The sequence below is a fragment of the Triticum urartu genome, chromosome 3 (genome assembly GCF_003073215.2).
Source record: "Triticum urartu cultivar G1812 chromosome 3, Tu2.1, whole genome shotgun sequence".
Lineage (NCBI taxonomy): Eukaryota > Viridiplantae > Streptophyta > Magnoliopsida > Poales > Poaceae > Triticum > Triticum urartu.
Genome location: NC_053024.1, coordinates 26,311,648 through 26,452,023, shown reverse-complemented (window position 1 = coordinate 26,452,023; position 140,376 = coordinate 26,311,648). Strand labels below are relative to the sequence as shown.

The following is a 140,376-nucleotide window of genomic DNA, read 5'->3' as shown; positions in this document are numbered from 1 at the left end:
TCTTGACAATCAATCTGAGGTGACTTTTAACAGTTTAACTTGCGTCTGTACTTCTCAGACCCAATGACCCATAACCGGTAAGTCTATGGCATGAATTCCGGCCACGGTTAGTTTTTGACGTTTGCACTGACAACAAAAGCAAACATTTGTACACAATAGAAAAAAGCACACTGTTGTTTCTGAACCCGAAGATGAGAGCCTTAATAAGGAACTAATTCTCCAAAAATAAAAGAAACCAGTGGCGGAGCCAGAACTTTTGCGAAGCCCGGGCAAATTTGGGGCTAATTGTCTAATCTGGAAACCAAAATCGGGTGTTCAGATGCACAACATATAAAATAGCATCAAAATTTCAAACCACAAATCCACATTAATGATGTAGTGAAAATATAACCATAGAAATCATGCAAATGTAATTTTAGAGTGAGATAATATAATATATACTCCCTCCGTCTCGTTGTTATATTCGTTAGATCTTACATGCAGATCCGTGTCGAATTTTCTTTTAATTTATCTTCTTCTTTTTAAGAGGTTTTGTCACTTGGCTGAGACTTGATTAAGTCCACATCCCCAAAAATAAAGTTGAGAGTTGACAACATAAGTTATAGAACCAGGCATGTAACCAAACTCGTCATATTGCCGGCGGACCATCCAAATTACCACAGATGTCCTAGAAGACACTATAAGATTAAGAAAATGGATTTGTAATTCACATAAATTAATTATTGTGGTTTGCAAATATATTCAAAATAGAGGGCTTGCAACGATCTCTCACGTGGCAATATGAGATGGTGATTATGGCTCTACTTATGTTTTCAATTGCACACCACTCACATTTCAAAGCCAAAAACCGCTGGATCTCTCAAATTTAATAATTTGAAGTTTGAAATTAACACCAACTATCTAAAAAAACCTACATGATGGACTGAGCACATAAAGTGGTTATCATCCCCAATGACCAATTCCCCATGCCATGGCCCAAAATAAGTATATTAATCTTACCTAATTACGAAGACGGGACAAACATCCGATGATGCAAGCCGTTCCTAGGAATCTCGGGTGGATGGATGGATGCACTCCGGTGCCGCCTCCGCCTGTGTCCGCGCGCCTAGGCCAGTCTCCACTCGTTGCCGGTCTGTTTTTATATTTCTCTCTTTTATATTTTTGTTTTTGGCTGTATGCATCTTTGATGTGTTCCGATATGTTGTTGGTACAGATGCTGGGTGTAATTGCAATCTTTGCGATATTTAATATATTCCCGTTATTATAAAAAAAATCGATCGAGGATGCCGCCGTTTGAACAGGAACTAAACGAACCGGGGTTCACAAGGACGTGGAGCGATCGACCGGTCCTTTCCTTCTCGTCTCTACTAAAATAAAAAACAAACAAACAAACCGGACAAGTTTTTTTTTAGGCAAACAAACCGGACAAGTAGGTTTGTCTCACGTGGGTACTCGTAGACCATTAGCCTGTTAGTGCTTAAATTAATTAATTACAGTATATAAGTATTGACTAGAAAGAAAATGGAAGCCCATTGGCCTAGCTGGCCACTGCCCGAGTAAACCACCATGCGAGGAGTATTTTCACTGTTTTGATAACTTCATCGTAGCATGTAGCGCAGCTGCGAGCACCGGCAACTGCCCAGGCTGGCCGGGCGGTGGCTCCGCCACTGACAGAAACAGTTACAGTGTCAGACCGATGAACCTTCTGCATGCACCCGGAAGGATTCAGATAAAAAAAGAAACAGGAGTTGGTGAAATTTGACTCAAACCAGGATCTGCCACAAGGGAGGGAGAGCGCATCACTCATCAGGAAGGGTAGACAGATGGGCAGCAGCATTCCCAGAATAGAAAGAGCTCACTCAATCTGATGAACAATGATCATTATGATCTCTAACTAGCTAACTGAATTGCCAAGGACATCCAGTCTCAGACAACATTAAATAGCACTGCAGCATTGAAAGAAGTGACCGAAAAAAAAATAGTGACATTGACATTCAGGTTCAGTTTTTTTTTTGCTGAAAAGATCCAGGTTGAGTTTAGCAGGAACAAAAGAAGTTGTGGAAAGAGATTTAGGCATCATCTCGCTGGTTCCTGGCCTGGTTTCAGCAGCAGCAGCAGCAAATCAGAGGAGAAAGAGAGAGGGATGATTGACGTTTGGCGAAACAAAACTGATTTCCTTTGCTCATTTCGTCCAGCAACGAATCGGGGAAGAACAAGTGGCATGACTGATTGAGCAAAGTTGGATGTGGCTCGCCAGGGAGGGGATGCATGCAATGCATGATGCCGAAATGGGGCAGGCAACTTGGCAAGCAGGCCATCTGCATTTGGCTGGCTCCTCCTGCAACTGCAAGCCAAGCCAAGGCAGGTAGAGGGGCACTGCACTGTGGCCTGATGGAACTGCTCGCGGTGAGAGGTGCTGCTGCCGTTCGCCGTCGCCATCGTCGTCAAAATCAGTAGTGCGGCGACATGCCATGTGCGGTGCAGGAAGAGGCAGGCGAATGGACGGAGGATTCATCAGACTGTTTGCGTGCGTGTGCCACACCCACACAGGATGAGGCGCTTCAGCAGATTCTTCTTCTTCTTATAGCTTAATAATATATAGTATCACCCATCATATATGTTTTCTCTTTTATGGAGAAATTCATCTATGTTAAAAACGCCCTTATATTATTGAGTGTCAAAAACGCTACTCCCTCCGTCCGAAAATTCTTGCCCTGTTTTGGGACGGAGGGAGTACTATGTAGTAGGCATGAACAGTCAAGGTGGGGAAAACATTTTTCATCAACGGCACGACTTCTTGCCCTGTTTTTTCTTTCGCAACATAGAACATGTGTTCCTGCTTTGGCCGTCATTTAACAACCGATTCGGTCTCACGGAGACGCGGACAGATCGGTAGACTCCGTGCCATGGCTTTACCTTGCGTCTCTACTTGCTAGCTGGTGGGACTGATGAACCTTGTGCGTCCAGGAGGGTTGAGTTGAGATAGAAAATGGAAGCTGGTGAGGTTTCTGACGCAGCAGACAAGTTGTTCTTGTGGTGATGCTGGTGCACTGCACAAGTGGCAATGGTGCTGTGCTGCAGCAACCAGGATCTGAGTCAGATGGGCAGGCAGTGTGAGAAATCAGATTGGCAGAGCAGATTGGCAGGCAGGAAGGAGTCGGCAATGGTAGGTAGCACTCCCAGAATAGAAAGGCTCTGTCACTCTGATGGACGGTGGTGATTACGATCACTAACTAAACTAACTGACTAACTGACTGACTGAATTGCCGAGGATATCCATTTTCAGACAGAGTTAAATAGTAGTAGTGCTGAAAGAAGTGCTCCGGGAGCACCTGATGTTTTCCCGTGGTACGTACCAAATACAGTACCTAGTAGCATTGACGTTCAGATTTGGGAGTTGTGAAATCTGAGGAGAATGATTGATCCATTCCAGCAGAGTTTTTTTTTTGACAAAGGGTATTTTTTATTAACTCATAATGAAGCATCAAGAGGATTCCAGCAGAGTTGGGTCTACTCCATCACAACATGCACACAGCCAAGGCTCCGGGGAATTAGAAACAATAAGATACGCGTCAATGAGGCAGCCTCGCCTATGCCACGTCAATTTTACTGTGTCGAGAGTAAAAACCACATCAACTGATCCATCCTGCTCTCACACGTCTCCTCTCGTCTCCTTTCCCACGAGACCTCTCGCCCCGCGACTCCTCGCCACCACCATCACTCTCGACGGCCGATTCCGGTGAGTCCCGGCGGCGTGTGGCAGACCAACAACCTCCCCTCGCCCCGCTCCTTCCTCCCATCCCTCCACATCCGTCGCCTGAGGCCTCCCACGCTCGCTCCCGTGGCTAGGGTTTCAGGCGCAGCGTCCCATAGCGGCTCGTCTCCGTCGCCCCCCCCCCCCCCCCCCCCCCCCCCCCCCCCCCCCCCCCCCCCCCCCCCCCCCCCCCCCCCCCCCCCCCCCCCCCCCCCCCCCCCGTGTGGCTCCACCTCATGGATGTTCCTTCCGCGCCTGATGGCTGAGATAACTACCCCATCAAGCGGTTCCTCCAAGAGGTCGGCACCTACGCCCTCGCCGCGTGGCCGCTGGACGAGGGTCTGGTCCGGTACGTGCTCGAGCACCCGGGTTCGCCGCGCTCACAGGCCTCGTCTTCAAGGAAGGTACTTCTGCAAGTATTGTGTGTGCTTAACTGCTTGTGAATGGAAATGGGTTGTGGAATTTATTGGTCCACCACGATTCCTTGTACTGCACTTGAGCTGATTTCATCAATGAGACCTTCATAATGTTCACTTGATGCATTCTGAATATCTGATTGAGTAGTTCTTTTTTTGTGTGTGAGAAGATTGAGTAATTCATTGGCTGAATCCTTGCACTGAATGATAGAAAAGTTCACTTTGTGAAATGTGTCTGACAACAAATGCCCTCATAGGTCTCTGCTATGGTAAGCTGGAAGCTGACATCTTTGACGTTTGTTGTCCCCATCCTTGGACAAGACTCGCTTCCTCCACGCCTTCTTGAAGAATCATGTATTTCCTGTTCATTAGCTATTCTACAAAATCTGTTCATTCGTAATTGCTATCAACCAATTAACTGGCATCATCACATAACATAACTGTGATGTAGTTTTTCTTAGTCTGAGTTTTTGTCTGTCGTGTGTTTGCAACCGCATCGGTAAGTTCCCTGGCTCCCAAATGAACTATACTATACTTTCTCTGGTGTAAATTCATAGCATGCTCATGTAAACGAACACCACCTTGACGGATTGGACAGGTTCCTCGTTCAACTCTGGAAGATGGCAGAGAAGTAGTTGTGAAAGTTCAGCATGATGGTATCAAAGAGATCATACTAGAGGTTGCTCTCAAGGGATTTTCCAAGTAAGTCCCGCTCATATCTCACATTTCTATATCTGATTTTTTTTGGGTCTCATGTCTATGTATCTGCGGGTTTGCCATACATTTGTATTTGAACACTTGTACACTAGCTCTGTATTTGCCTACGGTGCTCTCTTCCCTCTATCTGGTTATGACGTGAAAATAGGATTTGTAACTCAATGGGCCTCACAGGACACAGCTGCGGCTAAGAAAAGGACATGTTGAAGCAGCACCATCCATTGTCGTGCTCCTCGACATTGAGAAGAAGTCACTCCAGAGTCGTCTATGTACCACCTCCAGGTATACCAGATGTTTCTACTATTCTTCCTGCCCCTTCATCCATGGTCTTTGTACTACATCATTAGTTTTAATTATTGAGGCACAAGAATAACCTGTATGTCATGTATGCTTCTTTGATAGCAGGTTATTAAATGCGGATAGAATAACTTGTGCACTTCTTGCTGCATGTATCTTCGTCTCTGTTCTTAGGAGATATGTTGAACAGTATCTTCCTCTCGTTGCTTTGCAGGGCATGTCAAGAACTGGTAGCCAAGGATCTCCATGGAACTGAGTGACATTTCTTGGTGATTTTACAATTTGAGCATTCAGTTTGAAGCCCCTTCAAATTTCCAGTCGGTGTGTTCTTATAGTTTTGGTGTAGCACTTCATGTCACAATTGAATACTGAATTCATTACTTAATGAATATGTGTGGCCTCTCTCTCTCTCTGTCTGATTCTATATCATGCCTTCCAGTGTTTTGTGTTTCAGATGCTCTAATCTCCTTGTATTTGAGTGTCATTTATTTAGCTCTTTTAAAATTTATAGTGCAACTTCGTACTTAAAGATCAAAAAAGAAATTAAAATGGGCGGCTGCCAACCTGGCACCGCCCAGCTTCCTCTCAGGAGGCGCTACAAGGTGGCGCCCCAACCCCTAGTGCAATGGAATGGGCGGGCAACTTGGGAGGGAGGCCACTTGGTTCAAAGGCAACACTGTGGCCTGATGGAACGGCTGGTCGGGATGAAAGGTGCTGCTCCCGTTTGTCATCGCCGTCGTGACGACGAGTGCGGCGACATGCCATGTGCTGCCAGTCCAATGGACGGCGTATACACTAAACTTCTTTTTGCAATCAACAGGACTACAGTGAACATAAGCATCAACCATCAATGATGATGATAGCCCGGACCCAGAGTAAGAGCATCTCCAACGATGATGTAAAATACATCACCACAAAAGTGCTAGATGTGAAATTTACATCACCAAAAAAATGAATTTTACATCAGCAAATAACACCTAAAACTAGTGCTGCAATAGATGATGTAAAACTAGTTCAACTACTACATCATTTAAATATAAAACTGAGCGCCGGCCGGCTGAGTCACGGAGGCTGTGTGACGCGACGGCGGCCACAGAAATTCTCCAAATCAAGCGACAGCGCGGCGGCTTCGATTCGGCCGAAGTCGAGGCTTGCGGCGGTGGGGAAGTGGCACAGTCACAGGGAGACGGCCGGCCGAAAGATGAAGGCGGAGGTTGTGGCGTGGACGAAGATCCTTCAAACTGAGGGACAGCGCGGCCACGGAGCGGCTTCGATTCCGGTGATTTTGAGGCTTGGCATCCCGGAAAAGCATGTATAGTCTTGGTGTGGACCTAGCCACACATTTGGAACCATGCCCGTGCAACACATGCTAGCAAGCAGTGCCCACGAACCATGCCCACTCAAAGAGCATGTCTTCGCGGGCCGCTACCGCCTCCTTCGCGGTGCGGATCTCGATCTCCTCCTCACGGAGAACCTTGGTGGTGGGCCAAAGCACGCCCCTGACCTCGTCGAAACTACTCCACGCATTTCGACCGCCGCTGTGGGAGAGGGCGCCACGCTCTTTGGCATGCTTCAAGCGCCATGGCTCGACCGGGGGGCGGCTGCCGGACGCGCTTGTGCGGTGGTGACCCGCCACGGCCCCCACACCCGTGACCTCCGCTGACTATTGATCTGCTCTAAACAGGTGCGTGCGGCGAGAATCGTCTGCCGGAGTAGGGGGGGATTGGGCATCAGAGTAGGTGGGTTTGCTGCGTAGGCGGGTGGAGGAAATGCAGGATAGATACCCTAAATCATCCTCTAGGGATTATACCGGTCGCCCATATATTTTTTAAGGCCGTCTTTTTACCGGATTTGATCAGACCGAAAAAATAGTAGATCTTGTAAAACGCCTGGAATTATAAGGGGCGGTTTTACACGATCTACTAGAGTTGGTCTAAGAACCTCCAATACAAAGGCCAAAACCCGCCGAACATGTGCCCATCTAGAGACGGCTAGAAAGACAGGGCCAAGCCGCCGAGAGCAATTTTTTCTTCAAAAGGGGATATACCCCTGTTCTCTGTATTTGGGCGATGCATACAACCATCTTATTAATAATTCACTATGCCTGAAGCTATCATCTTGGCAACACATCTGTCGGTACTCCTACCCCCTGATGAAGAGGTGTCAAATGTCCGAGTCTAATACCAAGCAGGCATCGCACCAAAGCTAATACCTAAAGCCTGATGCCGGGACTGGGTCACACATCGATCTGGCGCACTCTCAGATGCCACTGCCACCATCAACCATTGATCCATCTTCAGAGAAGATACTGATGCACCAACCTTGCCAGGCCTGCCGTCGACGCCATCACGGCGTCAGACAACGCCACCACCCTGCATGTGTCCATCCACACGCGCTCGTCGCTGAAACTGCACAACGCCATGCCGCTGTGATCCGCCGCCGGCCTTGCGGTAGATGCAACACTGCTCCTCCTCTTGTCTCCTTCACCCATCACTTGCTCATAACGATGTCCCGAAGAGGGAAAGCGATAATGCGAATGCCATCATCGTCCGATCCGGGAGACCCAGATCTAAGGTTTTCCCCGGAGCATCTCGAGCCTGCTGGCGCAAACTGCAACGATGATGCCTCGACAAGGGAATGACATCTAAGACGCCGCCATCGTCCGCCATGATCATAGCCGGCATGATTTTCATCGGCAGTTGCGCCACCAAGCGTGCGCTGCCGGCGTCATTGGTCCCTTCAGCTGGAGCAAACTCCAAAACGATGCCCTGAAGAGGGACTGCGACGCAAAAGTACCGCCATCGCTTGATACCAAGAAGATATAGGGTTTCCTCCGGAGTTGCCCGCGCTGTCATGGACCAGACAAGGGTAGGAATCCCAGCGGATCCACCCAACCGCCGACGTGTCGCATCCGCCACCGCGCCGACTGCAATCCAGTGACCAAGGCCCTCGCCTGGGACCAGATCCGGCCGCGCTGCCGCTGACGGATCTGGTCACGACGCCGCCGTCCCTGGTGACCGCGACGCACTAGACCGCGAAGCCGCCTGCCGTACAGGAACGGAATCGTCGGTGCGCTGCCTCTACCCGCCATGACGTTCGGCCCGACGCGACGCCCTAGCCCGGGGGCGCCGGCCCGCGCCAGCCCCACACGAGAGGGAGGACCCTGAGTCCCCGCCACCACCGACGAAGGCAAGGCTTCGCCTGGCCGTGCCCTTGGGCGGCGGCAAGGGAGGAGGAGAGGGGGAATCCGGCCGACGGGATCTTGGGGCCTCCCTGCCGGCACGCGAGGGAGGGGGAGGACTCGGGAGGATGTGGGCTAGGTCCTAAGAGCAACTCCAACGTACCGACCCAAACAGACGGTGATTTTATCCGCTCTTCGTCCGTTTGGGTCGGCCGCCCGCTTCGCGTCTGCCATGTATTTCTTTTGGGCCGGCCTTGCGCCCAACACGTGCGATCCATTTCATGTCTGCGATTAAATTTAAAAGGCCCACGGCCATAGATCATGCGAGCGGCCATGTCGTCGCCCAAAGTTCATGCCGACACCGTGCTAGCAGCCGACGTACAATGTCAGCTTCCAAAAAGCCACCACACAGTTCATGTTGGCACACTGCCAGCGGCCGACACACATGCCAGCACACAAAAAGGGGTGGGAAGGTGACCACGCCATGTCGGCCGTGGTCATGCCTACACACTTGCCGGCATCTAAAAAAGGGATGGCGCTCGCCAGATCACTCATCGTCGAATTTGAGCATGTCGGCCTGCATCTTCTCGAACCATGGCCTCTTCCTCGGCGACACGGTGTTGAGGTCCACCTTCATGCATGATCTCCACCCCATTATCATGCTAGCGAGCGCCATTTCTTTCGCCTTGGTCTTGGCATTGGTGGCCTTGATCTCGAGTACCTTGGCTTGCTTCTCTGCCTCCATCTCAAGCATCTTGGCTTGCTTCTTCGCATCGAGCTCAAGACCGTGCTGGCCGCGGCCACGGCGGTGCTGACGAGCCCGTGCTGGCCAGGGTTTAACCCTAGGTAGATCAGGGCCTCCCTCATTGCCGCTGCGACTCGAGCATTAGTTTCCTCCTGCTGCGCAACGGTGAGGGGCGACGGCCGCTGCTTCGCCCCTTGCGTTAGCCGCGTGCCTCCAGCCCTTCCTCTTGGCCGACTCCATGGCCCATTCCTCGGCCATCAGCTGCTTCTTCTTCTTGAGCGCCGCAACAGTCTTGCGGGGGCCACGGGACTTGCCTTTGCCGGAGGGAGCGGAGGTGATGATGGACGAGGTGAGGGAGGCGAGGCCGGCAGCGGCATCGAGGCCGTCATCCATGGCAAGCGGCCGGTAGCACGAGCAAGCGGGAGGTTTTGGCAAATAGGAGAGAAAATAGTGGTCACTTTGCCACCGACTGTCCGCGTCGATGCAAATGAGGCTCAAAGGTACGGAATGGTCGACAGACAGACAAAAAGTGGACGCGCGTCTGTCTTGGTCGGCGTGTTAGGCCGACTTTTCTATCCGTGATGACTCAAACAAATGCACGCGGACGAAATGGGTCGGCGCGTTGGAGTTGCTCTAGCTGAACTGAACTTCTCGCCGAGAGCAAATTAGCCGACGTACGTGCACACAACCATCCAATAAGTCTGCAAATCGCCTCCTTCCAAGGATCGGGGAGATGCATCGCCGCCGCGGCCGCCAGTAGACGGGAACATGCCAGATACAATGTCTCCATGAATCAGGGAATGGGAAGCACGACTGGGCATCGCCGCCACAACCGAGAAGACCCGGCAAACATCAAGATCATGCATTACGTTGACGTTGTTCATCATCCCACGGTCTTCCAGCTGAGCAGCGACGCCACCACTCCCGCTCCCGGCGGGCACCCCGCACCCACCTCGTCATGCACGTAGCCCGTTTCTGCCCCTCCACCTCCCGTGGCCGTGATAAGGCCAAGCACGGTGCCTGAAAAACTCTTTCTTCCTTCTCCGGTGCCATCGGCCGCGTACCAGATGGAGCTAAGGGTCCAGGAAGCCGCTGCCCAGCCGTTCCCGTTGCAAAGGTCGACGGCCGCCTCGGCCTCTCCCCGCGAGCTCGACGAGCTCAAGGCTGGCCGACGCCTCCCCTCCAGCGGCGACATGTGCCAGCCCCCTGACGGACGGCCGCACCTCACCCAACCTCATCGTCATGACACACGAGGAAGGACGAGCAGGAGGCCCGGGCAAGAGGACGAAGTAGGCGACGTGGACGAGGCATGCGTCGACGAAGCTCTCCTGCCGATGCCGAGGAGCCGGGGCTGCAAGGAGCTGGGAGGGGAGAGCTTAGCTGTGGGTGCCGAGGTGAAGCGGCAGCTGTGGCTCGCCGGCCCGCTCGTCGTCGGCAGCCTGATGCAGAACCTGATCCAGACCATCTCCATCATGTTCGTTGGGCACCTCGGCGAGCTGCCTCTCGCCGGCGCGTCCATGGCCACCTCCTTCGCCACCGTCACCGGATTCAGCTTGCTGGTAAGTAGCATTTCGCTAGCTTGCGCTTCATGTTTTCCACTTCATGAATTTGTGCAAAGATGGAACGAATATGAGCCACATATACTACAAATTAATACTCTATTCCTAAGTTGCTATTAAACCTTTGGATCCACATCCAACCACGCTTTTAAACCTTTAGTAATGGAGTAAAAGTTGCACTGATTAATACTTTTGCGTTAACACTTTCGAAGCTGCATGCGAGTATGAACTTTTCTCTAAAAAACTTAGCAATGTGCAATGTTAGGTGGCGAAGGTTTTCAGAAACGAGAACTACTCAGTCTTGGACTGAGCTGCAATCTCCCCTGACCCACCCTCTCCCTCCTAGGTGGCCGTCGCCAAGCCCCCTCCTCCCTCTTCCTCCTCTCCCGCCGCCGCCAGAGGGCCTGGCCGGGCAAAGCTCACCCGGGCCGGCAGTGGCAGGGCCTTCTCGTTCCCCCGTGAGCAGAGGCAAATCTTATATGCGAAGTAAAAAAGAAGGAGTGTGGCTAGGTCTTGATCGACTAATAAGAGTCAAGTGACATAACAATGTAAGAAAGAAAGAAAAACTGAAAACAAAATTTTGCACGGATCTTTACATAAGATCCGACCGATATGGCATCGACTAAGACTTGATTAAGTCTTTAGCAATCCCGGAAAAGAAATGGAGGGAGTACATGAATGTTTTTCTGTCTGCTTGATCTGGAATGAACGGCAGATTAAAAATTGGCAGACCAAAATTCTAAATTCATTCACCTGACCCCTAGCAGTCCCTTGTGTTTATTGTCAAACTTCCGGTTTCATAAATGACATTATTCTTCTTCCCATTTCCCCTTGACCAGACAGGCATGGCCAATGCTCTGGATACTCTATGCGGCCAAGCATTTGGCGCCGGGCAATACCACCTCCTCGGCATATACAAGCAACGCGCCATGCTGCTACTCACTGTCGCAAGCATCCCTGTCGCCATCATGTGGTTCTACACTGGTCAGATCATGCTCCTGTTCGGCCAAGACCCCGAGATCGCCATGGAGGCAGGGACATACGCCCGGTGGATGATCCCTGGCCTCTTCGGCTATGGACTACTGCAGTGCCATGTCCGGTTCTTGCAGTCGCAGAACACCGTGCTCCCGGTCATGGTGAGCGCTGGCGCGGCCGCTCTGTTCCATCTTTTCGCCTGCTGGCTGCTTGTGTACGTTGCCGAGATGGGCAGCAAGGGCGCGGCTCTGAGCACCGCCGTCTCCTACTGGGTCTACGTGATCTTACTGGCCATGTACGTGAGGGTGTCGAGCTCCTGTAAGCAGACGTGGACTGGGTTCTCCATGCAAGCCTTCCATGGGGTGCACGACTTTCTCCGGCTCGCCGTGCCGTCTGCTCTTATGCTCTGGTGAGTGACATTTGGAGTTCTTAACTAGAGATGTCGCAAACCCGCGATCATCGGTCGTGTCTTGATATTCACATGTCATGGCAGCTTGGAATGGTGGTCGTTCGAAATCCTCGTGCTGCTTTCAGGGCTTCTTCCAAATCCTAAGCTGGAAACATCCGTCCTATCAATCACGTAAGACTACAATCCCATCACCGATATTCTTTCTGTGTCGATTTGCTTCGTGTCTTCACGTACATTTGTGTCCTACGACAGACTCAACACGGCTAATTGTCTCTTCATGATTCCCTACGGCCTCGGCGCTGCCATAAGGTAAGTAAATATATACTTCCTGTCATTGCCGGACTTAGATGAGGTCGAGCGAGAGAGATAGAGGTAAACGAACGAGAGAGAGGGGTTTGTGCTGTCTAATTGTCGCAGCGTTTTTTGTTTCTCATTCCTTTTCCTATGCATCTACGAAACAGAAGCAACAACCCCTCCCGACGCCTCGCTGTGATCCGTAGCTATCGTGCCATCCCACAATCGCGTCACACGGCGTAATCGGCGTCCGAGAGGGTAAGGAAAAAACGAAAAAAAAAAAAGAAACTAAGAACGTGCATGGCGCACTCCCTCCTATCTACTTGCATGGGCACGTCACATCATCGTGCATGCAACATTATTCATAGAAAACAAATCTCCTAGCACTACATGAGCTTAACAGAGTCAACAATTCTCCCCCTTAAGCTCATGGTTTCTTGCTGCCTTCCATGACCGCCAGCTTCTGCCGCATCTCAATGAAGCGCACCCTTTCTAGTGCCTTGGTTAGAATGTCAGCTAGCTGGTTGTGAGTCCCAACATGCTCGATCTCGAGAACCTTCTCCTCGACACAATCCCGAATGAAATGGAACTTCACGTCGATATGCTTGCTCCGATCATGAAAGACAGGATTTTTCGCCAGTGCTATCGCAGACTTGTTATCCACCAGCAGTGTGAACTTCTCTGGACCGGTACCCAGCAGATCGGCGAGGAGGCGACTCAGCCAAATACCCTGGCAAGTTGCTGCTGCAGCTGTGACGTACTAGGCCTCAAAAGAACTGATTGCCACAACCTTCTGCTTTTGGGAGGTCCAACTGACCGGGTTTTGTCCAAGGAAGAAGACTTGCCCCGATGTGCTCTTGCGGTCGCCCAAATCGCTAGCGTGATCACTGTCACTGTAACCAAGAAGTTCAGCACTGCCACTGCCCGCTGTGTAGGTGCATCCATACTGCTTGGTTTCATGAATGTACCTCAGAATTTGCTTCACTGCAGCCCAATGACTAGTGCTTGGATTCTCCATGAAACGGCTGACAATCCCGACGGCGTGAGCTATATCTGGTCGAGTATGAACCAAGTAGCGCAAGCTCCCAATGACGCTTCTGTACAGAGTGGCGTCGAACGGCTTGGACCCGTCCTCCTTCTTCAGCTTCAGTCTACACTCCATGGGTGTACTACAGCTGTTGCATTCCCTCATTCCTGCCTGCTCTAGGATTTTCTCAGCATAGCTTCTTTGGCTTAGTGTGATCTCCCCCTTTTTCTGCACCACCTCAATTCCCAAGTAGCAGCTGAGTAGGCCAAAATCACTCACTTTGAAGAGTTGTTGCATCTGACCTTTAAACTCTTTAATTGACGCCACATATGTACTAGTGATTATGAGGTCGTGAACATACACCCCAACCAGCAAGAAAGATTTGGTGTCCCCTCGCCGGTAAACTGCATGCTCATGTGGGCTGCGAGCGAACCCAAGCTGAAACAGTGTGTCGTCAAGTTTGGCGTACCACGCTCGGGGAGCCTGACGCAGTCCATACAGTGCCTTCTTCAGCTTCAGAACTGAATCTTTGCTCGCAGCTGCACCGTACCCAGGCGGTTGCGTCACATATACCTCCTCTGCGAGCTCACCGTTTAGGAATGCGGATTTTATATCCATATGGTGTACTTCCCAACGTGAGTGAGCAGCAAGAGCTAGAAGAAGGCGCACTGTCTCCATACGAGCCACCGGAGCAAACACCTCTTCAAAATCCACACCCTCTCTCTGAGCATACCCCTGTGCGACCAAGCGAGCCTTGTACTTGACAATGTTTCCCTCTGGATCCCTCTTCATCTTGTAGACCCACTTGAGACCAATGACCTTGTGTCCATGGGGAAGAGCAGCAACCTCCCATGTCTGGTTGTCCGCTATGCACTGCATTTCTTCGTCCATGGCTGCTTTCCACGCTGTGTCATCCATGGCCTCATCCACATTTCGAGGTTCCTCCGCACTGAGAAGGCACCGCTGCATCTGCTCGCACACTGCCTCTTCCTCAGTCTCGTCTAGGATATCGGAGATGTACCGGTAGCGGAGAAGACCAAAGTGAGGTCCAAAGTCCGTGTCCGGCGCTCTTCATCACCAGAGAGAGGTCTTGCCCAGCGTATCGCTCCAGCGATCCCTCGCGAGGCCGAGTCAGGCTGCGGCGTCCCGGCGTTCGGAGACGGCGATCACAGTGTTGGTGTAGCAGGTGTCGCCTCCCCGCTGTGTGGGGTACGTCCATTGCACCCTCCGGTGTCCAACTCATGCACTCCGCGGTCCGTGGTGTAATCCACGGTGAAGGTCGAGGGCGCGGCAAATTCTGTAGTTGACGCCGCCTTGTCCGGAGTGTCCCATGACCATGCCCTGCTTTCTTCAAAGATTACGTCACGGGTTACCTAAACTTTCCTAGACACCGGGTCATAAACACGGTATGCCTTGGACCCTTCTTCATGTTGGGGAATGTAGCAGAATTTTAAAATTTTCTACGCATCACCAAGATCAATCTATGGAGTCATTTAGCAACGAGGGAGAGGGGAGTGCATCTACATACCCTTGTAGATCGCGAGCGGAAGCGTTCAAGAGAACGGGGTTGATGGAGTCATACTCGTCGTGATCCAAATCACCGGTGACCTAGCGCCGAACGGACAGCACCTCCGCGTTCAACACACGTACGGTTGGGAAGACGTCTCCTCCTTCTTGATCCAGCAAGGGGAATGAGAGGTTGATGGAGATCCAGCAGCACGACGGCGTGGTGGTGGAAGTAGCGGGATCTCGGCAGGGCTTCGCCAAGCACCAACGAGATGTAGAGGTGTCACGGAGGGAGAGGGAGGCGCCAAGGGCTTGGATTCGGCTGCCCTCCCTCCCCCCCACTATATATAGGGCCCCTAGGGGGGCGCCGGCCCTAGGAGATGGGATCTCCAAGGGGGGGGGCGGCCAAGGGGGACTTGCCCCCCAAGCCAAGTGGGGCGCCCCCCACCCCTAGGGTTTCCAACCCTAGGCGCAGGGAGAGGCCCATGGGGGGCGCACCAGCCCACCAGGGGCTGGTTCCCCTCCCACTTCAGCCCATGGGGCCCTCCGGGATAGGTGGCCCCACCCGGTGGACCCCCGGGACCCTTCCGGTGGTCCCGGTACAATACCGATTACCCCCGAAACTTTCCCGATGGCCGAAACTGGACTTCCTATATATAAATCTTCACCTCGGACCATTTCGGAATTCCTCGTGACGTCCGGGATCTCATCCGGGACTCCGAACAACTTTCGGGTTACCGCATACTAATATCTCTACAACCCTAGCGTCACCGAACCTTAAGTGTGTAGACCCTACGGGTTCGGGAGACATGCAGACATGACCGAGACGACTCTCCGGTCAATAACCAACAGCGGGATCTGGATACCCATGTTGGCTCCCACATGTTCCATGATGATCTCATCGGATGAACCACGATGTCGAGGATTCAATCAATCCCGTATTCAATTCCCTTTGTCAATCGGTACGTTACTTGCCCGAGATTCGATCGTCGGTATCCCAATACCTCGTTCAATCTCGTTACCGGCAAGTCACTTTAATCGTATCGTAATGCATGATACCGTGACCAAACACTTGGTCACATTGAGCTCATTATGATGATGCATTACCGAGTGGGCCTAGAGATACCTCTCCGTCATACGGAGTGACAAATCCCAGTCTCGATCTGTGTCAACCCAACAGATACTTTCGGGGATACCTGTAGTATACCTTTATAGTCACCTAGTTACGTTGTGACGTTTGGTACACCCAAAGCACTCCTACGGCATCCGGGAGTTACACGATCTCATGGTCTAAGGAAATGATACTTGACATTGGAAAAGCTCTAGCAAACAAACTACATGATCTTGTGCTATGCTTAGGATTGGGTCTTGTCCATCACATCATTCTCCTAATGATGTGATCCCGTTATCAATGACATCCAATGTCCATAGTCAGGAAACCATGACTACCTATTGATCAACAAGCTAGTTAACTAGAGGCTCACTAGGGACATGTTGTGGCCTATGTATTCACACATGTATTACAATTTCCGGATAACACAATTATAGCATGAACAATAGACAATTACCATGAACAAGGAAATATAATAATAACCATTTTATTATTGCCTCTAGGGCATATTTCCAACACTTCATACCCTACAAAGATCATTGGAACCGAGCGATCTGACAGCTTGGTAATGCCAGGCCCTGTCTTCTTCACATGGGCAGTACAGCCGAAGGTTTGCAGGTGATGCACGCTCGGTTTTCGGCCGTGCCAGGCCTCGTACGGAGTGACACCGTCAAGACTCCTGGAGGGAGCTCTGTTCAGCAAGTAAACAACAGTTTTCACTGCCTCCGCCCAGAAGTATGCTAGAACTCACATGCTCTTCAAAAGACACCGAGCCATTTCGACCACGGTCTTATTCCGTCGCTCCACCACGCCGTTTTGCTGGGGAGAATATGGCACAGTGGTGTAGTGCTTGACTCCAATACTTCCACAGTACTCTTTGAACTCTATGGAGTTGAACTCACCTCCTCGGTCTGATCTGAATGCACGCAGCTTGCACCTCCCTTCGGCCTCTGCCATGATCTGAACCTTTTTAAATCTGTCGAAGGTTCGTCCTTGGACATGAGCAGCTCTAGCCACATGTACCGGCTGAAGTCATCCACTATCAGTAGGAAGTACTTGCTTCCACCAGGCGTGGTAGGCGAGATCGGGCCGCAAAGATCAGTGTGTACCAACTCCAGCCCTTTCTCTGCACGGTATGCTGAGGTCTGTGGGAATGGTGCTATGTGATGTTTTCCGAGAGCGCACCCATCGCAATACTCCTGGACGTGATCTATGTGCGGCATTCCTCGAACCATCTGCTTTGTAGACATGGCCCTCAGTACACGGGAGTGAAGGTGGCCCATCCTGGCGTGCCAGCGCCAAGTCTCGTCTTCAGCCCATGTCAGTAAGCAAGTCGGTGCATCGATAGATAACACCCTGTGTACAACCTGCTCTCTGTTCTCTTGATGCGAGCTAGGAGGTGTTTGCATGGATCTTCCACTGTCATGACACCACTCTCAATCCCAATGGTACAGCCCGCCTCATCTAGCTGTCCAAAGAGATGATGTTACTCTTGAGACTGGGTATGAAATACACCTCTGTCAGCATGCGTTGATCGCCGCTCCTGCACTGAAAGACAACAGATCCGAGCCCACATATGCTACCTTGGAACCGTCTCCGAACCTGACCATGCCGTGCACATCCTCGTCTAGGGCTGCAAACATGCCCCTCTCACCAGTCATATGGCTGCTCGCACCGGTGTCAAAGAACCAAACCCCGTCGGGCGATGGGACAGGGATCACTTTTTCTACATTCAGGAGCACGGCCTGTGGCGCAGCGATCTGCATGGTGACCGGCCCGGTGACCACGGCCATGAGAAGACCCTGATCATGTTGATTGGCCTTCTCATGCTTCCCTTGTTGCTCTTCAGCTTTGATCCGATTCCAGCAGTCCTTTTTCCAATGCCCTGGTTTATTGAAGTAGTGGCACTTGCCCTTTTTCTTGCCGCCCGAGCCGTCGGATGCACCCGGGCCGCCGCTGCCTGGCGCATGTCTGCCACCCCCGCCGCCGTGAGGTTTGGGCCCGGCAACTTGTTCTTGCCGCCGCCGCTACCGGACGATGACCCGCCCCCACCTAGTTGTCGCTTGTGGGTGAGCCACTCCTCACGTGTGAAGAGCAGGCGGCCGCCGGACTATCCCGCATCATCGAGATCGTAATGATCTTCACATGCCGAGAAACGCCCGGCCAGATCCTTTATTGTCATCGTCTTCAGATCGACGAGGCTCTCGATTGCCATCACCATCTGACGATATTTCCACGGTACCACGCGGAGGAACTTCTGGACCGCCTTGTGCTTCGTCACGGGATCGCCATACAGCTCCAGGTCGGAGACGAGGCCGGCGAGTCGCAGCCCGAAGTCCTCGACGGACTCGCCGTCTTTGAAGCGCGGATCCTCGAACTCACGGCGGCGCACCTGCGCCTTGGCCTCATGAGCCCGCTCGCTCCCCATGCAGAGCGTCTTGATGGTCTCCCACGCCTTCTTCGCCGAGTCCTTCGCGGCCAGCACCCGCATCAGCTCCGGTGGAACGCCGGTGAGGATGATCTGTAGCACGCGCCGGTCGTCGCACTTGTCGGCGGCGTCCTCGGTCACCGCGGACCAGACGCGGGCGACCTACAGCTTGACCTGCATCATGAGCGCCCATTCCATGTAGTTTGTGCGCGTGAGCATCATGGACGTCCCCGACTCCTCGCGTACGACGCACTCCACCACACGGAGCTCGCCGAGGCCGCTGCCGCTGCCAGTGAGGCGCCCGAGCGGCGCCTTGGATGACGGCATCTTCGGCGGCACTTGGTCCCGCTCTTATTCTTCTTCTCCTCTTCGCTATCCGACATGGTACACCGCGGATCGGACACCGCCGGCCACCGGAGAGTGGATCGAACACCACAGCTCTGATGCCAATTGTCGTTGCCGGACTTAGCGAGAGCGGTCAGATGAGGTTGGGCGAGAGAGATGGAGGTAGACGAAAGAGAGAGAGAGAGAGGTTTGTGCTGCCTAACTGTCGCAGCGTTTTTTGTTTCTCATTCCTTTTCTTATGCATCTACGAAACAGAAGCAACAACCCCTCCCAACGCCTCACTGTGATCCGCGGCTATCATGCCATCCCACAATCAGTGGCGGAGGTATAGGGTGGCCAGGGTGGGCCGCGGCCCACCCTGGATTTACAAATCAGCCTTTATACCATAGCAAAATAAGTAGAATAAAACAAATAAAAATAATTTTTTATGAGTGTATGCACTGTTGGCCCACCCTGGCCCAGTGGGCTGGGTCCGCCACTGCCCACAATCGTGTCACACGGCGTCCGGAAGGGTAAGGAAAAAACGAAAGAAAAGGAAACTAGGAACGTGCATGGCGCACTCCCTCCTATCTACTTGCATGGGCACGTCACATCATCGTGCATGCAACATTATTAACAGAAAATAAATCTCCTAGCACTACATGAGCTTAACAGAGTCAACACTTCCTCTTTTCACAGATATATAATGTTCACTCACTTCAGTTTGTATTTAGTTCATATTGAAATATCAAATTTGTGAACCGAGGAAGTATCACTGAAGCAAAATGGCAATGCCCCTTCATGTCACTATTCGTGCATGCTGTTTTGCATAATATATAAGATTGTGCTTCGTGCAGCACCCGTGTCTCGAACGAGCTCGGGGCGGGGCGGCCACGGGCAGCCCGCCTCGCCGTGCACGTCGTCATGTTCTTGGCCATCTCAGAAGGAACCGTCATGGCGGCGGTCGTGCTCCGTGTGCGCTACATCTGGGGCCACGCTTACAGCAGCGAGGAGGAGGTCGTGTCATACGTTGCCAGGATGCTGCTGGTTATCTTGGTGGTCAACTTCTTCGACGGGATTCAGTGTGTTCTCTCAGGTACATCGCCCTACGTGGATCTGATCCTCGATCAGTTGCTAGCTATACACGGCTGACATTGACCGGGAGGGACACAACACATGTGCATGTATATAACGCTATATCAGTGTATATATAGGTGTTGCTAGAGGCTGTGGGTGGCAGAAGATCTGCGCCTTCATCAACCTCGGCGCGTTCTACATCGTCGGCGTGCCGGCGGCCTACATCATAGCCTTCGTGCTCCACGTCGGCGGGATGGTGCTTGCCCTTTGCATCTATTCGTTTGGTTTTGGCCAACTTTTTACCTTGGATGCCATGCTAATAGCGTGAACCATAATAACGTATGTGCAGGGCCTTTGGATGGGGATCATCTGCGGTGTTCTGGTGCAGGTCTTGCTGCTCACGATCATCACACTGTGCACCGATTGGCAGAAGGAGGTACACATATATGCGTACATTGTAGCTTTTCCATGCCGTTTTTGTTTCCGCAGATTCGGGTTCATGCGTGTAATGAAATAATTAGTTCATGCTTGTGTGGACTGAACATGTATGTGACCCATATATAGGCGACGAAGGCGAAGAACAGGGTGTTCAGTTCTTCTGTTCCGATGGATCGATCTACTCACGACATGAAGATAAGTATGGAGGTGAAGTGAAGAACAAGCATATTCTTTTCTTGCAGCAAAGCTGAGGAAGGGAAATATCTTTGATGAGCTCCTTGGCCCCTGGAAGACACATTAAGAATATCACCGAGGACAGGGCATCGCTCTGTTAGCAAGCCATGCGGGTGTGCACGCTGCCCGCCCAGGTTCGAGCCTTGGGCTACGGGTGCTTAGGTTGCTTTCTTCTGTAAAAGTATGCCACAAAGGGCTAGTCCTGGTTAGTCTTATTTTCTAATAAGATGTCTAGTTAGCATGAAAATTACCAAAAATAAATGAGCTATGCGGGGGACAGGAGGAAATACTTACCAAAGTATATTACATTCATTTATTCATTTGCAAAATTATTTCTAAATTTATTAAGTAGACGAATTCATTTTCAATGTCTTGCGCCATGGTGATGAGAAAAATAAAAAGATGCAGAATAATAGAGCTACTGACATCTTCAATTCCATCATCAATGCCTTGGCCCTGAGAGAGATTTATATCAGTGGGGGGAAATATACTTGGTCTAATAACCAAGCTCACCCTACCCTGGAAAAACTGGATCGCATCTTGATGTCTGAAGGATGGGAGGATCTGTTTCCTATGGCATCTGTCAGGAAGTTGGTTCGGGAAATCTCAGACCATAATCCTTTACTTCTCTCTGATGGAGAAGAGGGGCGTGAAGCTCCTAAGCCTCGTGAGTTTCGTTTCAACATCCCTTGGATTAAAGATGAAAATTTCCTTCCTACTGTGAGTAGGATCTGGTCGAGGAAAGTGCACTCCTCGGACCCTATTGATATCTTAAATATCAAACTTAAGAGGTTTAAGAATTACTTTAAAGGGTGGGGGTCCAATAAGTATGGTCATGACAAGAGAAGGAAAGAAGAGCTAAGGTTGGAGTTAGCCTTATTGGAAGAATTGGAAGAAAATGGCCCCCTATCCCCTGAGATGTACAGTAACAAAATGGATATTAGTATGGAACTGCATGAGCTTTTGGTGAGCGAAGAGATCTTTTGGTTGCAGCAATCTCATGAAAGATGGCTGCTGAAAGGGGATCTCAATACTGATTACTATCATAAGATTGCGAACGGGCGTAAAAGGAAAAACACGATCCATTCCCTGAAAGTTGGGGATGTGGAAATAGAAGGGACTAGTAATTTGATTGCTCATGCAACAGAGTACTACAAAAACCTTTTCGGACCTGCACCCGGCAATGAGTTCCATATGGATCCTGATACTTGGACCATTAATGAAAAACTTGATGAGGAGCATAATGCTGATTTGTGTCGGGTCTTTACGGAGACTGAAGTTAAGGAAGCTCTGTTTGCTATGGCACACAATAGAGCACCCGGGCCGGACAACATTCCTGTAGAATTCTATCAGGTGTGTTGGGATATCGTGAAGGATGATATTATGCTCCTGTTTGAACACTTTCATAAAGTGGAATTGGACGTACAGCGCCTTAACTATGGAGTGATTACTCTTCTCCCCAAAACCGCGGGCGCAGACAAGATTCAACAGTTCCGGCCGATTTGCCTCCTGAGATGTCCGTACAAACTTATCACTAAGGTCCTAGATAGGCGAGTTGAAAAATATGCTGATAAGCTCATAAATAGGGCCCAGAACGCTTTCGTGAAAAAAAGGAACATCATGGACGGGGTGATGTCTCTGCATGAAATCCTTAACTATACTCACGTGAAAAAGAGAGTGGGGGTGATTCTGAAACTTGATTTTGAGAAGGCTTACGACAAAGTCAACTGGGATTTTATTCTTGAGTGTCATAAGCTCCGAGGCTTTAACGAACAATGGTGCGGGTGGATTAGAAGTATCCTGCACAATGGGACTGTGAGCATTAAGTTGAATAACCAAGTTGGCCCTTACTTTCAAAGTGCGAAAGGGGTCCGGCAAGGTGACCCCCATTCCCCTTTCCTGTTCAATTTAGCTGTGGACTGTTTGGCTAAAATGATTACAAATGCCCAAAAAAGTGGCCTGATAGTGGGGCTGGCCGCTGATTTAATTCCTAATGGAGTAGCAGTTCTTCAGTATGCGGACGACACCATCATATGCCTGGAGCATGACATTGACAAAGCTGTTAACTTGAAAATGCTTCTCCATATATTTGAATTGATGTCTGGTCTTAAGGTGAACTTCCAGAAAAGTGAGATCCTCACTGTGGGAGGCGATGATAATGTGGTGAAAATGTATGCAGACCTATTTCATTGCGAAGTGGGCAGTTTCCCCATTAAATATCTAGGGATGCCTGTCAGCTATACCAACCTTAGAAATTCAGATTGGGAATTCATTGTTACGAAATATATGAAAAAATTTGAAGCCTGGATAGGCAATGCAGCTTCGATGGGGGGGGAGGCTGACCTTACTGGACTCGGTAGTCACCCAACTATCCTTATATCATATGTCTATGTGGCTCATGAATAAAACTTTCATTGAGCGCTTAGACAAACACAGAAGAAAGTTTTTCTGGCAAGGCTGCAATAAGAAGAGGAGGTACCATCTGATTAGATGGGATAGGATCTGCAGATCCAGAGATAAGGGTGGCCTGGGTGTAAAGGGTTTACACAAGCAGAATGTTAGTTTGATGGTCAAATGGTGGTGGAAACTAGAGACCCAAACGGGTATGTGGCAAGATATTGTTCGAGCGCGTTACCTGACTAATAAATCTGTGGCGTCGGTAAAGCCCAGATTTTCTGATTCCCCCTGTTGGAAAGCCCTGCTTAAAGTCAAAGATATCTATTTGGTAGGTAGGAAAATTCATTTGGAATCTGGTGACCTTGTTAGAGTCTGGAAAGATTCCATAAACGGGTTGAGTCCTTTTCAGACCCTCTACCCTTCGCTGTTTGAGATCTGCAATAATCAGGATTGCACTATTGATAGTTTCAAGTCTATGGACGTCCACTCTTTCTTTAGAAGAAGACTCACCCCTGAATTATCTCGTCAATGGGAGGAAATAAACAAAATGATCAATAATATCCAGTTGAGTCAGGGTGTGGACCGGGTCTACTGGGGGCTTAATAGCAATGGCAAATTCTCCACTAAATCTGTGTATAAATGGCTTGAAAACCCTCTTAGTGATTGACATTATAGATGGATTTGGAGAGCCAAGATCCCTCTCAAAATCAAAATCTTCATGTGGCAACTGTCCCAGGACGCTGTGCTCACTAGACAAGTTATGAGAACGAGGAAATGGACTGGGAATCCCACATGTTCTTTCTGTAATGAGTTGGAAAACTCCCAACATCTGTTTTTTACTTGCCCTATTGCTAAAGTGATCTAGAGATGCGTTGGGATGGTTCTGGGTACTGAGATGTGCCCGAATAGCTACTGGCAATATTTTGCTTGGTGCCACACTTTTCTTCCTGATGGACAAAAGTACTATACGGTGGGCTTGGCTGCTGCTTGCTGGGCCATTTGGCTAGCTCGAAATCGAGCTACATTCGAAAAAAAGATTATCAAAACGCCTTTTGAGATTGTTTTCTCCATGTGTTCTTTCCTACTGTACTGGACAGGACTGCAGGAAGAGGAGGGCGCCAAGGAGCTGCGAAGCGGTGCTGAGATGATCAGGTCGAGCACGATGCGCATGATGGAGATGTGCAATGCGGCGAGGGTGGCGATCGGAGGAGATTGAAGGGCTGCAATACCTCGTTGGCTGGAGTTGGGCGACCATACGATCATGTGGTGGCGTTTTGGTTCTTTTGCGAATGTCTCATGTCTCGGTCTGTAGCTAAAACTTATGGGTGTTTGCCGTGGATATTCGGTGCTGTCTAGGTTTTCGCCCCATGACATTCATTTCGATGGCGGGCGAATGTAGTGGGTTTCCTGGCAGTGCCCGGACTCGCTTTACCTCTTTCCCTCCTCCTGACATGTTTCTGAACTCTGTATTTCCGTTCATTTGCAATGGAAAGGGGTATAGCCCGGTTTGAAAAAAATAAGTAGACGAATTCATGAGTTAGAATACTCATTTGATTATTCATTTATATATATGACATTTCATCAGATTACATGTAGCAAAAATAATTAATATATTGTGACTAAGACAGATCTCACATCATAAAGAATTTCTGTGGTGTGCGCCCATGTAGAGATATAAGTTATATTCATTTTTATTTGAATTTTTTTGATACATTTATTAACTAGAAGTATTCATGAGACTTAGAGTACCCATTTTAGTATTCATTCATTTATTTTTGTTTGCTATCACACTGAATGTAGTAGAAGCAATAAATATAGTGTTTAAGGTAGATATCAGATCATGTGGAATTTTTTTTCACAGACGTGCATATGGAGATAGATTACACTTATTTGTTGGTTTGCAAAGTTGGTTGTACATTTATTCACTGGATGTATTCATGAGAGTTATAGGGTACTCATTTGGTCATTCATCTATTTATTTGGTTTGCTATTACAATCCTTGTTGCAAAATGAATAAATATACTATGATTAAGGAAGGTCAGACCACAAGGATTTTCTCCGGTGAACGTATATAGAGAGATATAGATTACATTTATTTGTTGATTTGTGAAATTGTTTGTACATCTATTCACTAGGTGGGTTCACAAAAGTTAGAGTACTCATTTGATCATTCATTTATTCGTATGATTTGCAATCATATTCCATGTAGGAAAAGCAATAAATGTAATGCGACTAATATATAGATATGATAAGGATTTTCTCTTGCAGGGGTGTCTATATATACTCACCATGCACCACACCTACACAACAATACCTAGGTATGTGCAAAATGCAAACTGCAACGATGAGTGTTTCAACCTTTAAGGCTATGTTTCTCGTCATGCTCGCCGCCATGTCCTCTGGCGTTCTTGTTGCCTACGCTAACACCGAATTCATCTCCCGCACATGCAACAAGACCAACAACACTGCATTGTGCATTGCCGTGCTTACCACAAAGCCACAAAGCGCCCATGCCTCCACCGAACATGACCTCGCCAGCATCGCATTGGAGATCACCATTGACACCGCCAAACACAGCGTCAAGGTCATCAATGACCTAGACAAGAAAAAACAGAGCAAGCCGGAGGCGTTTGCACTGGCCATCTGCCTTAAGGCTTACACTGAAGCCACTAGTGCCCTTGAGATTTATGCTGTCTCGAACTTCCAAATGGGGGCATACACCAGTACGTTGGCCAATGTTTCGTTCGCAATGGGCGCTAGTGATACATGCAAGAAAGCGTTCAAAAGGATCGGCAAGGAATCCCCAGTGTCCTACATAGATCGCGAGATGACGGAGCATTGCGGTGTTGCCAGCAACCTCGTCAACCTACTTGTGCGCAAGTGATGACATTGCATTCCTGGCACATATATGCATATTGCTTTCAATAACTAGATAATAACCAGCGCGTTGTTGCGGAAATTTGTAGCACTATACTTGAGTATTATGGAGTAAGAAATAATAAAATCATAAAATGTATCTTTTTAACCTATGATGACATAATGTGAAAAGCCAGGAAAATTGGTATATTGTGGAGTATCTCCATACTGAATTAGCTTCCATTTTCCACTATAATCCATTTTTGAGCAAAAAAATAACCAAAGGTATACAAAATGTCATGGTTACTAAGTAAGACAACAAATATATTCTAGTTTAATACATACTATTTAAGAGACTGCCATTCAACATAGAACAATTGAAGTAAAGGAGAATCAGAGCAGACCATATACTTGATCCAGTCAGCAAGAATTGTCATAACACCAGAATGATCAAATAGCTAGTGATATTCCAAGTATTATTCTTACATTTTGAAAGCGAAGCTATAGCCTTAGAGAAGACTGTTTATTCACACATGCATGCTTGAAAACAGAACATCACTTACTATTCTAGCATATATAAATAATAAAATGATAGCATCTATCTCCAAACCAGAAACACATCAACACCCTTATTTGTCACCACACTTGCACATCCCAGGGAGGAGCATGTTAGGTTGAATATTCAGCTGAACAAACACTAACACCGTAAGGAACCTGTAAATTGCAATATATCAGCAAATTAAGGGAACAAAATGTATACCTTTCAAAATTAAGGAAATACGTTATTTGATTGTGGCCTATATTTTTACATGTTTGAAGGGTTTGGATGTTTCCCTATATTTTTACATATTTGAAGGGTTTGAATGTTCCCCTAGAAGACACCCCACACGCGTTGCAGCTAGAATATGCATGAATATAAATTAGATACGTTAAGGACATGATTGAGAGCATGAAACCATGTGACACTTGTAAATTCTAATTAAATCAGCATGGGCGAATTGCATAAAGAAAAAAAGAAATAACAATGGTAGTAGCAATAATTGACTCTTGAAGGAATTTTGTGAAAAAAGTATAGCAACGACAAATATATAGTAATACTATTCATCACCCAGGATGCAGAATAAGTTATTCTTCACCCGAGGTAATATTACGATCGCTTCATAAATAAATTACATTTCGAATATATATAGTTATATTTATATTGATTCAGTACGTAAAATTTGGTATAAGAAAACAAAAATATAGGTTATATGACCAGAAAAATCGCATTTTATGTATGCTTTACACTACGTTTTTACATTCGTAATTTTACGTCACATAAAATATTTTTTACGGCGAGTATATATTTTCTTACATTCTCTTTTTACGTATAAAATAAGACAAAATTTATAAAACGTAAAAATACGGTGCATTGATGTCAAAATAGAGAGGGAGTGAAGAATTACTATTCCCCACCCAGGGTGACGAATAGCGTGACTATATTCATGGTGGTTGTATCACCTTGGTATGGTATGAATATAGTTAATAAAGCTTCAATTTCAGAAAGGAAAAATTCTATATATACATATCATTATGTAAAAAAATAGCAAATATGCATTTTTCTATTAGATCTTGTTTAATATTGGAATATTTCCTTTGAAACTAATGATTGAACCGATTAACCTACAACTCATATCCACAACTGTATTTACAAAACCTTCGGTTTTGAATGATAAATCTGAAACACATGCCTAATCTAGTATAAAGCTAGCTTGCTGCTAGATGATGTTCAGATTGGATAGTACTGCCTGTTAAAAGGAAGAGAGGGGCACACATCGGTGTTGCCAGCACCGGGCATGCGTAGACTGGGACCTGCACGAGCTGTACGCCATGTCAAAGAAGTCGGAGAGGCCAACAGAGAAGGACTCGATGACGGTTGCAGCGCCAATCCGCGTGAGGCCAGTGTCGCCCGCGGTTGTCGGTGTAGATGATGGCGACGATGGCGACGGGCTGGTGCTTGGACGAAGACGAAGGGGGTGGACGGGCGGCGGCTACGAAGGTAGCGGCGGCGGCGGCTAGGTTAGGAGTGCGGCGGCGGTGCTCAAAGTAGGCAAAAAACCCTGACAGCGTGACGAAGACCGGCGTGGACGGTGGCGTTCCCGTGCCAAGGAAGACGGCGCGGCGCATACCACGGGAGGTCGACGCGCGGTGACGGTGGAGTGGACCACGGGCCGCGGCGCTCCGGCCCCAAGGGGATACGCAGCGGCGGCAGGCGGGTCGGGGCGATGGCGGGAAGACCTCTGGGCGGCGGTGGGGACCGCGGGCCGTGACGCTGTGGCCCGAAGGGGCGACACAACGATGGTTCGCGAGTCGGTGCAACCGCGGGGACGGCCTCGGGGCGGAGGCGGGGACCGTGTATCGCGACACTACGGCCCGAAGGGGCGACGCAGCGGCGACACATGAGTCGATGCAGCTGCGAGGAGAACCACAGGGCGGCGGCGCTGCGGCCCGACGGGGCGACGCAGCGGCAACCCGATGCTCGATCAGTGGAGAGGCGCTGTGAACTCGGGGACGATCTTCACGGGACCTGCGGAGGCGCGCGTAACCGACGGGCCAGGTCGGTCGCACGGCGTAGATGAGGCGGATCGCGGCGGCGAGCGGGTGATCAAGCCGATCGCGCGCAAGGTCGGGGACGCCGCTCGGTGGAGGCGTGGTGGCGGCGGGGTCCGAGATGAAGCCGGCGATGACGGGCGGCATGGGATGTCGTGCGGACGAGCTTGTTAGCACCAGCACCTGGGCTGCCAAAACAACGCCGGCACCCGGGCAGCGAGGCCCGAGCAACCAACGGAGCAGCGACGCCCGAGTTGAGGCAGCCGATGCAGCCGTCTCAACGCAGCCGAGGACGAGGCCGGCGAGGTAGACCGCCGGGCCGACGTGCAGACGCGACGGAGGCAGGTGATGTGGATCGATGGGCGGGCCGGCGCGCGAGCGACGGCTATGATTGGTCGTCACATGGCGCGAGGCCGCCGAGTCGGGACGATGCAGGTGTCCTGGTCGGAGCAGGGCGGTGACGGCCGGCGCAGGGCGACAGACGGACCGACGCGCGGACGGCGGCTGGCCCTGATGGGCCGCCTCGGTGCGCGTGGCCGCCGGGTCGGAGGAGAGGCCGGCTGGTCGCGCCGGGGTCAGAGTAGAGGCGCTTAGGGTCGACGGCGGCGGTGGGTGACGCAAACCGATCAAGAATAGATCGGAAAACCAAAAAGTAACCGCGCGATCAAGATGACTGGTGGGAGAGAGAAAACCCCGGAGCAAGGCTCGGAGAAAAGACTCTCTAGTGCAGCCGGTCAACACGACCGGCGGACGAACCCTATGAAGGAAATATGCCCTAGAGGCAATAATAAAGTTATTATTTATTTCCTTATATCATGATAAATGTTTATTATTCATGCTAGAATTGTATTAACCGGAAACATAATACATGTGTGAATACATAGACAAACAGAGTGCCACTAGTATGCCTCTACTTGACTAGCTCGTTAATCGAAGATGGTTATGTTTCCTAACCATAAACAAAAGAGTTGTTATTTGATTAACGGGATCACATCATTAGGAGAATGATGTGATTGACATGACCCATTCCATTAGCTTAGCACCCGATCGTTTAGTATGTTGCTATTGCTTTCTTCATGACTTATACATGTTCCTATGACTATGAGATTATGCAACTCCCGTTTGCCGGAGGAACACTTTGTGTGGTACCAAACGTCACAACGTAACTGGGTGATTATAAAGGAGCTCTACAGGTGTCTCCAAAGGTACATGTTGGGTTGGCGTATTTCGAGATTAGGATTTGTCACTCCGATTGTCGGAGAGGTATCTCTGGGCCCTCTCGGTAATGCACATCACATAAGCCTTGCAAGCATTGCAACTAATGAGTTAGTTGTGAGATGATGTATTACGGAACGAGTAAAGAGACTTGACGGTAACGAGATTGAACTAGGTATTAAGATACCGACGATCGAATCTCGGGCAAGTAACATACCGATGACAAAGGGAACAACGTATGTTGTTATGCGGTCTGACCGATAAAGATCTTCGTAGAATATGTAGGAGCCAATATGGGCATCCAGGTCCCGCTATTGGTTATTGACCGGAGACGTGTCTCGGTCATGTCTACATTGTTCTCGAACCGTAGGGTCCGCACGCTTAAGGTTTCGATGACAGTTATATTATGAGTTTATGAGTTTTGATGTACCGAAGGAGTTCGGAGTCCCAGGTGAGATCGGGGACATGACGAGGAGTCTCGAAATGGTCGAGACGTAAAGATCGATATATTGGACGACTATATTCGGACATCGGAAAGGTTCCGAGTGATTCGGGTATTTTTCGGAGTACCGGAGAGTTACGGGAATTCGCCGGGGAGTATATGGGCCTTATTGGGCCATACGGGAATAGAGGAGAGAGGCCAAAAGGAAGGAGTCCTGCGCCCCCCCCCTCTGGTCCGAATTGGACAAGGGGCGCAGCCCCCTTTTCCTTCTTCCTCTCCCCCTCTTTCCCCTTCTCCTACTCCAACAAGGAAGGAAGGAGTCCTACTCCCGGTGGGAGTAGGACTCCCCTTGGCGCGCCCCCTTCTAGGCCGGCCGCCCCCTCCCCCTTGCTCCTTTATATACAGGGGCAGGGGGGCACCTCTGGACACACAAGTTGATCTTCGTGATCGTTCCTTAGCCGTGTGCGGTGCCCCCCTCCACCATATTCCACCTCGGTCATATTGTAGCAGTGCTTAGGCGAAGCCCTGCGACGGTAGAACATCAAGATCGTCACCACGCCGTCGTGCTGACGGAACTCCTCCCCGACGCTTTGTTGGATCGGAGCCTGGGATCGTCATCGAGCTGAACGTGTGCCAAGAACTCGGAGGTGCCGGAGTAACGGTGCTTGGATCGGTCAGATCGTGAAGACGTACGACTACATCAACCGCACTGTCACAACGCTTCCGCTGTCGGTCTACAAGGGTACGTAGATCACACTCTCCCCTCTCGTTGCTATGCATCACCATGATCTTGCGTGTGCGTAGGAAATTTTTTGAAATTACTACGTTCCCCATCAGTGGCATCCGAGCCTAGGTTTTATATGTTGATGTTATTTGCACAAGTAGAACACAAGTGAGTTGTGGGCGATATAAGTCATACTGCTTATCAGCATGTCATACTTTGGTTCGGCGGTATTGTTGGACGAAGCGGCCCAGACCGACATTACGCGTACGCTTACGCGAGACCGGTTCTCCCGACGTGCTTTGCACATAGGTGGCTTGCGGGTGACAGTTTCTCCAACTTTAGTTGAACCGAGTGTGGCTACGCCCGGTCCTTTCGAAGGTTAAAACAGCACCAACTTGACAAACTATCGTTATGGTTTTGATGCGTAGGTAAAATTGGTTCTTGCTTAAGCCCGTAGCAGCCACGTAAAACTTGCACAACAAAGTAGAGGACGTCTAACTTGTTTTTACAGGGCATGTTGTGATGTGATATGGTCAAGACATGATGCTAAATTTTATTGTATAAGATGATCATGTTTTGTAACCGAGTTATCGGCAACTGGCAGGAGCCATATGGTTGTCGCTTTATTGTATGCAATGCAATCGCGTTGTAATGCTTTACTTTATCACTAAGCGGTAGCGATAGTCGTGGAAGCATAAGATTGGCGAGACGACAACGATGCTACGATGGAGATCAAGGTGTCGCGCCGGTGACGATGGTGATCATGACGGTGCTTCGAAGATGGAGATCACAAGCACAAGATGATGATGGCCATATCATATCACTTATATTGATTGCATGTGATGTTTATCTTTTATGCATCTTATCTTGCTTTGATTGACGGTAGCATTTTAAGATGATCTCTCACTAATTATCAAGAAGTGTTCTCCCTGAGTATGCACCATTGCGAAAGTTCTTCGTGCTGAGACACCACGTGATGATCGGGTGTGATAGGCTCTACGTTCAAATACAACGGGTGCAAAACAGTTGCACACGCGGAATACTTAGGTTATACTTGACGAGCCAAGCATATACAGATATGGCCTCAGAACACGGAGACCGAAAGGTCGAGCGTGAATCATATAGTAGATATGATCAACATAGTGATGTTCACCATTGAAACTACTCCATCTCACGTGATGATCGGACATGGTTTAGTTGATTTGGATCACGTGATCACTTAGAGGATTAGAGGGATGTCTATCTAAGTGGGAATTCTTAAGTAATATGATTAATTGAACTTAAATTTATCATGAACTTAGTCCTAGTAGTATTTTGCAAATTATGTTGTAGATCAATAGCTCGCGTTGTTGCTTCCCTGTGTTTATTTTGATATGTTCCTAGAGAAAATTGTGTTGAAAGATGTTAGTAGCAATGATGCGGATTGGATCCGTGATCTGAGGTTTATCCTCATTGCTGCACAGAAGAATTATGTCCTTGATGCACCGCTAGGTGACGGACCTATTGCAGGAGCAGATGCAGACGTTATGAACGTTTGGCTAGCTCAATATGATGACTACTTGATAGTTTAGTGCACCATGCTTAATGGCTTAGAATCGGGACTTCAAAGACGTTTTTGAACGTCATGGAGCATATGAGATGTTCCAGGAGTTGAAGTTAATATTTCAAGCAAATACCCGAGTTGAGAGATATGAAGTCTCCAACAAGTTCTATAGCTAAAAGATGGAGGAGAATCGCTCAACTAGTGAGCATGTGCCCAGATTGTCTGAGTACTACAATCGCTTGAATCAAGTGGGAGTTAATATTCCAGATAAGATAGTGATTGACAGAATTCTCTAGTCACCATCACCAAGTTAGTAGAACTTCGTGATGAACTATGATATGCAAGGGATAACGGAAACGATTCCCAAGCTCTTCGTAATGCGGAAATTGACGAAGGTAGAAATAGAGAAAAACATCAAGTGTTGATGGTAGACAAGACCACTAGTTTCAAGAAAAAGGGCAGAGGGAAGAAGGGGAACTTCAAAAAGAACAGCAAGCAAGTTGCTGCTCAAGTGAAGAAGCCCAAGTCTGGTCCTAAGCCTGAGACTAAGTGCTTTTATTGCAGAGGGACTGGTCACTGGAAGCGGAACTACCCCAAGTGATCGGCGGATAAGAAGGATGGCAAAGTGAACATAAGTATATTTGATATACATGTTATTGATGTGTACTTTACTAGTGTTTATAGCAACCCCTCAGTATTTGATACTAGTTCAGTTGCTAAGATTAGTAACTCGAAACGGGAGTTGCAGAATAAACAGAGACTAGTTAAGGGTGAAGTGACGATGTGTGTTGGAAGTGGTTCCAAGATTGATATGATCATCATCGCACACTCCCTATACTTTCGGGATTAGTGTTGAACCTGAATAAGTGTTATTTGGTGTTTGCGTTGAGCATGAATATGGTTTGATCATGTTTATTGTAATACGGTTATTCATTTAAGTAAGAGAATAAATTGTTGTTCTGTTTACATGAATAAAACCTTATATGGTTACACACCCAATGAAAATAGTTCGTTGGATCTCGATCGTAGTGATACACATAATCATAAATTTGAAACCAAAAGATGCAAAGTTAATAATGATAGTGCAACTTATTTGTAGCACTGCCGTTTAGGTCATATTGGTGTAAAGCGCATGAAGAAACTCCATGCTGATGGGATTTTGGAATCACTTGATTATGAATCACTTGATGCTTGCGAACCATGCCTCATGGGCAAGATGACTAAGACTCCGTTCTCCGGAGCGAGCAACTGACTTATTGGAAATAATACATACTGATGTATGCGGTCCGATGAGTGTTAAGGCTCACGGCAAGTATCGTTATTTTCTGAACTTCACAGATGATTTGAGCAGATATGGGTATATCTACTTGATGAAACATAAGTCTGAAACATTTGAAAAGTTCAAAGAATTTCAGAGTGAAGTGGAAAAACATCGTGACAAGAAAATAAAGTTTCTACGATCTGATCGCGGAGACAAATATTTGAGTTACGAGTTTGGTCTTCAATTAAAACAATGTGGAATAGTTTCACAAACTCATGCCACATGGAACACCACAGCATAATGGTGTGTCCGAACGTCATAACCGTACTTTATTGGATATAGTGCAATCTATGATGTCTCTTACCGATCTACCACTATCGTTTTGGGGTTATGCATTAGAGACAGCTGCATTCAAGTTAAAAGGGCACCATCTAAATCTGTTGAGACGACACCGTATGAACTGTGGTTTGGCAAGAAACCAAAGTTGTCGTTTCTTAAAGTTTGGGGTTGCAATGCTTATGTGAAAAAGTTTCATCCTGATAAGCTCAAACCCAAATCGGAAAAGTGTGTCTTCATAGGATACCCAAAAGTTACTGTTGGGTACACCTTCTATCACAGATCCAAAGGCAAGACATTCGTTGCTAAGAATGGATCATTTCTAGAGAAGGAGGTTCTCTCGAAAGAGGTGAGTGGGAGGAAAGTAGAACTTGATAAGGTAATTGTACCTTCTCCCTTATTGGAAAGTAGTTCATCACAGAAATCTGTTCCTGTGACTACTACACCAATTAGTGAGGAAGCTAATGATGATGATCATGTAACTTCAGATCAAGTTACTACCGAATCTCGTAGGTAAACCAGAGTGAGATCCGCACCAGAGTGGTACGGTAATCCTGTTCTGGAGGTCATGCTACTTGACCATGACGAACCTACGAACTATGAAGAAGCGATGGTGAGCCCAGATTCCGCAAAATGGCTTGAGGCCATGAAATCTGAGATGGGATCCATGTATGAGAACAAAGTATGGACTTTGGTTGACTTGCCCGATGATCGGTAAGCCATTGATAATAAATGGATCTTCAAGAGGAAGACGGACACTGATAGTAGTGTTACTATCTACAAAGCTAGAATTGTCGCAAAAGTTTTCGACAAGTTCAAGGTGTTGACTACGATGAGAGTTTCTCACTCGTATCTATGCTTAAGTCTGTCCGAATCATGTTAGCAATTGCCGCATTTTATGAAATCTGGCAAATGGATAAACAAAACTGCATTCCATAATAGATTTATTAAAGAAGAGTTGTATATGATACAACCAGAAGGTTTTGTCAATCCTAAAGGTGCTAACAAAATATGCAAGCTCCAGCGATCCATCTATGGACTGGTGCAAGCATCTCGGAGTTGGAATATACGCTTTGATAAGTTGATCAAAGGATATAGTTTTATACAGACTTGCAATGAAGCCTGTATTTACAAGAAAGTGAGTGGGAGCACTACAACATTTCTGATAAGTATATGTGAATGACATATTGTTGATCGGAAATAATGTAGAATTATTCTACAAAGCATAAAGGAGTGTTTGAAAGGAATTTTCCAAAGAAAGACCTCGGTGAAGCTGCTGACATATTGAACATCAAGATCTATAGAGATAGATCAAGACGCTTGATAAGTTTTTTTTCAATGAGTACATACCTTGACAAGATTTTGAAGTAGTTCAAAATAGAACAGTCAAAGAAAGAGTTCTTGTCTGTGTTACAAGGTGTGAAATTGAGTAAGACTCAAAACCCGACCACGACAGAAGATAGAAAGAGAATGAAAGTCATTCCCTATGCCTCAGCCATAGGTTTTATAAAGTATGCCATGCTATGTACCAGATCTATTGTATACCCTACACTGATTTTGGCAAGGTAGTACAATAGTGATCTAGGAGTAGATCACTGGACAGCGGTCAAAATTATCCTTAGTGGAATAAGGATATGTTTCTCGATTATGGAGGTGACAAAAAGGTTCGTCGTAAAGGGTTACGTTGATGCAAGTTTTGACACTAATCCAGATGACTCTAAGTCTCAATCTGGATACATATTGAAAGTGGGAGCAATTAGCTAGAGTAGCTCTGAGCAGAGCATTGTTGACATAGAAATTTGCAAAATACATACGGATCTGAATGTGGCAGACCCGTTGACTAAACTTCTCTCACAAGCAAAACATGATCACTTTTTGGGTCTTAATCACATAGCGATGTGAACTAGATTATTGAATCTAGTAAAATCTTTTGGGTGTTAGTCACATGGAGATGTGAACCAATCACATAAAGATGTGAACTATTGATGTTAAATCACATGGCGATGTGATCTAGATTATTGACTCTAGTGCAAGTGGGAGACTAAAGGAAATATGCCCTAGAGGCAATAATAAAGTTATTATTTATTTCCTTATATCATGATAAATGTTTATTATTCATGCTAGAATTGTATTAACCGGAAACATAATACATGTGTGAATACATAGACAAACAGAGTGTCACTAGTATGCCTCTACTTGACTAGCTCGTTAATCGAAGATGGTTATGTTTCCTAACCATAAACAAAAGAGTTGTTATTTGATTAATGATGTGATTGACATGACCCATTCCATTAGCTTAGCACCCGATCGTTTAGTATGTTGCTATTGCTTTCTTCATGACTTATACATGTTCCTATGACTATGAGATTATGCAACTCCCGTTTGCCGGAGGAACACTTCGTGTGCTACCAAAAGTCACAACGTAACTGGGTGATTATAAAGGAGCTCTACAAGTGTCTCCAAAGGTACATGTTGGGTTGGCGTATTTCGAGATTAGGATTTGTCACTCCGATTGTCGGAGAGGTATCTCTGGGCCCTCTCGGTAATGCACATCACATAAGCCTTGCAAGCATTGCAACTAATGAGTTAGTTGTGAGATGATGTATTACGGAACGAGTAAAGAGACTTGTCGGTAAAGAGATTGAACTAGGTATTAAGATACCGACGATCGAATCTCGGGCAAGTAACATACCGATGACAAAGGGAACAACGTATGTTGTTATGCGGTCTAACCGATAAAGATCTTCGTAGAATATGTAGGAGCCAATATGGGCATCCAGGTCCCGCTATTGGTTATTGACCGAAGACGTGTCTCGGTCATGTCTACATTGTTCTCGAACCGTAGGGTCCGCACGCTTAAGGTTTCGATGACAGTTATATTATGAGTTTATGAGTTTTGATGTACCGAAGGAGTTCGGAGTCCCAGGTGAGATCGGGGACATGACGAGGAGTCTCGAAATGGTCGAGACGTAAAGATCGATATATTGGACGACTATATTCGGACATCGGAAAGGTTCCGAGTGATTCGGGTATTTTTCGGAGTACCAAAGAGTTACGGGAATTCGCCGGGGAGTATATGGGCCTTATTGGGCCATACGGGAATAGAGGAGAGAGGCCAAAAGGAAGGAGGCCTGCGCCCCCCCCCTCTGGTCCGAATTGGACAAGGGGCGCAGCCCCCTTTTCCTTCTTCCTCTCCCCCTCTTTCCCCTTCTCCTACTCCAACAAGGAAGGAAGGAGTCCTACTCCCGGTGGGAGTAGGACTCCCCTTGGCGCGCCCCCTTCTAGGCCGGCCGCCCCCTCCCCCTTGCTCCTTTATATACGGGGGCAGGGGGGCACCTCTGGACACACAAGTTGATCTTCGTGATCGTTCCTTAGCCGTGTGCGGTGCCCCCCTCCACCATATTCCACCTCGGTCATATTGTAGCGGTGCTTAGGCGAAGCCCTGCGACGGTAGAACATCAAGATCGTCACCACGCCGTCGTGCTGACGGAACTCCTCCCCGACGCTTTGCTGGATCGGAGCCTGGGGATCGTCATCGAGCTGAACGTGTGCCAAGAACTCGGAGGTGCTGGAGTAACGGTGCTTGGATTGGTCGGATCGTGAAGACGTACGACTACATCAACCGCGTTGTCACAACGCTTCCGCTGTCGGTCTACAAGGGTACGTAGATCACACTCTCCCCTCTCGTTGCTATGCATCACCATGATCTTGCGTGTGCGTAGGAAATTTTTTGAAATTACTACGTTCCCCATCACCCTAGGTACGGGCGGCGCAGCCCCCGGCGGCAGTCATGGAGGCCGACCGCCCCGGGGCGGCGCGCGGGTGCGGAAGCGGCGGCGGATAGGGTTTAGGATTGACTTGCGATAGATACTATGTTAAAAGGAAGAGAGGGATTTGGTGGAATAGTTGTTTTATTGCTTGAGCCTCGTGGGCATTTATATATAGAAGTACAATTATCTATTTGGAGTACAAGACAAGCTAGAACAAATCCTAGTCTATCTTGTCTTTCCTAATAAACATTATACTCAACACTGCCAAAACACATGCCTAATCTATTCAGGTATGTATCGATCTGATGACTTCATAGTGGAATAGTATTGTGGGGAACAACATACCTGAAAATGATCAAAGGAACATGCTTTTCTTCTAAAAAACAATCAAAGCAAAGCAAAAAATAATACCAATAAAATTCCCTAAAATCTAAAAAGTGGCCGGCCACCAACTAACAGACTCGGGCGGACGATTCGTGGCCGTTCGATCACGCCAGCGATCGCGCCCAGATCCGCCAGGTGCCACCTGGTCTGGATTGGTCGCGCACCGCGGTCGTGGGCGGTTTTGTCCACATCCGGACGTGAGAGGCCCACCTGTAAGCGGTTGAGGAGGAGAGTAGTGGGGGTCGTGGGCAGCGGTTTTCGAAATCTGTGCCTTAAATCCCTCGCCGCAGCGTGCTCTCTCCACATTCCGTCTTCGTCTTCCTCCTCGCCATCCTCTCCACCGAATGGGGCGTCGCGGTGGAGTGCTCAGATTGGCGGCGGCTTGTGGGTGGTTCTCCTCGCGGGGGAATCGCTGGTGCTCCTCGCCATCGGAGGTATGCTCGCCCTCCACTTCTACATGCTTCTCCTCCCTCTCTCTATCTCGCGGAGCGCGGATGGTGCCGAAATGCAAGGGGAATGCTCTCTAGGGTTCGGGAACGGCGCGAACTACCCCTGCTTATCCTTGATTTTTGTCACGTTGAGTTCCCTTCTCCTATCTCGTAGCACGCGCCCAACGGTGGTCGGGATCTACAAGGTGGCCTGAAATCCCTCGCCGCAGCGAGCTCTCTCCCCATTCCGTCTTCGTCTTCCTCCTTGCCATCCTCTCCACCGAACGGGGCGTCGCGGCGGAGTGCTCAGTTTGGCGGCGGCTTGTGGGTGGTTCTCCTCGCGGGGGAATCACTGGAGGCGTAGTTCACGGCACGGGGGTGGCTGGGCAGGGTCAACGTGTAGTTGGCCAGGGTACGCGGTAGTCGTTAGGTAGAAGGGATGCATGTCCACGGCGCCTGTTGCGCGATTTTAGGGCAATTTGACTGTTTAGTTCATGTTCTGTTCAATTTTTGCAGAGATTTGAGATCTGTTCATGATTCTTAGTCATTCTGCAAGTTGTATTAGATGTGCGCAATGTTGTGTGCAATGCATTAGCTGATTTTGTAGTTGGTGTTCAGAGATTTAAGTGGTTAGTTGCACAAAATTCTCCTCAGTTGGCTGCGTCCATATAGTACTTGGCTGTCCATATGCTCTGCAGTTGCAGCAGTTGTTTTGGTCAGTTGGCTCACTGTTTTTTGTACTAGGTAGTTGTCTATACGGTGTTCAGTTGCACAAGTTGCCTGCTTAGTTGGCTGCATCACTTTTACTAGTTGGCTGTTCATATGTTATACACTTGTGCCAGTTGCTCTACTTAGTTGGCTTTGCTGTTTTCCCCCTCTGTTGTGTGCAACTAGGGACTCTTGTTTGTGCAATTTTAGCATCAATGCTTGCCAGTTTTCCAATATAGTCTACCCAATCCACCAGCCTTGTGGTGGCTGTGGTGGTTCATGTGTTTTTCTCCTGCTTTTGTGCAACTAGGACCCCTTGATTGTGCAAATTAGTACCAATGCTTGCCAATTTTCCAATTTATTTTTTCTCAATGCGCAAGTCTTTTATTGTGGATGTGGTTGTTTTCATGTGTCTCCCCTCATGTGCAACTATGTGCAACTAGGGACGCTTTTTCAGAATAAGTTATCTTACTGAGCTTATTGCCTTTAGTTAACTATTTTCTGCCTAAGTATTACTTGTCACAGTTGGCAAGTAATACCTAGGAAGAAAATAGTTAGTTGGCTTATTCGATGTCCAGTTTGCACAAGGTTTATTGCCCAGTTGGCTGCATCATTGTAGTAGTTGGTTGTCCACATCTTTCTAACTATGTTTTTTGTTGTATTTCCTACCGCAGGGCAAAAATGGTTATAATAGGAGGAGATGCGGATGGCAATGAAGGAGATGTATTTTTTTCACTTTTTTTCTTTTGTTTTTTGAGTTGTTTTCAACTTATGCATCTATGCTAATGTCTTTTTTTTCATGTTTTCTTTTGGTTGCTTAATCAGCGTTCTGGAAGTCAGCCGCTTCGCCGGAACTCGAAGCGTCCTGCTAATCGCCAGCCACGACCTACGCAGAGTGTTGAGCAGGGAGAGGATGTTGAGGTAAGTGGCATGCTGATGACACAAGTCCAATTTTTTTGGTTTTGTTTGGGTCATATAACTTTTTTTGTTTTTTCCCATGCTCATGTTTTTTATTTTTTTCTTAGGACGCTGATCAGTTCCGTGTTGTAAAGCGGACTAGACGTGCAGCACTTGGTAAGGGAGCTGAGTCATCTTCTAGGGTAAGTAAAATGTCGAATATAAGTGTTTTTCTCGCTTTTTTAGATAGTGATGAAATTATGCAGCAGTTCGCACCACTATTTTTGTTTTTAGTTTGTTAATAACAACCTTTTGTAATTGACATCTCTAGTCATATTGATTTAAATACAGTTGACATTAGTTGGCATTAGTTGGCATCTTGTAGTTGACTAGTTGGCATCTTTCATAGTTGACATCAGTGGTCATTTTTTTGTGCAGGCAACAGTTGCTGGAGAAGCTGTCGCATCTTCCGCAGCAGATGCTGAGGTATGTAGGTTTTTTGTGTGTGTTTATGATCTATTTGAATAGTTCTTTGCAAACCTTTTTTTAGTTGATGTTTTTCTTGTTTGCAATATCATTTCTTATTGTTGCACATCCACTAGAACTTTTTGTAGCTGCCAGGTCTCGTACTTTTTTAATTTTTTTTGAAGGTTGCACACTGGCAGTCTTGCAGTTGTCCTCATGAGCTTTATTAGTTGCACAAATACATCATATTAGTTGGCATGATCCATTTTATGAATATATAGCTCATTCTAGTACTGATCCAAATGATGATTGCTAGTTTTTTTCATTCTTGTTTTTTCTCTTGTGTTTAATGTTTCTGTAATGTTTTCATTTTCTCATCAACAGGCCAGCGGTGAAGGAGTTGAGGTGGCTGCAGGGGAAAATGTGGAGCGACCATCACAAGCAGGCAGGATAAGGGCATCACCAGCACGGTTTGCAAATTTCAACGCCTCTCTATCCCCACCACAGAAGTCAGAGCTAGTTTCGAGGTTGTTTGGGGGGCTATTGAACTTATCAGACACACTTCCAGCGAACCTCACTTAGTTCCTAGTGCAGTCCTACCAGCCACAGACCTCTGAAATGGTTTTCCCAGGAAGGGGAAGGATCCGTGTCGATGCTGACAGTGTTCAGAGGGTATTTGATCTCCCAAACAGGGGTCAAAAGTCAGATATTTAGTTGACAAGGATGCCACTAGGAGATTCAGACAGGCTTTCAACATAACTGGAAATTCTTATCCCCAGGTCACTACATGGCTCAAGATGATTCAGGATATGGCTGGAAGAACGGATGACACATTCTTTATGGCCTGGCTTGCGGTTGCCTTCAGCACTTTTCTAGCACCAACCATGGCCTTGAAGCTCAGCCCAAAGTGTTATGGACTTGTGCTAGATCATCAAATGCTAAAGAATACAAACATCTGCCTCTTTGTAGCAGAACACATTAACGAAGCTTTCGGGAACATGGACCAGGAGAAGCAAACTATCTGCTGCTGCTTGTATCACTTGATGGTTAGTGAAAACGACCACTTTTTCCATCTGTTCTTGTTCTTTCTGTGCAGTTATAGTTTGCTGAGATACTCATAACAATAACTGAACTTGGCTTTTTCTTTTGTTTGGGTCTGGTGCAGATACTATACCTTGATGCACTCGTACATGACATCCCAGTAAGCAATTGCGCGATACGATCGAATGCATGGGATAGTACTCTAATTGCCAAGGTGATCAAGAAGGATACTATCTCTCCTGGTGTGTTCGGGAAATTACAAGTGAGTTCTTTTTTGTTTTTTCCAACAGTGTCTTCCTTCTATGTTCTTTTGATGTCTGGTCACTTTTTTGGAAATTGCAAAGAAAACTGTCATCAGTTGGCACAACAATGCATGTAGTTGCACAGCTTGTAGCTTTAAGTTTGGCAATCTGCACACATGTTCATTTTAAATTGGCACACCATCTTTTTTAAGTTGCACAGTTTTACTAATCTTGTTGCACAGATGTGTTGCGTCAGTTGGTAGAAACTTTTTTTTATGTGCCATGTGGGTTGCACAGTTTTTGTGTCTTTGTTCAGTTGCATATATGTATAGTTGAATTGTCTACCCCAGTATCTTGTTGTAGTTGCATAGGTTGTAATGTGTGGTTTCGTTCAACACACAAATCTATTTTGATAACCTTTTTTTATTTTTTGTTTCTCTTTTTTCACATCAGCTTAAAGAGGAGTATAGAGGCACGGAGCAGACACCACTGTTTGGTGGGATTTTGCAAGCTAAAGCATTCGTGGCATCCAAGTTACCAATAACCTACAATCCGCAGGTTAGTGTTTTGCATACAGAAACTTGTACCACTTACCAATATTTTTCTATTGGTTGGGATGTATGTTCAGTTGGACATGTATAACTTTTGTAGTTGCGAGAATACAGAATTCAGTTGGCTGTGATGTATGTTCAGTTGCACAGATAAGCTTATGTAGTTGCACATGTTCTTTTGGACAGTCAAAGTGTTCATTTACAACCATTGTCATCAACTTTTGGCAGAATGCATGTTTTTTAGTTTGTGCCACAGTGCATGTGTAGTTGGCTAGAATCATGTTTTTAGTTGGCCAGAAAGTGTGTATTAGTCATTTTTGCTTATCACATCATGATCAGTTACAGACATTTTTACTTTTATTTTTTTTCTAACTGAATCAGTACTGAATCTTTTTGTGTTGATGCAGAAAAAGGCAAAGATTGCGAAAGTGGTCAATGAGCTGTGCAAGGCTATAACTGAACAGGTTGGCACCTTCATTGAAGCAGTTGCCAAGATCGATGACGAGGAACCAGATATTGATCCTTACGTACAGCAACCATCAATGCAAACTAGGGCGTCACATCGTGCTCCAAAAAGAAAGAGATGGGGGTCAACTATACAAGAAGAAGAAGAGTTTGTTGAGGATGAGTCAGAAGAAGATGAGGAAATGGAAGCGGCGATAGATGCTGACAACGACGAGGACACAGATGCGGATGAATCAGAGGAGGAGGACAAGGATGAGGATGACAATGAAGAAGATGCAGAGGAGGAGGAGGACGAAGAGGAAGAGGAGGAGGAGGAGGAGGACAAACAAGAAGAGGACAAAGGAGAGGAGGAGGACAAGGAAGAAGATCGTGAGGCAGAGGAGGAGGAAGAAGAAGGTGAGGCCAAAGAGGGGGACGGGGGCAAAGGGGCAGCAGTTGATGACAGTGAGAGGGGAGAAGACAAAGGCGCAACAGCTGATGGCAGTGAGAGGGAAGAAGACGATGATGAAGAAGACGAGGATGGTTATGGTGATGATAAATGGGGATCCAATGGAGGCAGCGACAGCAGCGATGACGATGATGATGACAATGCCCCTGGTTCTGGTGGTACAGGTGGCAACACATCCGGAAGGACTAGCACTTCTGCCACCCCTGCCAGCAGCAACAATTCATTGAGTAGCAGGAGCACACTACAGATGTTGATTGACAAAACTTGCTGGAAAGACAAGGATTTGCCGAAGTTAAAGAAAAATGATGAAGCAGAGTCTCAGGGCAGCATTGATATATTCAAGCTCTGCAACTTGAAGCCAGCTTTGCCAACCACCTTTCCTGTGCCAGATTTCAGCGACAAAGATATGTGTGAGAAGATCAACTTTGCCATTGACAAGAGTCTGTTCTTATCAAGTGATGCTGAAAAGAATCAAATTGACATGGAGGGAGCAGGAAAGGGTCTTGATTGGGTTCATTCAAAGGAAAAATACAAGGAATATTTAAAAGCAGCTCCCAGACCTAAGCTCTAGCAAGAGCAAGGCAGCATCCATGGCAAACCCTCACGTGGTCCAGAAGTGTAAAGCAGTTTCAATGAAGAAGAATCTGCAGTTGCCTCAAACCAAGGAGAAGATGGTGAGTGCAGATGCTTAAGTAAATATGGTCAAGGAAGTTGTGCTTCAAACTGATATGCCAACTGTAGTGAGCAGAGAGCCAACCAATGTCACAGAAGTTCAACAGATCAAGGGGAAGATTCCCCTTTCAACAGTCCCACCAAAACCACCTAAGCAAAAGATTGTCAAAGTTTGCCAGGGGCACAAAGGGGGAACAGGCCACAAAAGGTTTGGGGTTCAGAGACGAGAGAGAACTGCGAGCCGCAGCCATTGATGCAGGGGTGCCAAGTTCTGCTAGGTTGCTGCCAACTCAGACTGGAAAGATACCAACTACAGATACCAGTGTGCCAACTGATGTGTCAGTTAGCAGCATGGTCACAGTCAAAACCACCACAACTGGTCAGGAAGGCACCACTGCAACTGCAAGCCCCAAGGTGCTTACTCATAGAGATGCTTCAATGCCAAACATAAAAGGAGGTGATCCAACTATCAAAGTGCCGTCCCCAAGAGCTAGCACACAGCAGCCAAGCAAGCCTGCATCACCAAGAGCTGACTTTCAGCAACCATTAACACAAGAGGAGGTGTTCAACATTATAAGTAGGTGCAAGCCTCCAAGGCCGCCAACTACAATACTATTGCGAACCAAGTCAGTGAACGATGCACCCGTGTTTGTGCCGCAAGGAGATGCCCTGGTCCTTGAACCCTTATGAAGATCAAAGTCTTATCATGGTGACGGGTTCTGCGATGCATCATCTTTTGACCTCGGCATAGATGGTGATGCTCCAACACCTGCTCCGGCAGTAGAAACAGCGGAAGCCGGTGTGATTTGCATTGATGAGTGTGAGTTGGACCCAGCAGCTGTGAATGAAGGATGTGTTGTTGTTGATGCTGGCAAGGCAATAGCTCAAGAGCTAGATGTTGGTTCACCAGAGAATTGCCACACCCCGATATGCGCAGAACCAGAAGCTGGCACAAGCAGTTCTTCGGGACCACCTATTGCACGAAGATAGAGGAGGGTAATAAGGCCCGCAACATCTCAAAGGTCTCCATTCATTGACTACAACAAGAAGAAGACTTTCAGCTCCAATGAGGCAGTGAACAAGCTTTACGCTGCCCTCTTGTATTGGGTCAGGCATCACAAAGGAGCCAATAATGAAGCTACCAGGTAAACTAACTCCCCACGGCCTACATACATATCTTTTTTAGTTGCACAGGACCAGTCACTTAGTTGCACAGAAAGCATAGCATGTTGCACAGAACAGGGCTTTTAGTTGCACACTGTTCTGTTTTCAATTTCATGCACATTTTTTTGCTGCTGCGACCCTTCGAGCTAACTTGTCTTTTTATTGCTTTCAAAAAAATCAGCCCTGAGATAATCAGGTATGGTGCTTTATACATTTCTTTAAAGGAGCTAGTTGATTCGATGAAGCCGGTTCAATGGTTGTCAAACATTGTTATTGAGACTAGAATCTTACACATCATGGATAACTTACCAGAAGGGTCAAAGAAGGTTGTTATGCCACTGAGGTTTTCTGTAAGTTTTTCCAAAACCTTCTTTTACCCTCATCTTTGTTCTGTAGCACTTTTTCGTTGACCATTTGAGGGAGGCCTTTCACCTACTAAGGAGTTTTGAGCCATGTTTTATAATCTCTGCAGATAAATTTACAGCAAGGGATCCACAATGTGAATGAGATAAACAAGAAGTTTGATTACAAGAACCGTCTCGACAAGAAAGACTTGGTGAGTGTTGTGCCCACATGATCAATCTTTTTTAGTTGGCACCCACAGCATGTTCAGTTGCACATGACACATCTGTTAGTTGGCAGATACTTGTTGCAACCTGTTTTTAACTTGACCAAGTCTTGTACTGTTTTTTCTTAGCTACAGCATGTATTTTTGTGTCTGAAATCGTTCACGGTTGCAGGTCATGCTGCCAGTGCTCGAGTGCGCTGATGTAACCGATAAGGAGGGAGGGAGGCATTATTGGGTCTTCAATGTCAATTTGAGGGACGGACGCTTCGAAGTTCTTGACTCAAACAGGACGCTGGACAACATTGAGCTGATGACCACCGCCTCTACCATCACGGGGGCAGTACGCCAGCTATGGAGGAAGCATTACCCAAAGTTCAGCATCGAGCACTTCCAGATTATTGACGTTGACGTACTGAAGCAGCTCGGCAAGTAAGACAATAAGCATGGCATTCCTTCTCAATTATATACCATCATTTTGTAGTTTTTTAAATTTTTCTACATGTGCAATCTTTAGTATTTTTAAGACACAGTACTAGTCTGCAATCTGTTTTATCATTTTTATGAGTTTCTAATGGATTATCTAGCCAATTGCAGAGTGGCGCATAAGTAGTTGCACACTGGACGTAAGCAGTTGCACAGTGGCACATAATCAGTTGCATAGTAGAACACAAGAAGTTGCACAGTAGGACATAAGCAGTTACACAGTAGAACAGAAGCAGTTGCACAGTAGGACATAAGCAGTTGCACAGAGTGCATTATCTTTATTGGTTTTAATTTTATGTGACAATTCTTTTTTGCCCATCGCAGTAATGAGTGTGGGTTGTTCGCACTGCTTAACGCCACCGAGTGGAATGGTAGCCAACTGCCCAACTACGACGCCAAGGAAGTACTCAACATCAGGAAGAAGCTGGCATATGATTGGGTCACCAGCGTGCACAACACCGCCCCATGGAGGAAGTTGCTGACATACGACAAGGAGTAGGTCAGTAGTATTTTTTATTTTTTTCTGCTCCATGGAGGAAGTTGCTGGTTTGCACAATTTTTAAGTAGATTTTGTAGTTGCACACTACTAGTAATTCCATTTGCAACTCAATATCATCACTTTTGTTGATACATTAGGAGCACTGGACATACAATTGTTCAACAACTAAATATTTAACCAGTTGCCAACAAAGGCACAAATAGCAACTTTTTTTACACAGTGCATGAACTAATTCAAGGAGCATAAATTAGATAAAGAGGAATCATAGATGCTGAATGTGTCCACTTGGTCCCAACATTGCTAAAAAACATCATTCTTTTCCTTTTATGTTCCAAAGTTACAAATGAGGAAACAGAATCACAGGAGCCTGAGTGGACACACACCAGCAGTGTGCTCTATAGATTGGCAATGGATGCATTTGTTTTTCTTCTTTGGGTGTAGCTCCAGCGCCGATTTGTACCATCGACTCTTTGCCCTACCCTTTGTAGTAGACCTTGGAGGATCCCTGGGCACAAAATCATCAGAAGCTTGTGCAAGGGATGCAGCCTCCAACGGGGCAGTAGGACCGTCACGATCACCTGTGTAATAATCATATAAAAAGTTTAGTATTTTGTTATTTGTGCAACCAGCACTGATGTTCTGTGCAACCACACAACACATTTTTGTGCAACTAACTGGTTGTTGTGTGCAAGTTAAGTTGAAAAAAACACCTGTAGTAGCATGGCCCGTTATGGTACTTGGATTGTAATCGCCTATGGGCAGAACATGAAAAACAAGTTAGATTCTTAGCTTGATCCTCAAACTGACACAGCGCACGCAACTAGGCAGCATGTTCTGTTCAACTGGGCACTATGATATGTGCAACTAAAGTCACACACCCTAGTTTTTGTTTGGAGTCGGTGAAGGTACTTACCTGGGTGATGAGCCCCCTGAGTCCTGCCTGTAGGTCCATTGGGAGTAGCACGCAGGGCACTACTAGTTGGGCCTGGCGGGGGAGGAGGTCTTTGAGGGTTGGCATCACCTATAGGCAGAACAGGACAAACAAGTTAGTTGTGTTTATCTTTTGATGCTCGAACTAACACAGCGTGCGCAACTAGGTAGTCTGTTCGGTGCAACTGAGCACCATGATGTGTGCAACTGGAGTTACAGACCTAGTTTGACGGGGAGTTGGGGCAGGTAATTACCTAGACGATGAGCCCCCTGAGTGCTGCCTGTAGGGCCATTGGAAGGAGCACGTGGGGGAGGAGGTGGCGGAGGATGCCGTGTACAGCCAGGAGGGGGAGGAGATCCTTGAGGGTTGACATCACCTATATCCAGAACAGAAAAAATAAGTTAGTTGTGTTATCTTGATGCTTGAACTAAAATAGCGTGCGCAACTAGGCAGCCTGTCTTGTCCAACTGGCTACCATGGTGTGTGCAACTGGGCACAATGATGTGTGCAACTGAAGTTACACACCTAGTTAGATCAGGAGTTGGGGCAGATAATTACCTGGATGATGAGCCCCCTGATTGCTGCCTGGAGGTGGAGGAGGTCCTCGAGGGTTGCCATCATCTGATGGCCCCGTGGCAGCAGTCGGTTTTTTCTTTTTCTTGGACTTGTTCAGGTGGCCAATCTCGGTACGTGCTATACACATATGCTTGTATACAATAGCTTGTGCTGGATCAGAACCACTCACAAACTTTGCTAGTTTCCGAAAATCGTATATCATGTTCCTCTCCCTTATCTGCTTCTTTGATTGAGGAGGCATTTCATCCGGTTGCTCATAACCAGTCCCTGGCGCACTAGGTACAGCAGTAGGTGTCCACCGTCTTAGCAGGTACCTTTCCGGTATGACATCAACTCCAATATGGGTGAACACCTTGAGGATGTGGCAACAGAGGATGTCGTCCTTGTCCATTTTACAGCACTCACATAAATAGGAACACTCCTCCACCCTTGCCTGCACCAAGTAGTTTCGAGAACCATATTTGGCAACAAATTCCTGGTTCGGTCTGAGCTCAAATATATCAGCACCAACTTGGAATGCATTATAACGTCCAATCAGCTCAAACTCTTCTCTGAACTTGCGGTAAAGGTCCCTAGTATAGGTTTTGTAAGCTTGCTTCTCTATTGGGAAGTTGGACCACAACTCAATCTCAAGGTGTTCTGTCCTGTAATCATTGCAGCCTTCCTTGGCAAGGATGTGGTTCTGGATTTTTTCATATTGCTTGACGAAGTTCAGCATCGAGTTGTGTGGGTTCACATATCTTTTCAGGACGGCGTTGAACCCCTCACTACGCTGTGTAGACTGGAGGAAGGGGAAGAACATGTGTTTGAAGTAGCACGGCATCCAAGTTGACCTGTATTCGTACAACTTCTCAAAGTGCGTGTGTGTCATAGCCTCGTACTTCATCATTAACCCAGCCCAATTCTGCTCAAACTCGTCTATAGTGAAGCTGAAGTCAACACACTTGTTGAAATCATCAGAGAGTCCTAGATTCGGCACAGCAGTCAACCAACTTTTTCCTGAGCCTTTTTCATGATGTGCCATCGACAACAACGGTGCACGGTGGTTGGAAAGATGCTATGTATTGACTGCCTCATCGCACCATCCTGATCGGTGATGAAGTTGTCAGGAGGTTTGCCATCCATAGCCTCTAGGAATGCTCCAAAGACCCAATCAAAGCTCGATGCCAACTCCTGCCTCACAAACGCGCAACCCAGCATGAAAGATTGGCCATGTCGGTTTATTCCTATGAAGGGCACGAACGGCATATTGTACATGTTGGTCATGTAGGTGGTGTCAAACGATATGCAATCGTGGTACGCCTCCGCATAAGCTTTTCGAGCTAAGCCATCCACCCAAAATATGTTGGCAACTCTGTCCTCTTCATCATATTTCACCTTATAGAAGAAGTCTGGATCGGTTTTTTGTATATCCTTGAAGTGCACAATTGTCTCAATCAGATCACCCTCCTTTGTGTCATCTCTATGGAAACTTGTACAAAGATTTTTTTTATTGCCTTTGGTCCGAACGGCACCATCATCTCAGATCCATAGAACTCTGCAATTACATGCATCATTCGTCCTGCATAATACAAAAACAAACAGTATATCCTTTTTTTAGTTGCACGAATGTGCACATCCAGCTGCACAGTAATAGGACATGTGTTGGCACAGAAGATAATCGCAGGAAATGGACACCTAGCTGCACCTTTTTAAAAACACTTTGCAGTTTTTGCATACAGGACATTGTGTAGTTGCACAGTAAAGACAATGTAGTTGCACAACAAGCACCAAAAGTGATATACAAACAGCATGGGAAGTTGGATAGCAGTTGCACAGTTAAGCCATTTCAGTTGCACAGTAGTACCATAATAGTTGCATACTGGACTGTCTAGAGAGAAACTTAATTCTTTAAGGGATATAGAAAAACACCACACCTGTAGTCAAGTTGCAGTTATACAAGATGCGCAGAAACTCCTTTTCATCAGGTGAGATGCCTTGGTGGGATCTCAAATATTTGGACAATGAAGGTTTATTCACGAGCGGATGATTGTGGTCATGAACAAAGTGTGTCACCTCTCATCGCCCATCTATCAGCTTCACCAACATTTTCGCCTTGCATTCAGTCTGCTTTATTGTCTCGCGTTTGCGCTTCTTCTTCTTCTTACTAGTACCAGCCTCCTTCAACAAATATTGGAGGTTCTTCTTCCATCTCCTCATCACTGTCAACAGATTTTGGATCTGGAATAGGGTCCAGGACAGGAGGAGCCTCAACTCCTCCATCATCAGCTTTGGGCTTCTTGAACTTGTTACAGCAAAACTGTTGTTTTATCAATTCATTGGTGCGGGGTGCCCGTCTAGAGGTGTTCATCTTGGTAGAGAAACCCATCCGTAGTGCATAGTTGTTGTAGTGATACTTAGCAATTTGAAGGCTGTCAAACCTCATGCCAACATAGGGTTCCATAGGTTGAGAACCAGCCTCATCCTCTCCTTCTTCTCCTTGCACAGCTCCGTTAACAGCCCCAGCTCCTAGCTCAGTCCTAGTTGGACCAGGAACATTTTCCTCAGTTCCCGTGTCATCAAGAGTATGGCTCTCTGACTGCAAAGACACCACTACAGGGGCACCACGGGCTAATGACTGGCCTGCCACATTGTCATGGCTCGTAGGGTTACCATCACGACTTGCATGCGTGTAGTAAACAGATCGACCATTTTCTGTCCAATTTCCTTGTTGTATGTTGGGTTGCTGCTGATCCATATCATGAGGAAGCTCATTGAGATCAAGCATTTTTTTTCCTTTTTTGGATGCTGCCACACACTCCCTGCACATATATAAAAGAAGAAATTGATGTCATCAGTTGGTAACCACAGAAAAGAGTGTTTCAAACAACCTAAAAACTTAGTAAATAGGCAGTTGCACACCATTTTGTGATATTCTTAGTTCCAAAAGCAACATGACTGTAGCATAATCTTTATTATAACAATTATGAATTTTTTTGTTTGCACAGAGTTGTTATATTAGTTGCACAGTTTGCAGTAAATAGCTGGCAAGAGCATGACTTATTTTTACTACAGAGTTTTCTGACTTTTTTCTTTTTGTTTTGTTGCAATGATCTGTAGGTTTCCGTTTTGCAAGGAGCTCTTTTCAGATTTTTCTGCACATAATTGGATGTTACATTTGAGAAGGGAAATCTAGGTGAAAGAAGAAAGAAGAATTGGAGGACAGATTATAGTTATATGTTTTTCATCGCCGTTTATGTTTCTAATTCTGGTATATTTGAACATATTTTAATATGGTTTGCAATAGGTGTGGGACCAGAATATATGTGTGGGACAAGATTATATGTGTGAATATGTTAATATGGTTTGTGGCTTCATTAGCCATGGACAAAAGTTCTTGTGTTTTTGTTGTTGCACTACAGATTTTTGGTTTTCGCTAGAATAGACGTCTCAATTGCCAGGATGCATTTTTCCACTTGGACATTCAATGTTTTTAGTTGGCTACAATAGATGTCTCAGCCGTCCAGGTTGCATTTATTTTAGTTTTTGGCCAACATGCATGTTCAGTTGGACAGTTAATGCATTCAGTTGGCTAGAATAGATGTCTTAGTTGGCCAGGATACATTTTCTCAGTTTTGGGCCAACATGCATATTTAGTTGGCGAGAAAACATGTTTTTTATTTGCACATATACTACAGTTTTTCTAAAGTGTTCACTCACAAACATCTATTGCCAAATATACATGTTTAGTTGGCCAGGATACATGTTTAGTTGGCCAGGATACATGTTTTTTAGTTGGCCAGAAAACACGTGGGGTACAATGCATGTTTTAGTTTTGGCTAGCATGCATGCCGAGTTGCCAAAATATAGGTTCAGTTGGCTGGGATGCATGTTCAGTTGCACATTTACGAATTTTTCGTTGCACATATCTATTGGGCAGTCAATTTTTGTTCATTTTGCAAACAATAACTACAAGTTGGTAGAATGCATGTTTAGTTTTTGGCTACAATGCTTTGTTGAGTTGGCTTTAATCATGTTTTAATTGGCCAGAGAACTTATTTTTAGTTGGCTTGTTTAACACATCCAGGTGGTAGAAACTTGTTTGGCATGCATCAAGTAGTTTTTGGCTTGTTTAACACATCCAGCAGTAACATCAAGTAGGCTGGTGTGATGTGCCAGATTCACCTCTTTTTTGAAGCAGCTTCTCCATGGATTTGTCCTAGATCTATGGAGAAGGGGGTTTACATATGCCTATGCAGTAGAAGAAAGGGGGAAGTGAAGAGGGACAGAGGGGGCTTACCTACTTGATCTTACTGCCTAGTATGGCTCTGACCACCCTGCCCTTAGATCTTCTTTTTTGAAGCAGCTCCTTCTACTTTGGGGCTCCCATGGCGGCTGTGTAGGAGGAGGAAGAAGGGCTGGGGCGATTCTGTTGGATCTGCTTCTGGCGTGGAGAAGAAGAAGACAGTGTGGGAGGGGCTGAGGCGTGGGGGCGAGTGGGGCGTGGGTGCGAGCTCGGGACAGCTGGACACGTGGGGCGGTTTCTGTTGGTGGCCGCTCGATCGGTCTATTTTGGTGGCTAGTCGATCAGTCGGGTAGGTGGCCTTCCTTTTATGTTTCGCGGGGGACAGGGGGTTTCTCTTTTCAGCCGGCCGCTCGGTTGCACTAGTGGGCAGCCGGCCGCCCACTAGACGCGTCCATAAAATTCATACCAAACTACATGTGCGTGCATGTATGAGTGACAGAGAGAAAGAGGGAGAGAGAGAGAGATGCGGGATTGTAATTGAAAAACAGTAAAACGGAGCCATCTATTAGCCTCCACAACAATTTGGAGCTGTAAACCGTCGGATCACTCTAACGTGCGATGTAGATCGTCCCGAGGTCGTTCAGACGTTCCATTTACCGTCTCACGGGCCGCTGCTCTGCGGAACAAGCTCCCGTTCCTGTCCGTGATTAGGCCTTGAAAGGCCCATGCCCAGGTACGGTTTCTGCCTCGAGCGTTTGTCCATGGCGGCTGCCGTCCCTTCTCTCTTTCTCTCTCCGCAGGCGGCGGCAATGGCCGTGGCGTACGGGAGAGACGAGCACAAAAAAAACGGGACTTCGCCGATAGGACAGCGACGGGTGTGTGCGACCTAATAACCTTCAGGTTCTACATCGACATACCCCATCACAGCCGGCCAGGTCAGATCCCCTTGTGGGCAGGATGGATGAACCAGAGGTGAGGAGGTAAGAATGAAGATTGATGGAGTAGATGCCCCCCCCCCCGTTCAGAGCATCTCCAACAGGCGCCGGTCACGCCGCGCGCAAAAAACAGATATGTCGCGCGCGCATCGCCTGGTTTGGTGCGGCGCGCAGCGCTGGCTCCAGCAATCGTGCTAAAATGCAGCGCGCGCGCGCCGCTCCAGCAGCGCGCGCGACTCGCCGGTGCATTGCATATGGCATTTTCAACACAAAATGATGAACATTTTCATCACAATAAAAATTTTACACAAACAAGTTGATGAAGTTCATGCCCACGAGTTTAAAATCATGCCCACAAGTTCATCCAACCAAGTTCAAAATGCAAATCAAGTTCGATACACAAATGAAAGACACATCATTCCTCGTCCTCGTCTTCGTCCTCGTCCTCATCTTCGGAAGACGATTCTTCCGCCTCCGAAGATGAATCTTCCTCCCTCTCCTCATCGCGCACCGCATCACGTGAAGCTCCGACGATGTTGGCAAGATCTTCAACAGCATCTTCATGGGAATGTCACATCGAAAGACATTCCGCCCATGGCGGCCGGAGGTGCACCCATGCCTCCCATGAGAGAAGCAAAACTCATGCCTCCCATGGTGACCATAGCGTCGGGGGTGCTCCAAAGCCAGCCATGCCTCCCATTGCACCTAAACCGCCCACGGTACCTCCGAAGCCACCCATGCCACCCATGGCGCTGAGGCCACCGCCACCCATTGCACAAACCATGGCTCTTTTTGGGATCAAGACTTCTTGTTGGGCAAGATTGACATACTCCTTTTACGCCTCATTGAGGTTAGTTGTGTCCAAGAAGAACAAGTTCTTCTCCCATTCCAACAACCTAGTTCGCTCCTCATTGCTCACCTTCCTCTCCTCCAAAGCCACCTTCCTCTCCTCGGCCTCCACCCTCCTCTCCTCGGCCGCCAACCTCCTCTCCTCGGCCGCGGCATCTTGGGTCCTCCTCTCCTCGGCCGCCACCCTCGCTTCCATTTGTCGCTCAAATGCAAATCATCCAAATCTTCACACTTCTTCCATTTCTCATCATTCTTCAACACTTCATAGCAATGAGACAAAGTAAATACCCTTCCTTTCTTGATCTTCCCCTTCTTGGTTTTCCTCTCCTCTTCTTTGAACAATTTTTGCGCAATGTTGTACTACATGAAAACAAAGCAAGTTAGCACCAACAACAAGCAAAACAAAGCAAGTTAGCACCAACATGTAAGATGGCATGGCACTTACTCTATCGTCCTCATTTGTGCCACTTGGGTTCAACTTGTCAATCGCCTTTTGACAGGCCGCCCACCTTTGACAATCCGAGTTGATTGTCGACCACCGGGACCTAAGTGATCGGTTGGAGCGGTCAATTCCACTCACGTTGCGAGTATCAAAGTGTTCCTTCATCCGGTTCCAATAAGCATCTCTACTTTGATCACCTCCAACGGATGGATCCCTCGACACTTGCAACCAAGTATTGCATAGTAAGATGTCATCGGTGTTGGTGTAATTGCCCGCTCTTCCTTTTGGTGCATTGACAATGCCCTCACCCTCCTCGTCCACCTCGAACTCATGGTCTTCAAAATGCATGTCATTGGTTTGAGACCAATGCGAATTGTTGGAGCCAACACCCATCGTTGACATGTATGCATCATCATTGAGACTACAAATTTTTTTGAACAATGCAAATAAGCTATCTATATGTGACGAATGCATTCAAAAAATAACAAAAAAGTGAAAAGTTAGAATTTTTTTACCTTGGAGGCATTTCGTCGAACATGTTGTGCGCGCCGGCCGCCGGCTCAACGAGTGAGCTTGCCGGCACTTCGGCAGCCGCCGCACCCGTCGCACGCCCCGCAAGCTTCTTCCTCCTTGCCTTGGAGGTGCCGGAGCCGTCCGCCGCCTTGTTTTTCTTCGCCGATGTCTTGCCCTTCTTTGGTCGCGTCGCATTGGGGAGCTTTGAGGAGGAGGGGCGGCGGCTCGGGCCGGCGCCGGCGCGACGCCACCCGCCACCGAGGTCATCCGCGGCAGCATGAAGAGGCCGTGCGCGAGGCCGCTGGTCGGAGGAGCTCCGGCGGAGGCGAGGCCAACGCCACCCGGGCTAGGGTTTGTGGCGGCGGCGGCGGCGGGGGGGGGTCGCGGCTATAGGACGGGGTGAGCGGGGTGCCGGCGCGTGCGTCCATGGGTGCGGGTCGCCGGCGCCAGCGCGTGCGAGGCTTTGGAGGGGGAGAAGAAGAGCGCGCAGCGCGAGCGTCGAGTGTGCCGCGCGCGGAAGCGGGTGCCGCAAATACACCACGCGAGGTACCGGTTCCTGCCGCGCGCCCAACTGCTTATACCGCGCGCGCGGTTATTGCGCGCCCGCTGGAGCCATCCGCTGGGTGTCGCGAGCGCTAAAGTGGGTATATTTACGGCGCGGCACATGTTTAGCGCGCCTGTTGGAGATGCTCTCAGGCTGGCAGCAGACTCTACCCCTTCCATTGGCTGCCCCTCCTGGTACCCAGGCAAGGAGTTGATCTCCAAAACCTAGCAACTCTCAATTTGGAGCACTATATTGGATGTGGATCCAATTCCACGATCATTTGATGATTTGAAGTGTGTCAACCCTCCATATATTGCAAGCTGCTACTCTGTTTAAAAAAACTGCTAATGGATATTAGATTATTCCTTGGAGAACCAAATTTTGCTTGATCTGTTGAGATAATTTTATCATGGGTTTGTTTGTCTTCCAGGGTAGTCTAAAATCGGTGAATATTTTAGTCTGATGTGCCTGTTAGAGATATGGTTGGCTAGATGTTTTCAAATTCCACCAATCCTATTTTTTTTGGATATCTGCAGTGAAAAGAAATAAAATTCATGATGGATAGACTAGAACCAATGGCTCCCTTATCTGATGGTACTACAACACATTATAAGGTTGCACAATCTAGACTTCTTAGTATTTGCATTTGACTACATTTGCAAGCCAGGACATTGATGTATAACTGCAGTTTGTCAATGAAATTGTAGGTACTGTTTATTTGCTTAGGCGCGAAGATATGTCCAGCTTTTCTTGTGTTTTATGGGTGGGCATTTGCAAATAGCCAAATGCTGCACCCATGAACATGACTCATTTTCTAAACAGCGTCATAAGCACTATTGAGCTGATCGTTTATTATATTTTTGCACTTCCTCACTACAACTAAAATCCAGATATTTCCCCCCTTTGATGTAGATGTGCTGATATGTAAACATCAAGGGATTCAAATTTTCTACACTATACTTGAGGATACTATTCATTTGCATGTTATTTTCAAAATATATATAACAAATTTGTTTTAATCATGGGCATGAGCTCCGCCAATCATGAAAGGAGAGTTCACAGAATGAACTTGCACACAACAAGCTAATACAACACCAAACCGAGAATCAATTACTACCTAAAAATAAGAAGCTACTACTTTCTTGGGCGAAAGAAACAGGCTCATTGTATATATATCCTCCCTCTCTTCTTTTATTCCTCTATGCATGCAAATCACAGGATGAAGTCAAGTGTACAACTTAACATTTTTTAATGGACATCTTGTGGACAATTTATCATGGTAAGTAACTTGGCCCAATGGTTCTCTATTGACTAATCTTCTTATGGTAGAAAGAAGAGCTCAATACATGCTACAGTCCATAGGGCCTTCCAAAAGGTTTGATCATATTACTATAATCGCAGGTGGCAATTTGCTCCAGTTAGCAGGTTTTTCGATCACTCTGAAGAACTTTAGCTAATTATGGTGGATTTTATATATACGATGTTTGTGTCAAGGAAAGAAGTGATGTTTTAAATACGGTCCAGCTTTATGTAACTTCCGTTTGCTCGATATTTTCCCACTTGCTACTCCTTAACTATTTGTAACCTGTCAAAGAAAAAGAGAGATTGCGGGAGCTATAATGCACTTCACTATTTAGCTTATATTTATAGTTCTAGCTTTTTTTACGAAGTTACCATCTATGTAATCTTCCTCCCTATAATAGAGAAATTGAACCTTTTTGCCGCTCGGTTATCTCTTACATGCTTGGTTGTTCCAACCACCTTAGGCCTTTGATTTGTTCTTTTCTGTTAAAGCTTATCTAGCTATTTAGTGAGGAAAAAAAACTTCAGTGGTTGGTTTTCTTGACCGTCGGTCAGTTTTGAATATATAATAAGGTAGAAGTATTTTTTTCAAAGGAAAAGAAAAGTGGTTGACGTCCTCGGCGTTAATTTTGCATATTCATGTAAATAATTTCTACCTGCTAATTGTATGGGATATGCTAAACAGATTAAATGAATCACTATTTACTTGCTCATCTTTTGTCATGTTATGCATTTGTCTGAATGTTATATTTTTTATAGAACATCTTTTAATTGTTTATATTGAAAAGTAAAAAAGCATAATCATCAAAGTACCTTTCATCACTTCACTGCATCAACACTGGCGGGCGCGGCAACGCGCGTCTTCATGTTCTAGTTGCACATAGTATGTCTCACCTATTTATTCCTTTCAATCATCGTCTTGTATGAAACAAAACGAAGGGAGATGACAGCAATCCACCGCATCCGACCAAAGTTATTTCATCTCTTTATTCTTTCCAACAATAAAGGAAAAAATGAAGAGGGAAACAAAGCTTGTTATATCATGCTTGCTGGAAGTTCCTGAATTAGAGAGGATTGTGGATGAGATAGACTATCCGTACTTGCTGTGCTGATGAGGCGACTGGAGACATACTAGATATGCCCTCAGAATGCTTCCTACCACACGAAAATCAGATCTTCTAACCGAAATTACACCAAGATCACTCATGTTTGAGGAGATAGAGAGAGGAAGGAGAGAACCCACCTTTTGGTGCAGGGATGTTGGAGGAGGATGAGAACGATGAGAGATGTGGCTCGCTTGGAAGTCGGCACTGGGGCATGGGGCGACCGCAACACGCGGGTATTTGACGGCGAACCCCCACGAAACTCTGGGCTGGAAACGGCACCGCGCCATCGGCACCACCATCGCTGCTAACCATGAGGTGTGTATGGTAGCTTTGCAACAACTAATGATGAAGGGGTCGATTTGCTGGGTGGAGGAGACGAAGAACAGGGGGAAATAAAGTGGGATGATAAGGGCATGTACAATGGTTCTATCTTAGGAATGTCATGTATGATAAATGATGAGGTGGAGGAGAGAGAAATCTTAAGAAAATGCTTGTCTTCTCTTATTTAAGAGAAGACAAGAGATGATCTCTTAGCACAATATGTCTCACCATATTTTTAAGAATAGTTAGTTATTGAAGATAAGACTAAGAGATGACTCATTGTAGACATGTTTTTTTTGTTGTCTCTAAATTAAATGCAAGACTGAAGATAAGACCATTTTATCAAGCATTGTATATGCCCTAATGATAGTGGTGTCCGTGGTTTACAGATAGAAACAAATAAACTGGGCTGATAAGATCCCTTTTGTATGCATTCAGAAGGATGTTTGATGCGCCTGATGGTTGTGGTGGGTCCTTGGAAAGTAACATATGCTTATGTAGTGGTTGGTCCCATATGTAAGTCAATCAAAAAATGTTGATATGGCAAGTGTGTTGAGGTGGATAAGTTTGCATGTCAAGAGAAATAGCATAATGGGGACGAACTATTTAAGTATTATAGATTAGTCGTTCGTACATGAAAATGTTGTGGCGGTCATGCAATTTATGGATTATCAAGTTATATCAGTTTTATCTAGATGAAACCTAGGAATACCATGTAGGTTTCAACAATATTGATTTTAACCATGTGGTAGGCACCTAGTGTCCTAGAAGTGCAGATGGTTAGTTGTAACCGGTTTCGAAGTAAAAGTAGCGAACCCACGAGTAGCTAAGGAAATTATCGTTGTCCATTGTGAATGTCGTGGTAGCAGATGCCTTGGATAGGCTTATCGAACGTGGTTGGAGCCAGAGAAGACGTCGGTGGGTTCCGAAAATGAGATTGGGGACAAGCGGATGTCATGCCGGAGGCGAGGAAGACTGGCAAGCACGCCGGCGGATTGTTCCTTGGTTGAAATCTTGGCGGCGAGCGTGGATGTCAATCGGGAGAGGTCCGGCGAGGGCGACTCGCGTAAGAAACCAAACGCATTAAGGTTCATGTGGCTCACCGCACAGCAGCTCCATGTCGATCCGCCCTCGCTGATAACTAGCTAGGCCTTCGTCGTCGTCGTCCTCACCGCCTCAGGCAGCCTCCATCGACCACCGGTCCCGGCTGCCCGGGATCACCGTGGTCGTCGGCTTGGACGACGCCCACACTTACACTTTGGCGTCTTTGTCGCGGCGCCGTACGTGCTCGAAGTTGCAGGCAGAGACGATGGCAGCTCCTGGACCTCGCCTACGTACGAGGCTGGCGCCCACATCGGCCGTTGGGCATGAGACGACACGTCGCAGGTGCGGCTCAAAGAAGGGAAGCCGCCTTGAATTGCCTCCTCGGCGCCGGCGTCCCGAGCCGGAGCATGCATGCATGCATGGCCGCCGTCCATGGCGTGGAGCAGCATTCGCCTGGCCGAGCGACGGAGATGACGAGGGAGGAGAATGCGGAAAGCACGGCAATTGGGGCGTCCAAAGAAGAGGCGTTGGTTGTTTGACGGAAGCGTTTTCGTTTTCCGTGACATTCTCGTTTGACGGAAGCAAGATTCCGGTCCATTCATGCACACGTCCATTCGTTCCCTCGCGGCGAGGCGATCGATCAGAACGCCACTTCGGCGTTGGCGAACTCCTCTCTCTTCTGGTTCACGTCCGCCACCATCTGGCCGAACCTGCACGGTGGGCTGACCACCGGCACCGTGCCGCGCGCCTGCTGTCCAGCACGCCCGCTGCCAAGTCCACCGGCATGCACGTCCTTGGACTTCTGCGCGATGATGACGGAGTTCACCACGTCGTCGTCGGGATGGCACACGGCCAGCACCTGGAACCCGCCTCGCCCGATGTCCTGGGGGTCCACGATCGGGTACAGGAACCCATGCGCGCTCCGCACGACGAGGGCCGCCCCGTCCGCCATGTGCGCGCCGAGGTGCGCGATCACCCTGGCCTTGTCCTCGGCGGCCATGCCCACGAGCGCCGCCAGGAAGACGACGTCGTACTAGGCGAGCTCGTCGGTGAGGTCCGCGACGTCGGCCGTGTGGAACGACATGCGGGCGCCCACGTCCGTGTCCGCGCGGAACAGCCTGCTCGCGCGCTCGTTGGCGGCGCCGCACAGGTCGTAGTTGTCGAACACGGCGTCGGGCAGGTGGCGCGCGGCGAGGACGAAGGAGCTGAACGGGAGCGGGCCGGAGCCGATGAAGGCGACGCGGGCCGGGGCGATGCCGCCGGGCACGTAGCGCGCCAGCAGCTCGTACTCGAGCTTGCTGAGGTTGACCTAGTTGCTGTAGTAAGTAGGGGAAGACGCCGAGGTGGTCCAGCGGGTTGTGGAAGGCGGCGAGCATGTCGGAGTAGTGCGCCTCCAGCCTCCCCTCGGCCTCGGAGCAGAGGCGGGTGAGGCCCTCCCGCATCTCCTGCGCCTCTGGGCCGAGCTTGGTCACGTCCACGGGGCTCGGGGGGGACGCACGCGGTGACCAGCTCGGTGAAGAGCGCGTCGACGGCCGGGGACGGGCTGAGCGACGGCAGCTTGGCGATGGCGGCGTGGAGGCCGGTGATCTTCTCCGCCAGGGCGGCGACCTCCTTGTTCTGGGCAGCCATTTTGCTCTTCTTCAGTTCTTTCTTTTAATGCACAAATGAACCAAAAACAGAGTGTTGTTGGAGGCGAAGAACAGAGCGTTCACTTCTTTCTTTTCTGACGGATTCATCTCCTCACGGCATACGGCATGAAGAAGATAAGGACAGGAGGTCTCGTGCAACTGAAGAGTGAAGACCCACATGACTTGGACCGTGGGACCTCAGGTGTCTGATCTGCAAGTGAGCCTGAGTATTCGTCGCTCAAGTTTCGTTGTGACGCCACATGTCAGAAATGTCAGTTCAGTTCTACTTGTGATTCATGGTGAGTCATCGTGGACGAAAGTCTTTTCTTTCTCCTTGGCCCCAAACAACCATAAAAATATATCAGCGTCTGAGTCAGGGGTGAAAATCATAAATAAAGAAAAGCGTTGTGCCCGGGATTGAACCCGGGTGACAAGCAAGAATACTTACCACCATACTACAATGACTTAACTGACAGTAAAATGCAATGAGAGGGATGCCGGCGACGCGACAATGGTTGAGGTAACCAGCTCTTCTTTGGCGTGTGTGCGAGATTGTCTCGATTTGTTTGTTGTCGTGAAGTCGAAGTTACGATGGCGGGCCCAGTTATTAATCTTCTGTGGCGCCAACTATGCATGGTTCTGTCCTTCATAGTTATGGCAAGATGTCTGATATTGATAGCTCATCGTCAATTTTTTTTGGCGGCTACCAACAATAACAGATATTCTATTACAATTTTTCATATATCTTCAACACCTAAGCTCCCTTGAAATCGAGAACTTTTGGTTTTCAGAAGTTAATACACGCGTCATAGATATTGAAGGAGAAGAAAAACAGTAAGGGATTACAATAAAATTCAGGACCTTTTTGTAAGAAATTATTGTAACACTATTCACAGTGTACGCATAAAGACAAGAAGGGAAGAAATCAACCCAGAAAGGACCTGTTTGTAATCTCCAAAAAAACAAGGGTGTGAAAGTAAGGCCCTGGGGGGCATATGTGCGAGAAGGACCTGCGCGCGAAATGTCAAAAAGATTTGGACCATTTCTCGATTTGTGCGTGTCATCCTTGCGCAGGGGCCATGCTAATCTTCTCTGTATCGTTCCAATTTTATCGGATGTCCCCGAAGGGACGAGTCTGCTGCCGCGCTGAGGCTTATAAACCGGTGCGTCTCTCCTCCGCTGGCCGACGTGGGACTAAACATCAGCGATCAGCGGGTTTGTTTCCCCCCGCCCGCCCGGTGCCTCAGCAGACCAGCACCAGCCTCGCGTTGGTGGGCTGCATTCCCGTAACGCGGCCCATTTCGGTAAAATCGTAATGGAGATTGGCGTACGTGCGTGTACCAGGAGCAAAGGAGGATGAGGTTCAGTAACTTCTTTTCTTTGTTTTGATGTTGATGCTGAAGCCTGAAGCAAAATACCAATGTCCAGCCTCTTTTCCCCTCAAAAAAAATATACCAATGTCCAGAACTACGTAAAAAAAATCGCCGTTGCCGGGGATCGAACCCGGGTCACCCGCGTGACAGGCGGGAATACTTACCACTATACTACAACGACTTGGTTGATTAAATTTGCTAATAAGTTTCTTTGAAGATCTTGAGTGATATCGTGCGTCCGACATATGGTCGGGGAAAAAACTCAAGAGTCAAGACTTATAAGCGGCGATGAGGCATCAAAGACAATGAAAGAAAATGGATGTGCGCTGGGGATGGGGATGGAGGTTTAAGGGAAGAAGAGATTCCTCTGTCCTTCTTGCAGCGAAGCTAAGGAAAATATCTTCAGGCGCCCACATTCTATGGGGAGAAAGGGCCATACGAAATATCTTTGTCAGGCGCTAAAAAAAATTAAGATGAACAACGAAGGATACGGTTGAAAAAATTTGTGCTCTTTTTGGTATCGGAGTCACTTGCATGACGGACACAAATACCTTCTTCTTCTTTTTTTGCGAGGCAAATACTGAACACTGGTTCCGAACTAAAGCAAGCTACTCTATTTACGTCATGTATTGGCAGGAATGGATATGAAATATTCTTACAAATCTCCTATGGTTTGCCGCAGGACTTCCTGCGCTCTTCCGTTGTCCACCCAATGCACAACCTTCCTACACTTCCTCTGCATTTCCTTTTTCATTCCTATGGTTCAGAATCCTTCAAATAGAACAGGGCCTGTTGGGAATGCAGGAAAGAAAAAAGTATCGGCTGTTTTCTTCCTCATGCTGCTCAGAGGTTCAGACACATCCTCCTGAATCTGCATTGATCAAAGGAACAGCAACATTTGAGAATTGGAACAACTTATGCTAGAGTATTCCACGTGGCAACATTTTCCACGATTAGTTGTAAATCATACCCCATTGATGTGGCATCAGTCCACTCACCTCGCTAATTAAACCTTTTAACCGTTGTCCCATTCAATCAATATATGGATCGGGTTCCGCTGTCATCAGATAACAGAACAAACAAAAATAATAGTACAAAGCATTCTCACGCAGAAATAAATAAAGACAATTTGGGCACTACAGGTTCGATATGCGCCCCTAACAGCAAAAATAAATGGAGACAACCGACGAAACCGATAACTGTTAAGCTAGAACTATTACAGACTCGAACACAGTTCATCAAAAGACATTTTTCTCATCCAGCACACAGGCTTTGATCAGCGCATCTTTTATGTTATCCATCTCCGGGTTAGATGTCTTCAGCCTCCTTATTCCATGCCTTCAATGTCATCATCATCATCACCATCTCCTCCTGCTTCCGACATGAGAGCATCCCCTCTCCTGTTATCCTCCATGATGTGCTATGAACTGCAGATTATTTCCGGAAGTAACCCCGCCACATATGATGCTGGTTAAACTAAAGTACAAGTGGTCAGCTAATCAAGTTACTGCCAATTTAATTTAGCGACAGTGTACACACAACTAAGATGATAACACTCAACGCTGAAAAGTACCAGGTCACCGGTAAGAAGAGTCCAAAGAATCATGCAGATGTGACGTACATAAATGAAATCCTCAACAGGTACAAAGAGTGCCCACTCCTCAGATTCTACAGGAGAACTTGAGCTCCCAACAAAAGCTTCAGGTGCAGCCAGACCAGAAGAAAGACATGGTGTATACCTCATTGTGCAGGGACATAGATAGAGGAAAACAAAAGGCCAGCCTCCGGATGTTAAATCATGAAAACATAAGAAAAAGAACTAACATTTGTGATAGTTATACCTTGAAATAAGCTACAAGAACAAACGGAGGAATTTATCAGTGACAGAAAACAGGAACCCCATCACTCCAGCAGGACTGCGAACTTTCTGAATACTTAATACTTCGCTTAAACAACAATGTATTATGCTTCATTTTATTCCAACTCGTTTCGATTCTGCTCCACAAAAATGAAGCATAATACTCGGCACTCAATTCACTTCTACAACACATGATTCTAACTACGTTGCAGCACATGCATTCACTTTGTACTATACGCTGTTTTAAAAGGAAACCCTAACGGACACACCTACGCTTCCTAGATGGCCTGTGATTGGCAATTTACCGAGGTATCCTCTGTCTGAAGTCCCCATGTCGGTCAGGCTGGTGGTACAAACAACAAAGGCACCCTGGACGCCCATCACTCATCCCGTTTGTCTGGTAGACTGCGAGGCTGGTACAAGCAAGGGGCCATGCAGGTCTGATGCTAAACTTGCCTTCCCAGACAAAACCTCTGTGCTCCCGTACCGGCATTCGGCATCTCCTTTGGTTAAAGGGCCAAGAAATGAATAAAGCGAGACATAACCCAGCAAATAGAACAGTGTCCGTTACTTCATTTGAGACGTTTCCCGTGAGTCGGTTTTGGTTACTAGAGGAGGCAGTGTCCAAGAAATAGCTTTCGACTTTCCCTTTTCCTTTAAATAGACGGTACCTTGGCATTGCTGATGTGGCTTCATGATGGCAACACCATCGAAAATCAAAACCCTCCAGATTTACTTCACTTTTACCTTTTGCTTTTATCTCCTTTGTTCTCTCTGTCTTGTCCTTTTCTTTATCTCTGCATCTTATCTAATTCTATCGTCCTGTACACTCATCCCCTAGGTTCTCACTTTAAGCATCTTCTCCTTGCTTCTTCATGGAGGCAGATGACCTTCTTATATTAAAAAAATGAAGGTGGGCTTACAGTACTCACTTGCATACAGCTCCGGCTTCACTTCTTCAACCAGAGGAGATAGAGCTCTGGCCACCATGGCAGGGCTCGGCACCGGGGCGGGAGCTCCTATTGTGAAGGTGTACCATGAGAAGTCCATGATCCTACCCGATGTGTCGAGGGTGCTTGCTTGCCTGTACGAGAAAAACATCGAGTTTGAAACTGTGAAAGATTCGTACAAGGACATACTCAGACTCCAGGTACTTGCTGTCTTAGTTTTTGTGGAATGCCCAGGTTGTACAAGCAGCAGTTGCTTGAGTCTGTGCAAGTTGATCTCACATCAACTTCTGTTTTTCTTCTCTGCCTCTGTTGCAGTCAACGAGGAGTGTTCCAGTTCCATTCTACGACGGACCCACATTTCGACAAGGTAACACTGCATGTTACATAGCTCAGCCATTATGATTAGTTGTTAAGCATGTGTGGTTACAAGAAAGTTGGTTCGTTTACAAGTTATATACACGCTCACTCAAATGATATAGCCTCCTGTGATCCTGTCTCAAGACTCTCAACATGCATGCATGCCTTGTAGCTAGGAAAGGTTGATGCAACAACACCCACCTGAACCCAGTGAGATAAATTCAGGTTATACCTTGTGAATCAGCCCTGCAAAAAACAATTGTTGCAAAAATTAAATAGAATTGACATAACAAACAATAGTTTGAGATCTAAGAAGGTTTTGACAGGGGGTTCATGGCTGGCAATATAACATGCTTAGCTGCTAATATATTTCTTTAGCATTCTGGTTTCCAAAGCAACACCCCCTCTCATTTCCGTGTGCAAATTGGAGTGAAAATAGTCAGGATTTCCTCCACATCATAGTTTGTGCATACCAGTGTATTCCTGCTTATCAATATCTAAACTAGTCAAGCAGAATGTAGTAGAGGATATTATACTTAATAGGTTCCTAGTGTGTGTGTCAATGCTAACGATTATGATAATATTATTATTTAATCAACAAAGCTTTCTCTTGGCTATAAAAATATTGCAGGCAGCACTAGCCTCAAATTGCTCCATCACCATGGTTTGTAAATGAAATGCAACACCATATGGATTATCTCGTAAACATCCTATGGAAATGAATAGCTTCATGAAGCTCTTCAGTAGAAACACTGAAAAAATAATTAACATTTCAAATATAAGTATATCATGGTTTTGCAATTTTGCTAGTAAGTCTAAAATGATGTGCTTTCCGTGTACTAATCCTAAGAATTAATAACTACACTATCTCAGTTTTTACTGTGAAGTTTATGCAGGACTTTTCTAATAGATACTCAGTAACCAGAATAATAAATGATGCAACTTCGATCAGAAATTCAGAATACAGCACTAATCCATCTTCTAAACTGCAGAGTCAAGAGCAATCTGCCGCTATATAGCAGAAACCTACGAGCAGCGTGGGTATCCTTTCCTCCTGGGGAAGGATGTCCTTGAGAGGGCTTCCATTGAACAATGGCTCCGGCATGAGGAGCATGCCTTCGATCCTCCGAGCCGGGCATTGTTCTGCCACCTGGCCTTCCCTTTCCCTGACGAAGACATGAGTGACATCGACAGGGAGAAGAGGAAGCTGGAAGAAGTCCTGGAGGTTTACGAGCAAAGGCTTGGCGAGAGCGAGTTCCTTGCTGGGAACAAGTTCACTCTTGCTGACCTTGTTCACCTACCAAACACCCATCACATAGTGACATCCGACGAGTTCGCCTACCTGTATGACTCGAGGAAGAACGTGCAGAGGTGGTGGAATACAATCTCTGCACGGGACTCTTGGCAGCAGGTGGTGAGGGATATGCAGGACGTGGAGGAGCAGTACCAAATGGAAGAACTGGAGCAGCAGCAGCAGCAGCAGCAGCAGCAGCAGCTGGAGCAGCAGTGGCAGTGGCAGCCAGAAGGCCCAGAACCACCGGCAACATATAGCGGCCGCACCATCCGCATAGACCCTCGAAAGCAGACAGGCACAGAGTCAAGGACAATACTGGTTCCGCCACCCAGCGGCGGTACTATATCATCCTCGTCTTTCACAGTTCAACCTCTCCCCGCAGAAACAACCTCTCATGGTCAAAATTCACCTGGCCAAATAAAAGAAAGTAACTTCTTTACTACCACCGAGAAAACACCAGCACCCTCAAAGCAAAGAAGTCCCACCACTCAGAAACCACCTAGCAGTGTTCAAAGCACCACGAGTAACTTCTTTACCCCAGCAGCCCCTCCTAGCACCACCAAAATGTCTCAGAGAACTGATACCGACAAATCCACCTCCAAAGATGCCTCATCTCCAACCAGACCCGGTCAAGGATCATCCAAAAAAGCTCCTGATAAGCTCCATCTCTCTGATGATGAGGCGGCAACCCTTAGCAAACCTACGCTTTCACAAGAAGCCCCCAAACCCACCAACAAAACTCCATATGCACAACAGCCCTCTGAGCAAGTGAAGAAGGCCGCAGCTGATAAAAAAGATGCTGCTCATTTGCCAAAGCAGGTGGCATTCAGAGACATTCAAAATGAAACAAGCCGTGGTGCCAAAGACAGCACTAAAGAAGGTAGAGAGGCTGATCAAAAGAGGGCTGCAACAGCACCAACCAGGGGACTACCTCCAGGTTCTCAAAATACCCCTCAAGCACCATCAGCTGATCTGAGAGTATCTGACTCGGCACCAATGAAAGAGGGTGTCATTAGTGAAGATGACCAGTTCTCAACTAAGAGGCTCAGAAAAATGCTTGAGCAAAGTGATCCAGCAGTACTCAAACCACAGTCAACAGATATGCAACCCCCTCCAGTACAGGCAGCTGGCGCAAGAGATCCTCAAACTCCAATCACAGCTGATGAAAGGAGAGCAACTTCACCACCGAAAGGAGGAATGGCTGCAGATGATCGTGGTGCCACTGAGCCACGAAAATCACCATCCACCAATGAGCAACAACCATCCCCACGGATGCCAAGCCAATCACCAGCTGGTGAAAGTGCAGCACCTGCACCACTGCAAGCACCAGCATCTGATGGGAATAAGCCGATATCTTCTAAGGATAGTAGCAAGCAAACAAATGAAACATTATATTATCGCAGCTCAGAAACATCCAGAGAAATGCCATCATCAGCCACTGAGAAGAGCATGAGACAACAGCAGCTGCAAAGTGACAGGTCCATTATATCGCCGCAAGACATTGGGAAGCAAGGTTCTGAAGCTGCACCACCGGTGTCTGGAACCGAGAAACTTGGGAGAACTCCAGGACAAGATTTACTAGAGTCTCAGGAACAAGCCTCCCCTGATACTCAGCAAGTGAAAAACAACAGAAATAACAGCAAATCGGATGGCTCAAGCAAACCCACCCAGTTTGACGGTAATAAAGGTGATGTCCCCGAGTCACAGACGGGTGGCCCGTCAACCAACCTATAACACATTTCTATCACGTCATCTGGTTGCAGCTTCGTTGTTATCGTCTTATCTACCTCCCTAGTTTAACATACTCGTTAATAAGGTCCATTATCTGTCACCTTTGGACCAAACCATGCCAGCCAATTTGTCTACTCCACCTGGTATATCGTTACTACTTTTCGATGGTGCATTTCTTTGCTGTTCTTTTCCTGAAAAATGACTTGTTTAGATGCTCCTTGCATTAGTATTGTTTTGAATAATGTGAGTGCAACATTTTGTTCTACATAAGAACCATATGCCTTTGTATTTATCCATATGTGTTCACCTTAGTGATGTGCTTGTATTGAACTTCTGGGCTTCTTTGAAATCATACCTGTTCTGGATAGGCCTAGCTTGCAGCCCCTAAAAGGGGACAGGCTAAGTTACACAGATGCTCGGCAGGCTATAAACGAAAGGCAAACAAGAAAATATATGGAAAAAATTGATACACTGGTAGGAATATGATTTATGATCACAGTTGCAAATCCACACTTACTGTAGGAACAAATCTGAATTTGGTTAACATTTTTTATAGTCAAGTCAAGTGTGGGTATATATGTTATCAACACCATAACAAACAGCAGAGCAGGAATGAACACAACAGCACTTACCAAAAACTTATTCAACCCACGCCAAGGTTCCAGCAAAACAGTCACACTCAACAGTTTGATGCTACCCCTGGATTGATGTTGTACCTGGAAGATAAATCATATGAATCAGGCCCACTTCCTTGAGGATGCACGTCTCCCATGGTACTATTCCCTTTGCCTCCTCATTTCTGGAAGCAAATCCAACTTGAGAGCTTTGTTGGAAAACAGTGCAGAATGAGCTACCACTTGGACTTATACACAGATTACTTGTACAGGTCTCCTGCCAAAAGAACACAAAGCCGCATCCAATTGTCGCCGTGAGAGATTTTTCTTTTGATGGTGTGCTAAACATTTAGATTGGGGTAATAAGCTCATGAAACCGGAGCTTCTTGCCTACCAATTGCATTGAGACTATGTTCAAGCGAACCTTCCTCTCACTCATTCTCATGTGTAAGACCAGAAGGCAACAGTTCATCCAAGCAGAAAAAAAATGCTGTTTCCAGAGCATTTGTTGCCAGTTCTGAATTTCCTTTCCCCAAAGACAGGATCAAAGATCGAGCTCCTACTCCTAGAAAACAAGCTACAGGCTCTAATTGTACAAACAGATTCTGCTCCTAGATCCACACAGCATATCAATTTATCTGTATCAATTGACCGAACTTGTATACCTATCTATGATGCGGGGATGGAGGAGGCGATCTCCCGCCGGCCGATACGCGGGAGGAACCCGCCGTTCTTCCTTGCGCCGCCTCGTGGGACGAAGAGGCCTGGGGGTGGATGCTGTGGTGCTGGGCGCGACCACGGCGACAAGGGGGGAAGATATGCGAGTGCGGCGACAGCAGCGCGGCGGCGCGGCGGCGACCTACACTCCTGTTACGCAGAGGAGGGAGAGGCGGCTGGGGGCGCGTCTATGCGCCGCCCGCAGCGAGCCACACACGCTAGCTGGTAGTGGGCCGGCCCAGCTACGACATGGTCCTGTCACGTTGACGTTATGAAGACATCACGCGTGTTTTTTCTTTGTTCCCTTTGTTTATATTTTGGAAAAAAACAAAATATATTATATTGTAAAAGAAGTAAATGTGACTAAAAGATGTAAATGCGGTGTATAAAGAATGTCCTCCCCACTTTTAGAAAATGTTTCTACCATTCAAATAAAGTATGAACGTTTAAAAAAATGTTGTCGAGTTTCAAAAATGTGTACGTGACATTCTTCAAAAAAATATACAATGTAAAATAAATGTTCGCTAATTCAAAAACATATTTCGTACCATTAAAAACAATGTCAATGTGTATCACATTTAGAAAAATTTGCTCACGCGTTTCAAACAACATGTTTGTGTCACTTTTGGAAAATGGTTTATCCGGCATAAAAAAATGATAGCATAGTTCAAAAAAAAAACTTCAACGTGTATTTGGAGAAATGATTAAACACATATTCTAAAAAATGTTCGAAACAAGTGTTTAAATAAACATGAAATCATATATTTTGAAATTTTAAACGTATATAAAAATGTTTTAGATGTATACAAAAAAATGTACAATGTGTATGAACAAAGTAGAAAAGAAAACATATATTTTGCAAAAAATGTTGATCATGTATTTCATAAATGCTAAATGAGTACAACAAAAAATTCATGCTATGTACGAAAAAATGTAGACATGTATTTCAAAAAAAAAAGACAAATATGACGAAACCAAAGAAAGAAACAAAAAAAACCAGTGGGAACAGAAGAAAGAAACACAAAACCGATGAAAAGCAAAGAAAGAAAGAAAGAAAGGAAGGGGAAAAAGGGAAAGGGAAAGGAAACCCCGGAAACAGAGAAAACTTTGTAGTACAAACGTTGCAAAAACTAGGGAAAAACCAACAGGAGACAAAACTCCGCTCACTGGGCTGGCCCGATGGTCCCACGCTCGCAGAAGATTCCTAATAGAAATTGGTACTGGCTAGATATTAACTCTCACAGGGCGAGGCAGTGTGCAGGAGATGTGAGTGAGAGGGGAATGGACTGCGGGGGCCAGAGTCAGGCTCAACGGGCCCTCCAACCGAGTTTTCCAGGGTTTTGACGAGGCTTTCACGGGCCACTGCGGGAACCGCGATCCATCGTTCGCTTGACTCATGTTTCATCTTGACCTATCCTCAAAAAAAAATGTTTCATCTTGACCGAACGGCCACAACAAAAGGGGCGATGTGGTCTTCTCTTGGCAGATGGTGTAATGTTGGATCGTGTTGGTCGGGCCCGCGGGCACAGAATTTCGGCCCCGTACATGCCTGACATGACACGTGAATAAAAAGGGTTGGAACGGCCCATTGGAATAATGTTGATCCCCAAGGTCAGACCTTAAGATCGGGCTCGGGCATGACACGACCCTTTTTATCGTGGCACCTTTTAGGGTTGTTTTGGCCTCTTTTTAATGTTTTGTTGCCTCTTTAGGACTGTTTTGACCTTTTAAGGGTTATTTTGGCTCTTTTAGGGCTCTTTTGGCCCTTTAAGCGTTGGCCGGCATGCAGTCGTTTCATGTTGGGCCGCCCCTTTTTAACTCGTGTGCCATGTCGATCCTCAAAGCCAGGCCGACATGGGTCGTGTCATGTCAGGCCTTCTATAATCAGGTGAGCCTCGCTTTTTATGTACATTGATGATACTAACAACGTAATACCCCGTGCGTGTATTAAACCATATTTCATCTAGACCGCCTGGAGTTCGCATGCTCCTCCAAAATGCAAACTTTTTGTTTGGCTGGCCATCCGAGGTTCGTTTTGAAAATCATGCGAATCAAAGAGGGCCTAAAAGCCGCGCACCCTCCCGCACTCCACCATAACCATAGCTGCACCGCACTGCTTGACTGGTAGCTGTCAACCAATGACGTGAACCAAGAGACATCTATTTTCCTATTCCTATTCATGAGACTATGCAGGACATCTTATTTTCTACAAGTTTCCTAGCCCTATGATATTTCTTACCCTCTGAACCAAAGGAGGCCTAAAGACTTTTAGAAGATCGGTTAAAGATGTCATGAAAGGGGTGCTCTACCTGGCACCGCACAACTGCCATTCAATAGAGCAAGAGCTCCTTCCATTGAAAGGGATTCTATACAATTTTTGAAGGATTAGAGTTCTTAGAATTTTTTTTCCTATGTTGATTGTCTGATTCATACTAGTGGTTGGGGGCCACCATTACGAGTCGCTTAAGAGGAAGTTGTGCGGGTGTTCTCCATCTTAAAAAAACCCATCTCCATCTAATATAAACTTTCTTGCATTACGGGGCACATCACAGCCATCTCAAAAAGAAAAACAAGCCGAGAAAAGCTTTGCTCAAAAAGAAAAAGGGAAAAGTCTCACTCCATTTTCTAAAAATAATCTCTAAAATCAAAAATCAAAAACTTTCTTAATGGGTTTAATGATAGAATGCGTCATGTGGCATAGCTGGCTGATCGCCCTTCCAATGCGCCTTAACGGGTTTAATGATAGAATCATATAGGAAATTTTTTATATGCGATTATGTGTACTACATTTATTAGAAATCTAGAATCCACTTTAACCTTCTTTTTACAATTTTTGTTTTCTCTTTTGGCATCAGACATTTTGTGTTACTCTTATAGAATTTAAATGGGCGTGCCACTTTTAATCATGTACTATTTTTCTTGTCACTACGTTGTGAGAATCCTTCGAGTCAACTAGGGCCTAGCACCCTGCCGCACCCCACGAGCCTATCTATGGCTGCGCGGTGCAGCTATGGCAATGGCAGGCACGGCTAGCCACGCACGCCACCTTTTTACTCCTCCGCTGGCCGCTGCCAACCAATAACTCACCAGCTGCCGCTTCTTTTACCGTGCTCACTCCGCTCACTCCACCTCTCGCACCCACGCCAGAAACAGGGCCGGGCTTCTTCCAGGATGCAGGTTGCGGCCGGCTGCGAGGGCTCGCCGGCGGCGACGGAGGGGGGCGACCAGCAGAGCTCCAAGAAGCCGAGGCTGGCCGCCGAGCCACTCCTCCTCCATGCACCGGTGAAGCAAGAGATGGCCGTGCTCCAAACGGCCGGAGACGGGGCCGCGGTCGTGGCGGCGGACCAGGGCTCCAGGATGGAGATCGCCGTGAAGATGGACGTGACCCTGCTCCATTGCCCCCTCTGCATCACCCCCTTGAAGCCCCCCGTCCTTCAGGTTCGCCTCCCTCGTTTCTCTCAAGTGTTGGGTTCGGTCCGCTACAGCAGCTAGTATTTGATCTATCCGGCCCGTCCGCGCAGTGCAAAGGCGGGCACGTGGCCTGCGGCGGCTGCCTCGCGGAGCCCTGCGCGGAGTGCGGCGGCGCCTTCGACGTCCGCAGCACGGTGATGGACGCCGTCGTCTCCTCGACCACGGCCGAGTGCGACCACGACGGCTGCGGGCGCTACGTGACCTACCACGAGCTCGACGGCCACCGCGGCGAGTGCCCGCACGCGCCCTGCGACTGCGCGGTCCCCGGCTGCGGCTTCGTCGGCCCGGCGCCGGCGCTCCTCGGCCACCTCACCGCCCTCCACTCGATGCCGGTCCACAACATCCAGTACGGCAAGGTCCTCGCGCTCCAGCTGCCGGCGACGCTGGAGCCGCGGGGCCTGCTGGTCGGGGACGAGGACGGCCGCGCGTTCCTCATGGTCGGCGGCGCGCTCGGCTCCGGCGCGGCCGTGTCGGCGGTGTGCGTCAGGGCGGAGGCGACGCTGTGGCCGCGGTACACGCTCAAGGTGTGGGCGAGCGGGCCGGCGCCGGCGCCGAACCGCAAGGCCGACACCGTCATGGCGGAGATCGAGGTGGCGAGCAGCAGGGCGCCCGGCGCCGTCGCCGTCGAGGAGCTGGCGTACCTGGCGGTGCCGCCCAAGTTGCTGGTCGGGGCGGGGGCGGCCCGGCGGATGTCCCTCAAGATCCGCATTGACAAGTTCACCTCCTGATGACAGGATTGCATGCTCTACGCTTAGTCAGTAACCAATGCAGGGTTTAGGTTAGCTTGGAAAGGGTCTCGTGCGTTGGAGATGATGGGTTTTGGTTGCAATTTAGTAGCAGTACTTCAACATCAGACTTTGCAAATTTCCAACGGTGAAAACTACTACATATTTTGTGGCCGTTGGATTCGTTGCAAGATGTTTCCATGCCTATATATGTTTATTAAGTTATGCATTGTGTGAGGGTTCATAACTTTAGTGCTCCAAGCATTTTCATTTGCATTTGTGATTTGGGTGTTAGTATAGGTCATGAAGATTGAAGAGAACTTAATTAATGCGGAGGTTGGGTAAACTGTTATGTTGTTAGAGTCAGTGAAAATTGCGCATTTGCTAAGGTATTGCCCATTGTTGTTTACAAAATATTAAGTGAGCGGAACACCAAGTTAACAAAGCGAAACAAATTGTTCTTTTTTCACCCACACATATTCGTAACCTTTTACGTGTGTAAATTATTTGCCGGCCCACTCGAACCACCCTTATCCTTCGTGCGGATGGCCCGGTCACGAAAATCCAACCCAACCGAACCACCAAACGTCCATGATGTCCGACACCCCTCAAATCAGCACATATCTTAGGGGCAGATATGGGGAGGCTCATGTGTGTTTGTCATGTTGGATCTGCCCAAGCTGGCTCACCCTGACCCCACATATCCCCTTCCTTTTCACATCGGGGCGAAACCCTGGCCACTCCACTTCCGCTCCGCCCCGCTCTGATCCAACCGCAGCTCGTCTCCGGCATGGCAGGCGATGAGGAGTTTGTCATCCGCCTGGCTCTCCGTTAGTCCAGGGAGGAATCCGTCCGAGCTCCGTCGTTCGAGTCATTTTGACGGGAATTCATTGTGTCCGGCAAGTGGGCACTAGCAGCTCGAGGCGCCCGACCGTGGCGGCTCCGAAGCTAGCAAGTGACCTACAGGCGCTCCGTCCGAGACATTCAGACGAATTCTTTCCCATTATACTACTTCCAGTCCTTTTTACTCTCCATACAACAACTTCGTAAAGTTTGATCATATTTGTATGAAAAGATATCAACATCAACAACATTAAACTTCATAAAATGCATGACACGTCTAATGATATTAGTTTTCGTATTGTGAATGCTGATATTTTTTATAAAGTTTGTCAAACTTTATGAATACTAGTTAAATGCCCGTGCGTTGCTACGGGCGACGATGCAATCTCTAGCTATCAAATGCTTTTTTACACCAATATTTTACTTGTTGAGCCTATTCATGAATCCCAAAAATATGACATAACATGTTCTTCGTTACCTTGTCAGACATATGCGCGCGCGCGTGTGTGTGCGCACGCACGCGCATAGAATAATGCTGTTGTGAGTGGTTTTTTTTATAGAAGCGATCTAGGATGCCATGAAGTAAGGTAACACTTTATCTCTAATTTTTTTCTCTAAAAATAAGTGAACGCTGAAAACCAAACATTTTCCAATACCTAAAATGGAAGATATTGCATCCACCATAAGATTGGCAGGCATAGGAATTTAAACGTTGGTAACACACACTATTTTGCTATGCTAGTATGAAAGACTTAAACAGAAGAGTATCGTGTAGCTTTACAGGCCACAGGAGAGCACGATTTTCCATTATCATGGTGCGACGATGAGGCCACAGAATCACCACAAACATCACAAGATGACGAGGCCATAGCAACACCACAAACATCAAGTTAACCAAATACCTCTTCATTGCGGACTGGGCATGCCTGAATGAAAACAAAACTACATATCGTAAAAATCACAGAATCCTCCTAATATCAAATATAGGATTGCAGACCAAGATATCAACAATCTATATGCATCAAATGAAATTCAAACATTGTGTGTACTGAAATAGCACATTTGGTATCTGGGTACTGTGTTTCCCTGAGACATATAGCAGATTTATATTAGCATTCAACATCTATTCATAGAAGACAAAATCTGGCTCGGCTTCTATAGTTTGATTTGCAGAGCACACATCTGCAAGGATATACCACAAGTTATATGTTTGTCTTGAGTTACAGAATGATGGGCAATTCTCAGAGTAAAAGTAACTGTAACAGGCCTCTCATTATTCTTTTTGCTGGAGAAGAAGTCACATTATTTGGTTCTAAAGGGCACCGGATAGCATATCAGGTCATCCGCTAATCCTGTGGTTTAAGTTCCTATTTCCTACTACTTCACCGATTGCTTGTAATTGTTAGAAAAATGAGATCTCTGCATCTACCAGCAGCCTGCAGCCGCCGGCCACCGCTACGCCACCCACTGGCCACCGAAAAACTTCAATCACTGCCCATGGCCGAACAGCAGCACGGTGACATGGCTAACCATGAGGTCGCCACCCCACCACTACTGCACCCCACGCACACGCAGGCGCGGAACTGCAACAACAAGCAGTGGCTACCCAGCCTTAGCCGGCCAGCCCGCAAACAGGTAAGTGAGCTTCTTCTTTAAATTCAGCTAAATCTTTACAAGCTACATAGGTAGTTTTCTTCCATAAATTTAACTTAGGTCTTCCTCTGTCCGTCTCACTGTTACCAATTTGGTTGTTTACTTCATATCATGATAATAAATAAAGTACAATAATGGTGAAACTGTATTTTGGTATAGCTTCTTTTGTATATATTACTCACCAGATCTTGTAACAAATGGGAATAGAACAACCATCCTAAACACCCTGTACTAAACCCCTCTACCCACAAACTTGCGGCCGAAGCACAGCAATAAGAAACATACTTCTTCTACGTAGCCAAAAAAAGAGAGAGAACAGAAAGATGGAAGAAGAGGAAGGAGAGGAGAACAAAGCTAGAAAATAGGAAATTACAAGGAGATCTGGATGACAAACCTGTAACAAAGCATGGCAGATCGATCCAGGTCAGACCCCTAGCAGCCAAATATCCTAAATTTCACATGATTGTGTCCTGCAGATCACTACTTCTCAAGTAATGCTAATGCCCATCGGATCAACATGCTCAGACTAACACTAAAAATAATAAGAAGAAAAAATCAGATCATAGGAATTAAATTCTGTTATGACTAATAAAAGTTTGATTCGCATCTACACCAGTTACATTGAACTTTGAACAAAAAACATGGGGAAAATCCACTTGTGCCTAGTGTAACTCATATTCAGATGTACTGTAAAACATGGGAGAAGTAACTAATGAAGCTGAGAAGTTAGAATCACCGTCACATTGAACTTAGAGTAGAGACTACAACACATGAAGAGGCAAAACTTACAGTGAATTTGGCACGAAAATACATCTACTGAGTATAATTAAGTGAAGAACCTGTACACTGTAAAAGAATGTAAGCGACACTGTGAAAACAACAGGTACTGCCTACTAATACTTTTGATTGCTGACTTGAGATTATAACCTATCCTAACACAAACTAAACTGAAAATTGAAGTAGAAAAGTAAGTCCTAACTATTGTAACTTCAGAGTGCTGCAAGTGTAAAAAATCAACAAGAAAATTTAGTGAGACCGTAATGACAAACCTGTAGTTTATTTGCTTGAGGAGTTTGAGGTTTTCGTCATTTGGATCAATTCTGGTCAAGAACTGCCGGTGCCTAATACATCATCAAGAATTTTGGTATCCTGTGACACTTTAGAAGCAAAAAAAGCTAAAACCGTTCACAAAGTACAGTGAACCCAAGTCATTCTCGTTGCATCCGGGGAATAGCATGTGGTTCGCAGTGACGGAGGCTGCCGAGCCGTGGTCATAGAGCCAATGGCGACCACTGCACCCGCCGCACATGACGAACCAGGCCTCCTTGCCCGCGCTCCGGCGTACGGCACATCGGCCGGAGCCACGAATGCTCGTGTAGTGGCACCTTCTCATCAACTTCGCCGATGTTCCACCACGGCGGCAGGGGCATGGTGCTGTCTAGCCCGGCAGCAGCCCACGGAGCTGATCCCAGTAGGGCGCATTCGTGTACACGTCGCACTCGAGCGCCTGGGTGTATGAGTCGACGACGGCGCGGAAGGCCGCGAGGAGGTCCGGATCGAAGAGGATCCATGATTTGAGGCCTCTTAATCAATTTCCACCTCTCTAACGATTGTGAACGGGAGCTGGGAAAGGAAAGAGAACGGTAGAGAGGAAGGGTATTGACGTCCCTGTGTGGGTTTCCAATTCTCTGTTTATTTCCTTCCTTTCTTTAGTGCGTGAGATCGAGGGCAGGGGTAGCCCCTGAGTGGGTTTCCAATTCTTGGTTTATTTCCTTCCTTTCTGCGTGAGATTGAGGGGAGGGGTAGCCATGTCTATGTTGGATGGGTGGAGATGAACGAACGAAACAACTTACGTATTAATTGATATTAATTGATTATAAACTGTTGTTTATGGAAGCTTTTTGTGACGAAAATATTCGATATGATTGATGTCGTATATGGAAGGGAAGGATGAAAGGATTGGTGTGTTATATGGAAGGGTGGGATCGATGGAAGGATTGGTTTGGTTTTTCTAGGTATGAATTAAAACCGGTCTTGGTTTTCGGAGGGAGAAAAAAAATCGGTGGAAGGGAGATCGCCTGGTGGGGTGGGGGATCGATGGAAAGGTGGAAACGAACAAAAAAACGTACTGAGATATTAGGAGTAGAGATTGATTTCAGACAAAATCTTATGTGCAAAGTAAAAAAGACCGGAGAGAGTACATCTGGCGTGATGAGTTGGCATAGTTATATATTCAGAGAATTTGAGTTAGTGAAAATCGACTGTTTAGGTATACATGATTAGTAATTAAATCAAAAGGGAAAATATACTTTCTCCATCAAGGAATTACTTAATGTTTAAACGGATGTTCACGACGGAAGTAAACGTACAGCGTCAAGTCGCCACTCCCCTATGGCTGCAGCTACGGCACTGCCGCAACGTCAGGCACTGGCATGGTTAGCGACGCACGCCACATCTTTCTTTTTTTTTACTACTACTGTCGAATCAAATCGTCCGGTGAACCGGGGCATATATCGATCTACAGTATCTGCATACGAAAATCCATCCGATATCGTTTGCTCCCGAGCTACAATAAATTCAAAAAAAGTTACTAGAAAAATCTCCACTTCTCAAAAGAGTGGATTACACTACCGGTGTTTGAAATTGACCAAGAGAAGTCACTTTAGTACTGGAATATGTGGCATACATTGAGCGGGTGTCGGAACTTGGCTCGGGCGTGCATGTACGGTGCAAATTGTGTTTGGATATGAAAACGATGCTGACGAGGCGAGCCAGTGTGGCATGGGACCCACGATGAATGACTAGACAATGGAGATAAGATGTGTGGTGTGGCCTGTTATTTTACAAAAACCGCACTTGAATTGTTTTTCATGGAAAAGCCCCCAACAAGGTGAGTTCCGTTTGTCATTACAAAAGGGGAAATTAACACACACAAAATGCGGCAATGAGGAACCAAACTCGAGACCTACGAGCCACACACACGCACAATTTTGAATTCTCTTTTTAATATATTTTTAGTGAAATCTCAAAAATATGATACCGATTTAGAAGATATCATTTGTATAACTTTGTCGTCCTTCCCTGGGCCGAAGAATGACTCTTTGTCCTCGCATGGGCCGAAGAGCCCCTTTTCGTCCATGTGTGGACCAAAGAGCACTCTTCTTTCCAGGAAAGATCGAAGTCTTCCTTCATCATGTAAACGAAAATATGAAGAACCACGATACCTCACGCAAAATCACACCCCCTCCGACCTGGAGCTCCCCTTACCGAATCCTCACGCCAACTGGACTTTATCGATTATAAAAACCCATTCAGACGAAGAATAGCTTTTCTTTTGCGGGTGAGACGAAGAATAGCCTTAACGATGCATCTGGGAGAATGAATTGTGTCGATTGGTCTACACCAACCATCGCAAGCCTACATCGTGCATGGTGAGTAATATTCCAATTACTCTCACACATCTACTCATCTAGACACTGCCAACTTCATAGACATTGTCCCTCATACTAATCTTGTCACTCGTCGCGCACACCATGACTTGTCATATCCTAGGACGTGAACCGGATGTTTCCAACTTCGACAAATACAAACAATTTGAAGAAGGGTAATTCATATGATGTTGATGACATCTAGATGAATAGATGTGTGCAATTAATTCAAAAATATCTCATTGAGGATGATGTAGAAATACGGTGATCAATGTAGATTGAAAGGCAAAATTCGTCCTCCACTATGCATGATTCAAGTGGTTCTTCATCTGAATGGATTCTCCTCGTCGATCTAGTCCTCATGACACGATGGTTTGACCAAGAGGTGCTATGGTGTATATGGGACGTGCACATGCTAGGTGGATGTCCACTCTTTCATGTGTTACATGAACTCTTCCTCTATTAAGTGAAGGAAAACCACTCTTCCTCGTTTTAAATGGACCAAGACCTACTCTTCGGCCTTCCTACGGAGGAAGAGTGATCTTCCGCCCAAACATGAACAAAAAGAGCCTCTTCTACCCATGTGTGGACAGAGAGTCGTAATTCGGCATAGGGGAGGACGATCAGTGTATATAATTGAGATTTATTAAATTGGACCCATAGTTTCAAAAGTTGTATAAGAAAAACATTTTTTAATAAAAAATCCATCGCTTTTTTCTGTCCGGTATAGATAAATAACTTAATTTACTATAATCGAGAAGCTCACTAGGCTTAAATGGTCTGCAGTTAGTGCAGCCCATTTTGCACACGTTAGTTTCTTAAGATATTTGTAAAACATATATAAGTAACAAAAATAATCTTTGAATATTTGTGTCTTATAAATATCATACATATAAATGTTGATTAGTAAATTTAATCATTTTAATATACAATCTTATATTAAATGAAAAAATGTTCACGCATTATTTTAAAAATACTCATATATACTAAATAATTTATATAAATTTTTAAAAATGTTCCTATAATTTTAAATAATACAAAAAATATAAATTTATAATTCATAAGTATTATTTTATTATAGAAACATTTTCACAATTATACGCACAATTTTATAACTCATAAGTATGTAGTTTAAGAATGTTTGTAGAATTAAAATCTTTTAGATTTTGAGATGAATATTGAATTGTGGCTAATATTTAATTTATATAATAGGTTTTTAATATAAGTCATGATTGAAAATTGTAGAGTTGGCGATGGCGAGATGGACGACGACAACGAGAGCCGGCTTAGTATCGAGAGAAATGTCAGGTGGCCGCGTAAATATCCTGAGAAATTTCTTTCTCATTCAATCCAAAATTGGATGGGGTTCCATTAGCGGGTGATAACATAATAAAAACAAAAGAAAGGACAACACCGTTTTCAATATCCCCAACAGGACGCGGCGTTTGTGCACCCAGGTCTAGATGCTCCCATCCATGAACAGTAAAAATGTTTAAAATAGTAAAAAAGATCAAAAACTTCCAAAAAATTTTGTGGTGCAAGATGGCCGAATGCGTGATGTCCGTGCCAAATTTGGTGGAGTTTGGACATCCGAGGAGGTCGTGGCAAGGAAGATAAATTTCAGGTATGTGAGAAAGTTTGAAAAAGAAACAAACTGTTCATAACCGATTTTGCCTTGTTTGGCATGGGCTCCTCAAATGCCGTTTACCCATGAAATTTTGCACGCACCTGGTGCACTCAAGTATCTTGCTTGTAGAAAAGTTTCGGAATGTTTTATTTATTTTTTACTATTTTTTTTCATTTTACTGTTCACCGGGTGTAGATGAGCCGACCGTCGAAGATGGACATTCCTCCAGGAGCACCTAAGGAAGGAGGGAACACATCAACTTCCTTCTCTGTCACCGAAGAGGGACCCTACCCCCTCACCATGGCTCGTGGCATCGTACCGTCGATATTCAGAGAAGCTGACCCGAGAGCTAGAAGAATGTCGCCCTCACATCGAACGATGGACCTAGAGCGACCACCTCGATTTGGGACAAGCCATGCTGGCAGCACCGCCACTGTCTACGCCCAACTAGTTGAAAAAAGGAAAGCTTCATGGAGTCTGCCGCTAAAGAGGAGGCGGCAGGGAACCAAAGAAAGATGCGAGAGGCAAGGCAACAAAGCACCACCATTGAGTAGACCCAGGTGTCTCCGGTTTAAATGACGCACGCCGCTGCCACTGGGAAGGGGAACCCTATCCCCTTCCGTGAGGATCGAGACGCCACACCGCCAGAGAGCACCAACCAGAGGAGACGATGGTGCCTATCACCCACACCACATTCGCACAACCTCGAAACTCAAGCAACCTCAGCCCCGCGCCTGCAAATCCTCCCATCCGAGCCCCTTCACCCCTGACGACGCCTTCAGCCGACAGTCGGTTCTCTTACCTAGGCATATGTCGGTTCGTCGTGTTGACTGTACTGATCACACCACATACATATCCAAACAAGCTACTTTTGATGGTTGTGTCGGCAAAAGCAAAATTTCGACACAACATTAGAAAACACGCCATCCTTTCCTTTCCATACCCAAAGATTATATTTATAGTCTTATGAAAACCAATTCTGCAAGATTAGTCACAAGAAATCACCACATTGCCTGACAGACGGCTGCGAGACGATTGGTTATTGGCATGATTGATTGAGCAAAATTGGATCTGCTCTTGGGATAGATGGATGCTGCAGAAATGGGTGGAACCAACCAAGTTTGCATGATTGAGCAAAGTTGGATCTGCTCTGGGAAAAATGCAGAGTGGCGTGCGTGCGTGTAGTACAGAGGAGGATGAGCTTCAGTAACTTATTTCTTTGCTGAAGCAAAATACCAATGCCCAGAACTAGCTAAAAAATCGCCGTTGCCGGGGATCGAACCCGGGTCACCCGCGTGACAGGCGGGAATACTTACCACTATACTACAACGACTTGATTGATGAATTTTGCAAACCCATTGTTGTTGACCGATATCTCATAGGAAAGTCTGCTTTCAGTAGAACCCACATAAAACATTGTATGCTTGTGGAGCCATCAAAGAGTTCCTCTATCTACTAGACATCATTTATCATGAGACATCAAAGACAATAAGGTTATAAAGATGAATGTGGCGTGCTTATGGCACGAGGTTTAAGGGAAGGACAAGTTCCTCTATTCATCTTGGAGCAAATCTAATGAAATATTTTAGGCGTACACATTCTTTGGAGAGAAAAGACATCAAAAAATTATCTTTCTCGATCATTGGAAAAATTTACGGTCAAGAGATGAAAAACAAATGAAACGGTTATTAAAGCACGAATACTGACTATGGTATAATTCCAAACTTCATATTGAAATTCTACCGGTGACGTGCACATAGTTACATGGCTGATCTATTTTTTTGAAGTCTAACTCACGTGCGTGCCTTAGTTATGAAACAATCATTAACCTCGCAAAGTATGAGCGTTCAAACTAGGCATCCTTCAGGAGATCAAGGATCTAAGTAGGAATTTCTTTTTTTTTTGCGGGTGATCTAAGCAGGAATTTCGTTGACATTTCTTTTGGTCATGTTGGGCGAGAAGCTAATGAGGAGGTCCACCGATGCGAAGCAAGCGCGTCACTCGGAGAAGATGCCTCCGGCTTAATCTGGATCCTTTGTTCCTAGCGGACTGTCAGCAAACTATTGCATTTCACTAAGAAAGTACGTGATTCGCAAAGAAAAAAAAGTCGACCTCACTCATGTTAAAGCATAATTTAAAATTTTAGAATAATTTACTTTGCATTCCCATCTGTATATTTTCTAATCCGTTTGTGATGTCTTGCTTGTCTCTGCCTTCTTCATCATCGCCTGCCTACGTCTTGGTTATTCGTGTTGTTCGTCTGAGGTGTCCAGAGTCACGTGTCATTGTGTCGATGTGTCGCATATCATGTGACAGAGGAAAGGCTGGCACACTGTGAGCGATGTGTGTGAAGTGTCGTCTCCACGTAACAGAGCGACGCCATTTGTGTACAGAGATCATTGTGCCAAACCAGTTATGTTTCCTGGGTTGAAGCTGGTGACGGCTGTCTACATGTGAAAACTTATGCTCTTCAACCATGTAGTATAAGCTTTCAATGGATTTCACACGGCAGCCATCTCGGCTAAAATCACAAATGAATAAATAACTAGTAAAAAAGAAATCGTATAGAGGAAACAACACGATAGAGTGCATGTATACTTCTACCTTACAAGAAGTGGAGGAACAACATAAAAAGGCCAGGAATAAATAAACAACTACTCACAAATAAATAGTACAGATTAGAAAACGGCACGGCACACTGCACATATACTTCTTCTATAGTAAATAAAATAGAAGTGGAAGAGCATGTAGTGAAGCTCCAACAGGATTTCATTCTAACGAATCAGATATTACAATAGAGCAGGGACCTGCTTGTAAGAAAATTACAACATGGTGTAGCACTATTTGGAGAAGTATATGTGCAGTGTGCCGTGCCGTTTTACGCACAAAAGACAAGCAATAACCCAGAAAGGACCTGGTTGTAATCTCCAAATTGAACGAGGGCGCGAAAATAAGGCTTCAGGGGCATATATGCGAGAAGGGAAAGGACCAGCGCGCAAAATGTTAAAAAAATCGGACCATTTCTCGATTTGTGCGTGTCATCCTTGCGCATGGGCCATGCTAATCAAGGGTGAATAAAAAATTGCAGACTTTGGTGTGAGCGCTGGTTTGGACGGCACGATGGCCATGCGTGCCACCTTTGTAGGCACCGTGACATACATGTTGCCCGAGAGAATTCGCGGCGACAACTACTTGTACGCCGCTGATATCTGGAGTCTCGGGCTGACGGTACTGGAGTGTGCTACCGGTAAATTTCCCTATGATTTCAGTGAAGGCCCAACCAATCTCATGCTGCAGATACTCGATGATCCATCGCCGACACCACCAGAAGATGCATATTCACCGGAGTTCCGTTCATTTATAGATGACTGCTTGCAGAAAGAGCCTGATGCAAGGTCTACATGTGAGCAGCTTTTGTCACACCCATTCATCAAGAGGTATGAGGAAGCCGGCGTCGACTTGGCGGCATACGTCGGGGGTGTTGTGAATCCAACAGAAAGGTTGAAGCAAATAGCAGAGATGCTTGTTGTTCATTATTACCTTCTGTTCAATGGCTCTGATGGATCCTGGCATCATATGGAGACACCGTACATGGAAGAATCATCTTTCCGCTTCTCAAGGAATGTGTATGTCGGGCAAAGTGCCATATTTGATACTTTGTCAACCATAAGAAACAAGTTTAAAGGTGATCAGCCTAGTGGGGGGATTTTTCATGTTGTTGAGAAGATACATTGTGGTGCAGATGGGGAAAGAGAGATCACCGTTCGTGTGTCTGGATCATTCATTGTGGGCAACCAATTTCTAATACTTGGTGAAGGGCTGCAAGCTGAAGGGATGCCCGGCCCAGACGAGCTCGCAATTGACATTCCAAGCAATCGGGCAGGCCAGTTCCGGGAGCAGTTCATCATGCAGCCAGGGATTTCCATGGAATGCTACTACATACCAAGACAAGATCTCTACATCAGCTAGTCCCGAGAAGATTTGTAATTTGTAAGACTTCTTGGGCCAGTTTAGCTTAAACTTACCTGCTCACAAAAACAACACTGAAAATTAGTATTCGAGAAATTACAATCAATTTTTTTGGCTTTAGTCGCCTGAGCTTATTACTTAGTCCGTCTGCTGAAAAGTATATAATGCCCATGGACTAAAATGCATCCTGACTAACTGACAATGACCTTTTTTGATTTTTTTTTGTGCTGAAAATACCATTAAAATGGGTCATTGTCACAAATTTCAAATCAAAGAAACGTATTTCAAACACCATTAAAATGTTAAATGTTACGAAAAACATATGGGTCATTGCTACAAATTTCAAATTAAAAGAACGGATGTACTGCACATGCGATGCTTTTACGAGACATTCGTCAACTGGATTTAATCGAGTTAATTGCATAGAACCATCACAATTGCGGCGTCATTTGTAGAAAAGACGGTTTTCCAAAAAAAAATTGATTAGCAATTTGCGCCGTATTGGTGTACCGTGGTGGCAGCGGTCTACTCCTCAAATAAAAGCAACAACACCCAAAGATGCACAAAAAAAATAATTAAAACAACTAACAAAAAATAAACCTAAGCAGGAAATGACTGGACAGAGCGCACCTACTATTCTATCTATCTGATGATGAAAAGAGAAGTGGAGGTCCAGTCCAGAAGTGAAGCCTTGTACAATGAAGAATGACAACAGAGCAGGGACCTACGTGTAACAAATTAAGACTAGCCGGCCACAGTGCACGCAGAAGGCAGAGAGATCATCGCCCAAAGGAAGGATCTATTTGTAAGCTCCAAAAATAAACGGGGGCAGGAATGAAAGGCACCGGGGGACTTATGTGTAAGGAACTGAGGGACCGGCGCGCGAAATGTCAAAAAAATTTGGACCATTTCTCGATTTGTGCGTGTCATCCTTGCGCAGGGGCCATGCTAATCTTCTCTGTATCGTTCCAATTTTATCGGATGTCCCCGAAGGGACGGGTCCGTTGCCGCGGCCGGGCTTATAAACCGGTGCGTCTCTCCTCCGCTGGCCGATGTGGGACTAAAACGCCAGCGAGTCCGTTCCTCCCAGCAATCGCTGCTCCCGACCAGCCTCGCTCCTCCCGTGGGCACGCGGGCCGCATCCCCTCGCGCGGCCCAGCTCGGCGGACAGCCCAACCCAGCCCAGCCGGCCAGGCTGGCGGAGGGCGAGACCATCATTATCAGCGGCAGCGGCGGCCGCTTTCCTCCACACACACACCATTATTTTCCTCTCCCTCCTCCTGACCACCCACCCACCTACCAGCCACCAAGGCGGCCGATCTCCCCTCCCCAGCGGCGCCACCGCCGACGCCGCAGCTCCGGCAGCCGTTCGTCTCGAGGTACGGACGAGCCTCCCCTCCCCTCCCCTCCCCTTCCCTTCCCCCAGCGATCCTCCCAGCCAAATCCCTCCCGCTAGGGGACCTCGCCCGCCGCTCTAGATCTAGATCCGCCCCGTCGTCGCCGCAGGTGTTCGACCCCTCCCTCCCTCGCTCGCTCGCTACCGCAGGCGGGCAGGCGGATCCGGGCCCAAGTAGATCGATCCCTCCGCCTCGTCATGAAGTGCCCTTCCGGTTCCTCGGGCGGCCGCGATCCCTGGGCGCCTCCTCCTGGTTCGGGTGGTGGTGGCGGCGGCGGATCGAGCGAGCCGGCCAAGAAGCAGCAGCGGACCGGGAGCTCGAGCCAGGCCGACGAGGCGTCCACCTCCTCCTCCTCCTCCTCCTCACAGCCTCCGCCGCAGCAGCCGCCTGCACCGGATGGGGGTGATGTGCCGTATCTGGGGGAGGACCTGATGTTCGAGGTGCTGCGGCGGGCGGAGGCGCGGACGCTGGCCAGCGCGGCGTGCGTCAGCCGGGGCTGGCGGGCCCTCGCGCAGGACGAGCGGCTCTGGGAGGCGGCCTGCGTGAGGGAGTGGGCTGACCTCGGCTTCTCCGAGCAGCAGCTCCGCGCCGTCGTGCTCTCGCTCGGCGGCTTCCGCCGCCTGCACGCCGTCTCCATCCGGCCCATCCAGCGGCGCCGTGCCGGTGTTCCTGCTGCGCCTGCTCAGGAAAGGGGAAGGCGGCAGCAGCCTCCTGCCAGGCTGGGCCGGGACCAGGTCCAGCTGTCGCTGTCGCTGTTCTCGATCGGGTTCTTTCAGAGCATGCCTAATCACCCCCCTCCTAAGAAGAAAGATGAGGGTGATGGCAGCGATAAGGGTGGAGGTGGGCGGTGCGGGTGATCCAACTGGCTTTGCCTAACAGCTAGTCTGGACAAGAGAGAGCACAAGGAGTTATGACAGAGACAGTGGAACTGCAAGGTGGTTGATTATGCTGTTCTAATATGGATAGGTGTATGAGTACTGATATGTCATAAGGTCACCTGGAAATGTGGATAGGTGTATGGGTACAGATTGGTTGGTAGTTTAGTTGAAGCGTCACGGGACAGATGGGGTGCCATACCATATAGCACATGGAATCGCTTTGGGGAGAAATGGCCCCAAATCTGTGTGCTCTGGATTGTGGTTGCTTGATGTCGATCTCACAGTATATAGTATGTTGCTTAAGTTGGTTTGAATTATTGTGTAAAATTCTCGCTTTAAAGATTTGAGCAATGTGAAATTATGTGATTGAAGGGTCAAGCTAGTTTACTTCAGTAACAATGGCTAGATTTAAGCTTGCATGTGGTTGTTGTAATAACGAAATGGTATCTGACATTTAGCTAACTGAAATTTCTCGATACTCCAGATTGACCTTTGGTGACTGTTAGAAGCCACAGACACTGAAGATGGCGCAGCCTGCTGAGCTTTCCCGCGAGGAGAATGTGTACATGGCCAAGCTTGCAGAGCAGGCTGAGAGGTACGAGGAGATGGTTGAGTTCATGGAGAAGGTGGCCAAGACAGTTGACTCCGAGGAGCTCACAGTCGAGGAGCGCAACCTTCTATCAGTTGCTTACAAGAATGTTATTGGTGCCCGCCGTGCCTCGTGGCGCATCATTTCCTCCATTGAGCAGAAGGAAGAGAGCCGTGGCAATGAGGACCGTGTCACACTCATCAAGGACTACCGTGGAAAGATTGAGGTTGAGCTCACCAAGATCTGTGATGGTATCCTCAAGCTTCTTGATTCCCACCTTGTCCCCTCATCTACTGCTCCAGAGTCCAAGGTCTTCTACCTGAAGATGAAGGGTGATTACTACAGGTATTACAGTAATGTCCAGCATATAGTTCCTGCATGTTTGCTTCATTGCACATTAGATTGATTTGGTTGAATATTTTTGTAATAGGTACCTTGCGGAGTTCAAGAGTGGAACTGAGAGGAAGGATGCTGCTGAGAACACCATGGTCGCATACAAAGCTGCTCAGGTAGTTTGCTTGACCTGGATTTCACGGTCCTAACATTGATTCGTTGGCAAGAAATCTGTTTCATGCGTGATTTGTCCTGTTTAATTATTTGGTGGTGAATTTCTTGCTCAGTTGAGTTCATGTTGAATCTTTCAGGAGATTGCACTTGCAGAGCTGCCCCCGACTCATCCTATTAGGCTTGGGCTGGCACTCAACTTCTCAGTGTTCTACTATGAGATCCTCAACTCCCCTGACCGTGCTTGCGACCTGGCCAAGCAGGTTTGTTTTCTACAATAACCAGTTATGCTGGTCTATTATGATTTATCAGTACATCTGAACTGAATAGAACCATGTGGATCTGAGATGATTCAAAGTCAATACAGTTTTATCTAATATTCGGGCTTGATAATCGCGACTAATAATTGAATAACAAGTACGTGCACCGGGCTGCCCTTTTTTATTTGAGTAACAACTGTTAACAAGGAATCAGTGTTATGAGCTACAGTTGGTTAGGCAAAGAAGGGTTGTTGTTGGACCTGAAAGATCGATAAAGAAATAATGACTGTTCCACATAATGTCCCTGGTCATAGGATGATCAACAAAAATTATGGTTGTAGTAGGCTTTTCAAAGCTATTAAGCAGAATTATTTATGTTTTCTAAGATAGCAGAGTATATACTGTAGCCTTACTCTGCATTGCTCATGTCAGGCTTTTGATGAGGCCATCTCGGAACTGGACTCTCTGAGCGAGGAGTCTTACAAGGACAGCACTTTGATCATGCAGCTTCTGCGTGATAACCTGACGCTGTGGACTTCTGACATCTCGGTACTTCATTCCTCCCGAGCATACCCTCACTTGCTTCCTATCTTCTCACCGAATCAATCCTAAATATGTACATTCCGCTTTGCTTGGCTGCAGGAGGACGCCGCTGAAGAAATGAAGGATGCTCCCAAGGGTGAATCTGGAGATGGACAGTAAACACTGTCTATGTGTTCAGAAACTTGTCTTTCTCGCTTGTTCAGTGTAGATTGTAATGTCATCGTGGTTGCTGGTAATTGGAGGCTCCAATTTGTGTTGTGATAGGGAAGCTTGTAGCTGCCTTGCTTGCTCGCCTGATTATCGGGCTGCACTGGTTATTGCCTCTTGTTGAACCTTTGTGTTACTTTGGTGGTTTCAGAAATTTTCTGCTGCTCTTGTTTGTGGCCCCTTGTCTTCGTATTCCTCTGTGTTTCTTCTTTCCGGACGGGTGTCTCTGAACCCTTCCACTTTGCCAAGTCTTATTCCCATGTTATGGGAGTTTCGACATTCTCCTCCGTACACGGTGCTCCTAAAGCGCATTTGGGAGTATTATTTACCTGGTTATATGACTGGACCGAAGGCATCTGAGATGGAGACGAAAGCAACAAATTTGCAACTAGCTTGCGTTATGTTAACCATATGGGTTTCTACAGGTGGTATGCAGAAATCTTATGATGCCGCAAACATCATGAGTTGTAAAAAGGCTTCCATAGCGACGACAGTGCCAGTTCACAAGTATTTCTGCTTGTACTCACATGTATGCTGCTGTTTTCTCATTTTCCGCTCCTTTCCCCATGCAACAAAGCTTACAACTTGCTCCCTCTGTTAACAAATACTTATAAGATGTTTTGGATATTTCAATACGGACTACATGCAGTCTATATGCATGAATGCAGGGAGTACATATGTGGGCATTTCATGGCTGATATGGATTGTGTTTGCTTTCACAAGATGCACTGATGGATCATGCGCACCACCAGAAAGTTCGTCACATTTCCACTATTACATTACAACCAATCACAGTATCCCAATTCCACAAAGAAAAGAGTAGAAACTATCTTCTCACCTATAGACACTGAACTATTGTAGACCAAGAATTTACAAGGAGTGCATGGAGTTGTCCATCCATCTTCCAGCCCCCCACCTGCTTAGATCATGGCTAAGATGCACCACTACTGCTTGATGCCGCCGCCGATGACCCGGTTCGACGCCGGCATGAACATTTGTGCCAGCCATTGCAGCGGCTGGACCATCTCCGCCTGCTTCTTCCGCCAGTAGTCGATTGCCGAGCTGTAGAACTCGTTGCGGATCGTCTTGGAGGCGGCCCTCCAGTCACACTTCTCCATCTCCGCCCTGGCGGTCCTCCCCATTTCGCCCCTGAACTCGTCGTCCGTCAGCAGCAGCCTGATCTTGCCGACGCAGTCGTCGAGGTCCCCCGGGGCGAAGAGGAAGCTGGTCCTCCCCTCCACGTCCTCCGGGATTATGTCGGGGATCCCGCCGGCGCGGACCGCCACCACGGGCACCCCGGACGACATGGACTCCAGGACTACTTGGCCGAGCGTCTCCGACTCCGAGGGCATCACGAAGACGTCGCCGCTCGCGTATGCCTGCGAGAGCTCCTCCCCTTGCATCATCCCGGTGAACACCGCCGGCATCCCCTCAAACATCTTCTCTAGCTCTGTCCTATATGGTCCATCTCCGATGAATGCAATTCTTACTCCAGGCAACCGATCCATTACCCTGCTCAACCACGAAGCAAGATCAGTGAGAAGCTGCTCATAGTGCAAGGCACAACAGAGGGAAATGATACTCATCTCATTTTGGGTAGAAGCTTCACGCTTGTTAAAAGAAAAGTAAACATAATAATGAATCATGAATTGCAATGTATGAATGTTGCTCACATTTTCAGGAAATCCAGATTCTTCTCGCGCCCAAAGCGTCCGACGTGAATTATCAACGGTTTTTCGGGCTCACCATCACTGAAAACAATGCATCAGACAACACAAGTGTCAACAACTTAATCTATCTTGTACATAACATTTCAGAAGAAATGAAGTGGAATTTCACCTTAGCCTGACTCGCATCTCATGGCTGCGGAACCTGGGATGGAAGCTGGCAGAATCGACGCCTTTGTTCCAAAGGCGTATCCTGTTAGCTGAACAAGGATGTAAACCAAATCATTAACATCAGAAAAGTTAAGAACATTAGGACATGTAATATGCAACTACAATGTAAGAGATAAAACTATTAACCAACCAACCAGAAATGACATGGGCAGTTTCAAAATCCTTGCTGATAGCAGCAGATGGCACCAAAGTTAGATCAGCAGCTCTATGAAGGAACCCTGTGGATAACAGCAGGGGTAGATCAGTGGTTTGGTCACATAAAAGTTTGAGTGTTTGCAGTGATTGCAGATTAGGTGGGAGTGGATGGCTTACTGATGATTTGCCACATCGGTTCCACAAGCCAGCTAAATGTATATCTTGGAATGTATCTGCAGAGAAAATGTAGATATCATTCGGCGGCTATGGCAAACTGATCAAACAATCAGATCAAAACAGCTTTGCTGAAGTTGTTCACTAGCAATTTAAAGTAGAAGACAAAAAGGCTTTCTATCTCGGTGCTTCTTGCCTAAGTCTCTTCTTAAGAGCTGCAATCTGAATTGCTTAATGCACTTCTATGTTACTATTCCATAAATCTTAACACGTGACTTGCTTGATATTGCTGTAGGCACAACCCAGTTATTTATGTTTCCACACAATAACTAAACCGACCGCATTCCTAATTTACTCTGGGTATTATAAATTATCCAATTACATGAGTCATTATCGCAGGGCATTCTGAATTATTTTTGAATGTGCTCTGGGTATTTTTGAATGTGCTCTACTTACTTTTTATATTCCCATTGGAAAGGAAAATAAATGACCTTGCATTTATTTTACTCTGGGTATTATAAATTATCCAATTACATGAGTCATTATCGCAGGGCATTCTGAATTATTTTTTAATGTGCCCTACTTACTTTTTATATTCCCATTGGAAAGTAAAATAAATGACCTTGCAGTATTAGTAATTAACGGCCATACGAGCATTGTTAAGAGAAAATAACTTACACTGGGACATGGGTGTGGTAGGACATCACTAGGGGGACGCTGAGCAGCTTAGCAATAGCAAGGGCCCCAAAAACCTGAAAATGGAGCAGAGTGTTACTTAGTGACTAACCAACCACCAGAGGATAAATGATCAGTGAAATGAATGTAGAAATAAAGTTACCATAATTCCAGGTGAGGATGCATGAATGATGTCAGGCTTGAACTTTGCAACCTCTGAGATGATCCTAGGGCTGAGTGCCAGTGACAGAGGAACCTTTCCATACAGTGGGCATGGAAAGCTGGAAAGGATGTGGAAACGGTTGTGAGAACACCCAAAGGCACAGCAGATCATGTGGTTCAATCAATATGATCACAACACTGCCATTCTACCATGGATTGATCATCATATCATTCATCAAGTTCATACAGATGGAGCACTTATTCAGAAAGTAATATGATTGCAGTGTTTTCTTTTCCCAAGTGGTACTTGATTCGATTATAAGCTTGAATTACAAATAGTAGAATATCCTAATGCCTAAAACTTGGAAACATGTAGTATTCCTTGAGAGCAATTCATGGTTCTACAAGCATTTAAAGTGCTAAGACAAATCCTGAGAATTTACCTCCATGAACCAATAACCTTGGCGCCGTGGAACTCCTGGGGAACCCCCTCATGGTTAGTCACAACAATGACCTGCAGAGTGCAGAACACACATCAGAAACGTCCTTAATTAAGACATAGTACTAATCATCCACTGTCCTGTGATTGTTCTAGAGCCAATGCCAGTCAAAAATGCGTACCTCGTCGCCCATTTCGCGCAGGTGCTTGATGAAGTTCTGGAACCGGTTCTTGTACCCGGAGATGTAGCTGCAAACATGCACGGAAGGCCCACCCAAAATTAGTCTAAAACGTGCGAGCATACATGGAGACTCAGCTTAATCATCATCAGCAGTTGTGCCAAAACAATAAGTGGCCATTTACAAAGAAAATGAATTCTCCGTCAGTATCCATGCATGCAATTCACAGTTTCCGTTTCAAAAAATGCAATTCACAAAGCGTAGCAACTCAAGTGCTCAACCAACTGAATCGATTCACAGGGAACTCAACCAAATTTCTTTCTTATTCACATAATATCCCAAGGCCCAACAAAGACCAGGCCGGAGCTTTATTACCAACAAAGAACCCTCACAAAGGAAGCTTGAAAGGGCGGGCAGGTGAGTTCTTACGCGAACGGCGACGGCTCGACGAAGAGCGCGACGCGGCGCGGGCGCGGGTAGGCGGCCTCGTCGGCGTCGAGGAGCAGCGGCGGCGCCTCCTCCAGGCCGTCCGCGCCGATCGCCATTGCCGCCGCCACCCTCACAGCACACCAAGCACGCCCTGGTTCGCACAAGCTGCAGTTCTTCTTGCGTGTGTGTTGGAATGGTTGCTGCGTGTGGGAGCAAGAAAGACGGCGTGCTGAGTATATAAGAGAGAGAGAAGAGGAGTGGGAGAATTCGAGGGGGATATTCCGTCGGGGAAGAAGGGGATATCGGAGGGAACTTTGGGAAGCATATGCTTTTAATCGCCTCCAACATCTCCCCTCTCTCTTTCTCTAATATTGTTCTTCTTCCGCGCTGCGATATATTATGATTGGATGGGGATCCTGGGAAGCTAAAACCCAAATCTTTCACGCATAATCCGATCTCCGGTGATGTGAAAGTGTGCAGCTGGGTTCTACTCCCTCCGTCCGGAAATACTTATCGGTGAAACGGATGTGTCTAGACGTATTTTAGTTCTAGATACATCTATTTTTATCCGTTTCACCGACAAGCATTTCCAGACGAAAGGAGTGTTTAACACTGCCTGCCAAGCTAAATACAAGCGGTGTTTTTTTATTTTGCATAGGAAAAGGTCTATGCTAGTGTGCTTTCAGTGCAGTGATAAGTGACAAAGCGACGTCGATAAGAGCGAAGAGAGAGTGACCCAAGAAAATAATGGTGCTTGCATAAGAACAGAAAAAAAAGGGTTCAAGAACAATGAATTATAGTTTAGCTCTTTTGACGTCGCCCCAGATTTTTAAAAATAACTGAATAATCCACATTCGTGCTACTACTAGAGCTAAAACTTCCTGTTCACCAGGACTACTCCAATTCTTGTATGTAAAACTGGATTTATTAGCTGGCCAGGTGAGCCCTCTTGCAAGGCTAGTACAATGAAGCATTTTTATTTTCTTCGATTGGTTTGGCTGAGAGCTCAGATCTGAGTCATTTTTGCCAATTCATGTGGTCAATGATTGTTGTGCTGGGTATATTCCAGGGAGGTTTTTTGATTAGCATGGAGCATCCACTAAAATAAAATACTCCTATAAACCAACTGAAAATAACTGCTACCATGGCCTACAAAGAAGCCTGAAAGTGTGGTGAGCTGCTAGTGGGAAGAATTCAGCTGCAGAGATCAGATCTTGTTGCCTAGCTGAAGAATTAGCAACAGCCAAGTGATACTGACATAGCCAAGCCAGTGACCAGATCTTCAGGATGCAGGATATCCATGCAAATTTTGCAGGAAACAGTTGAGGATATGCTGGCAAACTTGCAGGAACATCATCATTGGACAGAACACACACACACGTGAACGAGGCAACAACATCCCAGTAGTACCACATCTTTATGTTCATGATAAAGCCATAAATAAAACCAACGGACCCAGGCCACACGTATTTCGCTGATTTTACTCATGTTCCGCAATGTCACCGAAAAACAACAGATCCGAGTCAACATCGCAATATCACGGAAGGTTGCTTGCATTAACTCTTAATGAAGTGATCCTAGAAACACTCAAGCTGTGAGCCTGTGACCATACATATATCCAGTTGTTGTTACAGCATCCAGGACTAAATGTTACCATAATGCAATTCCTAAGTTCAGGCTTGAAACACCCTGCCGCCACAAGCTTGACCATGGGCAGGAGGTGCAACAGATGCGGTGTTCGTCCAAAGAATTCGACACGCACAGCTGGAGAACGTCCTGGCCATCGTTTTAAGACCTCAGAGGGCGTCTCGGGCAGCAATCCTGCACACGATTGCCTCTGGCAGTGTAGATATTGACAGTTCCTGTGGAGTTATTTTGTATTGCTGCCAGTAGGGAACAAGGAAAATCCAGTCAAACAAAGGAAAAATAAAATAATTATGATACTCAGAATCATATAGCTAGTGTCAAGTTCAGCTGAAAAACCTTCAGAATCTTTGGTTGGTCTGCTCTTGTCTCCAATTCTGACAGATCAATCTCGGTTCCGCTGATGAGCTTTTCCAGTGCTTTCATCTGTGATGTAACCATTTCACACTCAATGCTTGCTCGAACTCCTCCATTTGGAATGATAATGGCTCACACAAATGCATAAGGAATATAGATGGCATGAAACTGAGAGCACCGCATACAGTAACACTACTTGTTCAATGCATCTCATAGTGCTTCTGACAGATTCAGAGTGGTCTGCATTGAGCAGGAGAGGGAGATGAGCCCCATCAGTTCTTCAAAAAATGTTTGCAGGCATGTTGTGCAGTTCTTCTACACTGCTATGCGCATTACTAGGATAGGTGATTTTGGTATATTATGATATCAAACATCTATGAGAAGACACTTGCATTTCAAACTGTTCCTTTTGAACTTCATATTTTGTAGTACCTCATCGATGGCCCTGTATTTTTTAGCCAGATATGGAATCAATGATATCAAGTCTACTTTTGCTTTCGTATAATGATTTTCCAGATATCCCAATAATTGGTAATAGGAACCAGAGTGTGACACACATAAAACGCTTAGAGTTCTGAAATCTTGGGTCATTACAAGAAGCCCTTGATTCAAGGCCCATAATTAGAGTAGTAACACTAGATGTCCAAAGCAAGAAAGTTTCAGCTGGGTTTTGATTTTAGTTTTTACACTACAACCATCAGAGCAAGAAAATTCAAAACTTCAGATTTGTGGTACTCAAGCTCAGGCAATTAGCAAGAAACTGACAGGTTCAGCGAGATTCACAGTCAATTCAAGCAGGGTTATTAGCAAGAAACCAACAGGTTCAAAACCATGACGGAACAAGGGGTGCATCCTGAGCATTATACCTCTTCATCTGAAGCATCAAACCGCGCCGCGAGGATATACTGCGTGTCATCGGCGATACCGCACCGCTTCAGGGACTCTGTTATCTAAGAAACACAAAACCAAGAAAACTGTCACCACACCGCGCTGGAACAATGCCATCATCATGTGAGGTGAGATCAAGTACTCCCTACGGTCCTTTTTACTCTGCATATAAGAATTGTCTGAAGTCAAACTTCACAAAGTTTGACCATATTTGTAAGAAAAAATATCAGCATCTACCATGCTAAAGTTATATAGTCTGAAACTTTATGTCATGACGCATCTATTGGTATCGATTTCACATTGTGAATGTTGGTATTTTTTTTCTATAAAGTTGGTCAAATTTTACGAGGCTTGACTTCAGACAAATTTTATATGCAAACCAAAAAGGACCGGAGGGAGTACATCCAGAGTAATAACAATTCTCTGAAAAGAGAAGAAAGAATTAACAGCTAGAGTAACCCACATGCTTCGAGCCAGAGCAGTTGTAGACGAGCTCCGAGTGCAGGGTCCTCGTGGTCAGCGACTCCCTCGACTTGGAGAGCAGCGCCTTGTGCGCCGCGGCGAGGACCGGGAACACGTCCGGCACCTGACATCGCATCGACTTAACCAATTGGCATCCTCAATCGCAGCAATTGGTGTGATTTAGCATATACAGGAAAGTGCGGCACAGTACCAGCGATGCGTTGATGAAAGCGGCCTCCGGCTCCAGCTTCCCCGACTGCATCAGATCGAGGAGCTCCCTGCGTGTTCATCGAGCATCATCAGTAATCGTGATACAAGCAGGAACTCTGTCCAGCAGTACAGCTCACGAGGTCACGGAAGCAGTGGCGAAGGAGGACGAGGGGGGAGGAGACGCACCGGCTGTTGGAGACGTCGGAGAAGAGGGCGAGGGAGACGCTGCGGCCGCCGGTCACCGGGAAGCTCCTCATGCCGCTGGCCCGGCGACGGGGTTGCGTCTCTTCTTCCCCTTTTTCTTGTTCGGCGGGGCGGCGTTCACGGAGGCGGCGCCGATCTTGCAGGTCTTGAGCAGCAGCGCGGCGGCGGAGGAGGGGAACAGGAGAGGAGACGGCGCACGGACGGGAGCTATAGGTCGCAAACGGGATGGGTTGAGCCTGTTTTTTTCTGTCCTGTTTGGTTTGAACGATGTGAGAGCATCTGGACCCTGTATCCGCCAGACGTCACGACTGGCTGCCCGAAAACCACTCAAGTCGACCCTCATAGCCGGCCCAACGTCCGGACTCAGAGCATCTTCAGCCACGCCTCTAGAAAGGCCTCCTCAAACGTTTTTTTTTCGCCGACGCTGAAAAATCGGCCCAGTCGCGACCCCAGGAGCCCGATTTTCGCTGCCCTGGATCAAATTTAGCGCCGGCAGACCCAGGCCGAACCCGGCGCGCTGAGGGGCGCTCGGGGCGCCGGGGCGAGCGGTTTTGGCGCGAAAGAGCCGCGGGCCCGCCGCGTCAGCGACACCGTGCGTCTTCTTCCCTGAACGCTTCGGCTTCCCGCGAGGAATCAATGGCAAGGCTGCCGCCGGTCAGCCTTACCAGTGATTCCTCACGGGCGGCGCGTTCACGGGGCGGCGCGCCGACGCCTCCCCTCCCTCGTACGCGTACACAAGGGGCGGCGCCGCTATATAAGCCGGTGGCCTCCCTCGCCTCTGGCTACACCAGCCACACCAGCCCTAACCCGCCCTCTGCCTCTCCCGAGCGCCGCCGCCGAGCCCTCCCTCTCCCTTCCTCCCTCTCCCGATGGCCGAGCGATTCCCCAGCGATGAGGCCGCGGCCAACGGCTTCGGCCGCCGATCGCTCCGCGAACAGGAGTCTTGACTCTTGTTCCAGGCGAACATCCCGGCGCCGCCGGACATGCGCGCTGGGCCAACGGGGTGGAGACTCAGCAACGGGGGAGTGCCCATTTCCCTGTTGCCCGACGCCGTGGCGAAACCGGGCTACTTCGCCGATGAGGTCGACGTCGTGCGCGCCTCCCTCACCGACGCCCAGCTCGCCCTCCCCGAGTACGCCGCCGACAACATAGCGGCATGGACGACGTACTTCCAGCGCCAGCAGCAGCAGAGGATGGCGTCCACCAACGGCGCGCCGGTGGTGGGCGGACTGAAGAACAGCGAGGGGCGCCACCTATGGTGGGGTGTCCCCGGCCGCACCCTCGAGAGCGTTCTGACGTACCTCGAGGGCGGCAACGACCCGTCGTTGGCATACCCCCCGGCGAGGGCGGCCGCCACGGCCACGGCTCACCGCCGACGCGACGGGCAATGGTTGCCCAGGAGGTTCGGCGCCTCCTCTTCTTCCTCCTCCTCCCGCTCTTCCTCACACTCGTCCGGCGCTGCTCGGCGTCAGGGCCGAGTGAGCGGCGGAGACGCCGCTCGGCGGCGCACTCGCAATGCCGGCATCGTCATCAATGAGGACGGCTGGCGTGCCCCCTCATCGGCTCCTCCACGCTTCGTCAAGTCCAAGACGGAGCCGGGCCTGGCGCCGGTGAAGACAGAGCCGGGCCTCCTCGCGGTGAAGACGGAGCACGGCGCCGACGTCGAGCTCGACGACGACGCGGCCCTAGAATGGGCATGTGCGGACTCCCTGAAGATGGCGAGGGAGCGCCAGTGCGCCGCCCTGCGGCAATTCGCGCAGCGCCGCCGGGGTCGCGACGAGGGAGGAATCGTCGTCATCGAGGACAGCGACGACGCCGCCGCGCCGCCGCCACCAGCCCGCATAGGCGACGCCGGTCAGGGGTCCACCAAGGACGGCCGCGTCAAGGAGGAGAAGCCGGACAACGACGACGGCGGCGGCGACGACGGCGACTACTCCGCTTTTAGCCAGTTCTTTTTTTAATTATATATGTAATAAAACCCGCTTTTTAAATGTAATATATGCCGAACTTCGTCGAACTTTGAACTTTGCTATATATTTAAATTTTTTTGAACACGCCTAAGGACGGCCCTGAGACCGGCGGCTGGGGACCAACTCGGCCCAGGCCGAGTTTTTGCGCCGGCTCACCCCCAAGGGGCGATTTTAGGCGCCTCCTGGGGGGCCAACGGCTAGAGATGCTCTCATCGGCACTTCTCATATGGGGATGTCTAGATGCGTCCGGACAAGCTGGTCTAGACGCGAGGGGATTTGAGGGGCAACATTGAGATGCCTAACTTAGCATTTTGGGGGCATGGATCAAAAACCGATGATCAAGATGGTTAAACATCTAGCATTTGCAATGTATTCTTTTCGACATCTTAAACAAATCTAAACAAGTAATATGGATCGAAGAAAGTATATTTTTTAACAAGTTTCCATTTTTTGGTACAAAGATCAAATTTCATATAGTTTTTTTTGAAACATCAAAACTTTATTTCTCAAATAATCGCAAGGTCATTTACAATGGCATGAGAAATAAGATCAGGAAACGTAGAGTCCCAATAACTAGAAGATCTATCGCTAAACGAGTTCCTCGCATTATCATTTGCAACTTCATTTGTTTCCCATGTAGGTTAGCGGGGAAGAAGAAGAGGTTTACAATTCCAGTTAAGTTAGCGTGGGGAGGAGACATGGGATACCTTTTTTTGAAAGAACCCCATCTTAATTTTATAGACGACAGAAGTTATGTACAAGAGACTACAAGTGTGTTAGGCACGACAACACGGTACCCCACACCTCCATCACTCCAAACACGCATAAGCAACTCACCTAATTGTTGGAATTCACTTGCTCCCGCCTTAGCCAAAGGTGGAGCTCCGGAAAAATGAAATCTATGGTACTTCCATTTCGTTTCACTGCTTTTAGAGGCACCAACAAATGAGCACGGTGAGGGAGTAAAAAGCCTTTCGTTGTGCCTTAGGAACTTGCTTCCGCGCCGAAGCCCACCACTCCACAACCCTCTCTTGCACCGGAGGCAGCAGAGCCAGATTGATCCCAACCCTTAAGAAACACTGGAACCAAAGTTGCCTTGCGAACGCACATTGTAGTAGTGTGATCCACCGTATCCTCCTCTTGATCACACAAAAAGCATGGTGAGCTCTGGTCCTGTAATCTGTGCCTGAGACGTTTGTCCGCCCTTTGATGCCTTGAGGAGACCTTTAAAAATGAGAAATAAGGTGTGTGCCTTTGCCATTACGCCACCATGACTTCTTCCTCTACCGATGTTGGGGGACACATCCTTGTCATACAATTGTCACGGACATCGCTCTTCATCTCACGCCGGTTATCGTGATATTAAGGATGTGCGTGTCACTTCATGCTCACATTCAACTCCTCCCTCCCCATTTGCCATCAGACCCCTGGTCCTCACAAGTGAGGTCTGTTTTAAGAACAGTTTTATACACAACAATCTTATGGTGGTTTGTTTGGTTCACCAGTAGAAAAATGACCTAAGGTGAGACACATTAGTCCCGGTTCGAACGACTATGCATTAATGTCGGTTCGTGTTGAACATTTAGTACCGGTTCGTGCCATGAACCGGTACTAAAGGGGTGGTGGCAGGCTGGCGTCAGGCCGGGGCCCCACGATCACCTTTAGTACCGGTTCGTGGCACAAACCGGTACTAAAGGGCTACCGGTTTGTGCCACGAACCGGGACTAAAGGGGTCTGACCTATAGTCCTAGTTGGAGACACAAACCGGGACTATAGGGCAATTTTCGAACTCTACCCCCCCTGTGTATCGCCATTTTAGTTTAGAAAAAATAAAAAAAATGATAAAAATTTCAAAAAATAAAATCCTTCAAGAGGTAGTTATATTACTACATCTACTAGTTGGGAAAATTTGAAAACTTAAATTTGAACATGTTTTGCAAAAAGCGTAGGGAAAATGTAAAACGGCTATAACTTTTGTATACGATGTCGGAAAAAAATGTATAATATATCAAAAAATTCAGCACGAAAATCCGCATCTGATGGAGACCGCCTACGGCCTGTTTGCAATTTTTTAGAATCCTCAGATTCCAAAAGGAAAAAGATATGGTCAAATTTCAGTTTTTTTTAAAAAAATTTGGTTAAATCTGGTCAAACTACTTATTCAAGAAGTATTAATGTTACTACATAATTATTCAAGAATTTAGTGTTACTAAATAATTATTTCAATTTTTTGAATTTTGGTCAAACTATGGTAAAACTGTGGTCAAACTTATTCAAGAAATATTAGTGTTACTAAATAATTACTGTTTTTTAGAATAATAGTTTCAAACTCAAACGGTGAAACGTGTGACCTAATGCTCAAGCTAAACTGCTAAGGGTTAATAGGATTGACAGCTTACATTTGTCAGGAAAACAACAAGTGCAGACTTGGAATGTAGGGGAATAGAACTCCGAAGTTAAGCGTGCTCAGGCTGGGGGAGTGAGAGGATGGGTGACCGGCCGAGAAGTTAGGCGATTTGAAATGAGTGTTCCACACTTGAGCAGTTAAGAGAGGTGATTAGAGACTAAATCATCAAATAGTTCAGAAAAATTAAAAATAAAAAAATCAATTTTTTTTTTCAAAATTTTCAAAAAAAAATCCTTTATTATGAGGGCGCGAGCTCACGCCACGTGGTGGCACTTTAGCGCTGGTTCGTGCCGAACCGGTACTAAAAGCCCTTACGAACCAGTTTTAAAACTCCGTTTTCTAGTGGTTGCTCACCCTAACATATTTAGCTACTAAGCCACATTGAGACTGTGTGCTTACAGAAGGCTTCTTCCGCCTTCTCAGCACCCCCTTGTGGATAAGAACGAGAGGTACGTTATTTTCCAGCAAAATTGTTGGCGGTCTGTCTGATTCTAGGCAATCGCATAATTATTTGGTTTTTTAAAACCAATCGTGCGTATTAGTATTTGATCTCTAATTATCATGAGAGATATTTTGTTATGGAAAACTGAACTTAGATCCTTTTTGAATGCATCATCGGGTGATACGTGCAATGCAAATGCATGTACAAAATCACTGGAAGATTGTAGCTTTGAGATTCGTGCTGATGCCAGATCGCAGCCGCAGAAAAGATCTCCTAACTTTTCTTCTCCATCCGTTTCCAAGAGGAGAGAAAGAGATAAGGCGCGCGCGTCCTCCCCCTCCCCGCTCACGACTCCACGGCCATGAGCTCTTCTTCTCCTCGCCCGCCGACGTCGCGGGCCGCGTCGCCGTACGGGTGCTGCTGCCACCGCCCGCTCCTCGCGTCCACCTCCGCGCCGACCAGGAGCAGAGGCGCTCGCCTCGCGCTCACGCTCAGCTCCTCGTCCCTCTCGCTTCCGGCCGGCCCTCGCAGCAGGTGAGCGGCGTTTCTTGGTTTCTGACTGTCAGGGACGTGAAGCTCCATGCCGTTTCCTGGATTTCTCATCACATCCGTTGCACGATTTCATGGCGCTAATCCAAGGTCGAGGAGCCGGAGGGTGGCATGCCGTGCGGCCGACGAGCCTGGGCCAGCCGCCAGCAATGGCGACGAGGCTGTGGATGATGCTCCATCGCCTCCAGCCGACAGTGTTGTCCAAGCAGATGCAGCTGCAGAGACAGATAATGTAATCATCCTTGCTTTTACGGTTTCTCAAATTCAGTCTCAACTCTGAAATGCACTGTGCCTTACTTACCAGATGCCAGAGCATCTTGCAGTGTGTGAATTTTTATGTCTGTTAGACCTAGAATCCTAGCTAGATGGATGGACATGCAAGTAACTGAACTATAATTATCTAGCTTTCCCATGCCTCACCAGACGAAAGATGAATCCCCGAATGCAGAGCCGCTAAACTCCGCTCTCACATCGCTTCAGAACATCGACCGGTATGCTAAAGCAGCCGCTGACAGCGCCGCGCAGGTACGCTCGTAGGGATCTAGTTCATGCCAGAAAGGCATTGGGAACGCCATCATAGTAGCATGTCTGATATTCTGTTAAAAAACAGACGAAAGATGAATCCCCCAATGCAGAGCCGGTAAGCGCCGCTGTCAAATCACTTCAGAACATCGACCGGTATGTCAATGCAGCCGCTGACAGCGCTGCGCAGGTATGCTCGTAGTGATCTAGTTTATTCCAGAAAGGCATTGAGAGCGCCATCATTGTAGCATGTCTGATATTCTGTTAAAAAACAGACGAAAGATGAATCCCCTAATGCAGAGCCGGTAAGCGCTAGCGACACGGTTCAGAGCATCGACGGAGATGCTACTGCAGCCGCTGACAGCGCTGCGCAGGTACGCTTGTAGTGATCTAGTATAGGCCATAAAAGACATTGAGGATGTAGTCATGACATGTCGGATATTCTGTTCAAAAACAGGAGCAGCTGGTGGAGGTTGATGTTAATGTTGCTAGTGGCTCTCCTTTGCCTGGAATGAAGGTAACCGCTGTTTCCGTTTCAGTTTTCTTGGTTTGCATGTTCAGAAGTTGAGTGAAACTTCAGAAATCAAAGAGATATGCTGCTTGTTCCACATAATCTCTATGGTAGGGTGGTTATTAATAGAGAATTCTTTTTAAATTTTTTGACTGTTCGATGTTTCTGAAATCTGAAACCCGATGAGGTAGTGAGCCTTCTTGTTTACCTCCTAAAACTCAATGATATGCAGCAACAACTTGAAGAAGCTGTGAGTATCCCCAAGGCTACAGTAGACATTCTAAAGGATCAAGTTTTCAGTTTTGACACGTTCTTCGTGACCAGCCACGAGCCTTACGAGGTGAGCGTCTCAGATGCCATGGTTTATCTTCATGTTCATACAGCAGATTTTATTAGTAATTCCAGTGAAATATCAACCTCACTAGCAAGTTGCAATTTTTTGTTTACTAATTGTGTTTCTAAAGTAGCATCCACAATCAACCAAATATTCTGTTAAACTGATCATGTACTATATGATTCATATTCTCATTTCAAATGGCAGCATGTAAAAAGGCATCAAATGCTCAAAATGACAGATTGTTATTGTTGCCTTCACTTTTGTACATTAGGGTGGAATACTATTTAAAGGGAACTTGCGTGGTGTGCCAGCCAAAAGTTTTGAAAAGATCACAACTCGACTAGAGGTAACAAGATACTCAAAAAGTAGATCCTTTCACAGATATATGTGTGTACAAATATGTGAATGTTCTGATCTGTGTGCTGCTCCCGGTTATCCACAGAACAAATTTGGCGATGAATTTAAGGTTTTTCTTCTCATCAATCCAGAGGATGAGAAGCCAGTTGCAGTAGTTGTACCTAAGCAGACAGTGGAGCCTGCCACTGGATGTAATAATTCTTTCCTCATAGTCGACGCTAAAGGAATTGGTCAAATATCTTTCTTATGTCAGGCACCCAAAATTTTGCATTACTATGTCTGCGTTTAGTTTTAAAACTTGCTGATCCAACTGTCGGTAAATTAAATTTTCAGCTGTCCCAGAGTGGGCTGCTGCTGGTGCGTTCGGAGTAGTTACCATCTTCACTCTGTTGCTTCGGAACGTACCTGTCCTTCAGGACAACTTGCTGTATGAGGTTTCTCTTCCATTTATTCACCATTTTGCTTTGTCTTCTGTTCTGATAATTGTTGATTTCTTTGTACTATAAGAATTTTAAGGTACTACAAAGTTGTACTAAAGCTGCGACAAGTAATATGGATCGGAGGGAGTAATTCATTTACAGTTTCTCTAGCTTGATGTCATCTTCGAATGGCAGTGTGTGCTTATACATTTGTGTTAAAACAACTTTGAAGTCTCATCTGGGGCCAAATGATGTTATCTAGGCACTTGGCAATATGATGCAAAACTTCTGTCTTCCTCATACTTTAGCATTCCAAGTGCACGTGAAATTTGTTTTGCCAATTACTTTAGTTATGCATCTCGATTCATGCAATAATTTCTACTGATTCCTTTACTTCGGAAAACAGAACTGTGTATTTCCTCATATATCATAAGCCAGACAATAATAGCCTGCTACTTCTTCTAACGAGATATTCTTCTCCAGATCAACATTTGATAACCTTGAGCTATTGAAAGATGGACTTCCCGGTGCCCTGGTAACGGGACTCATAGTAGGGGTTCATGAAATTGGACACATCCTCGCTGCTAAGGATGCTGGGGTCAAGCTTTCAGTACCATATTTTGTTCCTAGCTGGCAGGTAAGTTGCAAGCCTACAATTTCACCTAAGGAGTGTATATTTTTAATTGTTAGAAATTGTGCCTAGCTTAAAAAATTGCCATTCTCTATAAAAAGGAAAAAAATCTTGGATGATTTCCTTGCTTACTTGTTTCCTTTAATTATATAACATGCTATCCCAGATTATGAGACAAAATTAGAAGAACTTTGTTTAACTTTCTTCTGTTTGTATTTCCTATTTGTAATGCAAAAGCAATGTTTGATCTGAAATGTGTTCTTAGCGGCCTTCTAGAAATATAGGAATATTGGGAGATAGATCATAGCTTTGGCAGTAACATTCATTTTTGCACCATTCCAGGCTTATCTACTTGACTATGAGTATCTCATTTTTGTGTTTTCTGTAGATAGGATCTTTTGGTGGCATCACCAGAATAGTCAATATTGTACGCAATCGCGGGGACCTGCTCAAGGTAGCAGCTGCTGGACCGGTTGCGGGGTTTTCGCTCGGATTTGGTCTTCTTCTGCTGGGCTTCACGTTACCTCCAAGTGACGGTCTTGGTATCATCGTAGATCCCGCCGTATTTCATCAATCATTTCTTCTTGGTGGTCTTGGTAAGGATACTGAAACTACGCATCATCCTCGTTCTGTATGTACTGAGTTCTGAACTGCATAAAAACCTTTTGAACTATGCAAACAGTGTTTAATTTGATATTGTCTTTTCTTGGTACTATAGCAAAGCTTATTCTTGGAGATGTTCTAAAAGAAGGAACACAGCTATCAATCAACCCACTGGTTTTGTGGGCTTGGGCTGGTCTCCTGATCAACGCCATTAACAGCATCCCCGCAGGAGAGCTCGACGGCGGCCGCATAGCGCTCGCCATGTGGGGAAGAAAGGTAAAGATGCTGCTGCTCAAAGAATAAACAGGATGGAAGGCTACCTGAAGCTATGAAGAACTTCTGTGCTTGCTTTTCTCACCCTTGACTTGCAATGCACCCTCTGATGAACCCAAACTTGTATTTTGCAACAGGTATCATCCCGGCTCGGCAGCGTCACCATTGCATTGCTCGGGCTCTCGTCGCTCTTCAGCGACGTGGCGTTCTACTGGGCGGTGCTCATCTTCTTCCTGCAGAGGGGTCCGATAGCTCCCCTCTCCGAGGAGATAACGGAGCCCGAGAACATCTACATCGGCCTCGGCGTCGCCATTTTGTTCCTGGGGCTGCTGGTCTGCCTGCCCTACCCATTCCTCTTCGACCCTTCGCAAGTTACTGATTTCGACTTTTGACAGAAGAGTTTCGAAACTCGCCGCGGCTTCTCTTCCTCCAACTGTATCTGTGAGATGTTTGGCCATCTTTGCAATTCCTTGTGATCATAAGAATAGCTTGGAGCCTTTGATGCTCCAGTGCTCCTTGCAGTAGCAAAATAAAAAAGCAGGAGTTTTTTCTTGTGGTAGCTAGTGAAGTTCACCTTGTATCAGAGTAGAACAAAAAATAGTTCAGTTCATTACTCCGGCTGTAACTGTTCATCTGTTCAATTCTGCTGATGAGTTCATGACAGGTTTTTGCAACATTTCAGTAGTATTAATGTAGCAGCCCTGACATTATGGGATTCTACATTCAGCAAGATGAGCTACCATAACTGGCAACTCCAAAATCATATACTACTTCAAATAAACAGCTACCGAATTTACATTGCGATACAACAAAAGTCAACACAGTTCAGCCAGTGGGGCATGCTTCGCTACCAGCATAATGAACTGGTCGAAGAAAGAACATATAAAAGACGGATCCTTCTCAATGATAACATAAATGGATTAACATTGGACATGGAGCAGCCCACATGGCATAAATGAATGAGCATTGGACACTCAAAGAACCTACATATGAGAATAGAGCTCATCAGAGATGATCTTCAACACTGGCGCTCTTAACATTTTGTCGTCGTGAAAATTCATCAGAGACAGAACTTTGTACTAGCAAAGAGGCAAATCATCGTGCATAATGTCCTGCTCTATCGCTGCACAGCTCATCGTCAATGTCGATGCTGTCAAAGCACATCAGGTTGTTGTTGACGCTCGGCTCCGAGCTGGCGTTGCTGCTAGTTGCAAGAGGGGAGTCTGATACACTTATCGGTCTGCCCCTTGTGGATCCAGACCGGCCACTATGCACAGATGATGCTGGAATGCTCGTCATAAGAGGCCGTAGATTGTTTGGAATGCTGCGCCGTATGTCCTGCGTGCAAAAATTACACCTCAGATTTAATTTAACTAAAAGGAGTTTTTGGTGTTCACTAAACTGAGAGAAATAAATTAATTACCATGTGCCGAAGTGCCATGTCCAGTGACTTCTTTGACAGTGACCGACCGAAGCCAGAGCTATCTGGAGAATTTAATGATTTTCCAGACAAACTATTGAGACTGGATCTTTGATCATCATGTTTTGGAGGAGCTAGTCTTCTCATGTTCACTACCCTCTCAACCATCTTATTGCCCATCTGAACTGGGTTCACGCTGTCACCTCCGTTAAGATGTGATCTTCTCACTGCCGGCATGGAACTCCCTGAAGGCACACTGCCATTTGATGTCCTCCCTCTTGAAGGAGAGCAAGACTGGCGTTTCGGTCGAGCAGCTGGCCCAGGCTCCACAGAGGAAGATCTAGAACTAGGTGCGCCAGGCCTACCCCGAGTAGCAGAGGTTGGTCTTTCCGGTAGCGACGTCCTCAAATTTGGAGGTGCATCAAGTGAGAAGCCAGGCATTTCAGATGGTTTCCATGGTCTTGATTTGACAGTAGGTGAGCTGCCCCTTGAAGGTGCTGGCGCTGTTGTTGTTGCTGGCAATGCAGAACTTTTGGGCATTGTAGGTCCTGGTCTAGAGATTGAGGAGGATCGAACTGGTCCGGGCAAGTTACTGTGCTGGGCGTGGGTAGGAGGGGCAGAAGACCGCCTTGTTGGGGTTGATGACCTTGATGCAGGCTTGCTTTGTGCTGGTAAGGAGGGCCTTGACAAAGGTGTAGTTGACCTAGTAGCAGGCATTGATGATCTTGAAGTAGGCGTTGATGATCTGCTAGCAGGTGCTGATGCTCTGCCTGAAGGAACTGATGTCCTGGTAGCAGTAGCAGGGCAAGATGTCCTGGTAGCAGCAGCAGGGCCAGATGTCCTGGTAGCAGCAGCAGGGCCAGATGTCCTGGTAGCAGTAGCAGGGCCAGATGTCCTTGATGGAGTTGTTGACCTTGATGAAGGCAGTGCTGACCTTGTTGAAGGGAGTGTTGACCTGGAAGTGGGCGTCGACGATCTTGGGGCAGTAGGTGCAGTCTTGGCAGGCAGAGTTGCCCGAGCATTGGGAGATGAAGGTCTTGAACCTTTGGATGTGGCGGTCGATGCAGCACGTCCAGTTGGTGTTGAAGGTCTTGAAGAATTAGACGTAAGCCCTCCAGATGATGTCGGCCGACGAGTTGTCGCAGCTGAGTTTAAGCTGTTTGATGATGTTGTTCTCAATGGATGTGTGGTTCTTGATGGAGGATCTGGATGATTGGCCAACTAAAATACCATGCAAGAGCACACAGAAAGAAACTTATGAGTACAAATTATATTTACAGAACTCAATGGAACCCCAAAACTAGATTCTAAAGAACATCTTAACCACTGTACCGACATAGACAAGTAAAATCTTCAGTCCAATACATCACAGATGGATCAAAGGTACTAATATCTCTGAGATAAATCCATGAAGCTTGAGACAATAGATAATAAGTATATGGAGAGCTTGTCTGCTTGAAAATCCAAAATAATTCGGAAGACACAAGGAAGTATACTACCGTAAAAGTGGTGTACAGATTCAATTAGATCATACTTCGCATCCAGCATGAGTGGAAGTTTGTGGAGTTATGTGGATTGCTGAGAAGTTCACCACAATAGGTAATCATGTAGAAACCAGGTAATGCTCATGTTCCAATGGCTCACCCTTGATTTTAAAAAGAAATTATTGAAGAGTACTCATCATACTTAAAAGGGTAGTTTACCCCCAAAAACTAGATTCTAGAAGACTTCTTAAAAATGGAAACAATTAATTACCAACTCCGTAAAAATATAGACAAGTAAAACTGTTCAGTCAAATAATAAAATGCTATCTCTGAGATAAAAAAAAATCCACTAACCAAAACTCAGAAGTGCTATCTCTGAGATAAAAAAATCCACTACGAAGTTATGAGACGAGGAAATATTATCTTGGAGATAAATCCATGGAGAGCCTGTTTGCTTGCAGATCCAAAATAATATCCGTATACTATAAAGTGGTGTACGATATTATAAAGTGGTGTACAGATTCAGCTAGATCATATCACTTTATATCCACCGCATAGCAGGTTTGTGAATTATGTGGGTTGACGAGAAGTATTCACCACAATAGGTAATCTTGTATAAACCAAGTAATGGTCATGTTCCAATGGCTCACCCTTGATTTCAAGGAGTTCTGGCGAGTCTTTGGTGATCCTGTTTGGCTCACCGGAGACCTTTTTGGCGCAGCTTCATGAGATGGGAAGAGTGGAGTTCCAGGTGGAGTGAGAAGCCTGAAAGTGAACAAGTTCATTGGTCAGGAAGGTCAGTAAAATACTCTGAACTGCAGCCCAGCTGTGCTCTCTAAATAAAATGTACGGTGTAGCAGAATGAACTTAAAAAACTTCAAAACCGCGAGCAACAAAAGGATCAAATGTGTAACATGCACCAAAAGGACCCATTTATCTTGCACAGTGTCTGATATTGAGCACTTTGAATGAAAGAGATGGGCAATGAGTAGCTGAATTATAAAATGCCCACTCAAGTCCATTTCACGACTCATGCTAAAACATGTCACTATCACTAAGTAATTGCATCCCTACAAAGTCAAGCAACCAATCAAGACAAGTATCATGTGAACTTGTTCCATAGTTCACCTGCCACCTACCAACAACCAATCACCACCAAACAATCCAATAGCCCTCTAAACAAAAAGAATATGCTTCAAATGTTAAATGGCCGCCTAGAGATCTAACACTCACACACCCGCTGGCAAATTAATGATTGGACAGGCATTAAGGACAAAAACCTTAGCAGATAAGTCCAAACATGACAATCAAGTACACTTCAAATCAACTAGCGCTAAGCTAGGTAGCTTGCTGGGGCTAAGGTATTGAATGTTGAAATTTATGTGTCCGGCACCAAACTATTTCAGCTGCATACAAAAAAATAATGAAATCACAGAAAGCTCACGACATGATGGACTCACTAGCTAACCAACCAAAAAAGCAAAGAGAAGAAGCTGGGGCCAACTAAAGCTCAACAAATTGACAACTCCACAAACAAAAAGAGCTTTCCAGAAGATCTCGCAATCACCTAAGACCCAGCCCATCCGGATTGCACGTCCTAAAGCGCAATAGCTAAAAGAAAAGAGCGCAACCTGATTACAACACATTAACAAGGCAAGCAATCAAAGAAAGAAGCAGCAGCTAAGGGAAACAAGGGAGCCAACTGTTCGTCCAACAACCAGCTAAGAAGACCCAACCTTTCCAACAATAACAGCTAAACTCTAACTAACGGCACCGAATCCATCCAGGAGAAAGCCAGACTTTATGGTTTAGCATTCAGGTTTGGTAGTGTGGAGCGTAGCAGCGGCAGCTGAAAGCACATTTTGCTATGCAAGCCAAAATCTTATATACACGTAGATCACTGCACATAAATAAAACTAACAGCATGGGGCAAAAGCCAAACTTTATGGTTTGGCATTCAGGTTTGGTATTGTGGACCGTAGCAGCAGCTGAAAGCACATTTTTCCTTGCAACCCAAAATCTTGCAATACACAGCATAGTACATTAATGTAAGTACAAATTAATTTGCAGTACACGGTAGTATTAATGCAGCTCCGAATTGAAGGATGGGGCCTCCGGTAAGACCATCTGGAACAGAACCCCTCAATTAGCAATGCTCGGAAACCCCCTACCCCTACCCCCACCTACATTGCCAAAAGAGTGGAGGCTCAGACTTTGGGGTACCAACACCAACCAATCGGCAGCTTCAATCCGGCTAAATGTAAATTGAATTCACAACGGTGAAGTCCAGATTAGGCCGCAACCTTGTCCCACCAATGATTATGTTGCCCGTAGCGGAAAAACCACAAATTTGTCAGTGAAAGGCAGGCAATGGGGGCACCTACCAGTCGTAGTCGCTCTTGTCCCCGGCGTCGGAGTGGAGGAAGTCGTCGGCCCCGCCGGGAGCCCGCCTGAACCCGCCGGCCATCCTGTACGCCGGCGCCGGCGCCGCCCTGGGCTCTGCGCCCATAAACCCAGACCAAAATGGATAAGCTAGGGTTTTCGCCAAAGGGGAAAGAAAACGGCAGCAAAATCCCCGATAGGGGGACGGACGGGTCCGGACAGGGAGCGTGCGTCGGGGCTCGTCGTCCTTACCGGCTGGTGGCTGCGGCGGAGGCGGCGGCGGGGAGGGGTCGAGCAGCAGCAGCCCGTCCGCGTCCGCGTCCTCGCCGTCGGCGGCGAGCAGCATGTCGGCGGCGGCGCCGGCCCGCTCCTTGTCGCGGCGGCGCATCTCGAGGAAGAGCGCCAGCTCCTCGTCCTTCTCCCGGATGACGGCCCCCAGCGTCCTCCCCCCGCCGGCGCCGCCGCCCTCCGCCATGGCCACCCGGTGCATCGCTCCCGATCCGCCCCCGCGCGTCACCCCGCCGCCCGCCGCATTGCCCCGGCCAGATCTAGCGCGAGCGCGCCCTGCCCGCGTGGGTATCCCCTCCTCGGTGGGGGGCGGGCTGGGGATTGCCTGCGTGGGCGCGCCCGTGAGCGTGGGCGAGCGAGAGGAGAGGGGAGGAGAGGAGAAGCAGCAGTGGGAGTGAAGCGAACGGCAGAGCCAAGGGAAAGGTCTCTGCTTTGCTTTCAGGTGAGAGTCAAGGAGGAGGCTTTGTGGATTTGAATTTGGTTTGGGGGTTGGGGTTAATTAATTAGCGGCCTCACTCGGCCTGGACCGTTTGAAATCCATCCATTTGTGTTGTTTTGAAATAATAAAATGGCCGAGGGGGCCTGGACCGTGGTGCTCAATCTGGTCCATGGAGGGGTAAATGCTATGTGCACACCATTTGCCTTCACTGTGTGGAGTGGCAGTGAAGTGAAGTCATCTCGAGTCCACTTGTCCGCCACGATTAGACTTCCACATCTTCTTTGATGAAATAGAAGTTTATGCCTCCTTTGGTTCAAAGGATAAGTGGGGAGAAATCGTAGGAATAGGAAATTTTCATATGAAATGGCGCCTTCGCGCTGGCGCGCTGCGGCGAGCGAGCCATCCAAGATGTGGGTTGCTAAGGCGGTGCGCATGTAGGTCCACCTAGTCTACTCATAATCTCTTCCCCCGAATGCAGGGTGTGCCGTTCTAATTTTCAGTTAAGTCTTTGTCTGTTTCTCCCATCCCTCGTCTGGATTTCACGGGGGGCCCTCCCTGCATTTCAGTAATAAGAGCATCTCCAATAGCTTGTTTATATGGATGTCTATACTCGTTTTCCACGACGTGAGCTCAAAACAGGCGTCCAATAGCTTGTCTATATGATCGTCCAAATATACACATCCTCTAAACTGGCCTCGACAATGTCCATGCCTGGACAATGTGAAGGCGTTGTCTAAACTCAGCTGCAGTCATGATTTCTTCCTCTCCCTAGCGATGGCCCACCTGTCATGGTCTCTGTATATAGACATTCTGATGCAAAACTGGATGTGTATATGAGGGAATCTTTTTAGACCATTGTCTATATGAATATATAGACATCCAAATATACACATGCTATTGGAGATGCTCTAAGCCCCCACCTAATCTATGAAACACGGGGGGGGGGGGGGGGGGAGGGGGGGGAGAGGGGTGCGCACTTTCCTAATTGGGGGAACTAAACTTGTCGGAAAGTAAACGCCTCACAAGTGAGCGCGAGTTAGCCAGGACAAATTTTTCTTTGTTCCCGGTTTTAGAGGAAAAACACATGGATCTTCCTATCCATTTGGATCTCCTTTTCAAATTGCTACTCATGAAGAAAGAGGCTAATATCCTGAGTAGCACAATAACATGTTAATTATACTAGTACATTTTAATGTGGTTTGACTTTGATTCGGCCAATTTTTTTTTCAAGATAAACTTTCGATCTATTCATCTTCAATCATGGTAGTATAATGAATACTAAAAATAATAAAAATTACATGGAAGCGAGCCGAAGGCGCGCCGCTGTCATCGCCCCTCCCGCCGGAGCCGGGCAAATCTTGTTATAGTAGACAGTCGGGAAATCGTCGTGCTAAGACCCCGTAGAACCAACACACTAGAACAGCAACCGCCGCCGATGAAGAGTGTAGATAAGAAGGATCCAACCTGAAGACAAACAAACAAAGACGAACGATGAACAGATTCGAGCAAATCCACCAGAGACACACCTCCACACGCCCACCGACGATGCTAGACGCATCAGCGAGACGGGGACTAGGCGGGGAGACATTTATTCCATCTTCAGGGAGTCGCCGCCGTCTCACCTTCCTGAGTAGGACACAAATCCTAACAAACCTAAAAAAAGAATCTAAAAACGGAGCCCTCCCACCGGCAAGGGCCGGGATCCACTCCATCCCCATGGCTCTAAGGCCACGATAGACGGGACGGATCGACGCCGGCGTCGGCGGGAGGCAGAGAAACCCTAGTTTTTTTTGGATAGGTGGCGGCTGGCTAGGCGTCTCGCCTGTGTCTCGGAGGTGCGAGGCCTTATTCTATTATTCAGATTGATTCGACCATATTTGTTATTGATTCCTGCATTTCTTCTGTTCCTGTGAACCAAACATGCAAGTTTGCATTTTTTTAATGCCTTTCAATCCTCTATTTTACATATGGCCTAGAGGTAGAGGGTCTCGCGGACATTTTCACATCATGTGCAACAGAAACATTGATTCGGCAAAAATGTTGCTCCAGTGTTGATTCGATCTGTATATCCCAACTATGCCCACATTATTACTTTTAATACCTATAGTAAACTTTTTTTAGTAAGGGGGCACTATTAAGCATTATAAACGTGCTGTGTTTTCGATAGCAAAATCAAGGAGCATAATCATTTTGCTCCGGACTCACTCGCGTGTGGGCATGCCAATTTCAGCTTGGCCCTTCTCCAGCCTCAGCACACGAGGCCAGGGCTGTAGCTATCCACTGACTGTAGGCCCACCGCCCAGCGTACACACCTATCACCGGCAGCCACGTGCCGTCCAACCGAGCGAGGCGACCGGACAGCGGGAGGCCAGCCCCACGCGTGACGCACTGCCCTGTCTCGTCTCGGGCATTTTCGCACCGGACGCCCAGCTTACCCTTTCGGCGACGCACAGGTGGGTCGTTCCGCGTGACCCGCCTGTCAGTGCGTGGGTTACGGCCGGAGCTCTGTGAGGCGCTACGGCGCTTGGCCTTTCTGGGACGTCAGCGCCGTGTGCCTGCTCCACCTGATGAGATCTGTGTTGTTACACGGTCGGATTTGTCGGTTTTGCCCCTCGTTTCAAATTGTTCGCGCCTGGTTCGGATGGGAACCGCTTGTAATTTTGTGTGAGAGCGGGCAATTACGTGAGACTTTAGTCCTGGGGCAAATGAATTCTATAGGATTTTTGAAGCGTTAGAATCTTTATGATTTTTTTTCTACATTGGTCGCTTGATTCAAAGAAATACCGAGCAGGACTACATCTTAAGATTGAGGAAGTCACCACAGACACCTCGTAGTCGACGAGAACATCTTCTCCCATTGAACGGGCATCGTCGGAAAGCCTGAAATAAATCCAGAGAATACGAGTATTAGGACTTGAGCCCTGATGAATTAGTGCCACCACAAAGAACACAACCATCTAAGCTATGCTCACTTCGCAGAAAGATTGTAGTCAATGGGCGGAGGCCGGGCCGGCAAAATCGTGGGCCCTATGTCAACAACGTTTTTTCTTCTAATACACGTTTGACATTTTTCCAATACAAACTTAACATTTTTTAATACATGGCCAACATTTTTACTACACACATTTTTAATATTTTTTTAAATGCTTGATTAACATTTTTCGAATACACGGTCACTATTTTTCCTATACATGTTTTACACTCTTTTGATTGCTTGACTAAAGTTTTCAGATAAAAAGATTAACATTCTTTGAATACATGATCAACATTTTTTCTATACACTTTAACATTTTCCAAACGCTTGATTAACATTTTTCAAACACTTGTTCAACATTTTTCCAAATGCTCGAATAACATTTTTATATACATGATAAAAAAATTCATCATTTTATTAATCCATGGAAAACATTTTTATACACATTTAATATTTTCTAAATGCTTGATTAACATTTTTCAAATACTTGTTCAACAATTTTTCAAATGCTTGATTAACTTTTTTGTATACATGATAAAAAAATTAAACATGGTAAACCTTTTTCTATAGACATTTAATATTTCCCAAATGCTTGATTAACTTATTTTAAATACTTGTTCAACATTTTTTTAATTCTTGATTAACATTTTTATATACATGAGAAAAAAATCATCATTTTTAATAGATGACCAACAATTTTTCTATACACGTTCAATTTTTTCCGAATGTTTGATTAATGTTTGTCAAATACTTGTTCAATATTTTTCAAATATTTTTTGTAGAGTGTTTTTATAATATATATATGTATAGATTACTTAAAGTATAAAAAGGTATAAAAAAAGAAAAAAAAAGAGAGAACAGAAAACATAAAAAATATAGAAAAAAGAGGTTGTGGGCCTGCACGTGGCGGCCGACCCATCTCGCCCGCCCCTTCAGTGAGACGGAAGCTAAACTCGCTGAATACGAGATATAGGAGCGCTCTGCTTATCCTGCATTGCCAATTTACCCTCATTAATTCAAAGAATTTATAGGATCTGAGAATAAAAAAGTAGAAAAAATTCCTACACTTTTTAAGGAGAAAAGGCTACCGCACGACTTTAAATTAATGAAGCCCATACAGTAAGCTAAAACACCACACTACCACAAGCACAAACAAAGAAAGAAAAATAACCAACATGATACAATGGTGTTGAGGCACAACGACACAACCTAGAAAAATAAAAAGCCAACATCGACTGGAAAAAAAGAACCACTTGGGGACTTCTGAAATCTCTTCCGCAGCAACCAACCGGAGCGGATTATGAAGCCAACTCGAGAAGGGGACAAGCCGACATGGAAAGCCATGCCATCACCAACACCTAGACCTCCACAAAGACAACACCATCCAGCTCCATCGCCTAAAGGAGCCCTTTGCTCTCTTGCCCTAAAGTGAGAGGGGGCCGAGTCGCCGTGCGAGGGTTGCGCTCATCACCATCAAGCCTAGATGAAAACTACCGCCGAGGTCCTGCAGTGTTGACTCCGAGCACCACCCCACAATCAAAACTTGTACACCTTGAGAGCGCCACCGTCTAGGCCATGGTACCATCAATACAAAGAGAAGATGTTGTCGTCCAACACCACATCCCGACCATCAACAGGAAGGGCCTTGCCCAAGAGATGGAGCCTGTAGATAGGGAACTACGCCATAGTGTCGCCACTGACATGCCCAGAAATGAACCAAGGGTTTTCACCCAGAGCACGGAGGAGGCCCCCCGAAGTGACGCCTCCAATTAGGTGAACGACACTCGAGAGCGTTGCCGTCACTGACATGGCGATGATGAGCTTGGCCGCCGCCATGGCCTCGGTTTCGAACGCTCTTGGCCAGCCGGCGGTGCACGATCACGCTCAAGCACAAAGCAGAGGCACCATGGCCCACAACGAGGCCAGCGGCACATGGACGCGGGGACGAGCGTCTGCTGGCCATCCGGCGGCGTGCGGTCGTGCAGCGAACAAGACGAGGATGCACGACGAGGGCCTCCATGGCTGTTGGGCCCCGATGACCTTGAGCTCGCATCCATGGCGGAGCTGCCCGCTGCCACCCGAGAACTCAAGGGGCGCCATGGCCCTCGGGAATGAGGCGAGGAAGGGCGGGGGACATCAGCCGGCTGGTCGTCGGCGGCGGGGACGGTCGGAATCTGGAGCTAGCGGCGGTGGCGGTTGACGTGAACTTCCCTCCCACCAACATGTATCAGGGGAGTTAAAAAATTGCTTTCAAGACTGAAAATATGGGGATGTGGTATTTTCTGGTATCGCGGGAGCTAACTTTTTTTTGCCTTCAAGACTGAAAATATGGGATGTGGGGGTTCGTTTTCAGGGGAACCCGATGTTTTGCGGCATCTATTGGATGCACGTTTTGTCAGACATAAACCATAAAAGAACAATTATTTTGGGGCTTTACCCTCCTTTTACGGGATCTACTATAGATGCTCTAAGCAAGACTCATTCATGCAGGTGTCAGTGTGGTATTGGCGAGATGTGTTGATAGCAGCAACCCTTGCTATCTATCCCAGGGATATACGGTGATGTCTATATTATATCTATGAGACTGAGATATACGGTGACATTTAGAAATATCTATATTCTATTCGGAGGATATATATAGAGATATCTAAGGGAAATATGAACTAAATGAAGACAATAAAACAACAATAATATTTTCCCCATTCCAAAATATAAGGTGCAATAATTTTTGTGCAATTCAAATATATGTATGTTTGACCATGATTATATAGAACAGAATATCTACAATACAGAATGAATAAAATAGGAAAATGGTTTTCGTGATGGATCTAATGATACAAATTTGATATTGTACACACTGATACCTTTCTAAAACCTTGGTCAAACATGGATATGTTCAACTTTTTTTAAAATAATACACTTTATATTTTGAAATCAAGGGAGTATATAGGTCCAGCAGCAATTGGGCACAACCGCACAAGCATGGCTCTTCCTTTCATCCAGAAGCATGCATGCATGCCAGATGAGCCGCGACCACCGAGGAAAGCTCCATATGTACTTCCAAAGAAAAAAAGAAAGGACTAACATACTTACTACCGTTCTTATAGTGTTGCCCTGTTTTCATGGCAAGAGAGAATTATCTACGTGATTAGCAACCTGTCACCTTGTGCCAACGATCACAACACACACGTACATGAGATGCAAATTATTGCGATGTCACATCTCACGTCCGAAGAAACCGCTAGACGATCCAAAGAAACCGAAGAGGCGGAGCTACCCCTTCCTCATCGGCCCTGGTGGAAGTACCAAGGCCACTTATCATTGTTGGATTGATATATTGTGTTTCTAAATTACATAGAGCTTAAGAAAATAGCGGTTTGTGACTTCTGTGCATCAATACTACATGAGCATAGCTATGATCCATACATGTCTATAAAGGAAGCACATAAATAAGTATTTACATTAAGAAGTATTTGTTCTTTTAGTTAACATTGTTTTGCCTTCCTTTGACCTACAAGAAGCTCTGCTCGGAGATAATATCTGACTTTTCATCCATGAATAGTAATGTTTACAGGGAAGAATTATAAAGTCAATATTAGCATTAACAAAACTAACTAAAAGGCCGCGACACTTGGTTATTTGATGCATCAAAATTGCTGTTAGGGAATATCAAGCCCCTGGGGAAAGCACCAAGCAGACCTAAAAGGAAAAGGAAGGACCCCCTACTCAAGAATACATAAAAGAGTCAAGACATCACCACAATCCTTTCACACGACGAGGACGACCACTAGCCATAAGCCACAAATGCAACTCCTAGAAGTCTCTATTAGATCAAAGCTCACTCCATTGTATAATCGTGCTCATGGATCCATCCAATGTATGGTTCTCCAAAGTTTTGCCTATGTAACCAGCCACTTATGACACAATCAATAAACTTGTGCATTTTCTGTTTTAAAACGTACAATTGATGCATTCGTCTGGCTAGCCAAAAGTAATTAAACAATAAGATAGATAGTTAAACATACAAGACAACCCTACCAGTTATAAAACCAATGGCATCAAGGCTAACCAAATGTTGCTTCCTTCAACTGCTTATTCTTTTTTTGAATCTTGGTTTGAATCAAGAGCCGCGCGGGCAGCTAAGTCTGAATAAAGCGCATAGATAAACGCACCAGCAAAAGCACCCATTATACCAACACTAATCTTATCCTTCCGATGGGTTGCCCTAACAGCCTTCTCGAAACCCTCCGCCTCCTTCTTGAATTCCTCGATCTCCTTCTCAAATGCCCCGGCCTCCTTCTCAAATGCCTCGATCTCCTGGCTAAGAATGAGAATGAACTTGTAAACTCAAATAAATGAACAAGAAAAATACTGGAAGTGTTTAGCCTACTGCCTTACCAAAGGAGTGGATCAACATTCGGGCCTTCCCAAGGTTTGGGATACTTAGCCTGCATGCATACATAAAATGTTAAAGATGGTACTCGTGATTCCGCGGAAGGGGCATCGACCTTGGTTCAAGCCTCGGCTCTAACACACGGCACTCGCGGAGTTTCTTCTATAAAAAAAAGCCAACGAGAGTTAGCCCTTCGGTTGTCCTCATTTTTTTGGTACTCCCTATTAATTTCTCAGTAGTTGCTCTCCCTTGATATTGAGCCTTTTTGTCGTCCTTTCTCTGTGTGCCTTTTGCTAATAAAAGGAAAATAAATAAATAAAGTGTGATGGTGTGCTCTGCTCTCTCGATGGACCTTTTGCTAATTAAATTAAATGAAGAAGAATGAAGTGTGGTGAACTCGTGGCCTATTCAGAGAAGAGACTCATCTAAAAAACCTCCAGAGAAGAGAAGAATTGCAGTGACCGCTAGGACATGATAAGCTGCGTAGTATTTGGAACTGTTTTATTGTAATGCTTTTTACCTCAAAAAAGTCAATCTGATTGAATTTTTCGAGCGATAAAATACCAAGATTTGTCTAAAAGATCAAGTACACGTAGCCATACCGTGCGAGCAAGCGCCGAAGTTGGTTAGCTCATTGTGACGACAACAACTGGTAAGCGAACATTGTTCGGGGGCGGTGGGCAAGGGCATCCGACAACTTAAGAGTTCGCCGCTTAGGCAGGATCAACTACGTGTAGTCTTAGGACTATTTTATAACATATCTCAGAAAATTTTGAATTGTTTAAAATTTTTGAGTGCTAAAATACCAATTTTTTCTTTAAAACATAAAGCTCACATGCCCACACCATGCGAGGGAGTGCCAAACCCTAGTGGCTAGCTGGCTAGCCCACTGTGATGGTAGCGACAGGTAAGTGAATAGTGGGCGGCGGCGGTTGGCAGGGCAGCAGGCAACTTTAGAGTTCGCCCTACCTTAAATGTATCCGTCCTCCGCCACTACATGTGAGAAGGATGAAATAAGTTATACCATCAAGATTCTTTTGAAATTTGTGATTTCAAAATGTTTTCTAGTTTAGAAACTAGACTCCATGTTAGTATGTTTCGATGCATTTTTGTTAGCTTTTAAAGTTGCCACCCATTTTTTTTTATGAAGTTGCCATTGACTTCATGCCAAATTTGCCACGTGGTAACTTGATAAATAGGGCAGGTTTCAAATACTAGTTGGTGACGCTTCAAAAGTCAGAGGCATGCCAGTCAGAGCATGCTTGGACGGGTTCTTTTTTGAAGCTTTTATTACATACAACAAATAAACATGTTGGTAGTGTAGAGAAAAAAAAAGAGAAAAGAAATCCATCCCATCTTCGTCCCCGCCTCCAACTCCGTCGATCTGTAGAGGACATGCAATGAGTTCGCGTCGATTGGCGGGCAAAGATTCGGAATAGATCCACTGTTGCAGGCGCTAAAAACCCACCTATCGATTCACGCAGCATGCATGGTGATCGCCGATCGATTGGCTGCCATCGAATCGAAACGCGAGCTTAGATCGTGGTAGGAGGACGGACGGGGAACGAACCTGAGAACGGAAGGCAGCTCGTGCCTGCCTGAGAGAGGGGACGTGGGCCTTCAGCTTCGCCGCCACGGTGCGCAGCGCCATGGCCATAGCTACAAGCAGATCGTATATTGGTACAGAGCTTGGGTTTATGGTTGCCGGCAGCTAGAGCTAGGGGGTGGGGTGATATGTATCGCCCCCGCAGCGACTCACGTCCTGACGTCTGGGTTGGCCCAATACAGCGGATCGCCTTCCGCCTCGCTCAATGTACAGTTTTTTTTCTTCTGATCTTATTTCCTTTTCTCCACTGCACCAAACACCGAAACAAGTTCAAAAATATTTGTGAATTCAAAATAATTCATGAATTTTTTTAAAAATTCCACGAATTCAAAAAAATCATGAATTTAAAAATAATGTTTGTGAATTCAAAAAATGTCCGGGACTCCAAAAAATGTGCATGAATTCAAAAAAGTGTTTGTGAATTCAATTTTTTTTCAAGAATTCAAAACAAATCACGAATACAAAATATAATGCCGTGAATTCAAAATTTCTCAACAGTATTGTTTTCATAAATTCTAAAGAAATCACGAGTCACAAAGAGTTCATGGGTTTGAAAATTGTTCACAAATTAAAAAAAATCATGAATTTAAAATTTAAAATGTTTGCAAATTAGATAAAAAATCATGAAATAAAAAGAAAAAAGGTCAAAATGGTGAAGGAAAAATATAAAGACAAATAATGGACATGGATGAAAAAAGAAGAAACTAAAAACCTGATAGAAAACCAGAAAAACCGGGTAACAAAACAGTTTCCGCCCCTAGAAGGTTTTTTTTAGGGAATGCCATCATGGCTAGCTTTATTGATTCGGCAATATCATTACATCGTTCACAAGAGCGTTTACAAGAAAATCCGGGGGTTCCTCAACCCAATTACTAGATATATCATTATCATATGAATGTTTGGCTAAGAGGTGGGCAACACCGTTTGCTTCCCGTCGACAGTGCACAAACTCCACATTCCCGATCATACCTGCTAAAACGAAGCAGTGTGCAAAAATAGTTGTAGATTCACTCCATATCCTCTTCTAGCCTGAGCATGCATTAACAACTTGAAGGGCGTCAGCTTCAATCTGAATTGAGGTATATCCCAAAGACTCCGCCAACTGAAGGCCATTTTTCATTGCCATTGTTTCCGCCATGTTAGCATCTATCACATGCGGGATTAATGTACATGATGCCGCAATGAAAGAACCATGGCTATCTCTGATCACAGTCCCCGTTGCTCCTTTCCCTTCATTCTCATGGAAAGATGCATCCACGTTTATCTTGACTATTCCTGAAGGTGGTTTTTTTTCCAACATTGCTCCCCAGATGTAGTCCCATACGTGCCTGAAGAAGCTCTCTGAAAATTGGCGCAAATCGCCTGGACTGCAATAGCATTTCTGCTCATTGGGGGTACTGTCTCATTATGTGTTTGCCTTCTTCTGAGCCACCATAGATACCAACATGCTGTAATAATCCCTTCGCTTATCCCAATGTTCGGCATGTGTGGTAACTTTAAAGGTGGGAGCCGGAGTATGTACTCCAGAACAGCGGAGCCTGATCGATCCACAAGACGGGCTTCTGCAATTGTGTCATAAATTCCCAGTGACCTCCACATTTCCACTGCTCTGCCACAACTAAATAAGAGATGATGGATGTCTTCAGCCCCTTGATGGCAAATCGAACAACTTCCATCAGTACCAACGTGCCTGTTTACCAAGATTGATTTTAATGGGATTAATCCATGAAGGGCCCTCCAGCCGAATATTTTCACTTTTCCCGGGACTTTGAGCTTCCATAGGATTGTCCAAACTGGATTTGACATTGATGGTCCTGTTATTGCCGACAAAGATCTTGAGCTGAACTGATGTTTCCATTCACAATGGTATGCCGATCTTACCGAAAAAATTCCATTACTATTGCCATGCCAGGCTACAAAATCATCAAATCCGTGGTGGCTTAAGGGAATCTGTAGGATCCGGCTAACATCCACTAGGTTGAATATCCCACGTATTAACTCCTCGTCCCACTGCTCGGTAACAGGATCAATAAGTTCATTGACTTTAGTAATTAGAGCACCACCCCTCAGTGTAATAATTTGTCTAGTAGGGCTCGAGGGAATCCAATGGTCCTCCCAAATATTGATCTTTTCCCCAGTGTCATTCCTCCATATGTGCCCACGCTTGAATGTCTGAATACCCACTACTAAGCTCTGCCAAGTAAAGGAAGATCCTTTCTTGGGCCCTGCTTTTAAAATATCACCAGAGGGGTAGTATTTTGTTCTCAGTACCCTTGCATAAAGGGATTTAGGTTCGTCAATCAGCCTCCATACTTGCTTAGCTAGCATTGCCAAGTTAAAAGAGTGGAGATCACGAAAGCCCATTCCTCCATCTTTTTTAGGGAAACATAATTTCCACCATGCCCACCAGTGCATTCTTTTAGTATTCTCATCATCTCCCCACCAGAATTTTGCTATAACATCTGTGATATCCTTGCAAATGCCTTTAGGGAGCTTAAAAACTGACATTGCAAAAACAGGTATAGACTGAGCCACAGCCTTTAATAAAATTTCTTTACCTTGTATAGACAGTTGTTTCTCATTCCATCCCTTTGTTCTGAAGCATACCCTCTCAACAAAGTGCTTAAAACAGTCACTTCTATCTGCTCCTACTAGTGCCGGAAGACCCAAATATTTGTCAGATAGTGCTTCAGTATCAATGTTCAAACATTGACATATCTCTGTTTTTATATCAACATCCGTATTTGGACTGAAGAAAACACTTGATTTTGTTGCACTCACCATCTGTCCAGAATTTGCACAATAAATTTCAAGTACCTACTGTAAGGAAGTTGCATTATTCATATCCGCCTTCATGAGAATTAAGGAATCATTAGCAAATAAAAGGTGTGAAACCGACGGTGCATTTCTGCACACCTTAATTCCATCCATGCCACCAACTTCTTCTTTGTACAACAGTAAACTTGAGAGAGCTTCTGCACAAATTAAAAACAAATATGGGGAGAGAGGGTCTCCCTGTCTTATGCCACGTGTCGGGATGATTTTTTCAGTCTCCTGTGAATTATACCGGATAGTATAGTTAACTGAAGATACACACGCCATCATCATATTCACCCATTTTTCATGGAACCCAAGCTTCAACATCATATTCTTGAGAAATATCCACTCCACTCCGTCGTACGCTTTGTGCATATCAAGCTTAACAGCACAAAGACCTGTCTTTCCTTTCCTTTTATTTTTGATGGTATGTACACATTCATATGCCACCAGCACATTATCTGTAATGAGTCGCCCTGGGACAAAAGCGCTCTGAGTGGGAGAAATGATATCTGGTAATATTTGTTTGCATCTGAAAGCTAGCATTTTGGAGATTATTTTATATATCACATTACAAAGACTAATTGGACGGAATTGCGTAATAAGCTCCGGTGACTCCGTCTTTGGAATTAGAACCACCACTGTTTCATTCCAATTTTCAGGGATATGTCCATCATTTATTGCTTTCAGTACCTCTTTTGTAATATTGTCTCCTACAATGTGCCAAAATTTCTTGTAAAACAGAGCATGCAATCCATCCGGCCCAGGTGCTTTCAAATCCCCTATGCTGTATACTGCCTTCTTCACATCATCAGCTGTGAAGGGTGCTAATAACATATCATTCATTGCATGTGTAACTTTTGGAGTAATCTTGTCCAGCAGTGCAGCATCTGTTTCATTTACCTCAGCAGAAAACATGTGAGAGAAATAATTGACAATCCAATCATTCATTCGATCAGTACCTTCCAGCCAGTCCCCAGCGTCATTCTTCAGTCGTTTTATATAGTTTTTCTTCCGCCGCACAGAAGCATATGCGTGGAAGAAATCAGTATTCCTGTCCCCCCTGACGAGCCAGTCGGCCCTCGAGCGTTGGGCCCACAGTATCTCCTGCTGTTCCAAAAGATTTTCAATTAAAGTTGCTAATTCTTTCCTCTGTGATTCTGCATCTGCTGTCATCGGCCCTAACAAGACCTTGTCCAGCTTCCTCTGCGCCTGCCTGATTCTGTGCGTTGGCTTCTTCAGAACATTTTTATCCCAGTCATGAAGCTTTGCATGCAAGTGCTGAAGCCTATTGTTCACATCCGTCCCTGGTGCATGCAGAAGGGCATCTTGCCATGCATTATGAACTACCTCATTGACGTTATCCTCTCTTAACCATCGTGCCTCAAATCGTTTTGCTGGTCTACTTCCCGTATTTACCTGATTAAAATACTCAGCGTTCAGTAAGAGAGGCCGGTGGTCAGAGTGACTGAAGGGGAGATTAAGGAGAGCAGCTGACGGCATCATATGGATCCAATCCGAGTTGGCGATTGCTCTATCCAGGCGTTCTCTAATAGCTCCTCTCTTCCAGGTAAACAGTTCGCCTTCAAAGCCAATATCATGAAGATCACATGCCTCCATTGCATCCTTAAAAGCATTCATATAATTTTGGAGTCTTGGGTTTCCCCCCTCCTTCTCATGATTGTATAGGAAATCACCCACCACAACCCAGGGCATACTGTGTCGGGAATGTAAAGCTCTTATGCGATCCCATGTTTTATATTTGTCCTCCCACCTAAATTCTCCATACATGCCAGTAAATCTCCATATCTTCTCATCCTTTTCTACTTGTGCATCAATATAATTGGTATGACAAAATAGCTGACTAATCTTTACCTCCTTTCTCCATAACAACAAAACTCCTCCTGTTCGTCCATTGCTACGACTGACAATTTTCTGATCCATCTTTAGTCGCCTTCTCAAACATTCAGCCGGAAAAGTATCAAGGTGCGTTTCTGACAAAAACAACACCTCGGGGCAATACTGCCTCTGGAGATCTAGAAGCGTGCGAACTGCCGGTTCATTGCCCAACCCCTGACAGTTGGGAGATAATATTTTCATTGCTCCCGGCGGTCACCCTCGAGGGGAGCCGCCGATCCAAAATTATGTTCCTCTTCCACTGTATCAATTGCTTCTCAATTTAGACCTCTCAGCTTCTTTCTGTTAACATTTTTTTTGAGGTGTAGACAACGGATCCGAAGTACAACTTCCGTCAAGTATATCTACCTTATTTCCCACATTAGACTTAACCCCAGCAGGGACAATAGCTCCTGAAGAAGGAGACTCTGCAGTTCCGGCATTGGAATTTAAGGCCAAACGTTTCCTAGCTAATGTCCCGATCTCAGCCATTGTCACATCCATGCTCTACTTCCTTCCATCTGAAGGCTCAACTGTATTAATTTTAGTAGCGTTTGGATCCTGTGGAGCGAATGTGGCGTTCCATCTCCAACTCTCCAGGACATTATATCTTTTATCTCGGTTGAACCTACTATCATAATCATCAGCAGGTGGTCCACCTCTTCCAAAACCACGACCAGAACTAGCACCTGTCCTTCCTCTACCTGACCCCCTTCCTGGTCCACGGCCTCCACCACGATTGCACCATTCATCAGCTAGTATAAAGTCACCCCACTCGAATTTGGCCACATCATGCTCACCCGTCCCACATTCCTGGTACCAATGGCCTAACAAGCCACAATGTCCACAGAAAACATGAAGTTTTTCATACTTAATTTGCTACCGGTCCTTCTTTCCTCCTTTTGTTATGGATGCAAATCTTTCTAGTTTCTTGTTCACATCTTGTAGGACTTTTACTCGAACAAAAGCTCCAACATAACCAGCAGGGAGTTGAATCTGCACTTCAAGGATTCTTCCCATCCTTCTACACATCCCTTTGATGACCACTTCATTCAGATAATTGTCTGGGAGTTTCAAAACCCTCGCCCATACAGCAATCTTGTCTAGTTTTACTATTCTTGGGTTAGTGAACCCATCATATTCCTCCATGATCACCGCCTGATTGTGAAACAGCCATGGGCCATTGATCATCGCGGTATTCCAATCCCCCAAACATCCAAATTGGACGGTGAATAGATTCTGTTCGATCATGCGCCAGCGAACAGCTTTCGCGGGATTCCAAGCGGATCTCATATCCCCGTATAGAGCCGAAGGGGAAAACCCCTTGTTGGTATGGACTCACACGATAGCAAGCCACTTCGCCTGGATCTCCTGTTCAACAACCTCCTCCTCCCAGATGAAATCATCCCCATCATCTTCATGTAACTCAAGACGATTAAGCAGGGCTTCTACATCCTCGATCTCCTTTCCCTTCCTTTGCGATCCACCTCCCTCCGCCATTAAGGCAACCTGGACAGAAGGGTTCGAGGACACACTCAAAGTTGCCGATAGAACGAGGCTAGGAGGTGGCAAGGCCGCCTCCGGATCGATCTTAAAGAAATCCGGGGCCAAGAGCGCCGGGAAGGATCACTCTCGACGTGAGTCGCCAGAGGAGAGAGAAACCCTAGCTTTACAAGCTAGGGGACGTCTTTAAACAAAAGGTTGGCCATTCTCCTTCATTTTGGTTAAGCCTCCCAGTTATGCACGAACCCAACAGAGCCTCAGTGTCTAGAAGGCTACCCCGCCACCGAGTCGACCCGGGATCGATTCCTGGATGCCCCCTTTTCTCCCTTTCTTCAATTTTAAGTGCACATTAGTGGGTTGACCCATACGTGTGATTGTTGTAGGCGATCGATGCTTTAACGCTAGCAGAGAGCAATATATATCATTTGCATGTTGTTAGGGGGTTCCCTTCTACTTTCCCTCTCAAAACTGGTGACCCACCCCCCTCTTAATTGGGCCTTATTACCTCCAGGGCATCGAAAAACCTCGATCCAAAGCCCGCTAGATCTTTAAACACATCCATCTTTTTTTTGAAATACAGTCGGACACAGACGCTTACAAACATTTACATATACTTTAATTTGAAAATTGTTCACAAATTTTAAAAGTTCATGAATTTAAAACTTATTCGCTAATTTTTAAAGTTCATGAATTTTAAAATTATTCGGTAATTTTGAAAGTTCACGAATTAAAAAATGTTCATGAAATTTGGAAAGAAATCATGAAATAAAAAAGTACAAAATAGAGAAGTAAAAATAAAAACACAAATAAAGGAAATGGATGAAAAAACAAAGAAAAGAAGAAACTAAAAACCTGATAGAAAACTAGAAAACCTGGGTAAAACTGTTTCCACCCTTAGAAGGTTACAACAAAGGTCAGCCATTTTGCTTCAATCACTAGTAGAAAAAGGGCCTTTTGTCCCGGTTCTAGAGGGCCTTTAGTCCCGGTTCTGGAACCGAGACTAAAGGGTCGTTACTAAAGGTCCCCCTTTAGTCCCGGTTCTTATACGAACCGAGACTAAAGGCCCTCCACGTGGCTGCTGCCCGGAGGTCCACCTTTAGTCCCGGTTGGTAACACCAACCGGTACTAAAGGATTTTTTTAATATTTTTTCTGATTTTCAAATTTCTGAATTATTTTAACCTCTAATCTCTAATCACCCCTCATCACTGCTCAATTTAATCTCTAATCACCCCTCATCATTCCAAATCATCTAACTTCCCGGACGGTCACCCATCCTCCTACTCCCCCAGCCTGAGCACGCTTAACTTTCGAGTTCTATTCTCCCTCGTTTCCAAGCCTGCACTTGTTGTTTTCCTGACAATAGTAAGATGTCAATCCTATTAACCCTCAGAAGTTTAGCTTGAGCATGAAGTCACACATTTCACTGTTTGAGTTTGAAACTATTGTTCTAAAAAACAATAATTATTTAGTAACACTAATATTTCTTGAATACGTAGTTTGACCATTGTTTGACCATAGTTTGACCAGATTTGACCAAAATTCAAAAAAACTGAAATAATTATTTAGCAACACTAATACTTCTTGAATAAGTAGTTTGACCATAGTTTGATCAGATTTAACGAAAATAAAAAAAATGAAATTTGAGCATAACTTTTTTCCTTTTGGAATTTGAGGATTCTACAAATTTGCAAACAAGTCGTAGGTTATGAAAATCGGATGCGGATTTTCGTGCTGAACATTTTGATATATTATACGTTTTTTCTAACATCGTATGCAAAAGCTATAGCCATTTTACATTTTCCCTACATTTTTTGCAAAAATGTCCAAATTTAAGTTTTTAAATTTTCCTAACTAGTAGATGTAGTAACATAACTACATCTCGAAGGATTTTAACTTTTGAAGTTTTTATCATTTTCTTTTGCTTTTTACAAAACTGAAAAGGCGATACACAGGGGGGGAAGGGGTAGGATTTAAATTTTCCTAACCTTTAGTACCGGTTCGTGCCACGAACCGATACTAATGGGCATCGCACCCTTTAGTCTCGGTTCGTGGCACCACTAGTAGAAAAAGGGCCTTTAGTTCCGGTTCTGGAACCGGGACTAAAGGGTCGTTACTAAAGCCTCCCCTTTAGTCCCGGTTCTTATACGCACCGGGACTAAAGGCCCTCCACGTGGCCGCTGCCTGGAGATCCACCTTTAGTCCCGGTTGGTAACACCGACCGGTACTAAAGGAAATTTTATGATTTTTTTTGAATTTTTTTTGAATTTTTTTTATTTTCAAATTTCTGAATTATTTTAACCTCTAATCTCTAATCATCCCTCATCACTGCTCAATTTAACCTCTAATCTCTAATCATCCCTCATCATTTCAAATCATCTAACTTCCCAGATGGTCACCCATCCTCTCACTACTCCAGCCTGAGCATGCTTAACTTTCGGGTTCTATTCTCCCTCGTTTCCAAGTCTGCACTTGTTGTTTTCCTAAAAATAGTAAGATGTCAATCCTATTAACCCTCAGGAATTTAGCTTGAGCATGAAGTCACACATTTCACTGTTTGAGTTTGAAACTATTGTTCTAAAAAACAATAATTATTTAGTAACACTAATATTTCTTGAATAAGTAGTTTGACCACAGTTTGACCACATTTTAACCACAGTTTGACCAGATTTGACCAAAATTCAAAAAAACTGATATAATTATTTAGTAACACTAATATTTCTTGAATAAGTAGTTTGACCATTGTTTGACCATATTTGACCAGATTTGACCAAAATTTTAAAAAACTGAAATAATTATTTAGTAACACTAATATTTTTGAATAATTATTTAGTAACACTAATACTTCTTGAATAAGTAGTTTGACCAAATTTAACAAAAATAAAAAAAAACTGAAATTTGAGCATAATTTTTTTTCTTTTAGAATTTGAGGATTCTAAAAATTTACAAACAAGCTGTAGGCTGTCAAAATCAGATGCGGATTTTCATGCTGAACATTTTGATATATTATACTTTTTTTCTGACATCGTATGCAAAAGTTATAGCCGTTTTACATTTTCCCTGCACTTTTTGCAAAACATGTCCAAATTTAAGTTTTTAAATTTTCCTAACTAGTAGATGTGGTAACATAACTACATCTCGAAGGATTTTAACTTTTGAGTTTTTATCATTTTCTTTTGTTTTTTACAAAACTGAAAAGGCGATACACCAGGGGGGGGTAGGATTTGAAAATTGCACCATTAGTACCGGTTCATGGCACGAACCGGTACTAAAGGTCTCAACCCCATTAGTACCGGTTCGTGTCACCAACCAGGACTAAAGGTCCCATTTGAACCGGGAGTAATGCCTGTACGGTGCCCTCGCCGCTCGAACCGGGACTAATGCTCATATTAGTCCCGGTTCGTAACACAACCGGGATTAATGCTCTTTTCTGGCGAAAGCCCTGTTTTCGACTAGTGCACCACCCGGGACTAAAGGTCCCATTTGAATCGGGAGTAATGCCTGTACGGTGCTCTAGCCGCTCGAACCAGGATTAATACTCACATTAGTCCCGGTTCGTAATGCAACCGGTACTAATGCTCTTTTCTGGCCGAACCAAAATCCTGTTTTCTACTAGTGAATTCGGTCAAGCCTCCCAGTTATGCACAAACCCAACTGTGCCTCGGTGTCTAGAAGGCGAGCCCACCGCCTAGTCGACTCGAGATCGATTCCTGGATGCCCCTCTTTTTCTCCCTTTATCCAATTTTAAGTGAACGTTAATGGGTTGCCCATACGTGTGATTGGTGTAGGTGATCTACGCTTTAACGCTAGCAGGGAGCAATATACTCCCTCTGTTTATAAATAGTTGTCTTTCTAGACATTTCAAATGACTATCATATACGGATGTATGTAGACATATTTTAAAATGTAGATTCACTCATTTTGCTCCGTATGTAGTCACTTGTTAAAATGTCTAGAAAGATAAATATTTAGGAACAGAGGTAGTATATCATTTTGCATGCTGTTAGGGGGTTTCCTTCTACTTTCCCTCTCAAAACTGGTGACCCCCTCGTAAGGCCTAATTGCCTCCAGGGCATCAAACAACCTCGATCCAAAGCCCGTCAGATCTTTAAGCACATTCAACATTTTTTTTGAAATACAGTCAGATACAGACGCTTACGAACATGTACATACATTTATCCTATAAATGCATATCCTATCCCTGTGAGCACCTCCGAGAGACCGAGCTGGCGGATCTTGAGATTTTGAAACACATTCGATTTTGGGGAACAACTAGTTAGAGGGTACCTTATAGGTGGGCTTTTCAGAAGTCATTTGTGGGAGCGTAATGTTTCACGTGGTGCGCCCAGCGCCGCCATGTGTCGCGACCTGGATGCTTCCCGACATGACTTATGTCTTTTTGTTTTTTTCTTGATTTCCAAGTTATCAGGGTTTTGTTTGTTCTTTTTTTGGGTTGTTCTGTTTTTTGGGGTTTTCTCCCTTAGGAGCGCGGTTGTGGAGGGTGAGATATTAGGGAGTGCCGCCTACTATACCACATGTTGCGTCCTGCACCTGGGTTGAGCAGCGACGACGTGTGCCCCCTTTCCAACGACAGCCAACATGTGTGCATGGGCGGCAACAAAGCGAGTTGTGGCAGCGGAATGACGACTTTGACGGGCTAGGACAAGCCTTACAAGAAAGGGTGAGTCGTTACCAGAAAATCTTAGCTCGATGAACGGGACGTCGACGACGACCTCACCATTGTTTCTAGCTCCTTCCAGAAAATAAACTGAACAATACCAAAGTTTACTATTCAAAATGCAAATGTATACATGCATCACATTGGATTTTACTTGTTTACTAAGTATTTTGTAGAACACGCTTAGTAAAGTTGGTTCTCTTGTTCATCTAGCGTCAAGCTCGGTTTATAATGGACAATGTCCAAATCTTTGCCACGTGTTTTGCCCCAAAACACTCGGGGTATAGAAACTACATATATGTTGAGTGCCCATTTTCTACCGAGTGTTGTACTGTCACACTCAGTTTACCAAGTGCCCAATAAAGTACACTCGGCAAACTTTTGGACACTCGGTGAAGACGTCGGATTATGGTAATGGATACTACCACAAATTACTTAGATCAAGTCACAAATTAACTAGTTTGGTAGGATCTATGCCAAATATGAGTGAAAAAATCGAGTTAATGCAAAAAAGAAGGAATATTGTATGGAGGGTCGGATATGGCGACTCTGTGTGAGCCTCCATAGTCTCTAGAAAATTATGAGGTGCGCTCCAAAAACGTTCTCAAGGATGCCGATATATGTCACGATGCTGTTAAAGTTGCTTTCATAAATAATACTCTTAAAGAGGGTTTGCATCGGCATGACCTACATAACACAGATGCCAGAAGCCATATACAGAGTAGTTAAACATCAGATAGGTACTGTAGTTAAACATATAAGACAGCCGCACCACTAATAAAACCCATGACATCGATGAAGGCCAACCAAACGCTGCTCCCTGGGCTTATTTTAGTCTTCGTTTGTACAAACCGCATTGACAACCGCACCATTTGTATCTTGGTCAGAATCAAGCGCCTCACGGGCAGCTAAGTCTGATTTAAGCACATAGGCAAACGCACCAGTAAAAGCACCCATGAAACCAATGCTAAACAAAGTCTGCTTCATTTCTCTCGCCCTAATGGCCCTGTTGAGCTCCTCCATGTCCTGGCTAAGAGTGAGAAGGAACAAATTAACTCAAATAGATGAACGAGAAGAACAATGGAAGTTACGATGGTTTAGCTTACTGCCTTACCGGATGAGCGGATCAACATTCAGGCCTTCCCAAGGGTCGGGACGCTTAGCCTACAAACATGCATGCATAAACCATTAAAGATGGTACTAGTGATTCCAAAAACAAGTAATTAATCAGATGGATGAACTAGAGTATAAAGCGTTAATTAAAGCATGTTTTGGGTGGGTTGATTTTTTTTGAAGCTTTACACAGAAGTTTTACTAGGAAACCGAAACACGTGATGTAGAGATGATTCGTCAGATTTCTCTATGCTATGATATGTATTGTTGGCGCTGTCTCCTTGCAATGCCTCTTCTTCTTCCTCACAATCTCTTCCTTTCATGGTTTTGTCTCACAAGAACACACGGTAATGGAAGAAACACACACACGCACACACACATTCACCAAGGAGAAAACTACTTTCTCCCGGTGAAAACACGTATGCTTCAATGCGGCGCAGCGGTCGGAGTTGGTTCCTCAGTATGCATCTTGAAGCGGCGGTTCCCAAGAGGCCAAGTCGGTCGGCGCCGCCCTCCCTCCCATCACACCGCGCGACATGAATGTTAGCCGCTGCGTGCTCTGGGCGGCATGAATGCGGCGCGTGCATCAGAAGGAAAGCGTGGAGGGGCGGGTGGGGGTTGGGGTGGGTCAGGGTGTTGAGACCGTGACAGTGGTTCGGACGCCCGCAAAGCCCTCATTCGCCTGGTTGTCTCCGGTTTGCGGGAGAAAAACATGTCCGGACCGTCTTGCGGACCGATGCAAGCCTGCGTTGAATGACTTCCACAGTCCAGACAACGCGGTCCGGACGTATGCGGGCGGTTTGAGGGTCGTCGTTGGAGATGCCCTTACAAAGAAGTTTTATGAAGAGATCGAAACATGTGATGTGGAGATGAATCATCAGATTTCTCTATCCTATGGTATATGTATCACCGAGCTGCGTATATGGCTGTGGTATATAGGCAAAAAATAATCAATCCCATCTCTTCATCCAAGCCTCCAGCTCGATCTCTACGGGAGATGCAACAAACTAATTCACGTGGCAAAGACAAAATAGAAGCGCTCTTGCAGGCGCGTGAAGGTGGCTAAGCATGCAAGGTGACAAAGATTGCATGCGTGCGGTAGGAGGATGGATGCGGATGGGGCACGGACCAGAGAACGGCAGGCCGCCCATGCCTGCTTGAGAGAAGCGACGGGGAGCTTCAGCTTCGCGGCCACTGTGCGCAGCGCCATACACGAAGTGACGAAGACGAAGATAGGTTTCGAGCAAGACGAAGGAAACGTGCGCCGGCTAGGGTTTCCTTGTAACTCTCCCGATCTCGCGATCCGGCCCGCTGTTAGAACGACCACCGAACCGCCTCGGTCTCCAACTGGCCCGACACAGAAACACGGAAAAGCTAGCACCCTCGTACGAGCCGGCCCGCGAGAGAAGCCGAGTACTCTTTCTTTTTTTCTGTTTTCTCTTGTTAGCTCCCTTTTCTCCTGCAGCTAACCGTTTTCTAGTTTTTTTTTCCTCTTTTCTTTTTTTCTGTTTTCTCTTGTTAGCTCCCTTTTCTCTTTTCTTATCCCCCCCCCGGTTGTTTAGTTTTACTTTTATATATATATTTAAAAATGCTTCTTTTTTGTTTCTTTCTTAGAAAAAATATATATTATTAATCACGACGAACAATTTTCAATACATAAGAAATAATTTTCAATGCTGACTACATGATTGATAAGCTATTGTACGTACCATGAATCCATGATCAAATACGATCTTAGCGTCAGAAGGTGTGTCCACTTGCGCTTGCCCAGTTGGTGTTGGGGCACACCCCCCTTAGAGCATCTCCAACGGTCGTGCTAAGCGCCGCGCGCAAAAAACCTGTTTACCGCGCGCGCTTCGGCTGGTTTAGCGCGCCCGCCTGCGCTGGCTCCAGCAGCCGCGCTATAATGCAGCGCGCGCGCCGCTCCAGCAGAGCGCAAAAATACAGCGCGCGTGCGCCGCACAAACCACATATACATGTATTTTATGAGCAAAAATGATCAAACAAACAAAATAAATCAACAATAAATAGTTCAATTTTGTTATCATTACAACTCAAACAAATAGTTTATCATTCAGTACAACAAATGCAATAAACACAACAAATAGTTCATGAACAATACAACGTCGAATGCAGATATCATCATGCTCTTTGTCGTCCATGCCATGCCCACCACTCTTCAATCAAATCATTCTGAAGTTCATTGTGCGTTGCGGGACGCCGAATGGCATAATAGGAGGCAATAAAACGGGCTACCTTTTCAGCCCTCCGTCGCACTTGCACGGGATATCCCAAGAGCTCATACTGTGAGTAGTCTAAATCTTGGCCATGCTCATTCTCAATGATCATGTTGTGCATGATCACACAAGCGTGCATGATGTACTAAAGCATTTTTTGATCCCAAAATCTAGCCGGTCCTCTCACAATAGCAAATTGGGTTTGCAAAATCCCAAATGCTCTCTTCACATCTTTTCTAGCCGCCGCATGAGCATTGTGGAAGTCAAGATTTTTCTTACCTTCCGGCTTTTTCAACTGCTTCACGAAGGTTTGCCACTTTGGATAGATGCCATCCGCTAGATAATATCCATAGTTGTACGTACGGCCATTTGCTACAAACTGCATCGGTGGCAACTCACCGTTTGCAATCTTATTCATCAGTGGTGACCGGTTGACAACATTGATGTCATTCAAAGATCCAGGCATTCCAAAGAATGCATGCCAAATCCAAGTCTCCTGATCGGCCACCGCTTCAAGGATTATAGTGGAACCCTTTTTTTGGCCGTGGAATTGCCCATGCCATGCCTTTGGACAATTCTTCCAACTCCAATGCATGCAATCTATTGAGCCAAGCATGCCAGGAAAACCGCGAGCTTTGTTCATCGCCAATAGCCTTGCGACGTTTTCAGCATTGGGAGATCTCAAATACTCCTGGCCAAACACTTGCACAATTCCCACTGCAAAGCGCTTGACACACATGATGGCTTGGCTCTCACCCATAGCCAAGTGATCATCAACAAGATCAGCCGGTATACCGTATGCCAACATACGCAAAGCGGCTGTCACCTTCTGAAAGGTGCTATGCCCGAGCTCTCCGGCGGCATTCCTCCTTTGCTGAAAAAAACGGTCATGACTCGCTAGTTTCTCTGCAATGCGCCTGGACAACTCGGTGCTCATCCTAAACCGGCGACGAAAATAGGACTCAAGGTATATGGGATTCTCCGCAAAATAATGCCTGATCAATCTGTTGTGGGCATCGATCCTATCCCTCCAAATTTTCTGCCGACCCATAACCGAACCACCATGCTTCGGTTTTTTTATATGCATAGCTAGGATCATTGCAAGATCCTCCTCCTCTTCCATATCAAATTCTTCTTTGGAAGAATCATACGACGAACTCATCTATAATGTTCAATACTATACAATAAAAACTACAATTCAAAACATGCATCAAATTCATGAAGTTTGAGCAATACATACCTTATAGGCGTTTTGTCAAACACCTTGCGGGCGCGGCGCGGCAGCGAGCGCTCGGGCGCCGTTCCTCGGACGACGGAGGCGCGCGAGCGCCGGCGGGACTAGGAGGGGATGGGGCGGAAGCGCGGGCGCGCGGGGATAGGCCGGGGAAGCCTGAACGGTTGCCGGGGGGCGCGGGCGGCGGCGGCGGCGCGGCCGGACGGGGGGTGGAAGTGGGAGAGGAAGTGCGGGCGCGAGCGCTGGAGTGTGCCGCGCGCTGCAGCGGGCGCCCGAAATAAACCGCGCGTCTAAGTGTTTTCGACCGCGCGCCCAACCCGTTATAACGCGCGCGCCGTTTTTGCGCGCCCGCTGGAGCGACCCGCCGCGTTGCGCGCGCGCTAAAACGGCCTAATTTGCGGCGCGGCGCTAATTTAGCGCGGCTATTGGAGATGCTCTTATGCGTCGGGAGAAGGACGGCCAACTAGCTATGCCATATAGCGCAAGCTTGTTGACCACGGTGAGAAAGCTTTTGGATTATTTTATTTTAAGGTGAGGATTTTTTAGAATATATTTTAAAATGGAGGTGAGGATCCTATGCATTTTTTAAATGAAAGGCTATGCAAAGTGGCGCTCACTGGTAGGTACAGTGGTAAATTTTTTCTTTTTATTTGTTTTTTCAGATGGAGGAGAGGAACTTTTTTTTTAGAGAAGGCAAGGAACGCATGTATTTTTGGGGCCTGGGGCACACGAACTTTGGAGTTGGGGGGACGCGCACTGCCCATGAAGATGAAGTAGCAAGCATATGTGCACCGTCATGAAGATGAAGCTCCTGAAGTGCATGCATCTTCCGCCGCACCTACGCCTCCTCCCGCATCGCGCACCACCGCATGTTCAGCCCAAAGGCTAAGGCAGGTGGTGGGGGTTTCATGCACGGCTCCCGTCTTCTGTCGACTGGCGGCAGAAGGGCGCGGTGACCGCCGTCAAGGACCAGGGGCAGTGCGGCAGCTGCTGGGCCTTCTCGACGATCGCAGCCGTGGAGGGCATCAACGCGATCCGGACCAAGAACCTGGCGTCGCTGTCGGAGCAGTAGCTGGTGGACTGCGACAACGCCGACGGCAACTCCGGCTGCCACGGCGGCCTCATGGACAAGGCATTCCGGTACATCGCCGACAACGGCGGGGCGGCCACCGAGGACGCCTACCCGTACACGGCCCAGCAGGCCTCCTCCTGCAACACCGGGGCGCCCCGCGTGGTCACCATCGACGGGTACGAGGACGTGCCGGCCAACAACGAGAAGGCGCTAAGGAAGGCTGTGGCCGCACAGCCGGTGTCCGTGGCCGTCGACGCGGGCAGGTCTCAGTTTTATTCGGAGGGGGTGTTCGCCGGGGAGTGCGGGACCGAGCTGGACCATGGCGTTGCGGTGGTGGGGTATGGCGCCACCGTAGACGGCACCAAGTACTGGGTCGTGAAGAACTCGTGGGGTGAGGAGTGGGGCGAGATGGGATACATCCGCATGGAGCGCGGCGTCAAGGATAAGAAGGGCCTATGCGGGATCGCCATGGGCGCTTCCTACCCGGTCAAGACCTCGCCCAACCCTCAGTCTGTCCATGACGAACTCTGATCAATACGCCATGACCAGGAGTATATTACATACTAGTAATTACTGCAAACTAGTAGAAACAAAATAAAATCAATCACGATGAAATTAACGCATGCATCAGCTACTTGTAAAGAAGTAATCATTATTGTCATGAGCATTTTGCTATATATATCAAATAAAGACAATATTATCTCTGTGTGACTTTGTCGAAATATCTCTGTGTGTAATCTTTAAGGTTCTATCCAATCAACTACTAACGCTTTAATTCTAGATCATGCAATGCCTGCTTTATGAGGAGGTGGATGTCACTACAGACTTGATTAGCAAGCCACCATCAAGAAGTACCGGGTTTTGTCAGCATCCGAACCTGAAACCTGAAGAAATCAATAATCAACTCTTCTGAGTGAAAGCAGTACTACCTCTTTTTTCTTTCGACATTTTTTTGATAAAAGAGAGCTCTCTTTCCGATTTTCATTAAAAGAAATCACCAAATCTTACAGCAAAGAAAAGCGAAAACTCAAAAGCTACCATAGCTATCCCCCGGACGAGCACTGGCTATTGAGAAAGAGGGGGAGCCATCCCTCTTTTTTTCTTTCGACATAGTAGCTCGTTTTGTTATAACGCTTAGTAGAGCTTACTGTTTCGCGCCCCTGGACGATGTTACTGCAATTTGCGATCCTGCATCCGACAGCTTCCGGTTTTCTAAGCATTCAGGCCTTGTACAATGAGAGATGCTTAGAGGGATGCTTAGAAAAATAAATCGAGATTTTCTGAAGCACTGGTGCCTATTTCTACAGAAGAGACGCTTAGTTAAACGTCTACCCTGTACAAATAAGCACTGGTGCTTAAAAAAAGTCTGGTTTATTTCTCTAAGCACCTCCATTGTACAAGACCTCACTGTTAACTTTCCGACAACAGCTTTGCTGCACTTTAGCTTTACTATTACCTCCACTTTTATGAGGTTGTAAAAAGCCATGGTTTTGGAGCAGAAGTGGGCATCTGTCCTTGTAGTTGTTTAAACCCTAGCTAGCTGCCCCTTGTAGTGGTTCAGCACAGCTTTCCTCTCTAATCGAATCTATCTTAGTAAAAGCCATGGTTTCCCATAGAAGTGCCCCTTAATTACTTCCAAAGACAAGTATGCATGTATGATTTCTCGCCTTCTGGTTGTCTCGGGTGTGCATGTATAATGTATATTTGATTGTCTTCCTTATGAGTGGCGGTCGGGGACGAGCGATGGTCTTTTCCTACCAATCTATCCCCCTAGGAGCATGCGCGTAGTGCCGAAGTTTTTGATGACTTGTAGATTTTTGCAATAAGTATGTGATTTCTTTATGACTAATGTTGAGTCCATGGATTATACACACTCTCACTCTTCCATCCTTGCTAGCCTCTTCGGTACAGTGCATTGCCC

General features: G+C 46.3%; 10 protein-coding genes, 2 long non-coding RNA genes, 4 other non-coding genes and 4 pseudogenes across 21 annotated transcripts; 8 read left to right on the top strand and 12 right to left on the bottom strand.

Moving 5' to 3' along the window:
• Positions 1 to 9,923: 9,923 nt before the first annotated feature.
• On the top strand, positions 9,924 to 20,779 carry LOC125547776 (protein DETOXIFICATION 16-like). The gene is made up of 8 exons (XM_048711551.1): positions 9,924 to 10,669; positions 11,509 to 12,053; positions 12,138 to 12,224; positions 12,306 to 12,362; positions 19,601 to 19,839; positions 19,958 to 20,076; positions 20,170 to 20,256; positions 20,385 to 20,779. Exons 1-8 carry the CDS (start codon positions 10,178 to 10,180, stop codon positions 20,472 to 20,474), a joined length of 1,716 nt encoding a protein of 571 aa, XP_048567508.1. The 5' UTR covers positions 9,924 to 10,177; the 3' UTR covers positions 20,475 to 20,779.
• Positions 20,780 to 46,997: 26,218 nt separating this feature from the next.
• On the bottom strand, positions 46,998 to 53,135 carry LOC125546541 (annotated as a pseudogene).
• Positions 53,136 to 60,068: 6,933 nt separating this feature from the next.
• Positions 60,069 to 61,057, bottom strand: LOC125547775 (annotated as a pseudogene).
• A 1,027-nt stretch (positions 61,058 to 62,084) lies between these two features.
• On the bottom strand, positions 62,085 to 62,187 carry LOC125549810. The gene has a single exon (XR_007301522.1). It is a non-coding gene; the product is annotated as a U6 spliceosomal RNA (small nuclear RNA).
• Positions 62,188 to 62,538: 351 nt separating this feature from the next.
• Positions 62,539 to 62,610, bottom strand: TRNAD-GUC. Its single transcript has one exon. It is a non-coding gene; the product is annotated as a tRNA-Asp (tRNA).
• An 877-nt stretch (positions 62,611 to 63,487) lies between these two features.
• Positions 63,488 to 65,357, bottom strand: LOC125542509. Its single transcript, XR_007297937.1, has 2 exons — positions 65,220 to 65,357; positions 63,488 to 63,905 (listed from the first exon to the last, which is right to left on the bottom strand). It is a non-coding gene; the product is annotated as an uncharacterized LOC125542509 (long non-coding RNA).
• LOC125542507 (proteoglycan 4-like) lies at positions 63,955 to 68,917 on the top strand. The gene is made up of 3 exons (XM_048705564.1): positions 63,955 to 65,437; positions 65,553 to 65,604; positions 66,587 to 68,917. The coding sequence occupies exons 1-3, from the start codon at positions 65,195 to 65,197 to the stop codon at positions 68,620 to 68,622; spliced, it is 2,331 nt and encodes a 776-aa protein (XP_048561521.1). The 5' UTR covers positions 63,955 to 65,194; the 3' UTR covers positions 68,623 to 68,917.
• LOC125542508 lies at positions 65,447 to 70,178 on the bottom strand. Of its 2 annotated transcripts, none has more exons than XR_007297935.1 (4): positions 69,899 to 70,178; positions 69,252 to 69,510; positions 65,696 to 65,840; positions 65,447 to 65,610 (listed from the first exon to the last, which is right to left on the bottom strand). It is a non-coding gene; the product is annotated as an uncharacterized LOC125542508 (long non-coding RNA). The 2 variants fall into 2 exon arrangements; XR_007297936.1 differs by having other exon boundaries at positions 65,704 to 65,840.
• A 2,841-nt stretch (positions 70,179 to 73,019) lies between these two features.
• Positions 73,020 to 74,393, top strand: LOC125547774 (E3 ubiquitin-protein ligase SINA-like 4). Its single transcript, XM_048711550.1, has 2 exons — positions 73,020 to 73,388; positions 73,472 to 74,393. Exons 1-2 carry the CDS (start codon positions 73,122 to 73,124, stop codon positions 74,147 to 74,149), a joined length of 945 nt encoding a protein of 314 aa, XP_048567507.1. The 5' UTR covers positions 73,020 to 73,121; the 3' UTR covers positions 74,150 to 74,393.
• An 8,565-nt stretch (positions 74,394 to 82,958) lies between these two features.
• On the bottom strand, positions 82,959 to 83,030 carry TRNAD-GUC. Its single transcript has one exon. It is a non-coding gene; the product is annotated as a tRNA-Asp (tRNA).
• Positions 83,031 to 84,703: 1,673 nt separating this feature from the next.
• LOC125549814 lies at positions 84,704 to 84,764 on the bottom strand (annotated as a pseudogene).
• Positions 84,765 to 84,802: 38 nt separating this feature from the next.
• Positions 84,803 to 85,666, top strand: LOC125547773 (mitogen-activated protein kinase kinase 3-like). The gene has a single exon (XM_048711549.1). It carries the CDS (start codon positions 84,818 to 84,820, stop codon positions 85,664 to 85,666), a length of 849 nt encoding a protein of 282 aa, XP_048567506.1. The 5' UTR covers positions 84,803 to 84,817.
• Positions 85,667 to 86,560: 894 nt separating this feature from the next.
• Positions 86,561 to 86,663, bottom strand: LOC125549806. Its single transcript, XR_007301518.1, has one exon. It is a non-coding gene; the product is annotated as a U6 spliceosomal RNA (small nuclear RNA).
• Positions 86,664 to 87,051: 388 nt separating this feature from the next.
• LOC125542506 (F-box protein GID2-like) lies at positions 87,052 to 87,920 on the top strand. Its single transcript, XM_048705562.1, has one exon. It carries the CDS (start codon positions 87,261 to 87,263, stop codon positions 87,918 to 87,920), a length of 660 nt encoding a protein of 219 aa, XP_048561519.1. The 5' UTR covers positions 87,052 to 87,260.
• A 545-nt stretch (positions 87,921 to 88,465) lies between these two features.
• LOC125542505 (14-3-3-like protein B) lies at positions 88,466 to 90,212 on the top strand. Its single transcript, XM_048705561.1, has 5 exons — positions 88,466 to 88,875; positions 88,961 to 89,039; positions 89,175 to 89,297; positions 89,727 to 89,843; positions 89,937 to 90,212. Exons 1-5 carry the CDS (start codon positions 88,466 to 88,468, stop codon positions 89,994 to 89,996), a joined length of 789 nt encoding a protein of 262 aa, XP_048561518.1. The 3' UTR covers positions 89,997 to 90,212.
• Positions 90,213 to 90,730: 518 nt separating this feature from the next.
• Positions 90,731 to 94,494, bottom strand: LOC125542504 (sulfoquinovosyl transferase SQD2-like). Its single transcript, XM_048705560.1, has 10 exons — positions 94,136 to 94,494; positions 93,710 to 93,776; positions 93,532 to 93,602; positions 93,090 to 93,207; positions 92,930 to 93,003; positions 92,255 to 92,310; positions 92,077 to 92,160; positions 91,884 to 91,971; positions 91,718 to 91,795; positions 90,731 to 91,556 (listed from the first exon to the last, which is right to left on the bottom strand). Exons 1-10 carry the CDS (start codon positions 94,249 to 94,251, stop codon positions 90,989 to 90,991), a joined length of 1,320 nt encoding a protein of 439 aa, XP_048561517.1. The 5' UTR covers positions 94,252 to 94,494; the 3' UTR covers positions 90,731 to 90,988.
• Positions 94,495 to 95,672: 1,178 nt separating this feature from the next.
• Positions 95,673 to 98,155, bottom strand: LOC125542502 (EKC/KEOPS complex subunit TPRKB). The gene is made up of 6 exons (XM_048705559.1): positions 97,883 to 98,155; positions 97,698 to 97,764; positions 97,488 to 97,610; positions 97,003 to 97,086; positions 96,119 to 96,205; positions 95,673 to 96,018 (listed from the first exon to the last, which is right to left on the bottom strand). The coding sequence occupies exons 1-6, from the start codon at positions 97,951 to 97,953 to the stop codon at positions 95,932 to 95,934; spliced, it is 519 nt and encodes a 172-aa protein (XP_048561516.1). The 5' UTR covers positions 97,954 to 98,155; the 3' UTR covers positions 95,673 to 95,931.
• A 4,853-nt stretch (positions 98,156 to 103,008) lies between these two features.
• Positions 103,009 to 107,597, top strand: LOC125542501 (probable zinc metalloprotease EGY2, chloroplastic). Of its 5 annotated transcripts, none has more exons than XM_048705555.1 (14): positions 103,009 to 103,253; positions 103,359 to 103,500; positions 103,692 to 103,793; positions 103,879 to 103,980; positions 104,066 to 104,164; positions 104,248 to 104,307; positions 104,534 to 104,641; positions 104,910 to 104,984; positions 105,081 to 105,186; positions 105,329 to 105,422; positions 105,898 to 106,051; positions 106,434 to 106,641; positions 106,764 to 106,924; positions 107,059 to 107,597. In XM_048705555.1, the coding sequence occupies exons 1-14, from the start codon at positions 103,081 to 103,083 to the stop codon at positions 107,311 to 107,313; spliced, it is 1,839 nt and encodes a 612-aa protein (XP_048561512.1). In that variant the 5' UTR covers positions 103,009 to 103,080; the 3' UTR covers positions 107,314 to 107,597. The 5 variants fall into 5 exon arrangements, with proteins under 5 accessions (XP_048561512.1, XP_048561511.1, XP_048561514.1 ...); XM_048705554.1 differs by having other exon boundaries at positions 105,081 to 105,243; XM_048705558.1 differs by having other exon boundaries at positions 103,010 to 103,253; positions 103,673 to 103,793; positions 105,081 to 105,243.
• Positions 107,598 to 107,692: 95 nt separating this feature from the next.
• LOC125542500 (flocculation protein FLO11) lies at positions 107,693 to 112,958 on the bottom strand. Its single transcript, XM_048705553.1, has 5 exons — positions 112,460 to 112,958; positions 112,210 to 112,324; positions 110,476 to 110,590; positions 108,345 to 109,562; positions 107,693 to 108,259 (listed from the first exon to the last, which is right to left on the bottom strand). Exons 1-5 carry the CDS (start codon positions 112,695 to 112,697, stop codon positions 108,017 to 108,019), a joined length of 1,929 nt encoding a protein of 642 aa, XP_048561510.1. The 5' UTR covers positions 112,698 to 112,958; the 3' UTR covers positions 107,693 to 108,016.
• A 24,539-nt stretch (positions 112,959 to 137,497) lies between these two features.
• LOC125546539 lies at positions 137,498 to 138,986 on the top strand (annotated as a pseudogene).
• Positions 138,987 to 140,376: the final 1,390 nt, after the last annotated feature.

Excerpts from the sequence above, each read along its gene's own strand:
- LOC125542506 (XM_048705562.1), top strand. The coding sequence starts at position 87,261 with ATGAAGTGCCCTTCCGGTTCCTCGGGCGGCCGCGATCCCTGGGCGCCT.
- LOC125547774 (XM_048711550.1), top strand. The coding sequence starts at position 73,122 with ATGCAGGTTGCGGCCGGCTGCGAGGGCTCGCCGGCGGCGACGGAGGGG. Across the intron at positions 73,389-73,471 it reads TGAAGCCCCCCGTCCTTCAG|TGCAAAGGCGGGCACGTGGC; the intron begins GTTCGCCTCCCT and ends CCGTCCGCGCAG.
- LOC125542501 (XM_048705554.1), top strand. The coding sequence starts at position 103,081 with ATGAGCTCTTCTTCTCCTCGCCCGCCGACGTCGCGGGCCGCGTCGCCG. Across the intron at positions 104,165-104,247 it reads CCGCTGACAGCGCTGCGCAG|GAGCAGCTGGTGGAGGTTGA; the intron begins GTACGCTTGTAG and ends GTTCAAAAACAG. Across the intron at positions 105,244-105,328 it reads TGGTCAAATATCTTTCTTAT|CTGTCCCAGAGTGGGCTGCT; the intron begins GTCAGGCACCCA and ends TTAAATTTTCAG.
- LOC125547776 (XM_048711551.1), top strand. The coding sequence starts at position 10,178 with ATGGAGCTAAGGGTCCAGGAAGCCGCTGCCCAGCCGTTCCCGTTGCAA. Across the intron at positions 12,225-12,305 it reads ACATCCGTCCTATCAATCAC|ACTCAACACGGCTAATTGTC; the intron begins GTAAGACTACAA and ends GTCCTACGACAG. Across the intron at positions 20,257-20,384 it reads GCACCGATTGGCAGAAGGAG|GCGACGAAGGCGAAGAACAG; the intron begins GTACACATATAT and ends ACCCATATATAG.
- LOC125542505 (XM_048705561.1), top strand. The coding sequence starts at position 88,466 with ATGGCGCAGCCTGCTGAGCTTTCCCGCGAGGAGAATGTGTACATGGCC. Across the intron at positions 88,876-88,960 it reads ATGAAGGGTGATTACTACAG|GTACCTTGCGGAGTTCAAGA; the intron begins GTATTACAGTAA and ends TTTTTGTAATAG. Across the intron at positions 89,298-89,726 it reads CTTGCGACCTGGCCAAGCAG|GCTTTTGATGAGGCCATCTC; the intron begins GTTTGTTTTCTA and ends TGCTCATGTCAG.
- LOC125547773 (XM_048711549.1), top strand. The coding sequence starts at position 84,818 with ATGGCCATGCGTGCCACCTTTGTAGGCACCGTGACATACATGTTGCCC.
- LOC125542502 (XM_048705559.1), bottom strand. The coding sequence starts at position 97,953 with ATGAGGAGCTTCCCGGTGACCGGCGGCCGCAGCGTCTCCCTCGCCCTC. Across the intron at positions 96,206-97,002 it reads TTGATGCTTCAGATGAAGAG|ATGAAAGCACTGGAAAAGCT; the intron begins GTATAATGCTCA and ends GTTACATCACAG. Across the intron at positions 96,019-96,118 it reads ACCAACCAAAGATTCTGAAG|CAATACAAAATAACTCCACA; the intron begins GTTTTTCAGCTG and ends CCCTACTGGCAG.
- LOC125542504 (XM_048705560.1), bottom strand. The coding sequence starts at position 94,251 with ATGGCGATCGGCGCGGACGGCCTGGAGGAGGCGCCGCCGCTGCTCCTC. Across the intron at positions 92,311-92,929 it reads TACCACACCCATGTCCCAGT|ATACATTCCAAGATATACAT; the intron begins GTAAGTTATTTT and ends TTTTCTCTGCAG. Across the intron at positions 92,161-92,254 it reads ACCGATGTGGCAAATCATCA|GGTTCCTTCATAGAGCTGCT; the intron begins GTAAGCCATCCA and ends TGTTATCCACAG.
- LOC125542507 (XM_048705564.1), top strand. The coding sequence starts at position 65,195 with ATGAAGGTGGGCTTACAGTACTCACTTGCATACAGCTCCGGCTTCACT. Across the intron at positions 65,438-65,552 it reads AGGACATACTCAGACTCCAG|TCAACGAGGAGTGTTCCAGT; the intron begins GTACTTGCTGTC and ends CCTCTGTTGCAG. Across the intron at positions 65,605-66,586 it reads CGGACCCACATTTCGACAAG|AGTCAAGAGCAATCTGCCGC; the intron begins GTAACACTGCAT and ends TCTAAACTGCAG.
- LOC125542500 (XM_048705553.1), bottom strand. The coding sequence starts at position 112,697 with ATGCACCGGGTGGCCATGGCGGAGGGCGGCGGCGCCGGCGGGGGGAGG. Across the intron at positions 110,591-112,209 it reads GACAAGAGCGACTACGACTG|GCTTCTCACTCCACCTGGAA; the intron begins GTAGGTGCCCCC and ends GTTCACTTTCAG. Across the intron at positions 108,260-108,344 it reads ACATGGCACTTCGGCACATG|GACATACGGCGCAGCATTCC; the intron begins GTAATTAATTTA and ends TTTTGCACGCAG.